Source organism: Salvelinus fontinalis, chromosome 7 (genome assembly GCF_029448725.1).
Source record: "Salvelinus fontinalis isolate EN_2023a chromosome 7, ASM2944872v1, whole genome shotgun sequence".
Lineage (NCBI taxonomy): Eukaryota > Metazoa > Chordata > Actinopteri > Salmoniformes > Salmonidae > Salvelinus > Salvelinus fontinalis.
Genome location: NC_074671.1, coordinates 10,411,028 through 10,555,206, shown reverse-complemented (window position 1 = coordinate 10,555,206; position 144,179 = coordinate 10,411,028).

The following is a 144,179-nucleotide window of genomic DNA, read 5'->3' as shown; positions in this document are numbered from 1 at the left end:
TTCTCAATTTGCCTACCTGGTTAAATAAAGGTTAAATAAAAAAAAAATAAAAAAAAAATCGTGTGATTTGACCAACTACAGTACATGTTACTTCACCGATTGTGTTTGACTTGGTGCTCTACAAACACTACACAGATCTACACGGATCCTTGACCAGCTAGTTACTGCATGGAACACTGACCAGCTAGTTAATGGATGGAACCCTGACCAGCTAGTTACTGGATGGAACCCTGACCAGCTAGTTACTGGATGGAACCCTGACCAGCTAGTTACTGGATAGAACCCTGACCAGCTAGTTACTGGATGGAACCCTGACCAGCTAGCTACTGGATGGAACTCTGACCAGCTAGTTACTGGATGGAACCCTGACCAGCTAGCTACTGGATGGAACCCTGACCAGCTAGTTACTGGATGGAACACTGACCAGCTAGTTACTGCATAGAACCCTGACCAGCTAGTTACTGGATGTAACCCTGACCAGCTAGTTACTGGATGGAACCCTGACCAGCTAGTTACTGCATAGAACCCTGACCAGCTAGTTACTGGATAGAACCCTGACCAGCTAGTTACTAGATAGAACCCTGACAAGCTAGTTACTGGATGGAACCCTGACCAGCTAGTTACTGGATGGAACCCTGACCAGCTAGTTACTGGATGGAACCCTGACCAGCTAGTTCCTGGATGGAACCCTGACCAGCTACTTACTGCATAGAACACTGACCAGCTAGTTACTGGATAGAACCCTGGCCAGCTAGTTACTGCATAGAACCCTGACCAGCTAGTTACTGGATGGAACCCTGACCAGCTAGCTACTGGATGGAACACTGACCAGCTAGCTACTGCCAGCTAGTTACTGGATGGAACCTTTACCAGCTAGCTACTGCCAGCTAGTTACTGGATGGAACCCTGACCAGCTAGCAACTGCCAGCTAGTTACTGGATGGAACCCTGACCAGCTAGTTACTGGATGGAACCCTGACCAGCTAGTTACTGGATGGAACCCTGACCAGCTAGTTACTGGATAGAACCCTGACCAGCTAGTTAAGAGATAGAACCCTGACCAGCTAGTTACTGGATAGAACCCTGACCAGCTGGTTACTGGATAGAACCCTGACCAGCTAGTTACTGGATGGAACCCTGACCAGCTAGTTACTGGATGGAACCCTAACCAGCTACTTACTGCATAGAACACTGACAAGCTAGTTACTAGACAGAACGCTGACCAGCTAGTTACTGGATGGAACCCTGACCAGATAGTTACTGGATAGAACCCTGGCCAGCTAGTTACTGCATAGAACCCTGACCAGCTAGTTACTGGATGGAACCCTGACCAGCTACTTACTGCATAGAACCCTGACCAGTTAGTTACTGCATAGAACCCTGACCAGCTAGTTACTGGATGGAACCCTGACCAGCTAGTTACTGGATGGAACACTGACCAGCTAGTTACTGCATAGAACCCTGACCAGCTAGTTACTGGATGGAACCCTGACCAGCTAGTTACTGCATAGAACCCTGACCAGCTAGTTACTGGATAGAACCCTGACCAGCTAGTTACTGGATGGAACCCTGACCAGCTAGTTACTGGATGGAACCCTGACCAGCTAGTTACTGGATGGAACCCTGACCAGCTAGCTACTGGATGGAACCCTGACCAGCTAGCTACTGCCAGCTAGTTACTGGATGGAACCCTGGCCAGCTAGTTACTGGATGGAACCCTGACCAGCTAGTTACTGGATGGAACCCTGACCAGCTAGTTACTGGATGGAACCCTGACCAGCTAGCTACTGCATAGAACCCTGACCAGCTAGCTACTGGATGGAACCCTGACCAGCTACTTACTGCATAGAACCCTGACCAGCTAGCAACTGCCAGCTAGTTAAGAGATAGAACCCTGACCAGCTAGTTACTGGATGGAACCCTGACCAGCTAGTTACTGGATGGAACCCTGACCAGCTAGTTACTGGATAGAACCCTGACCAGCTAGTTAAGAGATAGAACCCTGACCAGCTAGTTACTGGATAGAACCCTGACCAGCTGGTTACTGGATAGAACCCTGACCAGCTAGTTACTGGATGGAACCCTGACCAGCTAGTTACTGGATGGAACCCTGACCAGATAGTTACTGAATAGAACCCTGGCCAGCTAGTTACTGCATAGAACCCTGACCAGCTAGTTACTGGATGGAACCCTGACCAGCTACTTACTGCATAGAACCCTGACCAGTTAGTTACTGCATAGAACCCTGACCAGCTAGTTACTGGATGGAACCCTGACCAGCTAGTTACTGGATGGAACACTGACCAGCTAGTTACTGCATAGAACCCTGACCAGCTAGTTACTGGATGGAACCCTGACCAGCTATTTACTGCATAGAACCCTGACCAGCTAGTTACTGGATAGAACCCTGACCAGCTAGTTACTGGATGGAACCCTGACCAGCTAGTTACTGGATGGAACCCTGACCAGCTAGTTACTGGATGGAACCCTGATCAGCTAGCTACTGGATGGAACCCTGACCAGCTAGCTACTGCCAGCTAGTTACTGGATGGAACCCTGACCAGCTAGTTACTGGATGGAACCCTGACCAGCTAGTTACTGGATGGAACCCTGACCAGCTAGTTACTGGATGGAACCCTGACCAGCTAGCTACTGCATAGAACCCTGACCAGCTAGCTACTGGACGGAACCCTGACCAGCTACTTACTGCATAGAACCCTGACCAGCTAGCTACTGCCAGCTAGTTACTGGATGGAACCCTGACCAGCTGCTTCATTGCAGAATTTGTTAAATAAAGAAACCAATCCAATCTTTGGAGTGTGTCACATTTTTTTTACAGTATAATTGTTTCCTTGAAACGTTTGGAAAACCTCTGTTTTCATTTCCTGTTGAATGTCTGGCGTACAGTATTTACAGAGCTTGTCACAACAATTTCGTGATAACGCTAACGTAATGTTACCCTCTCACAGGCAATGTGTAAAACTCAATTATATTATCCTTGTATTAACACAGACACCAAAAACAAGCATAGTATTCACCACACAGACAAATGAATGCTTAAACTACTGCAACAACTCACTCACTCACACACACACACACACACACACACACACACACACACACACACACACACACACACACACACACACACACACACACACACACACACACACACACACACACACACACACACACACACACACACACACACACACACACACACACACACACACACACACACATGGTCTAACACTTTCTCTCTTTCTTTCCCTCCATCTCGCTCTCTCAACCTCTCTTTAACACAAGCAGTTCATGCAACACTTGTGCAAAACAAGCAACAGAATAAGGTTGAGGGTGCAGAGTGAGTGAGATACCAAACAACATAGCTCTCAATTACAGCTGAAGTGAAAAAATATCTCTCACTTTTTTTAAATACTATTTCACTTTGTTTCTCACTGCATTGCTGGGAAGGGACCGTAAGTAAACAATTCATTGTTAGCCTACACCTTTTGTTCACGAAGCGTGTCACAAATTAAATTAGATTTTAAACACACACACACACCCACCTCCACCACTTCCTCCTCCACTACCAACACCACCTCCACCACCACAACCTCCAAAACCACCATCTCCACTACCTCCTCCACTACCACCACCTCCACCACTTCCTCCTCCACTACCAACACCACCACCATCTCCACCACCACCACCTCCACCACATCCAACACTTCCTCCTCCACTACCTCCACCACTACCACCACCACAACCTCCACCACCACCATCTCCACTACCTCCTCCACTACCACCACCTCCACCACTTCCTCCTCCACTACCAACACCACCACCATCTCCACCACTTCCTCCTCCACCACCACCATTACCTCCTCCACCACCACCACCTCTACCTCCACCACTACCACCATCACAACCTCCACCACCACCATCTCCACAACCTCCACCACCACCACCATCTCCACTACCTCCTCCACTACCTCCCCCACTACCACCACCACTACCACCAACACCACCACCACCACCACCATCTCCACTACCTCCTCCACTACCACCACATCCACCACCTCCACCACTTCCTCCACCACTACCACCACCACAACATCCACCACCACCATCTCCACTACCTCCTCCACTAACACCACAACCTCCACCACCACCACTGCCACCACCACCTACTCCACCACTACCACCTCCACCACCACCTCCTCCACCACTTCCAGCACCTCCACCTCCATCACCTTCAACATCTCCACTACCTCCTCCTCCACCACCACCTTCCCCATCACCACCACCATCACCATCAGCATCTCCACCACCAGCACCACCACCACAACCACCATCACCACTACCACCCCCTCCGCCACCTCCTCCACCACTACCACCCCCTCCACCACCTCCTCCACCACTTCCACCACCACCACCTCCACCACCATCTCCACTACGTCCTCCTCCACCACCACCACAACAACCATCACCACCACCACCACCACCACAACTACTACCACCACCACCATCTCCACTACCTCCTCTTCCACCACCACCACCTCCACCACCACCTCCACTACCACCACCATCACCACCTCCACCACCACCATCACCACCACCACCTCCACCACCACAACCTCCTCCACCACTTCCACCACCACCACTACTACCACCACTACTACCACCACCTCCATCACCACCACCTCCACCACCACCATCTCCACCACCACCACCTCCACCACTATCACTTCCACCACCACCACCAATCACGGCCAGTTATGATACAGCCTGGAATCAAACCAGGGTCTGTAGTGACACCTCTACCACTGAGATGCAGTGCCTTTAGACCGCTGCACCACTCAGGAGTCCAAGAAAGATCATAGGTTCAAAATGACGCGGAGGGAGATGTCATATACTGCTCAACAAATGTGTAAGTTAATCAAAATAGTTCTAGCGAACTGTTCTAGCGAACTGTTCTAGCGAATGTTAGGTTTAACAACCCGTTACCAACTGAAAGCTTCACCGGCTGGCTAGCTATGCAGCTAGGTTAGGTAGTTGTTAACTAGTGTTAGCACAATTGCCAGCTAGCAATATTGTGTTAATGGTAGTTAGCATTGGCTCGCAAAACTACATCTAACTTCTAGACTAGAGTAACCAAACGTGACAAATAGTGGTCGGCCTACATATTGTTTTGCAGCGCTGTAGAATTGTATGGGTTTATTTTTTATTTAATTTTTTATTAACCTTTCTTTAACTAGGCAAGTCAGTTAAGAACAAATTCTTATTTAAAATGATGGCCTACACCGGCCAAACCCGGACGACGCTGGGGCAATTGTGCGTCGCCCTATGGGACTCCCAATCACGGCCGGTTGTGGTACAGCCTTGATTTAGCGCAGGCTAAACTCGACAGGCTAAACTTGGGTTTGAAATTTAAATGAGGCCTGAGAAAAAATGTCATTTTTTCAAACAAATTAAGTGATTTGAGAATACAACCTTTAGTGTCAATTAAGGTACTTTTAACCTATGAGAATTTGCTCCACAAGAGGCTACTGATAGGACGACTAATGGAATGGAATCAACTATATGGAAACCATAGAAACTATGTGTTTGATGTATCTGATACTATTCCACCAATTCCGCTCCAGCCATTACCACGAGCCCATCCTCCCCAATTAAGTTGCCACCAACCTCCCGTGGAACACACAGCCAGTGTCAAGGGAATATAATTTTTCCAAAAGGGGTCCCCTGCGTATTCTATTGTCAATTTGAGGTGATGCAGAAAATGTTTGGGGACATTTTGATCTCTTTGTTTTAGACATGTATCTATGTATGTCACAGTTGTGAGGTAAACAGACGTCAAACAGCTTTAATTAGCCTGGAATAGGTTGGCATGGTTATTATTCTATCCAGTATTAAATGGTAATTAATCAATTCTGCCCCACAGGGGAAAATATCAATGAATTCAATGATGTCACTGTTGTACTTTATTGTCTTGTATGCAGATTCAGTTTGTTATGCACTGAGTGTACAAAACATTAGGAACACCTGCTCTTTCCATGACATACTGACCAGGTGAATCCAGGTGAAAGCTATGATTCCTTATTGATTTAACTTATTAAATCCCCTTCAATCAGTGAAGATGAAGGTTAAAAAAAGATTATTAAGTCTTTAGACAATTGAGACATGGATTGTGTATGTGTGCCATTCAGAGGGTGAATGGGCAAGACAACATACTTGAGTTGATTTTAATGGGGTATGGTAGTAGGTACCAGGCACACCAGTTTCAGTGTGTCAAGAACTGCAACGCAGCATGGTTTTTCACATTCAATAGTGTCGTGACTTGACTTTAATATGAATCTGAAGACTGTTATTTATCTAATCAAAGAACTATGTTTAATTGTTACTAATTGTTATTAAATTAATCATGTAACTCATTACAATCTGGGGCACCATGAGAGCGGTTCTTTAAAGAGTTACCATCTCCTGAATTAAACTCTAAAAGGTGTTTACCTATCACATCTATAAACAGTCAACTTATTAATCATAACCTCTTGTCATATCACCATTCTGAACAGTCGTAACCTCATGCATCTGCAAAAATCTGAGCCTTACTTATGATTCAGTACTACACAAATTGGTTCAATGATTTATTTACTAGTTAATTAAATGGTAACACAGGATAAACATACACACTTAAATTCTTATGGCTGCAAGGGGCAGTATTGAGTAGCCTGATAAAATGTGTCCATTTCAAACGGGCTCGTACTCAATTCTTGCTCGTACAATATGCTAATCATTATTACTATTGGATAGAAAACAATCTCTAGTTTCTAAAACCGTTTGAATTATTTCTCTGGGTGAAACAGAACTCATTCTGCAGCACTTTTCCTGACCCGGAAGTTCAAAGTCTGAAATCGATGCTCTGTTCAACTTCATGCCTATACATGGGCAATGAACGTAAGAGTCTACGTACACTTCATACACCTTCCTCTGGGTGTCAAGAAGGCTGTGAGAGAAGAAACGAGGTGATTATCTCGATCTGGGATGGAATAAATCCTCTTGGAATGACGTGTACCCCATTTCCGGTACTCTGAAGAACGCAATTTGGACAGTGGGGTTGCCTTTTGTTTTGCTGACGTTATAGGCGACTATTATTTCCGGCTTTGATTTTATTTGATACATGTCACCATATCATCGTAAAGTATGTTTTTTCAATATAGTTTCATCAGATTATTGAAATTTTTTCGGGAGTTTTGCCGTGTTCCGTTCTCTTCCGTTTGTTTACATGGAGATATCCGTGCAACCCGGCTAGCGCGCTTGCTAAATGGAGAGAGAAAGTTGCCATTCTGAATCCAAACAACGACTCATCTGGACAAAGGACACCTTGTTCAATATTCTGATGAAAGATCAGCAAAAGTAAGACCCAATTTATGATGTTATTTCATATATCTGTCGTAGTCACCGGCGCCCAAGTGTTTCTGGCTATTGTGCTAAGCTAATATAATGCTACATTTTGTTTTCGCTGTAAAACACTTAATACATCGGAAATATTGTCTGGCATCACAAGATGCCTGTCTTTCATTTGCTGTACACTGTGTATTTTTCAGAAATGTTTTATGATGAGTAATTAGGTATTTGACGTTGGTGTCTGTAAATATTATGGCTGCTTTCGGTGCAATTTCTGAATGTAGCTGCAATGTAAACTATGATTTATACCTGAAATATGCACATTTTTCGAAAAAAAACATATGCTATACAATAAATATGTTATCAGACTGTCATCTGATGAGGTTGTTTCTTGGTTAGTGGCTATTTATATCTTTATTTGGCCGAATTTGTGATAGCTACTGATGGAGTCAAAAACTGATGGAGTAATAAAAGTGGAGTCTTTTGCTAACGTGGTTAGCTAATAGATTTACATATTTTGTCTTCCCTGTAAAACATTTTAAAAATCGGACATGTTGGCTGGATTCACGAGATGTGTACCTTTCATATGCTGTATTGGACTTGTTAATGTGTGAAAGTTAAATATAAAAAAAAAATATCTTTTGAATTTCGCGCCCTGCACTTGAAGTGGCTGTTGTCATAAATGTACCGACGTCGGGCTTGCACGCCAAACAGGTTAATACGTTAAAAACAGGTCCCTAGTGGACTGATAACAATATGAGAGAGAGAGGGACAGAGACACTTATTGGTACATTTAGAAACTACTCTCACTGACAGTAATCACATACTTTTCACAGGAAATGCCGTCGTCTTTGAGTGGGAAATCATTCATGTTTTTACGTGAAATGCCTGGGATCGCCGTGTATCTCTCTCGGAACCGGGCAGCCTTGGGAAAGGGGTTGGGCCTTTTTGCAGCACACTTGTAAGACTCTGTCCAAAAGATTTCCAACAAGTCTTCTACTGTTGTTCACCTCTGCAGTTGTCCGGTATCCGGTGACTTGTCATGTACAGTCGTGGCCAAAAGTTGAGAATGACACAAATATTAATTTCCACAAAGTTTGCTGCTTCAGTGTCTTTAGATATTTTTGTCAGATGTTACTATGGAATACTGAAGTATAATTACAAGCATTTCATAAGTGTGAAAGGCTTTTTTTGACAATTACATAAAATTGATGCAAAGAGTCAAAATTTGCAGTGTTGACCCTTCTTTTTCAAGACCTCTGCAATCCGCCCTGGCATGCTGTCAATTAACTTCTGGGCCACATCCTGACTGATGGCAGCCCATTCTTGCATAATCAATGCTTGGAGTTTGTCAGAAGTTGTAGGTTATTGTTTGTCCACCCGCCTCTTGAGGATTGACCACAAGTTCTCAATGGGATTAAGGTCTGGGGAGTTTCCTGGCCATGGACCCAAAATATCGATGTTTTGTTCCCCGAGCCACTTAGTTATCACTTTTGCCTTATGGCAAGGTGCTTCATCATCCTGGAAAAGGTATTGTTCGTCAACAAACTGTTCCTGGATGTTTGGGAGAAGTTGCTCTAGGGGGATGTGTTGGTACCATTCTTTATTCATGGCTGTGTTCTTAGGCATAATTGTAAGTGAGCCCACTCCCTTGGCTGAGAAGCAACCCCACACATGAATGGACTCAGGATGCTTTACTGTTGGCATGACACAGGACTGATGGTAGCGCTCACCTTGTCTTCTCCGCACAAGCTTTTTTCCGGATCGCCCAAACAATCGGAAAGGGCATTCATAAGAGAAAATGACTTTACCCCAGTCCTCAGCGGTCCAATCCCTGTACCTTTTGCAGAATATCAGTCTATCCCTGGTGTTTTACCTGGAGAGAAGTGGCTTCTTTGCTGCCCTTCTTGACACCAGGCCATCCTCCAAAAGTCTTCGCCTCACTGTGCGTGCAGATGCACTCACACCTGCCTGCTGCCATTCCTGAGCAAGCTCTGTTCTGGTGTTGCCCCAATCCCGCAGCTGAATCAACTTTAGGAGATGGTCCTGGCGCTTGCTGGACTTTCTTGGGCGCCCTGAAGCCTTCTTCACAACGATTGAACCGCTCTCCTTGAAGTTATTGATGATCCGATAAATGGTTGATTTAGGTGCAATCTTACTGGCAGCAATATCCTTGCCTGTGAAGCCCTTTTTGGACAAAGCAATGATGACGGCAAGTGTTTCCTTGCAAGTAACCATGATTGACGGAGGAAGAACAGTGATTCCAAGCACCACCCTACTTTTGAAGCTTCCAGTCTGTTATTCGAACTCAATCAGCATAACAGAGTAATCTCCAGCCTTGTCCACGTCAACCCTCACACCTGTGTTAACGAGAGAATCACTGACATGATGTCAGCTGGTCCTTTTGTGGCAGGGCTGAAATGCAGTGGAAATGTGTTTTGGGGATTCAGTTCATTTGCATGGCAAAGAGGGACTTTGCAATTAATTGCAATTCATCTGATCACTCTTCATAACATTCTGGAGTATATGCAAATTGCCATCATACCAACTGAGGCAGCAGACTTTGTGAAAATTAATATTTGTGTCATTCTCAAAACTTTTGGCCACAACTGTAGTCCTGAATAGAACTACAGAGTTTATTTTCCTTCCATTCGCTCCTGAAGATATTTCTTTGAAGATAGGCTAGCCAGTCGTGTCGATGGTTCCCAGTGGGGTGATGAGAGTAGCTTAATATGATGGTTTGAACAGAGTAGTATAATGGTCCCACTTAAATTCACTTTTGAAAATACTTTACAGCTAATCAGCCGTACTATTGATTGTCCGGGAGGTGAGTTTATTGTCTCTACCTCGTGTTGAGATTCAAGGTTCAGACCCCACTTTAAACGTGTAGCTGCAGCTTCAAGCTTTTCTGGTCTGGTATGTTAATTCTTAACCCATAATTTTATACAGTTTGTTTGAAAGGGGCGGTTCCGTCAGGCAACAACGTTCTCTGACCTCACTCAGAGGCGGTGGCTACTTACTTGTAAAACAATTATCTCTTCTAGTTTTCAAATCACATTCTTCCCTTTAATGCCCGAGCGCAGTTACACACTTTAATTAATTAAAAGAGGAGGAATTAAGAGAACACGGGGGGGGGGGGGGGAGAGAGAGTGGAGAGATGAGTGATTTTTCAGGATCCATGACATGAATGGAGAGGAGGCTGAATACTTAACAATACACATTCATAATTTTTCATATTACATGCACAACGCATAGGATGGAATCTTCGTCCATGTAGTCGTTATACTTTCCAAGTTACAGTATTTCCTTCATAACAGTTTAAATGACATCACAAAACAACAAACAAAGTGACATTAGTGTTCTATAGATCGCCTCTGACAATTCCCCCCGTTCTATGTTAGAAATATTGTTCAAGTAGTTGCTGTTGAATGTGTTAGAGTTTTAGTGGGAAAAAGACTCTTGAAACAAAGGACATTCCTTCCGCGGCTGAGACGGGGTCTGAGTGAAGAAATTCATTGCAGAACCTGACCTATTTGGATTCTTTTGGACAGTCATAACAACAGTTCCCCATGTGTGTCAAGAATGGTCCATCTCCCAAACGACATCCTGTCAAGTTTTAACAACCGTGGGAAGCATTGGAGTCAACATGGGCCAGGATTACTAATGTTTTGTACACTCAGTGTAGTTTCCATATTTTTGGAGAGTCAGAGGTTGTCCAATGTTACTAAAATTACAATAATGATCGTATCGCATCTGTCAATAGTATATCTTTTTTTACTATTACAGAATGTTCACTTTCTGACAAGTATTTTTAGCTATTGGAGAAGTAAAAAAATCTGTCCCATTTGTCCGAATCAGTCACACCTGCCTGGCTGGGTGTCCACTTGGCACTTCCTCCTCAATGGTGCCAGATGTCCAGATCTGGCACTGACGAGACTACGAGGTGTAAGGGTTTCGATATGCAGGTACATTCTGCATGTTTTCAAAGGTCTATACTACAGTACACAAAATAGTGGAAGGATTGTTTAATTCTGTAAGGTTGTCATATCAAGTTTTTTCATTTAGTCAGTTGACCATTACTAAAAATAAAGGATAATCATAGCGCATTGTTCAGAGGGTCACAGAATGTTTCAAACGCTGGCAGCATCAAGATTCAACACAGAGTGTGGGTTTTCTCCCTTCATAGGGCAAGCCAAAACTCACACCGACACACCTGAGATCCTGTACTGTTATTGTTGGCCACCCCTTAGTCAGTTAACTTTGGGGTGAACGGGTTCTACTGACCCAAGACCTCTTCCACACCGTACATACCACTGAGACGTCATCTATACTGTATAACCACTGAGACGTCATCTATACTGTATAACCACTGAGACGTCATGTATAACCACTGAGACGTCATCTATACTGTATAATCACTGAGACGTCATCTATACTGTATAACCACTGAGACGTCATCTATACTGTATAACCACTGAGACGTCATGTCTAATCACTGAGACGTCATCTATACTGTATACCCACTGACACGTCATGTATACTGTATAACCACTGAGACGTCATGTATAACCACTGAGACGTCATGTATAACCACTGAAACGTTATCTATACTGTATAACCACTGAGACGTCATCTATACTGTATAACCACTGAGACGTCATGTATAACCACTGAGACGTCATGTATAACCACTGAGACGTCATCTATACTGTATAACCACTGAGACGTCATGTATAACCACTGAGACGTCATGTATAACCACTGATACGTCATCTATACTGTATAACCACTGAGACGTCATCTATACTGTATAACCACTGAGACGTCATCTATACTGTATAACCACTGAGACGTCATCTATACTGTATAACCACTGAGACGTCATGTATACTGTATAACCACTGAGACGTCATCTATACTATATAACCACTGAGACGTCATGTATAATCACTGAGACGTCATCTATACTGTATAACCACTGAGATGTCATCTATACTGTATAACCACTGAGACGTCATGTATACTGTATAACCACTGAGACGTCATGTATACTGTATAACCACTGAGACGTCATCTATACTAAATAACCACTGAGACGTCATGTATAATCACTGAGACGTCATCTATACTGTAAAACCACTGAGACGTCATCTATACTGTATAACCACTGAGATGTCATCTATACTGTATAACCACTGAGACGTCATGTATAACCACTGAGACGTCATCTATACTGTATAACCACTGATACGTCATCTATACTGTATAACCACTGAGACGTCACCTATAACCACTGAGACGTCATGTATAACCACTGAGACGTCATGTATACTGTATAACCACTGAGACGTCATGTATACTGTATAACCACTGAGACGTCATGTATAACCACTGAGACGTCATGTATACTGTATAACCACTGAGACGTCACGTATACTGTATAACCACTGAGACGTCATCTATACTGTATAACCACTGAGACGTCATCTATACTGTATAACCACTGAGACGTCATGTATACTGTATAACCACTGAGACGTCATGTATAACCACTGAGACGTCATGTATACTGTATAACCACTGAGACGTCATGTATAACCACTGAGACGTCATGTATACTGTATAACCACTGAGACGTCATGTATACTGTATAACCACTGAGACGTCATGTATACTGTATAACCACTGAGACGTCATGTATACTCTATAACCACTGAGACGTCATGTATACTGTATAACCACTGAGACGTCATCTATACTGTATAACCACTGAGACGTCATCTATACTGTATAACCACTGAGACGTCATCTATACTGTATAACCACTGAAACGTCATCTATACTGTATAACCACTGAGACGTCATGTATAACCACTGAGACGTCATGTATAACCACTGAGACGTCATGTATACTGTATAACCACTGAGACGTCATGTATACTGTATAACCACTGAGACGTCATCTATACTGTATAACCACTGAGACGTCATCTATACTATATAACCACTGAGACGTCATCTATACTGTATAACCACTGAGACGTCATCTATACTGTATAACCACTGAGACGTCATCTATACTGTATAACCACTGAGACGTCATGTATAACCACTGAGACGTCATCTATACTGTATAACCACTGAGACGTCATCTATACTGTATAACCACTGAGACGTCATGTATAACCACTGAGACGTCATCTATACTGTATAACCACTGAGACGTCATGTATAACCACTGAGACGTCATCTATACTGTATAACCACTGAGACGTCATGCATAACCACTGAGATGTCATCTATACTGTATAACCACTGAGACGTCATCTATACTATATAACCACTGAGACGTCATGTATACTGTATAACCACTGAGACGTCATCTATACTATATAACCACTGAGACGTCATGTATACTGTATAACCACTGAGACGTCATCTATACTGTATAACCACTGAGACGTCATGTATAACCACTGAGACGTCATCTATACTGTATAACCACTGAGACGTCATGTATACTATATAACCACTGAGACGTCATCTATACTGTATAACCACTGAGACGTCATCTATACTGTATAACCACTGAGACGTCATCTATACTGTATAACCACTGAGACGTCATGTATACTGTATAACCACTGAGATGTCATCTATACTGTATAACCACTGAGACGTCATGTATACTGTATAACCACTGAGACGTCATGTATACTATATAACCACTGAGACGTCATCTATACTGTATAACCACTGAGACGTCATGTATAACCACTGAGACGTCATCTATACTGTATAACCACTGAGACGTCATCTATACTGTATAACCACTGAGACGTCATGTATAACTACTGAGACGTCATCTATACTGTATAACCACTGAGACGTCATGTATAACCACTGAGACGTCATCTATACTGTATAACCACTGAGACGTCATGTATACTGTATAACCACTGAGTCGTCATCTATACTGTATAACCACTGAGACGTCATCTATACTGTATAACCACTGAGATGTCATCTATACTGTATAACCACTGAGACGTCATCTATACTGTATAACCACTGAGACGTCATGTATAACTACTGAGACGTCATCTATACTGTATAACCACTGAGACGTCATGTATAACCACTGAGACGTCATCTATACTGTATAACCACTGAGACGTCATGTATACTGTATAACCACTGAGATGTCATCTATACTGTATAACCACTGAGACGTCATCTATACTGTATAACCACTGAGACGTCATCTATACTGTATAACCACTGAGACGTCATCTATACTATATAACCACTGAGACGTCATGTATAATCACTGAGACGTCATCTATACTGTATAACCACTGAGATGTCATGTATACTGTATAACCACTGAGATGTGATGAGCAGGACGTTCATGAAATTAAATTAAACAGAGAGAGAGAGAGAGAGAGAGAGAGGACGAGAGAGAGAGTTGGCAGCTTTTTTTCATTTGATCTGTAAACAATCATTTCTCTTGTCTCCATCTCCCCCGAAACTGTCCCAAAACAATATCCCACGCTTTCCTGCATTTCAGACAGCATGAAGCTCTGTGTTGGGACAGCTGAGTGTGTAGGCTCTATTGAAGCATTATCTTGGTCCCTGCTACATTCTCATCCGTCGTATAAGGATATTAGGTCATGTTGTTGGACTCATCCGGAGGTGCCAAGGAGCGCAGAGAAACAGATGGCGCTGAGAGACAGGATAAAACAGACACAGGTAATGAAAGAGAGAAAAAAAAACAGCCCAACAAAGGAGAGATAGATAAATGGCCGCATCCTCCTGGTGAGACCCAGTTCTTAGAACAGATCAGACTTCTCATCTCGCGTCCAGAGAACAGTTTCGTAATGCAACAGGGATGGCAACAAGCCGCCAAGTCCCAGAATTAGGCAAACCCTTTGTTTTGTTTTCAACATAATTGTCATGGAGTTTGAGACTTTGTTATAATGTTCAGTCAATGTGTCCAGTCTTGTCTGTACCTAAGCCAAACAACAGAACACACATAATAAACGGTCATATTACAATATAGTCATGAAATGCATTTTCAGTATCAACTATAAAGGTTTAGACACGTCTAAGTTGATTGTATAAAATAAAAACATGTGTATGAATCACCAAAAACATTTCTTAAATACATATACGGTAAAAATAGAGAATGTAAGCACTCTAACCAGTCCCAGGTCAGGTGTAGCACATCGGTCAACTCCACTAACCACTAATGGTTGTGTTTGCATTCAACACACAATACAAGGTCCCTGTCTAGCCCACGGGGGTTGTGTGTGTTGTTAAAGCCTACTGAGATCCACTAAGTTCTACTGAGATCCACTAAGGCCTACTGAGATGTACTAAGGCCTACTGAGATCCACTAAGGCCTACTGAGATGCACTAAGGCCTACTGAGATGTACTAAGGTCTACTGAGATCCACTAAGGCCTACTGAGATGCACTAAGGCCTACTGAGATCCACTAAGGCCTACTGAGATGCACTAAGGCCTACTGAGATCCACTAAGGCTTACTGAGATCCACTAAGGTCTACTGAGATCCACTAAGGCCTACTAAGATCCACTAAGATCTACTGAGGTCCACTAAGATCTACTAAGATCCACTAAGAACTACTAAGATCCACTAAGAACTACAAAGATCCACTAAGAACTACTAACATCCACTAAGATCTACTGAGGTCCACTAAGATCTACTGAGACATATCAGCGCTACTGCAGCCTCCACACATCTCATATGTGTCCCACACACAGAACTGTGTTGGCCTTGCAGTAACGCTAATTTCTATGTGAGTTATGAACTTGCTCTCAGCTTAATTGTAGCATCAGAGAAGTAGTGGGATATAGAAGAGTTAGGAGAGGAGGTGGAAAATAACAGACCAACTCAATAACAATGGTGATGTTTTAGAGATGTATTATACTCTTTTGTATTAATTGAATTCATGAATGTATATAAGTCACGCTCGCTATCCTCAAACTCCCTGTCATAAAACAACCAAGGTGCACACAAACACACACAGAAAAATAATAATTACCCACACATTAGGTGGGAAAAAAAGGCTGCCTAAGTATGATTCTCAATCAGAGACAACGATAGACAGCTGTCCCTGATTGAGAACCACACCCGTACCCCAAACCATACCCCAAAACATAGAAATACAGAAACCTAGAAAACCAAACCTAGAATGCCCACCCCACATCACACCCTGACCTAACCAAATAGAGAAATAAAACGGCTCTCTAAGGTCAGGGCGTGATAATATGTTTGTTTGTGTGTAGATGTATGGTGCATTTTCTTACTGAATGAATCCAATGTGATTTGATTATTGTGCTGTCCAAGGGGCAGTACAGTATGGTACAGCACAACCAGAAACAGTGAGAATCCCTGACGGACACATCTAACCACACACGTCAGTCATGACTTTACAGATGTTGCATCTTCATTTGATCAACCTATTGCAACAGGAAATGTAAAACTTGTAGTGAATTTGAATTTGAAAACACCTCTGAAGTTTCCCTTATGGAAAATGTCCATTAAATATAATGTACATAATAATTAACATGTCCTGTTGCTGCAGGCATATTTTCCTGCTGTAGCAAACTGGCTCAAATGAAGATCCTACAGTCAAAAGTTTGGACACGCTGTCACGTTCCTGACCTATTTATGTTAGTTGTTATGTGTGTTAGTTGGTCAGGACGTGAGGTTGGGTGGGCATTCTATGTTTTCTGTTTCTGTGTTGGTTTTGGGTTGCCTGGTATGGCTCTTAATTAGAGGCAGGTGTTTGGCGTTCCTCTAATTAAGAGTCATATTTAGGTAGGCGTTGTCACAGTGTTCGTGGTGGGTGAATGTCTTCCGTGTTTGTGTTATGTCTGCACCATACGGAACTGTATACGGTTTGTTTCGGTTTGTTTGTAGTCGTGTACCTGTTCGTGCGTTCTTCACGTTATATGTAAGTTCGTGTCCAGGTCTGTTTTCATCGTTTATTTGTTTTGTAGTTGATTCAAGTATAGTTCGTTTTCTGTCTACGTCGTGTTTGTTGTTTTGTCGTGTCTTAAATAAATCATGTCATCATACCTCGCTGCGCCTTGGTTCAATCCCTGCTCCTCTTCGGATGAAGAAGAGGAGGACAGCCGTTACAGAATCACCCACCATACCAGAGCCAAGCAGCGGAGTCAACGGAGAAAGGGACAGGCGAAGAAGGAGCAATGGACATGGGACGATGTTTTGGACGGAAAGGGTTGCTACACTTGGGAGGAGATCCTGGCTGGGAGGGATCGCCTCCCATGGGAACAGCTGGAGGCACTGAGGAGAGCAGAGGCTACCGGAGAGAGGAACCGGAGCTATGAGGGAACGCGTCTGGCACGGAAGCCCAAAAAGCCCGTAAGTAATTCCCAAAAATTTCTTGGGGGGGCTAAGAGGTAGTGGGCCAAGGGCAGGTAGGAGACCTGCGCCCACTTCCCAGGCTTACCGTGGAGAGCGGGAGTACGGGCAGGCGCCGTGTTACGCAGTAGAGCGCACGGTGTCTCCTGTACGAGTGCATAGCCCAGTGCGGGTTATTCCACCTCCCCGCACTGGTAGGGCTAGATTGAGTATTGAGCCAGGTGTCATGAGGCCGGCTCAACGCGTCTGGTCTCCAGTGCGTCTCCTCGGGCCGGCATACATGGCACCGGCCTTACGCATGGTTTCCCCGGTTCGCCTACATAGGCCGGTGCGGGTTATTCCACCTCCCCGCACTGGTCGGGCGACCGGGAGCATTCAACCAGGTAAGGTTGGGCGGGTTCAATGCTCAAGAGTGCCAGTACGCCTCCACGGTCCGGTATTTCCGGCACCACCTCCCCGCCCCAGCCTAGTACCTACAGTGTCTACACTACGCACTAGGCTACCAGTGTGTATCCTGAGCCCTGTTCCTCCTCCACGCACTCTCCCTGTAGTGCGTGTATCTAGCCCGGTGCCTCCAGTTCCGGCCCCACGCACTAAGCTACCAGTGCGTCTCCAGAGCCCTGTACAAACTGTATCTTCTCCCCCTACTAATCCTGATGTGCTTGTCCTCAGCCCGGCGTCACCAGTGCCGGTACCACGCATCGGTTATAGAGTGGGCTTTGAGAATACAGTGTGCCCTGTCCCTGCTCCCCGCACTAGTAGGAAGGTGCTTATCCTTAGCCCGGTGCCTCCAGTTCCGGCACCACGCACCAGGTCTACAGTGCACCGTATCCGGCCAGAGCCATCCGTCTCCCCAGCGCCATCTGAGCCATCCGTCTCCCCAGCGCCATCTGAGCCATCCGTCTCCCCAGCGCCATCTGAGCCATCCGTCTCCCCAGCGCCATCTGAGCCATCCGTCTCCCCAGCGCCGTCTGAGCCATCCGTCTGCCAGGAGCCTGCAAAGCCGCCCGTCTGCCATGAGCCTGCAAAGCCGCCCGTCTGCCATGAGCCTACAGAGCCATCCGCCAGACAGGAGCCGCTAGAGCCGTCAGCCAGACAGGAGCCGCTAGAGCCGTCAGCCAGACAGGATCTGCCAGAGCCGCCAACCAGACAGGATCTGCTAGAGCCGCCAACCAGACAGGATCTGCCAGAGCCGCCAACCAGACAGGATCTGCCAGAGCCGCCAACCAGACAGGATCTGCCAGAGCCGCCAGCGAGCCATGAGCAGCCAGAGCCGCCAGCGAGCCATGAGCAGCCAGAGCCGTCAGAGAGCCATGAGCAGCCAGAGCCGTCAGAGAGCCATGAGCAGCCAGAGCCGTCAGAGAGCCATGAGCAGCCAGAGCCGTCAGAGAGCCATGAGCAGCCAGAGCCGTCAGAGCGCCATGAGCGTCGAGAGCCGTCAGCCTGCCATGAGCGTCGAGAGCCGTCAGCCTGCCATGAGCGTCGAGAGCCGTCAGCCTGCCATGAGCGTCGAGAGCCGTCAGCCTGCCATGAGCGTCGAGAGCCGTCAGCCTGCCATGAGCGTCGAGAGCCGTCAGCCAGCCATGAGCGTCGAGAGCCGTCAGCCAGCCATGAGCGTCGAGAGCCGTCAGCCAGCCATGAGCGTCGAGATTCGTCAGTCAGCCATGAGCTGCCCTTCAGCCTGAAACGGCTAGATACCCAGAACTGCCCATCAGTCCAGAGCTGTCTCTCTGTCCGGAGCTGCCTTTCAGTCTGGAGTTGCCCCTCTATCCTGATCTCCCTCTCTATCTTGATCTACCTCTATATTCTTATCTATCCCTCTGTCTTGATTTATCTCTCTGTCCCGGTGCTGTCCTTATTAGTGAGGTTATTAAGAGGATTTTGTGGGGGTAAAAAGAGGGTGGACATTCTTAGAGGGAGGAAGCTAGGATGGATTATGGTGGGGTGGGGACCTCGCCCGGAGCCTGAGCCACCACCGTGGTTAGATGCCCACCCAGACCCTCCCCTAGACTTTGTGCTGGTGCGTCCGGAGTTCGCACCTTGTGGGGGGGGTAATGTCACGTTCCTGACCTATTTATGTTAGTTGTTATGTGTGTTAGTTGGTCAGGACGTGAGGTTGGGTGGGCATTCTATGTTTTCTGTTTCTGTGTTGGTTTTGGGTTGCCTGGTATGGCTCTTAATTAGAGGCAGGTGTTTGGCGTTCCTCTAATTAAGAGTCATATTTAGGTAGGCGTTGTCACAGTGTTCGTGGTGGGTGAATGTCTCCTGTGTCAGTATGTATGTTCGTGCCACACGGGACTCTAGCGTTTGTTTGTAGTCGTGTACCTGTTCGTGCGTTCTTCACGTTATATGTAAGTTCGTGTCCAGGTCTGTTTTCATCGTTTATTTGTTTTGTAGTTGATTCAAGTATAGTTCGTTTTCTGTCTACGTCGTGTTTGTTGTTTTGTCGTGTCTTAAATAAATCATGTCATCATACCTCGCTGCGCCTTGGTTCAATCCCTGCTCCTCTTCGGATGAAGAAGAGGAGGACAGCCGTTACACACGCCTACTCACTCAAGGGTTTTTCTTTATTTGACCATTTTCTACATTGTAGAATAATAGTGAAGACGTCAAAACTATGAAATAACACATATGGAATCATGATGGAACCAAAAAATTGTTACCAGATCAAAATCTATTTTACATTTGAGATTCTTCAAAGTATCCACTAAGTCCGATGTATTCACTATTATTCTACAATGTAGAAAATAGTAATAATAAAGAAAAATCCTTGAATGAGTAGGAGTGTCCAAACTTTTGACTGGTACTGTATGTAGCTAGATAAATTAATTACTATCACTGGTGTCCCTCTCAACCCATCGAATATTACCCACAAATCTTCCCCAGGTTGTTGTGCTATGGAAACATCTGTTGTTGTGTTGAATTCTCCCCTTTCTACCACATCACGTATCCCCTGCTCTACCCATGGGAGAATCGGGTAATGTTTAGCCGGGGGAGTTGGAGAGGAGGGAAGGGTGAGAAGGTAGGGGATATAGGGGGAGAGTAAAGAATGTAGGGATAAGAGGGGGGAAGGAGATGGGAGTTAGGAGGGAAGGGAAAGATGGGGTGAGATTAGGGGAAAAGGGGGAAGTAGGGGGAGAGTAGAGGAGGTATGAGAGATGGACAAGAGGGGGGAGGGGAGTTAGTAGGGAAGGGAGAGATGGTAGAGATGAGAAAGAAGGGTAAAGTAGGGGAGAGAAGGAAGTTAAGGACATAGAGGAGGGGAGAAACAGGAGATAGCATGATGTAGATGGAGAAGAGGTAGAGAGAGGTAGAGAGAGGTAGAGAGAGGTAGAGAGAGAGAGAGGTAGAGAGAGGTAGAGAGAGAGAGAGAGCAAGAAAGTGCAAGAGAGAGAGAGTGAGAGAAAGAGAGAGAGGTAGAGAGAAAAAGTGAGAGGTGGAGAGAGGTAGGTAGAGAGAGAAAGTGCGAGAGAGAGAGGTAGAGAGAGAAAAAAAGAGAGAAAGTGCGAGAGAGAGAAAGAAAGAGAGAGTGAGGTAGAGAGAGAGAAAGAGAGAGTGGTAGAGAGAGTGAGGTAGGTAGAGAGAGAGAGACTGAAAGTGTGAGAGAGAGAGTGAGAGAAAGAGAGAGTAGAGAGAGAGAGAGAGAGAGGTAGAGAGAGAGAGAGAGAGAGAGAGAGAGGTAGAGAGAGGTAGAGAGAGAGAGAGAGAGAGAGAGAGAAAGAGAGAGTGGTAGAGAGAGTGAGGTAGGTAGAGAGAGAGAGACTGAAAGTGTGAGAGAGAGAGTGAGAGAAAGAGAGAGAGTAGAGAGAGAGAGAGAGAGAGAGGTAGAGAGAGAGAGAGAGAGAGAGAGAGAGAGGTAGAGAGAGAGGCTCTGTGTGCTTTCTAGCAACTTAGCAGCATATTTATGATATTTAGGTATAAACAAATATGACCAGAGGCCAAAACAACACAGATTGAACAGTAAGCAGTGGGAAACTGAGCCATTTAGCCAATATGCTGACTTTATTACTTTGCACAGCTGACTATCGTTTCTCAACACAGAGCAAAACTAGTCCTCATTACAAGGCTATTAAACCCTCATCTTCCACAATCTGCAGGTACCCTCTGTCTGCTGATGTCAACATACATTGTAACATCCATGTCTCTGTTGCCCTCTCTATAATTTGGAATCTCTCTCTATCTCAATTCAATTTCAATTACAATTCAATTTTGGCATGGGAAACATGTTAACATTTCCAAAGCAAAACAATACAAATTAACAGTGCATTTACTCTCACAGAAGTTCCAAAATAATAAAGCCATTTCAAATATCATATTATGTCTATATACAGTAATGTAACGATGTGAAAATAGTTAAAGTACAAAAGGGAAAATATACATAATTAGGGGTTGTATTTACAATGGTGTTTGTTCTTCACTGGTTTCCAGGTCACAAATCTTGCTGCCGTCACAAATCTTGCTGTTGTCTCTCTATCTCTGTCTCTCTCCCTCTCATAATTTCATTAAATTTCAATTCCGTTCGAATAAATTTTTATTTGCATGGGAAGAGCAGACCAGATTCCACCTAATTTTGTCGGCAGTGTGCACATAACATTTCTTCTCTTGAGAGCCATGTCTGCCTATGGTGACCTTTCTCAATAGCAAGGCTATGCTCACTGAGTCTGTACATAGTCAGCTTTTCTTAATTTGGGGTCAGTCACAGTGGGCAGGTATTCTACCACTGTATAATCACTGAGTCTGTACCTAGTCAAAGATGTTCTTAATTTGGGGTCAGTCACAGTGGTCAGGTATTCTACCACTGTGTAATCTCTGTTAAGGGCAAGATAGTAGTCCAGATTGCTCTGTTGTTTGGTTGATTCTTTCCTGTGTGTCAAATAGTTATCTTTTAGTTTTCTCATCATTTGGTTGGATGTTGCTGTCCTGGGGCTCTGTGGGGTCTGTTTGCGTTTTGTGAACAGAGCCGCATAATCAACTCTCTCTCTCTCTCATTGGAGAATGAAGAGGGTCTCTTTCACTAATTTGCTCTGTCATCTCTGAAGAGTTTCCTATTGAAAGCCAGTCTATTGTCTCCTCCACGTCAGTCAATGTTCCTTCATTCACATCACATGTATTACCTTCACATTGATACACACAGGCATAATGGCACATCCTTCACAAAGTCCCTTAGCTTAGCCATGGATTAGACGTGAATGGTTTAATACTAAAAGCTATCTCCTCTGTGTATGTGAGGGGTATGATTTGCATTTTAAAGTGTTATCATTGTATCAAGGCCTTCTCTGTGTGTGTGTGTGTGTGTGTGTGTGTGTGTGTGTGTGTGTGTGTGTGTGTGTGTGTGTGTGTGTGTGTGTGTGTGTGTGTGTGTGTGTGTGTGTGTGTGTGTGTGCGCGTGTGTGTGTGTTTGATACCTATATAAACTCTAAAGTAGTGTAACGTGCCAGCATGTGCACAGTTAGATGTTCTGTACAGACACAAAACATCTAACTGTGCATGTGCTGTCATCTTCCATTACTTTAGAGTTTATAAGTATCTAACACATCCAAACATACACACACACACACACACACACACACACACACACACACACACACACACACACACACACACACACACACACACACACACACACACACACACACACACACACACACACACACACACACACACACACACACACACACACACACACACACACACACACACACACACACATCCAAACAATTTTCTCTCACTAAATAAGTAATTTTGGATTCAGGACTGTGGACATGTTTATTGCCATTGTCTGAGGAATATGAGAGCTGCAGTGTTTTCACTAGCATGGCCTGTGCACTCATCAATCACACAGCAGAGCCAGCCTTCTCTCTCTCTCTGTCTCTCTCTCTCAGCGCAGTCAAACACTAATTAAGTTACGGCTCTCAGAAACTACAAGTTTTGAAATGTGATAAAAGTAATGAGATTTCTCTGAGTCGGCATTACTTACAGAGGTGAATCGATGACTGTAATGACCTCTTCTTATTACACAAATGGACTTTCCTCCATTTGTCTTTCTGAAGGAGGTTTTGATAGTCTTCTTCCTGGGGGTGTTAATGACATGTGTACCATCTCCCCTTATCATGGATCTCTCTGTGTTCCTCTTCTTAGGAAGAAGGGGGAAATACAGGCTTAGGACTTTTGTAATGGTACTGTTTCCTGTTTCCTGTTTAACAAAATGTCAATCATAAATCTGCTCTACGATGGTTAACGGGATTTCGCATACAACCCATGATGATACCTTCCATGGTGGATGTTTGGATGTTTCAAGATGTACATCCAGGAGAGAAGGAACATTACGGTAGCCATCCAGGAGAGAAGTAACATTACGGTAGCAATCCAGGAGAGAAGTAACATTACGGTAGCCATCCAATAGAGAAGTAACATTACAGTAGCCATCCAATAGAGAAGTAACATTACAGTAACCATCCAATAGAGAAGTAACATTACAGTAGCCATCCAGGAGAGAAGTAACATTACAGTAGCCATCCAATAGAGAAGTAACATTAAGGTAAACATCCAAATAGAGAAGTAACATTGCAGTAACCATCCAATAGAGAAGTAACAATACAGTAACCATCCAAAAGAGAAGTAACATTACGGTAGCCATCCAATAGAGAAGTAACATTACAGTAGCCATCCAATAGAGAAATAACATTACAGTAGCCATCCAATAGAGAAGTAACATTACAGCAGCCATCCAATAGAGACTAAAACCTCATAACTGTTTGGGTCTCATTTATCGGTCTCTCCTTGCCACTAACAACCCATATGGAAAGGAAATTAGACTCACTTCACGGAGCGTTATGACATATAGAGGAGACAAGTGACCTCTCTTACCCCTAGCATTAGGTCATGTGACATGCTTCCGACAGCAGTGGTGTTAGCATTCCCCTGGAGATGTAATGTTGTTCCAGACATTTATCCTCATTACCATTTCAGTAACACCATTTTCTTTTTTTATGACATTCATCGTTTTATGTTCCTCAGTTACAAATATTAATTTTTATGTGGAGTTTTTGAGTTATAAACTATTTTTAACTACTGATATTGTTGTTCACATGTCAGGAAGACTTTGATATTGTTGTTCACATGTCATGAAGACTTTGTAGCTTGAGTGTTACACAGATGTCTGCTAAGTGGTTTCATTCCTTCAGCGCTTGCAGTCCCAGATAGACTCATCTTACATTAATGACATTATCTCTGTGTCTGATCATCGGTTTTATAAATAGACCAGACCTCTTAGCTAACCCTAATTATCTTACTGCCTGCTGTTTACACTAAACATGGCTCCCCGGGCAGTTGTTACACACACACACACACACACACACGACACACATGCGTTGATGTGTCATAACACACCTGCAACAAAATTCCTTTGCAGAAAAATGGACAGCTCCTGAAGTCCACCATTAAGAGGCACAGATTCAGGATGAGTTTAGTCTCCCTCCTGTTTAGTTGAAGAACACGCACCTGATTGTCTATCAGTGTCTATTGGCAACATCATCCTATACGTCTAATTGACATTACAGTATGTAGACGTAGCCATAGCAACCACAAACTAGCTACACAAACCATGACAGTGGCACTGAGTCTGACTTGACATGCAAACACACATACACAAATTAAAGGTATATAATGTGAGATTAGGAGAGTTGAGAAGACAAACCCAGGGAGAGTCATACCAAGACGACAGAGAGAGAGACAGAGAGAGACAGAGAGAGACAGAGAGAGACAGAGAGAGACAGAGAACGAGAGAGCGAGAGACAGACTTTGGCAACGTAAAAATACACTGAGAGCACAAAACATTAGTAACACATTTCTACTATTAGGAGTTTCCCCCCCTTTTGCCCTCAGAACAACCTCAATTCATAAGGGCATGGACTCTAGAAGGTGCCGGAAGCGTTCCAAAGGGATGCTGGCCCATGTTGACTCCAATGCTTCCAAAAGTTGTGTCAACTGGATGTCCTTTGGGTGTTGGATCATTCTTGACACACACGAGAAACTGTTGAGCGTGAAAAACCCAGCAGTGTTGCCGTTCTTGACACAAACCGGTGCACCTAGCAACTAATACCATACCCCTTTCAAAGACACTTAAATATTTTGTCTTGTCCATCATCCTCTGATTGACAAAAATACACAATCTGTATCACGCTTGTGTCAAGGCTTAAATACCTTCTTTAACATGTCCCCTCCCCTTCATCTACACTGATTGAAGTGGATTTAAAAGGGGACATCAGTAATCAGTAGTCATCTAGATTCACCTTGTCAGTCTATGTTATGGAAAAAGGTGTTCCTAATGTTTTGTACACTCAGTGTACCATGCCAATAAAGCCCCTTTTAAATGAATTGAGAGAGAAAGAGAGAGAGAGAGAGAGAGAGAGAGAGAGAGAGAGAGAGAGAGAGAGAGAGAGAGAGAGAGAGAGAGAGAGAGAGAGAGAGAGAGAGAGAGAGAGAGCGAGAGAGAGCGAGAGAGAGACAGAGAGAGCGAGAGAGAGAGTGAGAGAGTAAAAGAGAGAGAGGAGGACAGGGTTAGCAATAGTCCGGTACTTGGCTCCTCCTGGTATTAATAAGGCCAGTCTAGGATGAGTTGAGGGACACGGGAGACTCAGCATGTGCTCCATCCACTGATGGGCAAGTTCAAATTAAATTAATGGGTAAGGGAATAAACCAGAAATCAAATTACCAATCCAGCTTCAAAAACAAATTAGTCGGGTGCCAAAGTTGTAATTGATAGCAATGCAGGAGCGTGGTATTGGATCAGACAACAAGACCTCGCTACATGTTGTGACCGATATGTTCGCTTCTCTGTTGTTCTTGATTGAATATGAAAGACATTGTGTGTGACAGTGGGACCATCGGCGTGTCTGTGTTTACACGACCTGGTTAGGGATACGGGGGGGGGGGGGGTAGGGAAGTAGACTAAGTAAAAGGGGGAAGGGAAGTAGACTGAGTAAAAGGGGGAAGGGAAGTAGACTGAGTAAAAGGAAGAAGGGAAGTAGACTGAGTAAAAGGGGGAAGGGAAGTAGACTGAGTTAAAGGGGGAAGGGAAGTAGACTGAGTAAAAGGGGGAAGGGAAGTAGACTGAGTAAAAGGGGGAAGGGAAGTAGACTGAGTAAAAGGGGGAAGGGAAGTAGACTGAGTAAAAGGGGAAAAGGAAGTAGACTGAGTAAAAGGGGAAAGGGAAGTAGACTGAGTAAAAGGGGGAAGGGAAGTAGACTGAGTAAAAGGGGGAAGGGAAGTAGACTAAGTTAAAGGGGGTAGGGAAGTAGACTAAGTTAAAGGGGGAAGGGAAGTAGACTCAGTTATAGGGGGTAGGGAAGTAGATAAAGTAAAAGGGGGAAGGGAAGTAGACTAAGTTAAAGGGGGAAGGGAAGTAGACTGAGTAAAAGGGGGAAGGGAAGTAGACTGAGTAAAAGGGGGAAGGGAAGTAGACTAAGTTAAAGGGGGAAGGGAAGTAGACTAAGTTAAAGGGGGAAGGGAAGTAGACTGAGTAAAAGGGGGAAGGGAAGTAGACTAAGTTAAAGGGGGAAGGGAAGTAGACTAAGTTAAAGGGGGAAGGGAAGTAGACTGAGTAAAAGGGGGAAGGGAAGTAGACTGAGTAAAAGGGGGAAGGGAAGTAGACTAAGTTAAAGGGGGTAGGGAAGTAGACTAAGTTAAAGGGGGAATGGAAGTAGACTCAGTTATAGGGGGTAGGGAAGTAGATAAAGTAAAAGGGGGAAGGGAAGTAGACTAAGTTAAAGGGGGAAGGGAAGTAGACTGAGTAAAAGGGGGAAGGGAAGTAGACTGAGTAAAAGGGGGAAGGGAAGTAGACTAAGTTAAAGGGGGAAGGGAAGTAGACTAAGTTAAAGGGGGAAGGGAAGTAGACTGAGTAAAAGGGGGAAGGGAAGTAGACTAAGTTAAAGGGGGAAGGGAAGTAGACTAAGTTAAAGGGGGAAGGGAAGTAGACTGAGTAAAAGGGGGAAGGGAAGTAGACTAAGTTAAAGGGGGAAGGGAAGTAGACTAAGTAAAAGAGGGTAGGGAAGTAGACCAAGTAAAAGGGGGTAGGGAAGTAGACTGAGTAAAAGGGGGAAGGGAAGTAGACTAAGTTAAAGGGGGAAGGGAAGTAGACCGAGTAAAAGGTTTTTCCCAGGTGGAGGCCAAACAGAGAAGGACCTTCAGTTGATTCAGATTTTTCAGGGGGAGCAGCATCCTCAGAACCCTCAGAACCCTCAGCACCGTCAGAACCTTCAGCACCGTCAGAATCTTCAGCACCCTCAGCACCCTCAGCACCATCAGAACCTTCAGCACCATCAGAACCTTCAGCACCATCAGAACCTTCAGCACCATCAGAACCTTCAGCACCCTCAGCACCATCAGAACCTTCAGCACCGTCAGAATCTTCAGCACCCTCAGCACCCTCAGCACCATCAGAACCTTCAGCACCCTCAGCACCATCAGAACCTTCAGCACCATCAGAACCTTCAGCACCATCAGAACCTTCAGCACCATCAGAACCTTCAGCACCCTCAGCACCATCAGAACCTTCAGCACCATCAGAACCTTCAGCACCATCAGAACCTTCAGCACCCTCAGCACCATCAGAACCTTTAGCACCTTCAGCACCGTCAGAACCTTCAGCACCCTCAGCACCGTCAGAACCTTCAGCACCGTCAGAACCATCAGCACCCTCAGCACCCTCAGCACCCTCAGCACCCTCAGAACCCTCAGCACCATCAGAACCTTCAGCACCTTCAGCACCGTCAGAACTTTCAGCACCCTCAGAACCTTCAGCATCATCAGAACCTTAAGCATCATCAGCACCATCAGTACCTTCAGCACCTTCAGCACCATCAGAACCTTCAGCACCCTCAGCACCTTCAGCACCCTCAGCACCATCAGAACCTTCAGCACCGTCAGAACCCTCAGCACCCTCAGCACCTTCAGAACCTTCAGCATCCTCAGAACCTTCAGCATCATCAGAACCTTAAGCATCATCAGCACCATCAGTACCTTCAGCACCTTCAGCACCATCAGAACCTTCAGCACCCTCAGCACCATCAGAACCTTCAGCACCCTCAGAACCGTCAGCACCCTCAGCACCGTCAGAACCTTCAGCATCCTCAGAACCTTCAGCATCATCAGAACCTTCAGCACCCTCAGCACCCTCAGCACCATCGGAACCCTCAGAACCTTCAGCACCGTCAGAACCTTCAGCATCCTCAGAACCTTCAGCATCATCAGAACCTTCAGCACCCTCAGCACCCTCAGCACCATCGGAACCCTCAGAACCTTCAGCACCATCAGAACCTTCAGCACCCTCAGCACCATCAGAACCTTCAGCACCTTCAGCACCATCAGACCCTTCAGAATCTTCAACATCATCAGCACCATCAGAACCTTCAGCACCCTCAGGACCATCAGAACCTTCAGCACCATCAGCATCATCAGCACCCTCAGCACCATCAGAATCTTCAACATCATCAGCACCATCAGAACCTTCAGCACCCTCAGCACCGTCAGCATCGTCAGCACCGTCAGCATCGTCAGCACCGTCAGCACCTTCAGCACCTTCAGCATCATCAGCACCCTCAGCATCATCAGTATCTTCAACATCTTTAGCACCTTCAGCATCTTCAGCACCATCAGCACCCTCAGCAGCTTCAGCATCATCAGCATCTTCAGCACCATCAGCACCCTCAGCAGCTTCAGCATCATCAGCAGCATCAGCACCGTCAGCACCCCTACCTCCCGCGGCTATGTCTGTAGTAATCAATTTGTGTTGACAAATAGAGTTGTTGCTGCGGTAATCCAGTCTTGTAACTAATGTGCACTTTCAAAGGATATTTCTTCACAGAGACTCTTGGTCTTGGATTTTGATTTGTTTTAATTTCAGCCAAGGGAAAGGATTTAATATAAAAACATAATGATCAGCTAAAATCTTAGCGGAAATCAAACACTGCTGTGGATCAGCAAAATGCGTACCTCAAGGCACAGCGTTGTGTGTGTCTGTGTCTGTGTGTGTGTGTGTGTGTGTGTGTGTGTGTGTGTGTGTGTGTGTGTGTGTGTGTGTGTGTGTGTGTGTGTGTGTGTGTGTGTGTGTGTGTGTGTGTGTGTGTGTGTGTGTGTGTGTGTGTGTGTGTGTGTGTGTGTGTGTGTGTGTGTGTGTGTGTGTGTGTGTGTGTGTGTGTGTGTGTGTGTGTGTGTGTGTGTGTGTATGAGTATCTCAAGGCACATTAACTCTGCCTGAAGAAGAGATCATAGTTTTTTTTCATTAACCTGCAAACCTTCAAAACTTCTCCAACCCTCTCGCGTTGTCCTCAGTGAATATGTCACGGCTGTCATCGGAAGGAGGTAAGGACCAAAACGCAGTGTGGTAAGTGTTAAACTGAACACTACAAAGCAAAAACAACAAAATGACAACCGAAAACAGCTCCGTCAGGTGCAACACACACTAAACAGAAATTAATCACCCACAACACAAAAGTGGAACAACAGGCTACCTAAGTATGGCTCCCAATCAGAGACAACGATAGACATCTGCCTCTGATTGGGAACCACACCAGGCCAAAAATAGAAAACCAACAACATAGAAAAAAGAACATAGAAGGCCCACCCTAGTCACACCCTGGCCTAACCAAAATAGAGAATAAAAAACCTCTCTATAGCCAGGGCGTGACAGAATAACATAAATACAAATGTAGATCGTTTATAATAATGAAATTATTTTTTATTTTTTAAGTAGCAAGGGGAAACAATCCAAACCAAAAACATTGGAAAGATGGCAGTATTCGCGCAAAACTGAAAGTGCAAAACACCGCATTTAACCATGACAAGGTGGGAACATGAGTACAACAGTCCAGTTATGACCTCCGTAAGGGAATTAAACAGGCAAAACGTCAGTACAAAGTGGAGTCACAATTAAACGGCTCAGACATGAGACGTATGTGGCAGGGATTCCAGACAATCACGGAGTATAAAGGGAAAACCAGCCATATTGTGGACACCGACGTTTGCTACCGGACAAGCTAAACACCTTCTGTTCCCGCTTTGAGGATAACACAGTGCCGCCAAGACAGGCCGAACCCAAGGACTGTGCACTCTCGTTTTCCGTGGCCGACATGAGTAAGACATTTAAGCGTGAAACACCTCGAAAGGTTGCTGGCCCAGACAGCATCCCTAGCCTCTCAGAGTATGTACAGACCAGCTGGCTGGAGTGTTTACGGATGTATTCAATCTCTCACTATCTCTCACTCTGCTGTCCCCACTTGATTCAAGATGTCCACCATTGTTCCTGTACCCAAGATAGCGAAGGTAACTGAACTAAATGACTATCGCCACGTAGCACTCACTTCTGTCATCATGAAGTGCTTTAAGAGGCTAGTTTAAAAACTTCTTGTCAATAGGGGGGGGCGCTGTTTTCACTTTGGAAAAAAATCGTGCCCAATTTAAACGACCTCGTACTCTATTCTAGATCATACAATATGAATATTATTATTACTATTGGATAGAAAACACTCTCAAGTTTCTAAAACTGTTTGAATTATATCTGTGAGTAAAACAGAACTCATTTGGCAGCAAACTTCCAGACAGGAAGTGAAAATTCTGAAAATGGGGCTCTGTGTCAGGGCCTGCCTATTCAACTGGCTTATATTTATCGATCTGTATGCACTTCATACGCCTTCCACTAGATGTCAACAGGACGTGGAAGGTGGAATGGGGTGTCTAGCTTGATCTGAGGTCGAACAAGAGCTTTTGGAGTGGCAGGTCAGCCATTTTGTCAGTTTTCTAAGGCACGCGAACGACCTCGACATTGTCTTCTGATAAGCGATCGGTATACACGGCGAATATCTCCGGCTCTGATTTTATTTGATACATATTAGAAAAACATCATGAAGTAGTTTTTTTCTACCGAGTTTTATCAGTTTATTCAACGTTTATTGGGACTTTTGGAGTTTTCCGTTCTTTGCGTCAAGAGAGGATGGGAATGTTATCAACCTTGGCTAGCATTGTGACGCGAATTCGACAGAAGAAATGGACCTTCTAAAACCAAACAACGATTTATTCTGGACCAAGGACTCCTTGTACAACATTCTGATGGAAGCTCAACAAAAGTAAGAAAACATTTATGATGTTATTTCGTATTTCTGTGTAAAATGTTGAGTCCTATTCTCCGCCGTTTTGGTGAGCGCTGTCTCGCAATAACGCAAGCTGTATGTTATGGTAAAGTTATTTTTAAAAATCTAACACAGCGGTTGCATTAAGAACCAGTGTATCTTTCATTTGCCATACAACAAGTATTTTTATGTAAAGTTTATGATGAGTTCTTTGGTCAGATTAGGTGACTGTCCAAAATATCTCTGGAGATTCTGGTGAATCGATGCTACGTATTCACAATGTATAATCAGGATTTGTAGCTCTAAATATGCACATTTTCAAACAAAACATAATTGTATTGTATAACATGATGTTATAAGACTGTCATCTGATGAATCTGTTCAAGGTTAGTGATTAATTTTATATCTTTTGCTGGTTTTTGCGAAAGCTACCTTTTGCGGTGAATAAATGGGTTTGTGTGTTTGGCTATTGTGGTAAGCTAACATAATGCTATATTGTGTTTTCGCTGTAAAACACTTAAAAAATCGGAAATATTGGCTGAATTCACAAGATGTTTATCTTTCATTTGCTGTACAACATGTATTTTTCTTAAATGTTTTATGATGAGTATTTAGGTATTTCACGTTGCTCTCTGTAATTATTCTGGCTGCTTTGGTGATATTTTTGATGGTAGCTGCAATGTAAAACTGTGATTTATACCTCAAATATGCAAATTTTCGAACAAAACATAAACGTATTGTATAACATGTTATAAGACTGTCATCTGATGAAGTTGTTTCTTGGTTAGTGACTAATTATATCTCTATTTGGTCGTTTTTGTGATAGCTACCTATGCGGTAGAAATATGGTGAAAATATGCGGTTGAGTCTTTGGCTATTGTTGTTAGCTAATAGAAATAAATATTGTGTTTTCGCTGTAAAACATTTAAAAAATCGGAAATGATGGCTGGATTCACAAGATGTTTATCTTTAATTTGCTGTACAACATGTATTTTTCTTAAATGTTTTATGATGAGTATTTAGGTATTTCACGTTGCTCTCTGTAATTATTCTGGCTGCTTTGGTGATATTTTTGATGGTAGCTGCAATGTAAAACTGTGATTTATACCTCAAATATGCAAATTTTCGAACAAAACATAAACGTATTGTATAACATGTTATAAGACTGTCATCTGATGAAGTTGTTTCTTGGTTAGTGACTAATTATATCTCTATTTGGTCGTTTTTGTGATAGCTACCTATGCGGTAGAAATATGGTGAAAATATGCGGTTGAGTCTTTGGCTATTGTTGTTAGCTAATAGAAATACATATTGTGTTTTCGCTGTAAAACATTTAAAAAATCGGAAATGATGGCTGGATTCACAAGATGTTTATCTTTAATTTGCTGTATTGGACTTGTGATTTCATGAAAATTATATTATATGATATCCCTGTCCCGTTAGCCTAGGCTATGCTAGTCAGCTTTTTTGATGAGGATGCTCCCGGATCCGGGATGGGTATTAAGTAAAGGTTATATCAACTCCACCTTACCCAGCTCCCTATCTCCAATGCAATTCACAGACAGCCCCCAAGGATAGATCCAAGGATGATTCAATTGCCATTGCACTGCACACTTCCCTATCCCATCTGGACAAGAGGAATAACTATGTCAGAATGCTGTTCATTGACTCAACCTTCAAAACAATAGTACCCTCAAAAGCTCATTATTAAGATCAGGGCCCTGGGTCTGAACTCCGACCTGTGCAACTGGGTCCTGGACTTCCTGATGAGCCACCCCCAGGATGGTAAGGGCAGGCAACAACACATCTGCCAAAACACATCGAAATTGAGCTCAGGTGTATCCTGTTTCTTGAGATTCTTGAGATGTTTCTACAACTTGATTGGAGTCAACCTGTGGTATAGCTAAGTAGATGCTCTTCAACCAATCACTGCCCACACCCTCCCGCCCGTCCAGCATCACTACTCTGGACGGTTCTGACTTAGAATATGTGGACAACTACAAATACGTAGGTGTCTGGTTAGACTGTAAACTCTCCTTCCAGACTCGTATTAAGCATCTCAAATCCAAAATTAAATCTAGAATCGGCTTCTTATTTCGCAACAAAACCTCATTTACTCATGCCGCCAAACTTACCCTCGTAAAACTGACTATCCTACTGATCCTTGACTTTGGCGATGTCATTTACAAAATAGCCCCCAACACTCTACTCAGCAAACTGGATGTAGTCTATTACAGTGCCATCCATTTTATCACCAAAGCCCCATATACTACCCACCACTGCGACCTGTATGCTCTCGTTGGCTGGCCCTCACTACATATCCGTCGCAAAACCCACTGGTTCCGAGACAGGATTGGGTCGATTCACAGATCTGGTGAAGGGTACCAAAACATTTATGCAGCATTGAAGGTCCCAGAGAACACAGTGGCCTCTGTCATTCTTAAATGTAAGAAGTTTGGAACCACCAAGACTCTTCCTAGAGATGGCCGCCCGGCCAACTGAGCAATTGTGGGAGAAGGGCCTTGGTCAGGGAGGTGGCAAAGTACACGATGGTCACTCTGACAGAGCTCGAGAGTTCCTCTTTGGAGACAGGAGAACCTTCCAGAAGGACAACCATCTCTGCAGCACTCCACCAATCAGGCCTTTATGGTAGAGTAGCCAGATGGAAGCTACTCCTCAATAAAAGGCACATAACAGCCCACTTGGAGTTTGCAAAAACTCACCTAAAGGACTATCAGACCATGAGAAACAAGATTCTTTAGCCTGATGAAGCCAATATTAAACGATTTGGCCTGAATGCCAAGCATCACGTCTGGAGGAAACCTGGCACCATCCCTAAGGTGAAACATGGTGGTGTTTTTTTAGCTGCACAGACTGGGAGACAAGTCAGGATAGAGGGAATGATGAACACAGCAAAGTACAGGGAGATCCATGATGAAAACCTGCTCCAGAGCGCTCAGGACCTCAGACTGTGGCAAAGGTTCACCTTCTAATAGGACAATGATTCTAAGCACACAGCCAAGACAACACAGGAGTGGCTTCGGGCCAAGTCTCTGAATGTCCTTAAGTGGCCCAGCCAGAGGCAGAACTTGAACCCGATCGAACATCTCTGGAGAGACCTGAAAATAGCTGTGCAGCGACGCTCACCATCCAACCTGACAGAGCTTGAGAGGATCTGCAGAAAAGAATGGGAAAAACTCTTGTGCCCAGTTTGTAGCGTCATACCCAAGATTACCTTGTAATTGCTGGCAAGGGTGCTTCAACAAAGTACTGAGTAAATGGTCTGAATACTTTCTATTTATTTGTACATTTGCAAAAAGTTCTAAAAATCTGTTTTTGCTTTTGTAAGTATGGGGTATTGTCTGTAGATTGTTGAGGGTAAAAATGATGTATTCAATTTTAGAAGAAGGCTGTAACGTAACATGATGTGTAAAAAGTAATGTGGTCTACATGACTTTTACACGTCTACATGTGCTTTGTAAACTCCGGACTCCGACATTGTTCTTCCTCATTTTTCTATATTTATTAACCCTCCTGTTTCATGTTAATTAATGATATGTTCCTGATCCACAATGACCACCCCATTATAGCTGATTATAAATCCATAACAATACATATATTATACATAGTACTCCCTGACGAAGGCCATGCAGCCGAAACGAGTCGGTTTTTAAAAACTTTGTTTCTATTCAACATGCCATACTAATAAAGACATTTTAATTAATTATATGAAGAGTGCCTGGTTCCTCCTTTCTTTTTGATGACCAATCTACCCCGTTTACCAAAGAGCACCTTCTGTCTACCAAAATGTACTATTGTGTACCTTAGTAGCGCTTCCCTTCCTCCTCTTTCTACTACTACATATATTATCACCTAATGTTGTGTTAGATCTTTTTATCAACTTAAGTTTCTTTGAACATTACACGTTTTGAACTTCTATTTGCTATGTATGGCCTGTAGGCCTCATTGACCTGAGCTCATACAACACATTTTTTAGTAAAAAAAAAACATAATGTATGGATTATTTTGACTATAACAAATACTCAGATGAAACATATTGTGCTTTTTATCATAGACTGCTTCACTGTCAGTTTCCTGGCCTCTCTCCTCCTCAACAATATCATGATAAAATACAGTATATGATCAAAAGCCTCACATACAGTATAACATTTGATCATTGTGCTGCCACAGAACGAATTGTGTGCAAGGCCTTATATACCAGAGCTGCGAGAAAAGTTCTATATATTATTTAAACAATGTTGCGATTGTTTGTGAGAATACCAACAGGTGTGGTTCCCTTGGGGGAAAGATTATATTGGGGAAAGGTTCCCGTGGGGTTGAAATGGAATCGAAGAAGGGGAGTGAGGTTTGTGTGTGCGTGTGCGTGTGCGTGTGTATTCAAACACACATGCATGTGGGAGTCTGGGAGAGGAAGTGTGTCCATCTGATGAATGGGCACGTGCCTGAACTCAATTTTATACACAAATTGTTGTCTTACACATTAATTTCAAATGACCGGTCATTTTTGACCGGGAACACCACAGGTACACAAAGGTTAAATAAAACACCCAAAATGTAATGAAAATCAGCTAAATGTATTTATTGTGTTCAGATGCACTGTGTGAACAAAGTCATGGAACCTTATGACAATCAGATTAAATGAACTACAACTCGACCGGAACACAATTACTTCCATTATTTTACATTTAGATTTATGTGTATTGTTGTCCAATATTTAGATATCACTTCACTGTTGGAGATAAGAATACAAGAATTTCTGCTAAATGTGTGCATGCGACTAATAAAATGTGATTTTATTTTATTTATAACATAATAGTAAAATACTTAAAGTCCTGGGCCCAAATTCACAAAACTTAAGAAGCTTCTTAAGAAAAGAATTAGTTAATAAGATTGTTCTTCACCTCAATCCAGAAACGTTCTGATTCATTTTGTGAGTGAATTAAACATGTTCCATTGCTTTTATGAGATTTTTCTCAGAGATTTTTCTTTCTCCCTGAGTTTAGACAAGGGTTTAGCTATCTAGCAATTAATAACATTTCCAAGAGGAAATCCAATAACTTCATTACGTTTTTTGCTTAAGGGGAAACATAAGAAATAAAGTATGAACATTTCCAAGAACCATTTTGAGGAATAAGTCAGGAAAATACATACAGGAAAATATGTACAGGAAAATATGTACAGGAAAATATGGCAGTTATTAAAATATGGCAGTTAATAAGAAAGTTATTCTTAAAAACCTCTTTTTCAATTTTCACCTAAAATGACATACCCAAATCTAACTTCCTGTAACTCAGCCCTGAAGCAAGCATATTCTTTGTGCCATTTGAAAGGAAACACTTTGAAGTTAGTGGAAATATGAAAGGAATGTAGGAGAATTTAACACAATAGATCTGGTCAAATATAATACAAAGAAGAAACAAAAAGTTCTCTTATATTTTTTTATGTACCATCATCTTTGAAATTCAAGAGAAAGGCCATAATGTATTATTCCAGCCCAGCTGCAATTTTGATTTTGGCCACGAGATGGCATTAGTGCATGTGCAAAGTTTTAGACTGATCCAATGAACCATTGCATTTCTGTTAAAAAATATATGTATCAAGACTGCCCAAATGTGCCTAATTTGTTTATTAATAACATTTCATGTTTAAACTCTCCTGTGCACTCTCCTCAAACAGTAGCATGGTATTCTTCCACTATAATAGCTACTGTAAATTGGACAGTGCAGTTAGATTAACAAGAATTTAAGCTTTCTGCCAATGTCGAATATATCTACGATACTAATTTTCTTGTTACTTACAACCTCATGTTAGTCGCATTAGCCTATGTTTCCTCAACCGTCCCGTGGATGGGACACCAATCCCAAATAAGTTTTAAGGAGGTTTTGTTAATCCGGGCACTGGTAAAATTAATATCCATATAACTTCATATTATGTACTTTGAATAATTACATTGAGTAGATTAAAAAAAAGATGCTTAAACATGGTTCCATATATGGTCTCATCTGTTTGAATATACCAAAAAAGACCCACATTTTGAATGACTATCAATACATCATCATGCAAAACTAACCCGTCCTTAACGACAGACCTCTTACAAGAAGTCTCTCTGCCAGTAGTCTGACGTGGTTGAATGAAGTTGTTCATCTTTAGGTGTGTAATTTAACCCTGACATCTGGCTGTGTCAACGGTGGGCCTCTGACAGTGGGAGCACACTCAATGAGATGCCTCTGAGGCAGAAGACACCTACTACACACTGAAGAGGTGTGTGTATGTGTGTACTTGTCTAGGTGCACGCACACAAGTGTGTGTGTGCTTGTGAGTGTGCATGTGTATGTGTGCGCGTGTGCATTTGTGAGTGTCTCTGGGTGTGTATGAACACAGGGGCATCCTCTTTTGAAGTATGTTTACTGCAGTGGAGCATGCTGGGAACACTGGGCTGGCAATCTGTGACACCACTGACACCTGGCATGTAACACATGAACCAGAACTCCATCTTCAAGCCTCCCGCAGTGCTGCCCTTTCTAACCTTCACAGGGCCCTGGTTGATGATACTCTGCCCCCTTTGGCTTCTGACAGCTTTATATCTCTCCCTACTTTCAATCTGCTCTCTGTTGTCTCTGAGTTTGTCAACATATTGTTTCAGTGATGAGTGCTGCATCAGATGACGTGACCTCCACAATCACCCGACCTCAACACAATTGAGATGGTTTGTGATGAGCTGGACCGCAGAGTGAAGAAAAAACAGCCAACAAGTGCTCAGCATATGTGGGAACTCCTTCCAGACTGTTGGAAAAGCATTCCAGGTAAGGCTGGTTGAGAGAATGCCAAGAGTGTGCAAAGCTGTCATCAAGGCAAAGGGTGGCTCGTTTCAAGAATATCAAATATAAATATATTTTGATTTGTTTAACACTTTTTTGGTTACTACATGATTCCATGTGTTATTTTACAGTTTTGATGTCATCACTATTATTGTAAGAAATGTAAAAAATTAAGAAAAAAATTGGAATGAGTAGGTGTGTCGGAACTTTTGACTGGTAGTGTATGTTGTGACTTTTTTTGTCAAATACTAGTACAAGTATTTGACAGGAAATATTAAGAAAGTCTCGAGGTTCTGCTCTCCTGAGTTAGAATAACACATGATAAACTGTAGACAACACAAGAGTTTTCTCATCCATATTATAACGTAGCCGTCTATTTTTAACACCATAAACCGATGCTGGCACCAAGATCGCACTCAACGAGCTGTATAGGGCCATAAGAAGCAAAACAAAACATCCAAATCACCTTTTCTTAACACACAGACGCACACAAAGCTGTCCCTCGCCCTCCATTTGGGAAATCTGACCATGTCTCTATCCTCCTGATTCCTGCTTACAAGCAAAAACCTAACCATCAACCGATGGCATTGAGGAGTTCGCCAGAACAGTCATTGGCTTCATTAATAAGCACATCGACGATGTTGTGCCCACTGTGACCTTACATATACATCCCAACCAGAAGCCATGTATTTCAGGCCACATCCGCTTTCAATGAGCAGGTCACTAATCCGGACACGTATAAAAAATCCCGCTACGCCCTCCAGCAAACAGGCAATGTGTCAAAACAGGACCTAGACAGAATCCTACCGCGATTCCACCGAGTCTTTGCCCTTAGCGAGTATATGAAGAAACTTTGCCTTGACAGGAACCTCAGGCTGTAGTGACGCAGCAACACTGCGATGCCTTAGACCGCTGTGCCACTCAGGAGGCTAATCAACCATCGCTTTTAAAAAGATATGGGATTCACCCTAACCACTGGGGTTCCAGGATTATTTACAAAAATATCACAAACTATTTTAGAGACTGACGGACAGGGTCTGGTAGTGCTCCAGTACCAGCAACATCAAACTGTTTTAGAGACTGACAGACAGGGTCTGGTAGTGCTCCAGTCCCAGCAACATCAAACTGTTTTAGAGACTGACAGACAGGGTCTGGTAGTGCTCCAGTCCCAGCAACATCAAACTGTTTTAGAGACTGACAGACAGGGTCTGGTAGTGCTCCAGACCCAGCAACATCAAACTGTTTTAGAGACTGACAGACAGGGTCTGGTAGTGCTCCAGTCCCAGCAACATCAAACTGTTTTAGAGACTGACAGACAGGGTCTGGTAGTGCTCCAGTCCCAGCAACATCAAGCTGTTTTAGAGACTGACAGACAGGGTCTGGTAGTGCTCCAGTACCAGCAACATCAAACTGTTTTAGAGACTGACAGACAGGGTCTGGTAGTGCTCCAGTCCCAGCAACATCAAACTGTTTTAGAGACTGACGGACAGGGTCTGGTAGTGCTCCAGTCCCAACAACATCAAACTGTTTTAGAGACTGACAGACAGGGTCTGGTAGTGCTCCAGTCCCAGCAACATCAAACTGTTTTAGAGACTGACAGACAGGGTCTGATGGTGCTCCAGTCCCAGCAACATCAAACTGTTTTGGAGACCGACAGACAGGGTCTGGTAGTGCTCCAGTCCCAGCAACATCAAACTGTTTTAGAGACTGACAGACAGGGTCTGGTAGTGCTCCAGTACCAGCAACATCAAACTGTTTTAGAGACTGACAGACAGGGTCTGGTAGGGCTCCAGTCTCAGCAAAATCAAACTGTTTTAGAGACTGACAGACAGGGCCTGGTACTGATCCAGTCCCAGCAACATCAAACTGTTTTAGAGACTGACAGACAGGGTCTGGTAGTGCTCCAGTCCCAGCAACACCAAACTGTTTTAGAGACTGACGGACAGGGTCTGGTAGTGCTCCAGTCCCAGCAACACCAAACTGTTTTAGAGACTGACAGACAGGGTCTGGTAGTGCTCCAGTCCCAGCAACATCAAACTGTTTTAGAGACTGACAGACAGGCCTGGTAGTGCTCCAGTCCCGGCAACATCAAACTGTTTTAGAGACTGAGAGACAGGCCTGGTAGTGCTCCAGTCCCAGCAACATCAAACTGTTTTAGAGACTGACAGACAGGGGCAGGTAGTGCTCCAGTCCCAGCAACATCAAACTGTTTTAGAGACTGACAGACAGGGTCTGATAGTGCTCCAGTCCCAGCAACATCAAACTATTTTAGAGACTGACGGACAGGGTCTGGTAGTGCTCCAGTCCCAGCAACATCAAACTGTTTTAGAGACTGACAGACAGGGTCTGGTAGTGCTCCAGTCCCAACAACATCAAACTGTTTTAGAGACTGACAGACAGGGTCTGGTAGTGCTCCAGTCCCAGCAACATCAAACTGTTTTAGAGACTGACAGACAGGGTCTGGTAGTGCTCCAGTCCCAGCAACATCAAACTGTTTTAGAGACTGACAGACAGGGTCTGATGGTGCTCCAGTCCCAGCAACATCAAACTGTTTTAGAGACTGACAGACAGGGTCTGGTAGTGCTCCAGTCCCAGTAACATCAAACTGTTTTAGAGACTGACAGACAGGGTCTGGTAGTGCTCCAGTCCCAGCAACATCAAACTGTTTTAGAGACTGACAGACAGGGTCTGGTAGTGCTCCAGTCCCAGCAACATCAAACTGTTTTAGAGACTGACAGACAGGGTCTGGTAGTGCTCCAGTACCAGCAACATCAAACTGTTTTAGAGACTGACAGACAGGGTCTGGTAGTGCTCCAGTCCCAGCAACATCAAACTGTTTTAGAGACTGACAGACAGGGTCTGGTAGTGCTCCAGTCCCAGCAACATCAAACTGTTTTAGAGACTGACAGACAGGGTCTGATGGTGCTCCAGTCCCAACAACATCAAACTGTTTTAGAGACTGACAGACAGGGTCTGGTAGTGCTCCAGTCCCAGCAACATCAAACTGTTTTAGAGACTGACGGACAGGGTCTGGTAGTGCTCCAGTTGTCCTTGTCAGAATAAGCAACAGAGAACTTGGTAACCATATCAACTCCTGTAGAAATGGCAATATGGTTATTGTGAGTAACCTAATTTGTGTTCCTTTAACTCCCCCTTCTAGTGGGTTTATAGAAACTCTTATCTCCTACCAGACTGGAGACTGACAGAAAACATGGTCGTAACGTTGGTATTCCATTGGTTACCTTGAGGCAGATTCCCCAGGGGAAGAGCGGCCCACACATTGAATATGGCGCTTTTAAATGTTAAAGCAGTCAGTAAGTAAAGCCTTTCTCGTGAATGACCTCATTACTGAGTGCAAAGTTGATTGCCTGTTTCTCACTGAAACATGGCCGTCTTCAGACTGTAGTGCTGCTCTTATGGAAGCCTCCCCCCCAGACTACAGCTTTTTATACTCTATCAGAAAGGGGGAAAAGGGTGGTGGGACAGCCTCTATTTTTACTAATGCGATCAGCTGTAAGGACATTTCGTTTGGCGACTTTGAGTCTTTTGAGCATCATGCTGTACTGTTTAAATGTCAGCCACTAGTGCTGGCAATAACCCTGGATAGACCACCAAAGTACTGGCCCACTTTTTTTTCTGATTTATCTGAACTATTGTGTATAGGCCTTGAGAAATAAAATTGTTGTGTTAGGCGATTTTAATATTCATGTTGACAAAGACTGACTTCAAGGCCATTGAATTGATGAATATTTTGAGCTCTTTGGACTTTCTCCAACATGTTTTTGGGCCCACCCACGACCACGGCTATACTCTGGACCTGGTTATTACCAAGAGGCTTTATTGTCACGTTCCTGACCTATTTCTGTTAGTTTGTTATGTGTGTTAGTTGGTCAGGACATGAGGATGGGTGGGCATTCTATGTTTTCTGTTTCTGTGTTGGTTTTGGGTTGCCTGGTATGGCTCTTAATTAGAGGCAGGTGTTTGGCGTTCCTCTAATTAAGAGTCATATTTAGGTAGGCGTTGTCACAGTGTTCGTTGTGGGTGATTGTCTTCCGTGTCTGTACACCACGCGGGACTGTTTACGGTTTGTTCGGTTTGTGTAGCCTATGTTCCTATTCGTGCGTTTTTCTTGTTTAATGTAAGTACGTCGTCTAGGTCTGTCTACACCGTTTGTTGTTTTTTGTTAGTTTAATCAAGTTCGTGTTTCGTTAATAAAATATGTCTTTTCACTACGCTGCGCCTTGGTTCCCTCAATACTCCTCCTCTTCCGAAGATGAAGAGGAGGAGGACCGCCGTTACAGAATCACCCACCAAAAATCCAGAACCAAGCAGCGGAGTTTTGAGCAACGGGGAAGTATACAGGACTTGTGGAGTTGGGAGCAAATATTTAACGGAGAAGGACCATGGGCTAAAGTGAATCACCGTCCATGGGAACAGCTGGAGGCAGCTCGGAGAGTGGAGGAAAAGAGAGAGAGGAACCGGAGTTATGAGGGGACGCGTCTTGCACGGAAGCCAAAAAAGCCCGTGAGTAACACCCAAAAATTTCTTGGGGGGGGGGATAAGAGGTAGTGGGCCAAGGGCAGGTAGGAGACCTGCGCCCACTTCCCAGGCTTACCGTGGAGAGCGGGAGTACGGGCAGGCGCCGTGTTACGCAGTAGAGCGCACGGTGTCTCCTGTACGAGTGCATAGCCCAGTGCGGGTTATTCCACCTCCCCGCACTGGTAGGGCTAGATTGGGCATTGAGCCAGGTGTCATAAGGCCGGCTCAACGCGTCTGGTCTCCAGTGCGTCTCCTCGGGCCGGCATACATGGCACCTGCCTTATGCATGGTTTCCCCGGTTCGCCTACATAGCCCGGTGCGGGTTATTCCACCTCCCTGCACTGGTCGGGTGACCAGGAGCATTCAACCAGGTAAGGTTGGGCAGGCTCAATGCTCAAGAGAGCCAGTACGCCTGCAGGGTCCGGTATTTCCGGCGCTACCTCCCCGCCCTAGCCTAGTACCTACAGTGCCTACACTACGCACTAGGCTACCAGTGCGTTTCCAGAGCCCTGTTCCTTCTCCACGCACTCTCCCTGTAGTGCGTGTATCCAGTTCGGTGCCTCCAGTTCCGGCACCACGCACTAAGCCTCCTGTGCGTCTCCAGAGCCCTGTACACACTGTTTCTTCTCCCCCTACTAATCCTGATGTGCTTGCCCTCAGCCCGGTGTCACCAGTTCCGGTACCACGCACCAGGTATAGAGTGGGCTTTGAGAGTCCAGAGTCCAGTGTGTAAGACTCCAACCATCTGCCTCCTGTGTCTGCATCTGGGTCTCGTATTGTGTCATGATTTGATCACTAATAATCAGAAAAATTTGAGAGTGCTCTTCACGAACATTGATGACGTGACAAATCCTACCCCCGCAAACCTTTGAATGTTCCTCCGCATTTGAATGTGATGATTTTGCTGCATATTTCAGAGACACTCAGCCTAATGTTGGTTGTCAGTCAACTAAGATCTGATGAGAAGTTTGATATGTGCCCTATCCTACCACGCAAAGACATTATGGATTTATTTTCCTGTTTGATAGAGACATACACAGGAAAATGATATCACAACTTACGCCTTCTACCTCCCTTCTCGATCCTATCCCCACCCCCTTCTTCAGAATCGTTTTTAATTGCATATCTGAAGAAGTTCAAAATATTGTTAATCACTCCCTGTTCACAGGAACACTAAAAACTGCTATGGTGAAACCCCTTCTGAAGAAAAGTAATCTAGATTATTCAGCTCTTAGCAATGTTTAGCCAATCTCCAACCATCAATTCTTAAGCAAAATTCTGGAGAAATTGGTGTTCAAACGGCTAAATGATTTTTGAAGTGCCAACTCAATTTTTGAAAACTTCCAATGTAGTTTCCTTGCCTTACACAACACAAAGAGCCTTAGTTAAAGTCATACATGATCTTAGAGCCAACACAGATACCATACAGTTCTCTGTCCTTGTACTCTTAGCTTTAAGTGCTGCATTCGACACTGTTGTCCATGATGTTCTTCTGGACAGACTGGAGAGGTGGGTTGGCCTCTCTGGTGCAGTTCTAAATTGGTGTAGGGCCTATTTAGCCAGCCAAGAGTTTTTGTCACCCTTGGTGAAAATACGTATCACATGTGGCATTCCACAAGGTTTGATTTTTGGTTCAGTGCTGTTCAGATTATATATCTTAACCCTTGGCAGCGTTGTCAGAAAGCACAGCATTGATTTTAACTGCTACGCAGACGATATACGACTTTCTATTTCTGTGTCAAGAGAGGATTTTAGCTCCACGGATAAATTATTAGGCTGTATTAGTGATTTAAATACTTGGATGGCTCACAACTTTCTCCAGCTAAATCAAGACAAGACCGATGTACTTATTGTTGGAGCCAAAGCACAGAGAGAAATTTTTATTCATTTTAATTTACACCAGATATTTAAAAAAAACGAGCTATTTTATATTTTGAATAATATTTCGAATCACACATTAGGAATGTGACCAAAATAGTTTTCTACCACCCGAGGAACATTGCCAAGTTGCGGCTGTTTCTCTCTCAGGCTGATACAGAGAGACTCATCCATGCTTTTATTACAATCAGGCTTGACTACTGTAATGCTCTTCTGTCTGGTCTACCCAAGAAAGCCATTGGTCAACTGAAAAGCATACAGAATGCTGCAGCATGGGTACTGTCCAAGACCAGACGGAGAGCACATATTACACCAATTTTAAAGACTCTGCACTGACTGCCTGTGAGTTTTAGAATTAATTTTAAGATTCTTCTATTGGTTTTTAAATCAAACCACCATTTTTCAACCCCAATACATGTCAGACATACTTTTAAGTTATGTACCAAGTCGGTCCCTCAGGTCCTCTGGCACTGGCTTTTTAACTATCCCAAAGCCTAGGACCAAGAGGCATGGAGAGGCAGCCTTTAGGTATTATGTCCCCAGCCTCTGGAATAGCCTGCCAGAGAACCTGAGGGAAACTGTGGGCAAATAAAAGGGATCTTAATTAAAACACACCTTTTTAGCTTTACTTTTTCTTCGGGTGTTTTTTAGCGGTTCAGTTTGTCATTCTTTCATTTTTTAACTTATGTTTCCTGTGTAGTAAATATTTCATATTTTGCCTGTAAAGCACATTGCGTTGCATTCCATGTCTGAAATGTTCTGTATAAATAAAGCTTGATTTGATTTGAGTATACCAAACATTAGGAACACCTTTCTAATATTGAGTTGCACCCCCTCAATTTGTCGGGGCATGGACTCTACAAGGTGTCGAAAGCATTTGACAGGGATGCTGACCCATGCTGACTCCAGTGCTTCGTACAGTCGTGTCAATTTAGCTGGATGTACTTTGGGTGGTGGACCACTCTTGATACACACAGGAAACTATTGAGTGTGAAAAACCCAGCAGCTTTGCAGTTCTTGACACAAACCAACACACCTGGCACCTACAACCATACTTTGTTTAAAAGGCACTTACTTTTTTTTTGTCTTGCCCATTCACCCTTAGGAATGGCACACATACTGTACATACTTGTCTCAATTGTCTCAAGGCTTAAAAATCATTTTAGACAACACAAGGGTTAACCTGTCTCCAACCCTTAATTTACACTGATTGAAGGGGATTTAACAGGTGACATCAATAAGGGATCATAGCTTTCACCTGGATTCACCTGGTCAGTCTACCTCATGGAAAGAGCAGGTGTCATTAATGTTTGTATACTCAGTGTATTTCCATCTGAAAAAAAGAAACTGGAAATGATTGGAAATAGTACAAGGGAAGAAGATATTTTTTAATGATTTGAGAGGTTTGATCCACCTGTGGTTTGATCTTAAGGTTCCTGTCTCCTGATTATTTGTGTGTTCTTATAAAACCTTTATGATGACTGTCGGTTTTATATGGCTTTAATAAAAGAATAAGTAACCTCAAAGTCTCGCATTGCAGATAAAAGCCAGAGTCTGAAGTATAAGAGTCATATTTGATAGATGACTGCTTTTTACGCAGTGAGATATGAATATCTGGATGAACAATGTACTGTATAATCATACTTAGTTTTCTAACGTGGCTCTGATGTATATCTGTCTAAATGCATTTTGACATTTGCATAGTTACAAGAGTGGAATCTGACCAGCACAGGCCAGGTATGCAGCTTAGAGAGAGAAAGAGGAGTGATTTTCCAAGCCAACCCACGACAAGACATTAGGGACGTGATACAATTGTTTTCCCAAATCAAAATAAATCGGTCACCAGAGGTTCTCATATCATCAATTGTGTTGGAGTCAAAAGCCAGCTGTGCAATATTGACTGTATAATTCAATCTTATCTCCGCAGAGTCTATTTAAAAACAATATATTTGAAGAGATGAGGTACGTGGAGAGGAGTCATGCATCAAGTAATATGTCACCGACAGATTTGGCAGCTCTGCTTCTAGCTCCTGAGCAACTTTACAGTATTTTGTTTTTTTGTGTGTGTTATTTGTACATTATTAGCCTAGAATTTTTTTTGTGTTATTACATACAGCTGTAAATAACTTCTGGATATCAGAGTGTCGGTAACTTACCGGTGTTACGACCAGGAATACAACTTTCCCGAATTGGACCCTTTGTTCGTACCCCCCATGGCAATTCAGAGTGGACTTCTAGTCGGACTCAGGAGACGTGCACACTATTAACCGCTTCCAAGTATATTACTCGTTAATGTACAGAGTCTGGATAATAAAATAGACGAGCTCAGGACAAGGATCTCTTTCCAGACAGACATCAGGGATTGTAACATACTGTTTTCGTAAACATGGCTCTCTTGGGATATACTGCCGTTGTCCATACAGCCATCTTGTCACGCCCTGACCTTAGAGATCCTTTTTATGTCTCTATTTTGGTTGGTCAGGGCGTGAGTTGGGGTGGGCATTCTATGTTGTGTTCTATGTTGTCTAGTTCTATGTGTTTGGCCGGGTGTGGTTCTCAATCAGAGGCAGCTGTCTATCGTTGTCTCTGATTGAGAACCATACTTAGGTAGCCTTTTCCCACCTGTGTTGGTGGGTAGTTGTTTTCTGTTTTGTGTCTACAGCAGACAGGACTGTTTCGCTTTCGTTCACTCTCGTTGTTTTTTGTTGTTTCAGTGTTCAGTTCATTTATTATATTAAAATGAACACTTTCCACGCTGCGTTTTGGTCTCCTCCCTTAGACGAGCATTACACATCTGGGTTCTCAGTACATCGCGCAGACAGGAATTAGGAACTCTCCGGGAAGAAAAAAGACGGGGGTGTATGTTTCATGATCAACTACTCATGGTGTGATTGTGATAACATACTCAAGTCCTTTTGTTCACCCAACCTAGAATACCTGACAATCAAATGCCGACTGTATTACCTCCCATGAAAATAGTCACAGCCGTGTATATTCCCCCTCAAAGAACTACACTGGACTTTATGCAAACTGGAAACCACATATCCTGGACCACTGCTTTGGGCACCCGAGTGGCGCATCAGTCTAAGGCACTGTATCTCAGTGCTAGAGGCGTCACTACAGATCCTAGTTCGATTACAGACAGCATCACAACCATGCCATGATTGGGAGTCCCATAGGGCAGCACACAATTGGCCCAGTGTCGTTAGGGTTTGCGTGGGTTAGGCCAAATAAGAATGTGTTCTTAAAACCTCTTGAAGCTAGGGGGCAAATGTTTTGTCTAGTGATCGATAAACTCACACAAAAGCTTGGATTGCTTTCGCTGTAAAGCATATTTTCATAATTTGACATGGCAGGTGGATTAACAACAAGCTAAACTGGGCAGTGATTGGGGACACTGCCCTGTGTAGGGTGCTGTCTTTCGGACGGGACGTTAAACGGGTGTCCTGACTCTCTGAGGTCATTAAAGATCCCATGGCACTTATCGTAAGAGTAGGGGTGTTAACCCCGGTGTCCTGGCTAAATTCCCAATCTGGCCCTCAAACCATCATGGTCACCTAATAATCCCCAGTTTACAATTGGCTCATTCATCCCCCTCCTCTCCCCTGTAACTACTCCCCAGGTCGTTGCTGCAAATGAGAACGTGTTCTCAGTCAACTTACCTGGTAAAATAACGGTTAAAAAAAAAAAAAAACTGTTTTTCTATATTGCATTTGTGATTTCATGAATATAATTTTTTTTGCCATTCTTTTTAAATTTTGCACTCTGCAATTCAGCGATTGTTGATGAAAATGATCCCGCTAAAGGGATCCGTGCGTCAAGAAGATAACCTGTTTTGCGTGCAAGCCCGACGTCGGTACATTTATGACAACAGCCACTTCAAGTGCAGGGCGCGAAATTCAAAAGATATTTTTTTTAAATATTTAACTTTCACACATTAACAAGTCCAATACAGCATATGAAAGGTACACATCTCGTGAATCCAGCCAACATGTCCGATTTTTAAAATGTTCTACAGGGAAGACAAAATATGTAAATCTATTAGCTAACCACGTTAGCAAAAGACTCCACTTTTATTACTCCATCAGTTTTTGACTCCATCAGTAGCTATCACAAATTCGGCCAAATAAAGAAATAAATAGCCACTAACCAAGAAACAACCTCATCAGATGACAGTCTGATAACATATTTATTGTATAGCATATGTTTTTTTTCGAAAAATGTGCATATTTCAGGTATAAATCATAGTTTACATTGCAGCTACATTCAGAAATTGCACCGAAAGCAGCCATAATATTTACAGACACCAACGTCAAATACCTAATTACTCATCATAAAACATTTCTGAAAAATACATAGTGTACAGCAAATGAAAGACAGGCATCTTGTGATGCCAGACAATATTTTCGATTTATTAAGTGTTTTACAGCGAAAACAAAATGTTGCGTTATATTAGCTTAGCACAATAGCCAGAAACACTTGGGCGCCGGCGACTACGACAGATATATGAAATAACATCATAAATTGGTTCTTACTTTTGCTGATCTTTCATCAGAATGTTGAAAAAGGTGTCCTTTGTCCAGATGAGTCGTTGTATGGATTCAGAATGGCAACTTTCTCTCTCCATTTAGCAAGCGCGCTAGCCGGGTTGCACGGATCTCTCCATGTAAACAAACGGAAGAGAACGGAACACTGCAAAACTCCAGAAAAAATGTCAATAATCTGATGAAACTATATTGAAAAAACATACTTTACGATGATATGGTGACATGTATCAAATAAAATCAAAGCCGGAGATTGTAGTCGCCTATAACGGAAGCTAAACAAAAGGCAATCACATTGTCCAGCTCGCGCTATTCAGAGTACCGAAAATGGTGGACACGAGACTCCAAGATGTTTTCCAACTAAGATCGAGATAATCACCTCATTTCTCCTCTCACAGCCTCTTGACAACCAGAGGAAGGTGTATGACGTGTATGTATACTAACAGGTCTTGTGCCCATTTATAGGCATGATGAAGAACAGAGCATCGATTTCAGACGTTCCACTTCCTGGTCAGGAAAAGTGCTGCAGAATGAGTTCTGTTTCACTCAGAGAAATAATTCAAACGGTTTTAGAAACTAGAGAGTGTTTTCTATCCAATAGTAATAATAATATGCATATTGTACGAGCAAGAATTGAGTACGAGGCCGTTTGAAATGGACACATTTTATCAGGCTACTCAATACTGCCCCTTGCAGCAATAAGAAGTTAACTGACTAAAAATTAATGCGTCAAATTTGAGGAAAACACTATTGAAGTTCTACTAACACATTGACGGTAGTACATTGGACCACTGCAACTCAACTTTTTGAAATGTCTACAAGGCCCTGCACACCCTCCCTTTGGCAAATCTGATAATGACAAAATGTTGCTCCTCCCATCCTATAGGCAGAAACTCAAACAGGAAGTACCCGTGCTAAGGTCTATTCAATGCAGGTCTGACCAATCCATGCTTCAAGATTGTTTTGATCACGTGGACTGGTATAATTTCTGGGTAGCCTCTGAGAATAACATTGACGAAAACACGAATATGGTTAATGAGTTCATCAGGAAGTGTATAGGAGATGTTGTACCCACTGTGACAATTAACACCTACCTAAACCAGAAGCCGTGGAAAGATGGCAGAATTCGCATACAACTGAAAGTGCGAACCACCGCATTTAACCTTTACAAGGTAACTGCGAATATGGCTGAATACAAACAGTGTAATTATTCCCTCCGTAAGGCAATCAAACAGGCAAATCATCAGTAAAAAGACAAGTTGAGTCGCAATTCAACGGCTCAGACACGAGACGGATGTGGCAGGGTTGACAGCAATAACAGACTACAAAGGGAAAACCAGCCACGTCGCGAACATCGACGTCTTGCTTCCGGGCAAGTTAACTTCTTTATGATAGGGGGTAGCATTTTCACTTTTGGATGAATTGCGTGCCCATAGTGAACTGCCTCCTACTCAGTCCCAGATGCTAATATATGCATAGTATTATTACTATTGGATATAAAACACTCTGAAGTTTCTAAAACTGTTTGAATGCTGTCTGTGAGTATAACAGAACTCATATGGCAGGCAAAAACCTGAGAAAAAATCCAAACGGGAAGTGAGAATTCTGAGACTGGTCAATGTTCAACTCAACGCCTATTCAATTCCCTGTAAGATATGGATCTGTTTGCACTTCATATGCCTTTCACTAGATGTCAACAGTCTGTAGAACGTGGAATGAAGCCTCTAGTGTTATGTGGGGCCGGATGGGAGGTGTTTCAGTCATTGGTCTGGCAGAATGCCAGTTCCTGGTCAAGCGCGTTCCAAACAATATTGTCTTGCTTTCCATAACTTCTAGAGACACAAAGGAATTCTCCGGTTGGAACGTTATTGGATAGTTATGATAACAACATCCTGAAGATTGATTCTCTACTTTGACCAGTTTATTCAACCTGTTATATAACTTTTTGAAGTTTTTGTCCGAGTTCGCCTGCATCTGCGCGAGCGTTTGGACATGTGCACTAAACATGCTAGCAAAAGTAGCTACTTAGACATAAGTAATGGACATTATCGAACAAAACAACAATTTATTGTGGAACTAGGATTCCTGGGAGTCTATTCTGATGAAGATGATCAAAGGTAAGGGAATATTTATGATGTAATTTCGTATTTCTGTTGACTCCAACATGGCGGAGAAATATTGTTATTTTTGAGCGCCGTCTCAGATTATTGCATGGTGTGCTTTTTACGTAAAGTTTTTTTGAAATCTGACACAGCGGTTGCATTAACTTCTTGCAACTATAGGGGGTGCTGTTTCAAATTAGCATAATTGTCTCTACAGATTAATAACTTATGGCTGCAGGGGGCGTATTGAAAAACTGGAAAATATGTGCACATTTTCAAACGGCCTCTTAATAAATTTTTGCTTTTACAATATGCATATATTTACTACTATTGGATAGAAAACAGTCTCTAGTTTCTAAAAACGTTTGAATTATTTCTCTAAGTGGAACAGAACTATTTTTACAGCCCATTTCCTATCCGGAATTGAGATTTCCAAATGCGAGGTCTCCCTTCAAGAGCTTGTCTATAAAAGGTCATGTCACTTAGGACTGTAGAAACACGTCATACGCCTTCATCTGGGTGTAAAGCAGTTGAATATCTCTTCCAGGGGCTGAACACAACATCTTGGAGTGAGACCTGCGCACTTAAAAAAAAATTCTGGTCACGAAGTAGAAAATGGACTCGGCTAATGGAAAACGCTCGTTAAAGGTGAATATGAGCTCTGGCTAAGATATTATTTGATACATGTCACAAAATCATCCTAAAGTATTTTTTTTCAATATAGTTTAATTATATTATTGAAATTTATTCTGGACTTTAGACATGATGTGACGCAAGAATTGTTTGAAGAAAGAGAGATTAGCGCCGCACGGCCAGTGTGCTTGCTAATACAAGAGGGAAATAGTTCGTTCTGGAACCCAAACAAAGACTGTACTGGACAACGGACCCCTTTACAACATTCTGATGGAATATCAACAAAGATAAGGACCCAACTTGGGATGCTTTTTCATATATCTGTCGAACTGTGCTATGCTAGCGTTTGACTAGAATCAATGCTGCCGTGTGCTAGCTAATGTAGTAAGCTAATATAACGATATATTGTGTTTTCGCTGTAAAACACTTAAAAAATCGGAAATATTGGCTCTATTCACACGATCTTTCATTAGCTATCCACCATATATTTTTCTGAAATGTTTTATGAGGTGTAATTAGTAGTTGACGTTGGTGTCTGTATTTTCTCTGGCTACTCCCGTGCGATTTCAGACTGTAGCTATGATGGGAGCAGTAATGTAAAACTGATTTATAGCTAAAATATACACATTTTTTGAACAAAACATAGATTTATTGTGTAACATGTTATAGGACTGTCATCTGAGGTAGTTTTTTCTAGGTTGTTTAGGTTGGTTCTAGGTTAGTTAGGTTGGCTTGTGCATGCTACTTGAATCCTACTTGTGCTGCCCCCCACTTGTCTGTCCTCTTTTTTATTTGGTGGTGAGCTAACATAAATATATGTGGTGTTTTCTCTGTAAAACATTTAAAAAATCGGACATGTTGGCTGGATTGACAAGATGTTTATCTTTCAAATGCTGTATTGGACTTGTTAATGTGTGAAAGTTAAATATTTAAAAAAAATAGATTTTCAATTTCGCGCCCTGCACCTGAGCTGGATGTTGTCATAAGTGTACCGGTGAAGGGCTTGCAGCCCAAACAGGTTAAACTGCCTAGTACTCAATTCTTGCTCGTACAATATGCATATTATTGTTATTATTGGATAGAAAACACTCTCTAGTTTCTATAGCCGTTTGAATTATGTCTGTGAGTGAAACAGAACTCATTCTACAGCACTTTTCCTCCCAGTGTGTGAGATTTAGACATCTTGGCCTCTGGTTCCAGATCAGTTTTAAAAGTCTCTGTTAATCCTATGAGATACAAAGACTGCCCACGCCTTCCTCTAGATGTCAGTAAGTGGTGACAATTTGAATGGAGTCGATTGCGCAATCATTGGCTCTATAAACGACAAAATACCGGAAGTAGCCTTCCTTTGGACACTGCGCTCAACGCAAGAAGGATATCTGACTGGCCTTTTTCCAAGCATTGGTTTAGCCAGTAATATAGCGTCGGTCATCTTTTTACTTGTTATAGGTGTTAGAAACATCATAATGTAGTTAATTTAAACCGTTTTATAGCAATTTATATCCGTTTAGTGCGATTTTGAGGCATTGCTTTGTAATAGACTTTGAAGCTCCGGGCACGTTTCGGGGTCCCGGTCGTACGTTAGTGGGCATTTCGACGGACAAGTGGACATCTTTCGACCAAAAGAAGATTAGACCCAAGAAAGGATTCATTGTCCAAGATTCTGATGGGAGAACATCTCATAGTAAGAACAATTTATGATGATAAATCGTGTTTCTGTCGATAAATGTTAAACGTTTATGCCGCCATCTTGTTTGCTATAGCTTCACTTGGCGCAACCTGTATTGAAAAGTAAGGATAATTTAAAAAATGTAATTCCGCGATTGTATTAAGAATTAAATTGTCTATCAATCGCTGTCCACCCTGTATTTTTTAGTCAAGTTTATGAGTATTTATGTATAAGACTAGATCACTGTCTAATATGGTGCAGGACATTTTCTGACCAGCTGAGCTACTTTTGTCATTGTCTAACCATGATTTTGGTGGCTAAATATGCAAATTTTCGAACAAACTGTATATGTATGTTGTAATATGATGTTACAGGCGTGTCATGTGAAGAATTCTGAGAAGGTTAGTGAAAAAATGTATATATTTTGGCGATGATAACGATATCACTCTCTTTGGCTAGAATCAATGCTCTGGTAATGTTTGCACATGTGGTATGCTAATATAACGATTTATTGTGTTTTCGCTGTAAGACACTTAGAAAATCTGAAATATTGTCTGTATTCACAGGATCTGTGTCTTTCGATTAGTGTATGCTGTGTATTTTTACGAAATGTTTGATGATTAGTAATTAGGTAATACACGTTGCTCTATATATTTATTCTAGTCTAGTTGTGACGGTGGGTGCAATTGTAAACTATGATTTCTACCTGAAATATGCACATTTTTCTAACACAACCTGTCCTATACCATAAATATGTTATCAGACTGTCATCTGATGAGGTTTTTTCTTGGTTAGTGGCTATCAATATCTTAGTTTAGCCGAATTGGTGATAGCTACTGGTGTTGAGAGAAAATGGTGGACAAAGAAAAATGGTGATTTTTGCTAACGTGTTTAGCTAATAGATTTACATATTGTGTCTTCCCTGTAAAACATTTTAAAAATCTGAAATGGTGGCTTTATTCACAGGATCTGTATCTTTCATTAGGTGTCTTGGACTTGTGATTTAATGATATTTAGATGCTACTATTTACTATTTAATTGTGACGCTATGCTAGCGATGCTAATCAGTGTGGGGGGGGGGGTGCTCCCGGACCCGGGGTAGAGGCTCGTGAAAGGTTAAGAACAAGTGTATCTTTAATTATATGTAAAACATGTATCTTTCATCAAAGTTTATGATAAGTATTTCTGTTATTTGACGTGGCCCTCTGCAATTTCTCCAGATATTTTTGAGGCATTTCTGAACATGGCGCCAATGTAAACCGAGATTTGTGGATATAAATATGCACATTATCGAACAAAACATACATGTATTGTGTAACATGATGTCCTATGAGTGTCATCTGATGAAGATCATCAAAGGTTAGTGATTCATTTTATCTCTTTCTGCTTTTTGTGATTACTATCTTTTGCTGGGAAAATGGCTGTGTTTTTCTGTGGCTATGTACTGAGCTAACATAATCGTTTGGTGTGCTTTCGCCTTAAATCCTTTTTGAAATCAGACATGTTGGCTGGATTCACAACATGTGTAGCTTTAATTTGGTGTCTTTCATGTGTGATTTCATGAAAGATTGATTTTTATAGTAAAATATTTGAATTTGGCGACAACATTTTTTCTGGCTTTTGGCCAAGTGGGACGCTATCGTCCCACATATCCCAGAGAAGTTAAACACCTTCTTTGCCCATTTTGAGGATAACACAGTGCCACCGATGTGACCCACTACCAAGGACTGTGGGCTCTCCTTCTCCGTGGTCGATGTGAGTAAGTTTAAGCGTGTTAACCCTCGCAAGCTTGCCGGCCCAGACAGCATCCCTAGCCGCGTCCTAAGACCATGCGCTGATATTCAATCTCTCCCTATCCCAGTCTGCTGCCCCCACTTGCTTCAAGATGTCCACCATTGTTCCTGTACCCAAGAAAGCAAAAGTAACTGAACTAAATGACTATCGCCCCATAGCACTCACTTCTGTCATCATGAATTGCTTTGATAGGCTAGTGAAAGATCATATCACCTCTACCTTATCTGACAGCCTAGACCCGTATCAATTTGCTTAACACCCCAATAGACCAACAGACGATGCAATCGCCATTGCACTGCACACTGCCCTATACCATCTCAACAAGAGTAATACCTATGTAAGAATGCTGTTCATTGACTATAGCTCAGCCTTCAACACCATAGTACCCTCCAAGCTCATCATTGAGCTCAGGGCCCTGGGTTTCAACCCCGCCCTGTGCAACTGGGTCATGGACTTCCTGACGGGCCGCACCCAGGTGGTGGAGGTAGGAAACAACACCTCCACTTCGCTGATCCTCAACACAGTGTCCCCACAAGGGCGAGTGCTCAGCCCCCTCCTCTACTCTCTTTTCACTCATGCCTGTGTGGCCACTTACACCTCCAACACAATCATCAAGTTTGTAGACAACACAACAGTAGTAGGCCTGATTATCAACAATGACAAGACCCTGGGAGAGCGTCACCAGAAAAATAACCTCTCACCCAACGTCAACAAAACAAAGAAGATGATTGTGGAATTCAGGAAACAGCAGAGAGAGCACGCCCCATCCACATCGACGGGACCACAGTGGAAAAGGTGGAATGCTTCAAGTTCCTCGGCGTATACATCATTGTCGATCTGAAATGGTCCACCCACACAGACAGTGTGGTAAAGCAGGTGCAACAGCACATCTTCAACTTCAGGAGGCTGTAGAAATTTGTCTTGGCCCCTTACCTAAAACCCTCACAAACTTTTACAGATGCACAATTGAGAGCATCCTGTTGGGCTGTATCACTGTCTGGTACGGCAACTGCACCGCCTGCAACTGGTTTTCCAGAGGGTAATGTGATCTGCCCAACACATCACCGGGGGACAAACTACCTGCCCTCCAGGACACCTACAGCATCCGATGTCACATAATGGCCAAAACATCATCAAGGACATCCTCAGAGGCTGCTGCCTGATATACAGTGGGGAGAACAAGTATTTGAAACACTGCCGATTTTTCAGGTTTTCCAACTTACAAACCATGTAGAGGTCTGTAATTTTTATCATAGGTACACTTCAACTGTGAGAGACGGAATCTAAAATAAAAATCCAGAAAATCACATTGTATGATTTTTAAGTAATTAATTTGCATTTTATTGCATTTTATTGTATGTGACCAATACATTTGATTTGATCAAAGCCCCCAAACATCCCTTTTCTTTGCCCGTAACACTGGATTTTATGAACTGGGTGAATTTGTGGGACCAACTTTAAACATTTTATTTATTTCGAAAAAGATAATGCCACAAAAGTATTCAGTTTTCGAGGCTTGAATGATGTTTCTCCTCAAAACATAACATATTAAAGACTGATGTGTGTATGCCATTTTAACCGATGAGAAATGCTGTTTTGTTTAACTATTATTTTATAATATAGCTGCAAGCAGCCAGGCCAGGGTTTAAGCTATGTTCCCCACCGTGCCACCATCAGAAGAGAGAAGACAAATTGCCCTTAGGATGAGCTCCTTCTGAACTCCTTACCATGCTTGCCAAATATCACATATCAAAATCAAACAATTCATGCAATATTCTTCATAAGAATTTGGACCCTTTTTTATGATTTTGTCTACTTAAAACTTCTCACGAGTCCCCATCCCGGATCCGGGAGCGCCCTCATCAGTAAAAAAGCTGACTAGCATAGCCTAGCATAGCGCCACAAGTAAATACTAGCATCTAAATATCATGAAATCACAAGTCCAAGACACCAGATGAAAGATACACATCTTGTGAATCCAGCCATCATTTCCGATTTTTCAAATGTTTTACAGCGAAAACACAATATAGCATTATATTAGCTTACTACAATAGCCTACCACACAACCGCATTCATTCAACGCAACGTTAGCGATAGCGAATAAACCAGCAAAAGATATATATTTTTTCACTAACCTTCACAATCTTCATCAGATGACAGTCCTATAACATCATATTACACAATACATATATGGTTTGTTCGAAAATGTGAATATTTAGCGGCACAAATCGTGGTTTTACAATGTGAATACGTAGTCAAAATGCAGAAATATTGTCCGGAGAAATCTTGGAGGGGCACCTAATCTAATCAAATAACTAATCATAAATTTTACTAAAAAATACATGTTGGACAGCAAATGAAAGATACACTAGTTCTTAATGCAACTGTGTTAGATTTTTAAAAATAACTTTAGTACGACATACAGCTTACGTTATAGCGAGACAGCGCCCAAAATCAGGGCGGAAAATACGTCTAAACATTTACGACAGAAATACGAAATAACATCATAAATGGTTCCTACTATTTGATGAGCTTCCATCAGAATCTTGTACAAGGTGTTCTTTGTCCAGAATAATCGTTGTTCGGTTGTAGAATGTCCTCTTCCTCTGTCGAATTAGCAACCAAAGCTAGCCATGTGGTGCAGGGGTGTCCAACTCACCATAACGCAAAACAAAGAAAATGCCGAAAATCGCAATAAACTGATATAAACTGATATAACTCGGTTTAAAATAACTACTTCAAGATGTTTTTAACACATATATCAAATAAAATTAGAGCCGGATATATCTAACGTCTTTAAAGAAAGCTTTTCAGAACGCAATCCAGAGGTCCTTCTTGCGCCATGCTGAACAATGAAAAGACTGGCCACGTCATTCCAAGAGGTCTTATTCGGCCTCAGATAAAGCTATACACCCCATTCCACCTATCACTGCCTATTGACATCTAGTGGAAGGCGTATGCAGTGCATGTAGACCCATAGATTTCATGCAAATTAATAGGATGGCCCTGGAACAGAGCCCCCGATTTCAGATTTTTCAGTTCCTGACAGGAAGTTGCAAAATGAGTTCTGTTTTACTCACAGATATAATTAAAACGGTTTTAGAAACTAGAGAGTGTTTTCTATCCAATAGTAATAATAATATGCATATTGTACGAGCAAGAATTGAGTACGAGGCAGTTTAATTTGGGAACGATTTTTTACAAAGTGAAAACAGCGCCCCCATATTGACAAAAGGTTAAAACGTCTTCTGCAGAACCGTTGGACCGATCAGCACAAAATTTGATATACTGTAAATACTGTCAATGGAGTCTTTCCCAAGACTCTAGCTCAGACAACATGGCTGCTATAAGCCAATGAGCTCGCATTCATGTTTTTTACATTAATGTCCAACAGCGCCACCATGCGATCAAACAGAACCATACTCTACATGTCAGCTACACTCACATCCCTGTGCATGTTTTAATGCCACGATATGGTCAAGTTGAATACATTTGCATTTGTTAAGTCTTGACGGTGTTTGGAACATGTCTATTACATCTGATTTATATGCATTTTTGTGCCAGACCACGCCCAAGTAAATGTTTATTGGTCAGTGGTGGCCATGTTGTTTGAGATCCTGGAATGGAAAAAATTGTGTTAAGAGACCTTGGTCCCATAGAGCCAAATATCAAGCATTGTGCATAAAGGTCATTCGGTCAGCCAGAGAAGTTGCGTTTAAAGTGTTTTTCACAACATTTAAAATAACAGAAAATCCATCATGGCAGAGCTTATTGGTCCTTAGGCAAATGTGTTAATTGTGAGGAGAGGAACATATATACCACATTTCATGACTCTTGGTCACACAGGGTGACGGGCGTGAGCTTTCATATCACTTGTTATAGCCTCACCATGTGGCCATTTGGCAATGCATTGCATGAGAGTGTGTGGCAAATGGATCTTCAGTATCATGCAATGTTGCATTCTCCTAGGCCATATTATCTCACAGGAATTTTTCACCAAATTGGCAGAAGAAGTAAAAAATGAACACCAAGAAAACAAAAGGGTTTCTCACAGTTTTGCTGCTTAAAGGCCTAATAATGTCTGTTGGATATTTATTTTTTTATTTTTTTATTTCACCTTTATTTAACCAGGTAGGCTAGTTGAGAACAAGTTCTCATTTGCAACTGCGACCTGGCCAAGATAAAGCATAGCAGTGTGAACAGACAACAACACAGAGTTACACATGGAGTAAACAATAAACAAGTCAATAACATGGTAGAAAAAAAGAGAATCTATATACAATGTGTGCAAAAGGCATGAGGTAGGCAATAAATCGAATAATTACAATTTAGCAGATTAACACTGGAGTGATAAATCATCAGATGATCATGTGCAAGAAGAGATACTGGTGTGCAAAAGAGCAGAAAAGTAAATAAATAAAAGCAGTATGGGGGTGAGGTAGGTAAATTGGGTGGGTAGTTTACAGATGGACTATGTACAGCTGCAGCGATCGGTTAGCTGCTCGGATAGCAGATTTTTAAAGTTGTTGAGGGAGATAAAAGTCTCCAACTTCAGAGATTTTTGCAATTCGTTCCAGTCGCAGGCAGCAGAGAACTGGAAGGAAAGGCGTCCAAATTAGGTTTTGGCTTTAGGGATGATCAGTGAGATACACCTGCTGGAGCGCGTGCTACGGGTGGGTGTAGCCATCGTGACCAGTGAACTGAGATAAGGCGGCACTTTACCTAGCATAGCCTTGTAGATGACCTGGAGCCAGTGGGTCTGACGACGAACATGTAGCGAGGGCCAGCCGACTAGGGCATACAGGTCGCAGTGGTGGGTCGTATAAGGTGCTTTAGTAACAAAACGGATGGCACTGTGATAAACTGCATCCAGTTTGCTGAGTAGAGTAATGGAAGCTATTTTGTAGATGACATCGCCGAAGTCGAGGATCGGTAGGATAGTCAGTTTTACTAGGGTAAGTTTGGCAGCGTGAGTGAAGGAGGCTTTGTTGCGGAATAGAAAGCCGACTCTAGATTTGATTTTGGATTGGAGATGTTTGATATGAGTCTGGAAGGAGAGTTTGCAGTCTAGCCAGACACCTAGGTACTTATAGATGTCCACATATTCTAGGTCGGAACCGTCCAGGGTGGTGATGCTAGTCGGGCGTGCGGGTGCAGGCAGCGAACGGTTGAAAAGCATGCATTTGGTTTTACTAGCGTTTAAGAGCAGTTGGAGGCCACGGAAAGAGTGTTGTATGGCATTGAAGCTCGTTTGGAGGTTAGATAGCACAGTGTCCAAGGAAGGGCCGGAAGTATACAGAATGGTGTCGTCTGCGTAGAGGTGGATCAGGGAATCGCCCGCAGCAAGAGCAACATCATTGATGTATACAGAGAAAAGAGTCGGCCCGAGAATTGAACCCTGTGGTACCCCCATAGAGACTGCCAGAGGACCGGACAACATGCCCTCCGATTTGACACACTGAACTCTGTCTGCAAAGTAGTTGGTGAACCAGGCAAGGCAGTCATTAGAAAAACCGAGGCTATTGAGTCTGCCGATAAGAATATGGTGATTGACAGAGTCGAAAGCTTTGGCCAGGTCGATGAAGACGGCTGCACAGTAATGTCTTTTATCGATGGCGGTTATGATATCGTTTAGTACCTTGAGCGTGGCTGAGGTGCACCCGTGACCGGCTCTGAAACCGGATTGCACAGCGGAGAAGGTACGGTGGGATTCGAGATGGTCAGTGATCTGTTTGTTGACTTGGCTTTCGAAGACCTTAGATAGGCAGGGCAGGATGGATATAGGTCTGTAACAGTTTGGGTCCAGGGTGTCTCCCCCTTTGAAGAGGGGGATGACCGCGGCAGCTTTCCAATCCTTGGGGATCTCAGATGATACGAAGGAGAGGTTGAACAGGCTGGTAATTGGGGGTGCAACAATGGCAGCGGACAGTTTCAGAAACAGGGGGTCCAGATTGTCAAGCCCAGCTGATTTGTATGGGTCCAGGTCTTCCGGCTCTTTCAGAACATCTGCTATCTGGATATGGGTAAAGGAGAAGCTGGGGAGGCTTGGGCGAGTAGCAGCGGGGCTGTTGGCCAAGGTTGGAGTCGCCAGGAGGAAGGCATGGCCAGCCATTGAGAAATGTTTGTTGAAGTTTTCGATTATCACGGACTTATCAGTGGTGACCGTGTTACCTAGCCTCAGTGCAGTGGGCAGCTGGGAGGAGGTGCTCTTGTTTTCCATGGACTTTACAGTATCCTAGAACTTTTTGGAGTTAGAGCTACAGGATGCAAATTTCTGCTTGAAAAACCTGGCCTTTGCTTTCCTGACTGACTGCGTGTATTGGTTCCTGACTTCCCTGAACAGTTGCATATCGCGGGGGCTCTTCGATGCTATTGCAGTTTTTGTGCTGGTCGAGGGCAGTCACGTCTGGAGTGAACCAAGGGCTATATCTGTTCTTGGTTCTGCATTTTTTGAACGGAGCATGCTTGTCTAATATAGTGAGGAAGTAACTTTTAAAGAATGACCAGGTATCCTCAACTGACGGGATGAGGTCAATATCCTTCCAGGGTACCCGGGCCAGGTCGATTAGAAAGGCCTGCTCGCAGAAGTGTTTTAGGGAGCGTTTGACAGTGATGAGGGGTGGTCGTTTGACCGCGGACCCGTGGCGGATACAGGCAATGAGGCAGTGATTGCTGAGATCTTGATTGAAGACAGCAGAGGTGTATTTGGAGGGCAAGTTGGTCAGGATAATGTCTATTAGGGTGCCCATGTTTACGGATTTAGGGTTGTACCTTGTGGGTTCCTTGATGATTTGTGTGAGATTGAGGGCATCAAGCTTAGATTGTAGGACTGCCGGGGTGTTAAGCATATCCCAGTTTAGGTCACCTAACAGAACAAACTCTGAAGCTAGATGGGAGCGATCAATTCCCAGATGGTGTCCAGGGCACAGCTGGGAGCTGAGGGGGGTCGGTAGCAGGCGGCAACAGTGAGAGACTTATTTCTGGAGAGATACATTTTTAAAATTAGAAGTTCGAACTGTTTGGGCATAGACCTGGAAAGTATGACAGAACTTTGCAGGCTATCTCTGCAGTAGATTGCAACTCCTCCCCCTTTGGCAGTTCTATCTTGACGGAAAGTGTTATAGTTGGGTATGGAAATCTCAGAATTTTTGGTGGCCTTCCTTGCCCAGGATTCGGACACGGCAAGGACATCAGGGTTGGCAGAGTGTGCTAAAGCGGTGAGTAAGGCAAACTTAGGGAGGAGGCTTCTGATGTTGACATGCATGAGGCCAAGGCTTTTTCGACCACAGAAGTCAACAAATGAGGGTGACTGGGGACATGCAGGGCCTGGGTTTACCTCCAAATCACCCGAGGAACAGAGGAGTAGTAGGATGAGGGTGCGGCTAAAGGCTATCAAAACTGGTCGCCTAGAGCGTTGGGGACAAGGAATTGGGGACAAAGGAGCAGATTTATGGGCGTGGTAGAATAGATTCTGGGCATAATGTGCAGACCGGGGTATGGTGGGGCACGGGTACAGCGGAGGCAAGCCCAGGCACTGGGTGATGATAAGAGAGGTTGTATCTCTGGACATGCTGGTCTCAATGGGTGAGGTCACCGCATGTGTGGGGGGTGGGACAAAGGAGGTATCAGAGGTATGGAGAGTGGAATTACGGGGTCCATTGCAAACCAAAACAATGATAACTAGCCTGAACAACAGTATGCAAGGCATATTGATATTTGAGAGAGACATACAATAAGGCATAAAGTGATTGCAGGTCTTGATTGGGAGAGCTAGCTAAAACAACAGGTGAGATAACAGCAGCTAGTCAGCTAACAAAGCAACAGCAGGTAAAAATGGCGACGACTAGGCAGAGAGGGTCGGACCAACTACACACAGATCCTGAGTCAAAGCACAGAGCCGACAGATAAAACACAAATAAACAGAATGGAGCACCGTGAACCAATGGACAGTCAAGCAGGCATCAGCCACGTAGCCAAGTGATCACAGTGTCCAGGGGGCAGCCGTAGATGGAGCAGGGAGGCCTCCACCAAGCTAGCACGCGGCGTCCAAAGTTAGTAGCCCGGGGGGTGGTCTGCTCAGACGGAGGGGGTCCGCTCAGACGGAGGCCGGCCAAGGGCACAGCGGATGGGGCACTCGTCTGCAGACCAGACGTGGTCGTGTCGACAGAGAATCCAAGCCGGATGGCGATGGCGAAAGAGAGGTTGTGAACTGCAGAACTGTGCTTGCTAACTGGTGCTAGCTTCGTGGCAGTGGCGCTAGCTGCGCTAGCTGCAAGCCAGCCGCGAGGATCAGAAGTAGCGGCTCAGGGACCACGGCAGGAATCCGGCGCTGTTGCTGAGAGACAGTCCAATGCTGGTAAACTGGTGAGTAACATCCAGGCCAACAACAGGGCTGGTGTCCGTGCAGAAGGCAAAAGCTGCTAGCAGCGGCAAAAAAATGGCTAAATTAGCTTGTAGCTGATTAGCTGGTTAGCTACTGGGGGTTCTTGAAAGCGTTCCAAAGCCAAAAAACAATAGCGATTCCGTATCACATTGGGCGAGGTAGGCTACCGGAAGGCACAATCGAATCAAAAATCGGAAAAGAGACAGAAAAAAAATGTTAAAATATATACAAGAAATACGAAAAAACACAAACGTACACGAGAGGACCAAAGAAACACGTCTACACTGCAACGCCATCTTGGAATGTAAGAAGATCTTGGGTATGAAGAAGATCACTCTGCATTTTGGGAAAAACATAAAACTTTAGTTTCGACAGAAGTTTTTCCTTATAAGTTTGTGCTTTGCAAACCTGACGGGTAATAACCATGGACTTTTTGAAATTCTTATCCTAATCACTATTCTTTCCCCAAATGCATCTTGTCCACTTTGTTCAACTGAATCTCATCCAGAGTGTAGCAATGCCTTCACTTGAAACAATAGCAATAACTTTTCTCAATAATTTTATCTCTGCTGCATTTCATTGTGAGAAAGCATGGGTATACACGGTGACACCCCATCTATTTGTGCCAGTGAAAAGCAGCCAACAGTAATTTCAAAAGAATCAATCACCAAATCACAGAACTTAGGGTTCCATGCTGTACTCCTTCTAGCCTATTTTGATAACCTGTCATTACTTTCTTCTGAAATCAAGGCACACCGGGCTGGACACTCTCATAGTCCGAAGGGAATAAATCAAACGTACTTGTCACATTATGAAGCAATACATCAGTCTCAGTACTCAATCTTCCCGACAGGAAACAAGTGATTATTCACGTAAGTGCCTCCTATAACAGGAAGTATGTGTCAGGTAATTGTGGAAAGTTTCAGTTCTCATACGAGACCATATCCTTCATTGTTAACAAGAGTAGTGTGAGTTGAGATTAGGCTACCTAGCAAGTGCCGGAACGTAACTTGAGATACACACTCAAAAGTTGGAATGCAAACTGATGAACGGTACTGTACTGTAGAGTTGGTACTGTGGGAAATTCTACTCCCGTAAGTTGGCATACTGTCTTCAGTACAACTGGTATGTTGACATAACACCTATCACAACATGCCATGGTAGCTTCTGACAACCAGGAAGTAGAACTAACACATTCTATCTCTATAAATTGAATAATAGGATTATTTTTATGATAAAATAATTAGCAACATGAAGTCTTGCTAAGAATACACTGACGTGTGAACAACGGAGTTCTCCATTGTGTTTTTTTTTCAGAACTTGGGTGTCTTTTAGTTTGTCCCAAATCTTGAAGTGGTCCAGTGGGTCCAGTGCTATCATACTCAAAGACACGTTTAGAAACAGACTAGTTAAGAATGGATAATCCATTTAAAAAGGGCAAAAAAGTTGACAGCTATTTTCTGAACTCAACATGAACCCCCTATCCATTATTTAGAATGAAATGGTCAATATACACTCACCGGACAGTTTATTAGGTACACCCATCTAGTGCCGGGTTGGACCCCCCGTTGCCTCCAGAACAGCCTGAATTCTTTGGGTCATTCTACAAGATTTGCAAAAGAACACAGACACTGGACAGAGATATGGCTTTTTCTTTGCAACTCTGCCTTGATGGCCAGCATCCCGGGGTCGACTCTTCACTGTTGACGTTGAGACTGGTGTTTTGCGGGTAGTATTTAATGAAGCTGCCAGTTGAGAACTTGTGAGGCGTCTGTTTCTCAAACTAGACACTCAAATGTACTTGTCCTCTTGTTCAGTAGTGCACCGGGGCCCCCCACTCCTCTTTCTATTCTGGTTAGAGCTAGTTTGCGCCGTTCTGTGAAGGGAGTAGTACACAGCGTTGTACGAGATCTTCAGTTTCTTCTCAACTAGTCTAAAGAAGGCCAGTTTTATTGCTGGATAACAGTTTTCAGCTGTGCTAACATGATTGCAAAATGGGGTTTCTAATGATCAATTAGCCTTTCAAAATTATAAACTTGGATTAGCTAACAGAATGTGTCATTGGAACACAGGATTGATGGTTGCTGATAATGGGCCTCTGTAACGCCGATGTATATATTCTATAAAAAATCTGCAATTTCCAGCTACAATAGTCATTTACAACATTAACAATGTCGACACTGTATTTCTGATCAATTTGCTGTTATTTTAATGGACAAAAAAATGAGGTTTTCTTTCAAAAACAAGGACAATTCTAAGTGCCCCAAACTTTTGAACAGTAGTGTATATACTACCGTTAGTATATACTACCGATGCAACCGGTCAGCACCTTAGGAGTAAATGGCTGTTGACTTTTCATAGCCGAGCATTCAGAGGTCAAGACAGCGTGTGTGTGTGTGTGTGTGTGTGTGTGTGTGTGTGTGTGTGTGTGTGTGTGTGTGTGTGTGTGTGAGAGAGAGTGGTAACGTGTGGAATATATTAATACGAATGTCAGTTTAATACGCAGTGCAGATCACCTCCTATTACCCTTCTCAGAGTTTTAATAATTGTGTGTTTTCAATTATTTGTTGCATTTAAAGCATATAAAGCACATAAAGAAAATAAAAGAAATAGGATTTGAAACAATCTATTCAGATAAATCAATGTTATTTTTAAATTCACTGAATCTCCGTTTAGGTATTGGTTAGACTACAATTAGGATGTGGAAATGTTAGGATTATTTTGCTCTTAGTAGCCTACTCCTGACCGGTCACGTTGTACAATGTCATTTTTCCTAACGGAAACACTGAGGGTTTAGTTTTTAGTTTTTCTTAGAATAGAAAGACAATCATATGATCAAATTAATTAAGCTACATTTCTTAAAATCAATCCCATACACTATGTTCTTACAATAAAGGTTTTAAATTCTCTAGTACAGTTAATATTACAAAAAAATGCCCTCTGGTGGTCAAACTAGCACAAACTAGCATTAATGGCAACAAGGGCTGACACTTAAATAATGTGCCATATATTTCTGCAGCCGTCCTCAAGGTGTGCTGCAATATGATGCATAGTTTACAGGAATAACCACTGTACATGATTTAGGGGACACAGTGAACAGTTGGGAGTTGGGGCCAATATAATCATGTTTTTTTCACCCTTGGTGTAGAACAAACTTAAAATGTATTTGTTGATGGTTCCTATTACTGGATGCCAAGGTCATATTTGTCTATATTCTGTTCCAATTAAAGGCTTGTTCAGATTCACTTAGATTCCCTTAATTTTTCTTATGGCTAGCTCATAACATTTGCTCACAGGCCAGGTAAGCGACTTCTCTGCGTGCTCAATCTAAATTAAAAAAATCTACATTAGCAAAATGGGTAAACAATTCACACAGTGAAATAATGAATGTGCCTGAATTAGCGGGAGACAGAAAGCTCATTCTGGAGAGAGACTCTGCATCTCCGCCCCACACCCTTTCCCTTCTTCTTGTCTCTACATTTTAAATTAGGGATGTCATTAATGAAAATACTAAGCTGTAGTGTTAACAAACCCACTATTGAAGATACATCTGAATATGTATGTAAAATGTTAACGTCCGCTGCCAGACAGGTCAAAATTAATTTTGCTGGATATTTTGGGTCAGATCTAGTCCACCTCGGATCCAAATCGAATCAGGTATTGGTTTTGAGAAGAAAAAAATGACTAAGTCCTGTTGGTTTTGGATGGGAATTTCACGGATCTAATTTGGTTCGGTTCTCAATTTCGGGATCCGAGAAGAACTCTATTTGGGAGCAATTGAGATAAATTGTCTAGATATAGTAAAATATAGTCTGTGTATAATGAGATGAAGTGAGATTTGAAATCTCACTTCCGTAGAAGTGAAGGAAATCCGTAAATTTGAAGGAAATTGCTTTATTTCCTTTGATTGACTAATTGCCTGGGCCAGGGGTTCCATAGAAATAGCAAAGGAGAAATTGATTCACCTTGTCTGCTGCTTTTAGTGATTCTGAATGGAGCAGAGCAGACATTACCTGTTTCAACTTTGGCTGAAGGAATAGCATATAGTATTTCAATCATATTAATGAAATTGGAGCCAATTCCCATATGTTCCGAGACAGACCAGAGATACGACCATTCTTTTCTATCAAAATATTTTTCTGAATCGAGAGATAATACAGCCCAAGGAACTGTTGTTTCTGATGAAGCATGTAAGATATGTAATAGTTAACAGTGTTTATCCCCCCCTCCTTCAATTGAAGTCTCTTGTTTATCCTCCCCACACTACATTATGTGAATAGAACTCACTCTGGGAGAAGAACGAGAACAGATAACTGCTGTATTATGAAATGTAATCTCGTCTAGACACGCAGTGTATTCCCCCGGTAGACCAGAGGTGCTTTGTCTTTCAGGGGGTGTTTAGACACTATGACATGGTAATGTGTGCAGCCAGAGCACAACTTTTCATTAAATCCCAGCCCCTCTGTGCTTCTCTGGTGCTCGGCGCTCGCATCATCACCGCGAGACTGTACACAGCCTGATCTCTGGGATAATTTGTTGGGTTCCCTCCAGGGGACTATTGATCCCGTTGTGATGAAAGAGAGTAACAACAGTAGTCTAATTACAGGTTTAAGACCCAGGTATAGCCAGATGATTTGATTTTTATCGGTGTCAAGTATGTTATTAGCTATTTGCCATCTATCAGCAGTCATTTCGACAGACACAGAAGATGTTCAGTGACAGACAGAATTTTAAAAATAAAATTTTTTGGAAGAACAATTATTATTTGTTAAACATAATCTCTTTCTCTGAGCAATTGTGTTAGTATAATATAATTTCCCCAATTTTTTTCCGGACAATATGGCTCAGTAATTGAAATATATAATTTATACAGTCTTTATCAAGGGTGCCAATAATTTTGCAGCTGACTGTTTAATAGATATTTGCATCAATCCCATATAGAACTCCATATGTAAACAGCAACAGTTAAGACCAATTAATAAAGACATTTATTATTTGTACATGGATCATGTAGTTAATAATGTAATGGTTAATGTGTTATTCATACAGAGGTTTAATGAGTGGTTATTGATCATGTAGTAATTTAATGTGTTGTTACTGATCGTGTACTAGATTCAATGTGTGGTTGTTGTTCATGTAGTAGGGTTACTGTTCCTAGGCCGTCATTGTAAATACGAATGTGTCCTTAATAACTGACTTGCCTAGTTAAATAAAGGTAAAATAAAATAAAAAATAAAAATAATGTGTTGTTATTAATCATGTGGTAGGTTAATGTGTTATTGATCATATAGTGGGTTAATGTGTTATTGATCATATAGTGGGTTAATGTGTTATTGATCATGTCGTAGTTGTATGTGTTATTGATCCTGTACTAATTGTATGTGCTATTGATCATGTACTAGAGGTATGTGTTATTGATCATGTACTAGAGGTATGTGTTATTGATCATGTACTAGAGGTATGTGTTATTGATCATGTACTAGAGGTATGTGTTATTGATCATGTACTAGAGGTATGTGTTATTGATCATGTACTAGTTGTATGTGTTATTGATCATGTACTAATTGTATGTGCTATTGATCATGTACTAGAGGTATGTGTTGTTATTGATCATGTAGTAGTTTAACATGTTGTTATTGATCATGTGGTAGTTTAATGTGTTGTTATTGATAATGTGGTAGGTTAATGTGTTATTGATCATGTAGTGGTTTAATGTGTTATTGATCATGTAGTAGTTTAATGTGTTATTGATCATGTAGTGGTTTAATGTGTTATTGATCATGTTGTAGTTTAATGTGTTATTGATCATGTTGTAGTTTAATGTGTTGGTATTAATCATATAGTGGTTTAATGTGTTATTGATCATGTAGTGGTTTAATGTGTTATTGATCATGTAGTAGTTTAATGTGTTGTTATTGATCATGTAGTAGTTTAATGTGTTGTTATTGATCATGTAGTGGTTTAATGTGTTATTGATAATGTAGTGGTTTAATGTGTTATTGATCATGTAGTGGTTTAATGTGTTATTGATCATGTAGTGGTTTAATGTGTTATTGATCATGTAGTAGTTTAATGTGTTGTTATTGATCATGTAGTGGTTTAATGTGTTATTGATCATGTAGTGGTTTAATGTTATTGATCATGTAGTAGTTTAATGTGTTGTTATTGATCATGTAGTGGTTTAATGTGTTATTGATCATGTTGTAGTTTAATGTGTTATTGATCATGTAGTAGTTTAATGTGTTATTGATCATGTATGTTAATGAGTTCACACAGAGAATGGCAACATATCTGCCATGCTGATCCTCAACACAGGGGCCACACAGGGGTGCGTGCTCAGTGCCCTTCTCTACTCCCTGTTCCTCCATGACAGCATGGCTAAGCACGACTCCAAGACCTGATCACCGACAATGATTAGACAGCCTATAGGGAGGAGGTCAGAGACCTGGCTGTGTGGTGCCAGGATAACAACCTCTCCCTCAACATGATCAAGACAAAGGAGATGACTGTGGACTACATAAAAAGGAGAACCAAGCACTCCCCCATTCTCATCGATGGAGCTTTAATGGAGCAGGTTGAGAGTTTCTTTGTGTCCACATCACCAACCAACTAACATGGTCCAAGCACAGCAAGACAGTTGTGAAGAGGGCACGACAGAACCTATTCCCCCTCAGGAGACTGAAAAAATTTGTCATGAGTCCTCAGATCCTTTAAAAGATCTACATCTGCACCATCGAGAGCATCCTGACTGGTTGCATCACCGCCTGTGATGGCAACTGCTTGGCTCCGACCGCAAGGCACTACAGAGGGTAGTGCGTACGGCCTAGTACATCACTGGGGCCAATCTTCCTGCCATCCATGACTTCTAAACGGTGTCACAGGAAGGCCCAAAAAATTGCCAAAGACTCCACCCACCGTAGTCATAGACGGTTCTCTCTGCTACCACACGGCAAGTGATACCAGAGTTCCAAGTCTAGGTCCAAAAGGCTTCTTAACAGCTTCTATCCCCAAGCCATAAGAATATTGAAGAGCTAATCAATTGGCTACCCATACTTTTTGCATTGTCCCCACCCCACCCACCATTTTTACGCTGCTGCTACTCTCTGTTTATTATAATGCATAGTCACTTTACCTCTACCTACATGTACATATTACCTCAATTACCTCAACTAACAGGTGACCGTGCACATTGACTCTGTACCGGTTCCCTCTCTATATAGCATAGCTACTGTTCTTTTATTGTCGCTCATTAATTTGTTAAAAACATTTAGTTATTTTTAAAATCTTTATTTGTATTTTTATTAATGTATTATTTTAATATTTTTTACTTTAATTTATTTCAGTAAATACGTTCTTAACACTTTTTTTTCTTAAATCTGCATTGGTAGTTAAGGGCTTGTAAATTAAGCATTTGACAAATAATATTTGATTTGATTTGATGAGTTCACACAGAGGATGGCTCTCACAGTCTGGTCCAGCCCCTGGCAAGTTTTTCTGAGAGAGAGAGAGGTTTCCACAAGAAAAGGGCAGGAACAAACACCATTGTAAATATAACCCATAATTATGTTTATTTACTTTCTCCTTTGTACTTGAACTATTTGCACATCGTTACAACACCGTATATAGACATAAAATGACATTTGAAATATCTTTATTCTTTTGGAACTTCTGTGAATGTAATGTTTACTGTAAATGTATATTTTTTATTTCACTTTTGTTTATGATCTACTTCACTTGCTTTGGCAATGTTAACATATGTTTCCCATACCAATAAAGCCCTTGAATTGAGAGACAGACAGAGAGAGAGATACACCTAAACTCAACAAAAAAAGAAACATCCTCTCACTGTCAACTGCGTTATTTTCAGAAAACTTAACATGTGTAAATGTTTGTATGAACATAACACGATTCAACAACTGAGACATAAACTGAACAAGTTCCACAGACATGTGGCTAACAGACATTTAATAATGTGTCCCTAAACAAAGTGGTGGTCAAAATCAAAAGTAACAGTCAGTATCTGGTGTGGCCACCAGCTGCATTAAGTACTGCAGTGCATCTCCTCCTCATGGACTGCACCAGATTTGCCAGTTCTTGCTATAAGATGTTACTCCACTCTTCCACCAAGGCACCTGCAAATTCCAGGACATTTCTGGGGGGAATGGCCCTAGCCCTCACCCTCCGATCCAACAGGTCCCAGATGTGCTCGATGGGATTGAAATACGGGCTCTTCGCTGGCCATAGCAGAACATTGGCATTCCTGTCTTGCAGGAAATCCCTCACAGAACGAGCAGTATGGCTGGTGGCATTGTCATGCTTGAGGGTCATGTGTGGATGAGCCTGCAGGAAGGGTACCACATGAGGGAGGAGGATGTCTTCCCTGTAAAGCACAGTGTTGAGATTGCCTGCAATGACAAGAAGCTCAGTCCGATGATGCTGTGACACACCACCCCAGACCATGACAGAAGGCATCTTTCTTTTGGTGTTTTTCAGAGTCAGTAGAAAGGCCTCTTTAGCAACCTAAGTTTTCATAACTGTGACCTTAATTGCCTACCATCTGTAAGCTTATAGTGTCTTAATGACCGTTCCACAGGTGCATGTTCATTAATTGTTTATCCTCTCTTGGGTAGGGGGCAGTATTTTTATGTCCGGATGAAAAGCGTGCCCAAAGTAAACTGCCTGTTACTCAGGCCCAGAAGCTAGGATATGCATATAACAAACCATCCCCCAAATAAAGATATCAGCCTACCCCTATTTTCAATGGCTATCACTTTTATTGTAAGGCCAAGTCCTCCCAGATTGCAGTTCCTAGGGCTTCCACTAGATGTCAACAGTCTTTAGAAAGAGTTTCAGGCTGCTTTTTGGAAAAATGAGCCAGAAATTGTAGTTTCCTAGTTGGCTCCCATTTTGGCTGTTGTGTTTCCAAGCGCGTGGAAGAGAGCGCGTTGTTTGGTATTTTTCTCCGGTAAAGACAATAACGATTCTCCGTCTTAAATTTGATAGTTTATTTACGTATTAGGGTACTTAAGGTTTGATTTGTATGCATTTTGATGGAGGGAAACTGGGTGGATTATTGACTGAAGCGCGCCAGCTAAACTGAGTTTTTATGGATATAAAGAAGGACATTATCAAACAAAAGGACCATTTGTGATGTAAGTTGGACCTTTTGGAGTGCCAACAAAAGTAGATCATCAAAGTTAAGGCATTTTTTATATCGCTATTTCTGACTTTCTGTCGCACCTACCTGGTTGAAATGTGTTTTTCATGTGTTTGTATGCGGCGAGCTGTCCTCAGATAATCGCATACTTTGCTTTTTGAAATCTCGTGATTTCACTCGTGATTTTATGAAAGTTAGATATTTATAATACTGTAGTTTGAATTTCGCGCTCTGCAATTTCATCGGATGTTGGCCAGGTGGGACGCTACCATCCCACCTGCCCATAAGAAGTTATGGTTAATTGAACAAGCATGGGAAACACTTTTTAAACACTTTTTAATGAAGATCTTTGAAGTTAATTGGATTTTTATGAATTATTTTTGAAAGACAGGGTCCTGAAAAAGGGACTTCTCTTTTTTTGTTGAATTTAAATCTGGTAGATACCTATTATTTCCTCTGGTAATCCTCCTGAGACAGGTGACAGACACACTTGACATGAAATGACTGCAGTACAATATGTTTGTATTGTGTCTGTGTGTGTATGCATGCCAGTGCGTGTGGTTGCAAGCTTGTGCTTTGTGTGTGTCACATATTGACTCACACCACCAGCGTGGTTTATTTCTGCAGGATTTTCATCAGAAGAGCTTGGTGAAGGGATTCCACAGTGTAATGACACATGCACTGGGGGAAAACACTAACTAGCTACCAAAACACCATGTCTCTATGGTGATGGCTATGCTGGACTGCCAACAGGAGTCTCACAGACATATATCCTGTAGCAGCTTGTGGCCTAACAGGAAGCTGCCTAATTCGCAGGCTGATGCAAACATCTACGGTGGTGGCGAAATAATGGGCTTCCATTCGCACCACATTGCGAAGCTGAAATTAGTATTCTAGGACAAAAATGTTAAACATGTTTTCTCCAAAAAGCATTCTGAGAGATGAGCGAGTCGGGCTGGGTGGGCTTAGTGCAAGTGATATTAGTAAACATTGGCATGAATTCTTAACAGGGAAACATTACACATGGTATTGAATAGTACATAAGTAGTACTCTTGACTATGAGGTCATAGGTTATATATGAAGTTATAACGTTGTGGACGTCATATTACCAATCATGCATTTCTGAGCAATGAGTGATTTATTCTGATAAACAGACCTAAACAGGGAACTCAATCATTTTGTCAGGTTGAAATATAAAGTGTAAAATGTATGGGATTACATATAATTGTAAGTAGATTGAAATGAAAAAAACTAATGGAACACTGGAAAAAGGTGAATTAGCAAGGGAGTTATAGTGGATAAAGGTGACTATAAAGGGAGTTATAGTGGATAAAGGTGACTATAAAGGGAGTTAAAGGGGATAAAGGTGACTATAAAATGAGTTAAAGTGGATAAAGGTGACTATAAAGGGAGTTATAGTGGATAAAGGTGACTATAAAGGGAGTTAAAGGGGATAAAGGTGACTATAAAATGAGTTAAAGTGGATAAAGGTGACTATAAAGGGAGTTATAGTGGATAAAGGTGACTATAAAGGGAGTTAAAGGGGATAAAGGTGACTATAAAATGAGTTAAAGTGGATAAAGGTGACTATAAAGGGAGTTATAGTGGATAAAGGTGACTATAAAGGGAGTTATAGTGGATAAAGGTGACTATAAAGGGAGTTATAGTGGATAAAGGTGACTATAAAGGGAGTTATAGTGGATAAAGATGACTATAAAGGGAGTTATAGTGGATAAAGATGACTATAAAGGGAGTTAAAGTGGATAAAGGTGACTATAAAAGGTGTCATAGTGGATAAAGGTGTCTATAAAGGGAGTTATAGTGGATAAAGGTGACTATAAAAGGAGTTATAGTGGATAAAGGTGACATTTAAAGGGAGTTCAAGTGGATAACGATGAAATATAAACTGAGGTAAGTGCATGGAGGTGAAATATAATGATGTACTGGGCTGGTCGGAGGCCGAGCAGGCACCATACCAGGCGGTGATGCTCTTGCTGTAGAACCTTTTGAGGATCTGAGGACCCATGCCAAAGCTTTTCATTTCTTCTGAGGGGGAATAGGTTTTGTAAGATAGGTAGGTTTTATAAGATATAGGTTTTATAAGATATTACACTTTTTAATGTCCTGTTGGTGGGATATGCGTGCAATTAGCTCGTCCAATTTCTTTTCCAGCAGTTGTGCATTGACCAGTAGTACGGATAGCAAGGACAGATTATCCACTCATCAGCTGATCATCACAAGGCACCCTGATCTCTTTCTGCGATAACTTTTCCTGCGAATGACGGGGATGAGAGCCTGTCCCGGTGTCTGGAGTAAATACCTCTCGTCCGACTCATTCGCAGGAGAGTTAGTGGATAAAGGTGAAATATAGAGAGTTAGTAGATAAAGGTGAAATATACAGGGAGTTAAAGTGGATAAAGGTGAAATATACAGGGAGTTATAGTGGATAAAGGTTAAATATACAGGGAGTTATAGTGGATAAAGGTTAAATATACAGGGTGTTATAGTGGATAAAGGTTAAATATACAGGGAGTTATAGTGGATAAAGGTTAAATATAAAGGGAGGTAAAGTGAATAATGGTGAAATGGGAATTAGTGGATAAAGGTGAAATATTATGGGATTGAAATTGGATGAAGATTATATATAAAGGGAGTTATAGTGGATTAAGGTGACTATAAAGGGAGTTAATGTGGATAATGGTAAATTATAGACAGAGTTAAAGTGGATAAAGGTGAAATATAGAGAGTTAGTGGATAAAGGTGAAATTTAAAGGGAGCTATAGTGGATAAAGGTGAATTATAGAGGGATTTAAAGTGGATTAAGGTGAAATATAAAGTGAGATATAGAGGATAAAGGTGAAATAAGAGAGTTAGTGGATAAAGGTGAAATTTAAAGTGAGTTATATAGGATAAAGGTGAAATATTAGAGAGTTAGTGGATAAAGGTGAAATTTAAAGGGAGTTGAAGTAATACCAAGACACTGTGGGCCTATTGACTATTTTCTTTCTTTTTTTCTTTTACATCAAAGCACTTTGACTACCCTTCTCTCTCTCTCCCTCTCTCTCTCTCTCTCTCTCTCTCTCTCTCTCTCTCTCTCTCTCTCTCTATTGGTATTCATGGTGGGTTTGATGAACTGGAGAGAGGAACACCAGGCAAAACTACTCTCATACATCCCTATTAAAATGCAGACAAAGTGCAGGCCATAAAAAGTTCCCCAATCACATCTAATACATTACGCACAAGTGAAAATACTCACAAATAGCCCTTTTAATATCACTTTATTGCCACCAGAGTATATGTGATATGAAATGTACAGATAAATATTTAAATCGTGCTCTTTGCCATTTGCAAGGACCTGCGAGTCGGTTTCTAACTAGGGGCACAAAGAGATAATGGCAGTCGACAGGTCAGGATTTTATGTTGTGTAACTAAATTCAAAAAGAGGACATTCAGAGCTCAGCGGCCAATTTGCTTCCCATTTACTAATCAATGTGTTCCTTTTCACTCAGAAATAGCTCCCCCCGCTATTGATTCAAGCATGATTAAAAATGTATTGATTAATTCTGGTGCCAGGGGAACAGATGTTGTTGGGTTTTTTACCTCGGAGCATTAGCTGCAATAAAAGTATATTGCTCAAAAGCCAGCCAGGATTCTCTGAGGGCCAAAGGTCCAGTTCATAAAGGAAGAGCAAAGGAAAATAAGCAATTTACCTCTGAAAAAACTCGCCTTCACAACTAAATCTCTCATGGCACCAGGCAGGGAAAATGACCACATGAGCCTTTATTTGAAGATTTATACGCTGGTGTCAGAAAGTCAATGTTGTAGTGTGTGTGTTCGGATGTCACAATATTAAAGACATCATTTAACCATAAAATTTCAAAGAACAAGCATTATTTTCTTACGTCAAAATTGGTCAGAGGACTTGCCTCAATTCAAAATGATTGGGAAAGATTGGTGTCATTATTCCTGACCAAATATGCAGCAATTAGGCTGGTCAGAGAAAATGTGATGGCAGAGTTCATGCTAGTTAAGGTGTTGCCTGTATGTTTTCTGCATGGGGTCACATGGGTGTGTGTGTGTGTGTGTTTTGCAGAGGGCAGAGGTTGTATGAGAGGTGTCACAGGAATGCAGCACACAGACACACACATACATACAGTACACACACACACACACACACACACACAGACACACACATACATACAGTACACACACACACACACACACACACACACACACACACACACACACACACACACACACACACACACACACACATAAATACACACATTACATAAATAAATACACACACACACACACACACACACACACACATACTGTACATACACACATACCGTTGCAGTCAGAAGTTTACATACACTTAGGTTGGAGTAATTAAAACTTGTTTTTCAACCACTCGTTTTTCAACCACTTGGACATCTACTTTGTGCATGACACAAGTCATTTTTCAACCTCTCCCTGACCGACTCTGTAATACCTACATGTTTCAAACACACCACCATAGTCCCTGTGCCCAAGGAAGCGAAGGTAACCTGCCTAAATGATTACCGCCTCGTGGCACTCACGTCAGTAGCATTGAAGTGCTTTGAAAGGCTGGTCATGGCTCATATCAACAACATCCTCCCAGACACCCTAGACCCACTCCAATTCACACACCGCCCCAACAGTTCCACAGATGACTCAATCTCAATCGCACTCCACACTGCTCTTTCCCACCTGTACAAAAGGAACATCTATGTGAGAATGCTGTTGTGGGGGTGCTTTGCTGCAGGAGGGCCTGGTGCACTTCACAAAATAGATGGCTTCATGAGGAAGGAAAATTATGTGGATATATTGAAGCAACAACTCAAGACATCAGTCAGGAATTTAAAGCTTGGTCGCAAATGGGTCTTCCAAATGGACAATGACCCCAAGCATACTTCTAAAGTTGTGGCAAAATGGCTTAAGGACAACAAAGCCAAGGTATTGGAGTGGCCATCACAAAGCCCTTACCTCAATCCCATAGAAAATTTGTGGGCAGAACTGAAAAAGCGTGTATGAGCAGGGAGGCCTACAAAGCTGACTAAGTTACACCAGCTCTGTCAGGAGGAATGGGCCAAAATTCACCCAATTTATTGAGGGAAGATTGTGGAAGGCTACCCGAAACATTTGACCCAAGTTAAACAATTTAAAGGCAATGCTACCAAATACTAATTGAGTGTTTGTAAACTTCTGACCCAGTGGGAATGTGATAAAATAAATGAAAGCTGAAATAAATAATTCTCTATAATTTTATTCTGACGTTTCACATTCTTAAAATAAAGTGGTGTTCTTAACTGACCTAATACAGGGAATATTTACTAGGATTAAAAATCAGGAGTTTTGAAAAACTGAGTTTAAATGTATTTGGCTAAGGTGTATGTAAACTTCCAACTTCAACTGTACATGCATACATATATACATGCAGTACATAAATACATGCAGTATATATACACACAGACATACATATACTAGCGTTCAAAAGTTTGGGGTCACTTTGAAATGTCCTTGTTTTTGAAAGATAATCACATTTTTGGTCCATTAAAATATCATCAAATTGATCAGAAATACATTGTCGGAAATGTTAATGTTGTAAATCACTATTGTAGCTGGAAACGGCTGATTTTTGATGGAATATCTACATAGGCTTACAGAGGTCCATTATCAGCAACCATCACTCCTGTGTTCCAATGGCACGTTGTGTTAGCTAATCCAAGTTTATCATTTTAAAAGGCTAATTGATCATTAGAAAACCCTTTTGCAATTATGTTAGCACAGCTGAAAACTGTTGTCCTGATTCTAGAAGCAATACAACTGGCCTTTTTTGACTAGTTGAGTTTTTGGAGCATTAGCATTTGTGGGTTCAAATACAGGCTCAAACTGGCAAGAAACAAATAACTTTCTTCTGAAACTCGTCGGTCTATTCTTGTTCTGAGACATGAAGGCTATTCCATGCGAGACATTGCCAAGAAACTGAAGATCTCGTACAACGCTGTGTACTACTCCCTTCACTCAAACTGTCTCTATCCAGAATAGAAAGAGGAGTGGGAGGTCCCAGTGTACAACTGAGCAAGAGGACAAGTACTTTAGAGTGTCTAGTTTGAGATACAGACGCCTCACAAGTCCTCAACTGGCAGCTACATTAAAAAGTACCCACAAAACACCCAGTCTCAACGTCAACAGTGATGAGGTGACTCCGGGATGCTGGCCTTCTAGGCAGAGTTCCTCTGTCCAGTGTCTGTGTTCTTTTGCCCATCTTCATCTTTTCTTTTTATTTGCCAGTCTAAGATATTGCTTTTTCTTTGCAACTCTGCCTAGAAGGCCAGCATCCCGGACACATCTCGTCACTGTTGACGTTGAGACTGTTGTTCTGCTGGTACTATTTAATGAAGCTTGTACGAGATCTTCAGACCAATGAGTGTGTTTTCCTGTGGGTCCTACTTCTTGTTTCACGTCCATCACATCCATAACACTAAAGATAACAATTACATCATTAATACTAGATTATTTGATTGGAAAAAAAACAATGGCAATGCTAACTATTCTCTCTTGGAATTTGAAAGGCCTAAACGGTCCTATCAAACATAGCAGCTGTCTTGATCTCCCAGCAAGAAACCATATTGATATAGCAATGCTCCAAGAAACACACCTGCTCCAAAAGGACGCACATAGAGCAGAAAACTATTTATACAAACGGGCTGCTTTTTCATCAGCGCCAAACACAACTAAAGGTGTTCATCATAATGATACATAATAAACCCTAATTCACCATCTTGGGTAAAGGCAAAGACCAAGAAGTCAGAATAATATTCTTAAATTTGTCCATTAAGGAAAGAAAATTGCATTTATTTTTTTGATTATCTGAACAGCATATTGTTAGAATTAACTGAATTACATCTGGTTATTGGGACAGACATTAATGCCATTTTGGGCATGCAGGACGAATCTAATAAAACAAATTACAATCCACATGCAACTAAGCTCCAGCATATGCTTTCTGATTACAACCTCATTGATGCCTGGCAATTACATAATCCTTGAGCAAAAGAGTACACTTTCACCTCAAACAGGCATAAATCATTCTCACAAATAGATTTCATACTATTATCTCAACCTCTATTTTATTTCATTAAAAAAACAACATATCAGCTTGTCTGACCACCATGCTTTACTACTGCCAACTTCAAATGTCAGAATCTCCTAAAAGAGACACAAGATGGAGGTTCAACACTTCATTACTACAGAATCCTACATTCTGAGATCAATTTGAAATTGAACTAAATTCATTTATAATGATTAATAAAAATTCAGTCGATGACCCCCGGATACTATGGGATGCCCCCAAAGGTTATGTTAGAAAGAATAGAACTGAAACACGGGAAGTACTATCAGAACCCAACTTAATCAGCCACATATTTTCCTGCTTCTATAAAGAACTGTACACCTCTGATTATAAATCCACACCAAGCCAAGTCCTTTCTAAGATAATTAGGAACTCTTCTTCTATCCACTTCGCTGGAAGCCCAAATCTCTCTCAATGAACTCAAAAGGGCATTGGATAACATGAATAAATGTAAATCATCTGGATGGGATGGTATTCCTCCTTAGGTTTATTTAACATTTTGGAATCAATTAGGTCCACTATTACTTGAAATGATTTACGCAGCCGTTCACAAATGTTCATTTGGGAGAGATGTGAATACAGCTCAAATTGAACTTTTATATAACTTCTTATGGCTGGGGGCAGTATTGAGTAGCTTGGATGAATAAGGTGCCCAGAGTAAACTGCCTGCTACTCAGTCCCAGAAGCTAAGATATGCATATTATTAGAATAGAAAACACTCTGAAGTTTCTAAAACTGTTTGAATGATGTCTGTGAGTATAAAAGAAATCATATGGCAGGCAAAAACCTGAGAAAAAATCCAACCAGGAAGTGGGAAATCTGAGGTTTGTAGGTTTGCCTATCCAATATACAGTGTCTATGGGGTCATATTGCACTTCCTACGGCTTCCACTAGATGTCAACAGTCTTTAGAACCTTGTTTGATGCTTCTACTGTGAAGGATGAGGGAATGAGAGCTGATTGAGTCATGGGTCTGGCAGAGTGCCAAGGGCTCACTCAGGCGCGCCTCCGTGAGAGTTAGTTGCGTTCCATCGTATTTCTACAGACAAAGGAATTCTCCGGTTGAAACATTATTGAATATTTATGTTAAAAACATCCTAAAGATTGATTCTATACATCGTTTGACATGTTTCTACGAACTGTAACGGAACTGTTTGACTTTTCGTCTGGCCAGCACGTCATGAATTTGGAATTTGGATCTAAACGTGCGAACAAAAAGGAGGTATTTGGACATAAATTATGGACGTTATCGAACAAAACAAACATTTCTTGTGGAACTGGGATTCCTGGGAGTGCATTCCGATGAAGATCATCAAAGGTAAGTGAATATTTATAAAACTATTTCTGACTTCTGTTGACTCCACAACATGGCCGATATCTGTATGGCTTGTTTGGGCTCTGAGCACTGTACTCAGATTATAGCATGGTGTGCTTTTTCCGTAAAGTTTTTTAAAAATCTGACACAGCAGAGAAGGAGAAGTTTAACGTATTTGGGCTCCAGGGGCAGTATTGAGTAGCTGGTGGTGCCCATTTCAAACGGCCTCGTACTCAATTCTTGCTCGTACAATATGCATATTATTATTACTATTGGATAGAAAACACTATCTAGTTTCTAAAACCGTTTGAATTATATCTCTGAGTGAAACAGAACTCATTCTGCAGCACATTTCCTGACCAGGAAGTGGAAAGTCTGAAGTCGATGCTCTGTTCTTCTTCTTGCCTATAAATGGGCACGAGACCTATTAGTATACATGTACGTCATACACCTCCCCCTGGGTGTCAAGAGGCTGTGAAAGAAGAAATGAGGTGATTATCTTGGTCTGAGATGGAACACATCATCTTGGAATGACGTGTCCCCCATTTTCGGTACTCTGAAGAGCGCGAGCTGGACAGTGGGATTGCCTTTTGTTTAGCTGCCGTTATAGGCGACTACAATCTCCGGCATTGATTTTATTTGATACATGTCACCATATCATCGTAAAGTATGTTTTTTCAATATAGTTTCATCAGATTATTGAATTTTTTTCGGAAGTTTTGCCGTGTTCCGTTCTCTTCCGTTTGTTGACATGGAGAGCTTTGTGCCACTAGGCTAGCGCGCTTGCTAAATGAAGAGGGAAAGTTGCCGTTCTAAATCCAAACAACGACTGTTCTGGACAAAGGACACCTTGTCCAACATTCTGATGGAAGATCAGCGAAAGTAAGAAATTTTTTTGATGCTATTTCATATATCTGTCGTAGTCGTCGGCGCCCAAGTGTTTCTGGCTATTGTGCTAAGCTAATATAAAGCTACATTTTTTTTCCGCTGTAAAACACTTAATAAATCGGAAATATTAGCTGGAATCACAAGATGCCTGTCTTTCATTTGCTGTACACTATGTATTTTTCCTTTTAATCAAAAATAAACAAGAACAAAACCAGAGAACCTCTGGAAAATCCAACAAGAGAAATATATGTTCACAACAAGGCTGGGGCTGGGTGCTAACATACAAACACTGAGCAAAGAACTGAGGAACACACAGGGTACAGAGTACCTAACCCGGATCCGGGAGCACCCCCCACACCCCCCACACTGATTAGCATCGCTAGCATAGCGTCACAATTAAATAGTAGCATCTAAATATCATTAAATCACAAGTCCAAGACACCCAATGAAAGACACAGATCTTGTGAATAAAACCACCATTTCAGATTTTTTAAATGTTTTACAGGGAAGACACAATATGTAAATCTATTAGCTAAACACGTTAGCAAAATGACACCATTTTCTTACTCCAACAGTTTCTTACTCCATCAGGTGCTATCACCAATTCGGCTAAACTAAGATATTGATAGCCACTAACCAACAAAAAAATTCTTAAGATGACAGTCTGATAACATATTTATGGTATAGCATAGTTTTTTTTTTTTAAATGTGCATTTTTCAGGTATAAATCACAGTTCTACATTGCAGCTGCAATCTGATATAGTGCTGATGCAGCTAGAACAATTACAGAGACCAACGTTATATAACTAATTACTTGTCTTAAAACATTTCAGAAAAAATACACAGCGTACAGACATTGAAAGCCCAACATCTGGTGAATCCAAACAATATTTCAGATTTTTTAAATGTTTTATAGCGAAAACAAAATGTATCGCTAATTAGCATAACCAGGCCAGCCAGAACCGGCTGGACGCGCCCGACCAGTTCACATGCACGACAGATATATGAAATAACATCGTAAATTGGGTCTTACTATTGCTGGTCTTTCATCAGAATGTTGATCAAGGTGTCCTTAGTCCTGATGAGTCGTTCAATCCATTCACAATGGCAACCTCCCCTCTTCATTTAGCCTGGTACTGGTCGACTGGCACGGTCAATTCCCAAAGTTAAAAAACTCAAAGAACGGAACACGGCAAAACTCCCGAAAAAAATTCTAATAATCTGATTAAACTATATTGAAAAAACATACATTACGGTGATATGGTCACATGTAGCAAACAAACTTCGACACGGAGATAGTTTTCATCCGTAACGTCAGCATAACAAAAGACAATGCCACCTCTGAAAACGCGCATCTCAGAAACCGGAAGTTGTCGGTCACGCTAAAGAAATAAGTCTTATTTCACGTCAGTACAAGATAAACAAAAAATTTCTCCTCTGACGTCTTCCAAACACCCATAGGAAGAAGTAGGAAGTGTCATTCGGGTCATAGGTGGCGTGACCATATATAGGCAGAGCTTTGAAGCGAGCATACACATCTTGCAATCTTTTTCAGGCTCAGGGAAAGTGCTGTGAAATGACCTGTGTTTGACTCAGAGACTCAATTGGAACGGTTTTAGAAACCATAGCTTGTTTTCTATCCAATGCTATATGGTTATATGCATATAGTAACAGCAATAATTGAATAAGAGGCAGTTTAGTCTGTAGAGGCAATTATGCTAATGCGAAATAGCACCCCCTGTATTCTCAAGAAGTTAAATACTAACAAGGAAACGACACACAGGTGCAAACAATAATTAGAGCAAGCAAAAAACAAAAGGTTCAAAAAAGGTGCAATGGTGACCAAAACCTGAACAATCCTGGCCAAATCCTGACAACTTAGTTGTAGAAGTAGAACAGAGCCTCGATTTCAGACTTTCCACTTCCTGGTCAGGAGGTTTGTGCCAAATGAGTTCTGTTTGACTCACAGATATAATTTAAACGGTTTTAGAAACTAGAGAGTGTTTTCTATCCAAAAGTAATAAAAATATGCATATTGTACGAGCAAGAATTGAGTACGAGGCCGTTTGAAATGGGCACCTTTTATCTGGCTACTCAATACTGCCCCTGCAGCCCAAACAGGTTAACTTCTTCTGGCTGCAAGCCTGAAGCCGGGCACAATATGACAACAGCCACTTCAAGTGCAGGGCGCGAAATTCGAAATATATTTTTTTGAAATATTTAACTTTCACACATTAACAAGTCCAAAACAGCATTTGAAAGATAAACATCTTGTGAATCCAGCCAACATGTCCGATTTTTAAAATGTATTACAGCGAAAACACCACGTATATTTATGTTAGCTCACCACCAAATACAAACAAGGACAGACATTTTTCACAGCACAGGTAGCATGCACAAAACCAACCTAACTAACCAAGAACCAACCAAACTAACCAAGAAACAACTTCATCAGATGACAGTCTTATAACATGAAATTCAATAAATCTATGTTTTGTTCGAAAAATGTGCATATTTGAGCTATAAATCAGTTTTACATTGCAGCTACCATCACAGCTACCGTCAGAAATGGCACCGAAGCAGCCAGAGTAATTACAGACACCAACGTCAAATACCTAAATACTCATCATAAAACATTTCTGAAAAATACATGGTGTACAGCAAATGAAAGACAGGCATCTTGTGATTCCAGCCAATATTTCCGATTTCTTAATCAGAAACAACAGATCCTTGGCCTGTATTATCTCTGTATTATCTCTTGATGCAGATAAAGGTTTTGATAGACTAGAATGGTCATAACTCTGGTTTGTTTTGGAACATATGGGAATTGCCTCTAATTTCATTAATATAATTAAAATACTATATGCTATTCCCTCAGCCATAGTTACAACAGGCAATATCTGCTCTGCTCCGTTCAGAATCACTAGAAGTAGCAGACAAGGTGAATCATTTTCACCTTTTTATTATAGATGGAACATCTGGCCCAGGCAATTTGTCAATTGAAGGAAATAACACCAATTTCACTAAAAATATACTGATCACGTCATCTCATTATACCCAGACAATATTTAACTATATGTAGACCATGTATCTCAATTGCTCATTAACACACTGAAGATCATAGATAAAATCACCATAAAATCATCATTCCAATTATGGAATGTATCTAACCAAATCAGCTCTACTGCATCTGAATGCCCCAATGTAGGACTCAATCTCTACTTATGGAATCACAATCGTTTCCCATTTTACAGTGGCTTGCGAAAGGAATCATCCCCCCTTGGCATTTTTCCTATTTTGTTGCCTTACACCCTGGAATTAAAACAGATTTTTTGGGGATTTGTATCATTTGATTTACACAACACTTTGAAGATGCAAAATCTTTTTTATTGTGAAACAAACAAGAAATATGTCACGCTCGTCGAAAGGAATGGACCAAGGTGCAGCGTGTTAGGCGTACATTTTCCTTTATTAAATGAACACTGAACAAAAACAACAAAATACCAAACGAAACGTGAAGCTAAATAATAGTGCTGACATGCAACTATCCATAGACAAGATCCCACAAAGCACAAAGGGGAAATGGCTGCCTAAATATGATCCCCAATCAGAGTCAACGATAAACAGCTGCCTCTGATTGGGAATCATAACAGGCCAACATGGAAAAACAAACCCCTAGATGACCCACCCTAGTCACAGGGGGTGACAAATTAAGACAAAAAAACAGAAAACTTGAGCGTGCATAACTATTTACCCCCCCAAAGTCAATACTTTGTAGAGACACCTTTTGCAGCAATTACAGCTGCAAGTCTCTTGGGGTATGTCTCTATCAGCTTGGCACATCTAGCCACTGAGAATTTTGCCCATTCTTCAAGGCAAAACTGCTCCAGCTCGTTCGAGTTGGAAGGGTTCCACTGGTGTGCAGCAATCTTTATTAAGTCATACCACAGATTCTCAATTGGATTGAGGTCTGGGTTTTGACTAGGCCATTCCAAGATATTTACATGTTTCCCCTTAAACCACTCAAGTGTTTCTTTAGCAGTATGCTTAGGGTCATTGTCCTGCTGGAAGGTGAACCTCCGTCCCAGTCTCAAATCTCTGGAAGAACCTCCGTCCCAGTCCCTGCTGATGAAAAATATCTCCACAGCATGATGCTGCCACCACCATGCTTCACTGTGGTGTTCTCGGGGTGATGGGAGGTTTTGGGTTTGCGCCAGACATACCGTTTTCCTTGATGGCCAAAAATCTCAATTTCAGTCTCATCTGACCAGAGTACCTCCTTCCAAATGTTTGGGGTGTCTCCCACATGCCTTTGGCTTATTTTTTTCTTTAAGCAATGGCTTTTTTTCTGGCCATTCTTCCTCTTCCATAAAACCCAGCTCTGTGGAGTGTATGGCTTATGTGTCCTATGGACACATACTCCAATCTCCGCTGTGGAGCTTTGCAGCTCCTTCAGGGTTATCTTTGGTCTCTTTGTTGCCTCTGTGATTAATGCCCTCCTTGCCTGGTCTGTGAGTTTTAGTGGGCGGCCCTCTCTTGGCAGGTTTGATGTGGTGCTATATTCTTTCCATTTTTTAATAATGGATTTAATGGTGCTCGGTTGGATGTTCAAAGTTTCTGATATTTTTTTATAACCCATCCCTGATATGTACTTCTCCACAACTTTGTCCCTGACCTGTTTGTAGAGTTCCTTTGTCTTCGTGGTGCCGCTTGCTTGGTGGTGCCTCTTGCTTAGTGGTGTTGCAGACTCTGGGGCCTTTCAGAACAGGTGTATATATACTGAGATCATTTGACAGAACACGTGACACTTAGATTGCACACAGGTGGACTTTATTTAACTTCTGAAGGTAATTGGTTGCACCAGATCTTATTTAGGGGTTTCATAGCAAAGGGGGTGAATACATAAGCACGCACCATCTTTCCATTTTTTATTTTTTTGAATTTTTTGAAAAGTAATTTTTTTCATTTCACTTCACCTATTTGGACTATTTTGTGTATGTCCATTACATGAAATCCAAATTAAAATGCATTTCAATTACAGGTTGTAATGCAACAAAATACGAAAAACGCCAAAGGGGATGAATACTTTTGCAAGGCACTGTAAATATTTGGGAGTAGATATATTGCCTAGTTTAGATAAAACCATTACCTGAACCTTTAACAGAATGCTTAAATCAATTCAATCTGATCTGAGTAGATGGAATAATATCCACGTTTCTTTAACCGGTAGAATATCTTTCCATCCTAAATTTGTTTGGACATGAGTCTTCTGCCTACAGGCTGAGGACAGAGAGAAAATATGGCGTCTCCTATCGCCCTGGAAGAGGTAGTGTTCACTAATATATCCATTCAACAATGTAAACTGCGTTTTGATCCTATTATTGCTCACACAATTTATATTTTGTGATTTAAAAAACCCCCAATATAACTGGGAATCAAAATGAAATGCCCATGCTCCAATTTTCAGAACAATGCCTTGTGATCTGGAGGATGGCCTTTTGCATCCCCCCAATGATCCAAATGTGGAATACGCACTATTGCAGTTATCATAGATAGTAATGGTATGAGAACATTCCAAGATTTGAAAGATATGCACACATTCCCAGGCAACCCCTTTTGTCTTCATTTGCTATGCTGAGTTGGCAGGTACGTGTTGGGTAGCATGTTTTCCAGGTGGGGAGGGGGGATTGGTCTGGGTTATTTTTTTCATTTATTTGATTGTTTTTGTGCCTGTAACCCACCTCTGAAAAAAATTTACAATAAAAAAATTACAGCAAAGGAGGGAGAAGGGGAAATATGGATTGTGTGTGTGTGTATTTGCGTGCCTGCATGTGTGTCTGTGCCTGCATGTGTGTGTGTGCGTGCATGCATAGCTTTTTTATATATACTGTATGTCGGTGTGTGGGGACACTTTAAGAGCATTGAGAGTTATGTGCCCACCAGCCCAGTGCAGTAGCCTGACACAGAGTGCCGCTACGATGACTGGTAACATTTCTACTGACACATATTTATATAGGGCTTCTCATGGCCCAGGGACTCAGATACCATACTGGAACCTGGTCCAGTTAGAGGTTGGAAGCGTGGAAGGTATGGTGAATGAGGGATTCAGAGAGACAAAGACAAACTCATCCACAGGAGCTGTCATCGCCCCAAAGTGATGGGCATCCTTCACAACCCTCATCTCTTTTCTTTATCACAGGTCAATGTGATGGCTTTGAAATGAAACTGGAGCAAATGGAGAAACTGAAGCAACTGGAGCAAATGGAGCAACTGGAGAAAATTGAGCAACTCGAGCAACTGTAAAAACATTAGCAACTAGTTCAACTGTAGCAACTGTAGAAACTTTAGTAACTAGTTCAACTGTAGCAACTGGAGCAACTGGAGAAACTAGTTAAACTGTAGCAACTGTAGAAACTTTAGTAACTAGTTCAACTGTAGCAACTGTAGAAACTTTAGCAACTAGTTCAACTGTAGCAACTGTAGAAACTTTAGTAACTAGTTCAACTGTAGCAACTGTAGAAACTTTAGTAACTAGTTCAACTGTAGCAACTGTAGAAACTTTAGCAACTAGTTCAACTGGAGCAACTGTAGAAACTTTAGTAACTAGTTCAACTGGAGAAACTGTAGAAACTTTAATAACTAGTTCAACTGGAGCAACTGTCGAAACTTTAGCAACTAGTTCAACTGTAGAAACTTTAGTAACTAGTTCAACTGTAGCAACTGTAGAAACTTTAGTAACTAGTTCAAGTGGAGCAACTGGAGCAACTGGAGAAATTGTAGCAACTGGAGAAACTGGATTAACCTCTACTGCCTCAGAAACCCGGATCCGGGAGCACCCCCCACCCCCCACACACTGTTTAGCATAGCTAGCATAGCTTCACAAGTAGATAGTAGCATCTAAATATCATTAAATCACAAGTCCAAGACACCAGATGAAAGATACAGATCTTGTGAATAAAGCCACCATTTCAGATTTTTAAAATGTTTTACAGGGAAGACACAATATGTAAAGATGTAAATCTATTAGCTAAAAACACATTAGCATAATCCACCATCTTTTATTTGTCCACCAACACCAGTAGCTATCACCAATTCGGCTAAACTAAGATATTTATAGCCCCTAACCAAGAAAAAAACTCATCAGATGACAGTCTGATAACATATTTATGGTATGGGATAGGTTTTGTTAGAAAAATGTGCATATTTCAGGTAGCTGACATAGTTTACAATTGCACCCACCGTCACAAATGGACTAGAATAATTACAATGAGCAACGTGTTTACCTAACTACTAATCATCAAACATTTCGTAAAAATACACAGCATACACTAATCGAAAGACACAGATCCTGTGAATACAGACAATATTTCAGATTTTCTAAGTGTCTTACAGCGAAAACACAATAAATCGTTATATTAGCATAGCACATAGCACATAGCAGCCCAGCATTGATTCTAGCCAAAGTGAGCGATAAAAGTCAACATCGCCAAAATATATTAATTTTTTCACTAACCTTCTCAGAATTCTTCCGATGACACTCCTGTAACATCATTTTACAATATACATATACAGTTTGTTCGAAAAGGTGCATATTTAGCCATACAAAACCGTGGTTACACAATAAAAATACTAGGAAATCAAGCCTCAATATGTCTGACGTCATCTATCAGAGTGATCTAGTTTATTCGAAAGCTAATCATATACTTGACTAAAAAATACAGGGTTTACAGGAATCGAAAGACAAATTAGTTCTTAATGCAACCGCTGATTTACATTTTTAAAATTATCCTTACTTTTCAATACAGGGTTCGCCAAGTGAAGCTATACCAAACAAAATGGCGAAATATGCGTTTAAAATATTTCGACAGAAACACGATTTATCATATTAAATATTGCTTACTTTGAGCTGTTCTTCCATCAGATTCTTGGGCAATGTATCCTTTCTATGTTATAAACGTCTTTTGGTCGATAGATGTCCTCTGTCCTTCGAAATGTCCACCACCAACGACCGACACCCCAAAACGTGTCCAAAGTTTCAGAGTGCACAACAAATAAATTCCTCAAAATCGCACTAAACGGATATAAATTGCTATAAAACGGTTCAAATTAACTACATTATGATGTTTTTAACACCTATAACGAGTAAAAACATGACCGGAGAAATATTGCTGGTTAAAAAACGATTTGGAACGAGGCAGGTCCGATGTCCTTCACGCTTCAGGCGCACGACGAGAAAGGGCGGTCTCTATACATTTTGGTCTTTTATAATGGCTGTGAATGTCCCATCGATTCCATTGAAAACGTGATGACGTACAGACACCCAGAGGAAGACGTAGGCAGTGTCGGTTTCTTCATAGCATTCACTGTCGCCTTAAAAACAGACCCCAGATCAGAGGTAAAAATTTCTGAAATCTGAACCCTGTCATGAAAAGTGCTGTAGAAATTGTTCTGTACCACTCAGAGACAAAATTCCAACTTCTATAGAAACTAGAAGGTGTTTTCTATCCAATAATAACAATAATATGCATATTGTACGATCAAGAATTTAGCACGAGGCAGTTTAATTTGGAGACACAAATATGCTAATGCGGAACAGCACCCCCTATAGTTCCAAGAAGTTAAACGTACATGTTATGATGCATGAATTGATGTACATGACAACGTGTTACCTAAACTTATCCAATGTTGTTATGGAGTTTCTTGGACATATACAGTGTATTCGGAAAGCATTCAGACCTCTTGACTTTTTCCACATTTTGTTATGTTACATCCTTATTCTAAAATGGATAAAATTGTTTATTGTTCTCATCAATCTACACACAATACCCCATAATGACAAAGTGAAAACAGGTTTGCAGATTTTTGGGGAAATGTATAAAAAATGTAAAACTGGAATACCTTCTTTACAGGTAATTCAGACTCTTTGCTATGAGAGTCATTTAAGTCATTTACATTTAAGTCATTTAGCAGACGCTCTTATCCAGAGCGACTTACAAATTGGTGCATTCACCTTATATCCAGTGGAACAGCCACTTTACAATAGTGCATCTAAATCTTTTAAGGGGGGGGGGGGTTAGAAGGATTACTTTATCCTATCCTAGGTATTCCTGAGTCATGTTGTGTATTGATATTCTAGTTTGTCCCTTTAGGGCACCTGTAGTACACCCTGCTAACATACATTGGAATGCTTGAAATGTTTTGTCCTGTGAAACGCATTAAACAATGCCCACATTAGTTTCTAATCCTGTCTCATGTCCTGTCGCTATATTAGTTGTATAAGTAATACAGTGTACTATACAACAAAACTGGCGATGAGGAAGAAACGTTCTTATGTTTCTGTTCATTATTTTTGGTAAAAGTCTGAGTTTAATTAGCGTAGCACCCCTTATTATCGGCATATTCAACAGCGTTGAAGTGTGATCAAGCCATCAATGTTTTGTAATTAATGGTGTAAAAATGTTAGCTAACGGGTTAGCAATTAGCATGTTTGACATTTCAGTGGAAATACTACTACTATCAGCTTTTTGATAAGCGGTTAGGCAAAGCAATATGTCCTGTATTATCGACATACGGTCCCCAGTTATTGGCCACCTTACTATTTTGTTCAATTACAAGATATATCTGTTTAATTTTGTTCAAAAAAGGACACCAATCTTGTATCCAAAGTGTTTACTAGATAGTTCACTAGTTGGCTACCCTTCCAGTAAAAAAAAAAGACTTTCCTGTCAACTTTTCATTGCGTAGCCCGGGCGCCCTCCTGCAGACTCTTAAAAAAGTTTTTTCACCAAAATCTTCTTCGTTGTAACCAAATAATGTCTCATTATTTATCTTAACCTGTTGAGGCTGGGGGCGCTGTTGTCACTATTTATGCTAATCGTGTAATTTTTGAAACGGCTTCCCACAAAATTCTTGATCGTACAATATGCATATTATTATTATTATTGGATAGAAAACAGTCTATAGTTTCTATAGGAGTTGAAATTTTGTCTCTAAGTGGAACAAAACCCATTCTACAGCAATTTCCCTGACATGGAGTCAGATTTCAGAAATGTTGGCCCCTGATCTGGAGTCAGTTAAAAGGCCACAGTTATTGCTATGAGTATACGGACACTGCTTACGTCTTCCCCTGGATGCCTTTACGTGATGACGATTTGAATGGGGTCGATTGCGCATTCACAGGCACTACAAATTAAAAAACCCTGTAGCTAGGAACTCTTTTCTTGCTGCGTCATGCGCCTGGAGGACATCGACCCGCACTTGTTCCAAGCATTAGTGGAGGGAGTAATATTACTCTGGTCATGTTTCTACTCGTTATAGGAGTTAAAAACATCATAAGGTAGTTAATTTAAAGCGTTTTATAGCAATTTATATCCGTTTAGTGCGATTTTGGGACATTTATTTCTGAAACGCTGTGAATTGCTGGGCACGCTTCCAGTTCATCCCGAACGCAGTTGGCATTTCCACATGGCAAGAGGACAGCTTTCCACCAAAAGACGATTAGACCCAAGAAAGGATCCTTTGCCCAAGATACTGATGGAAGAACAGCTCAAAGTAGGACATTTTTATTATGATAAATCATGTTTCTGTCGAAAAATGTTAGTGGCTTAGGACGCCATGTTTTTTGACGTAGCTTCGCTTGGCGCAAACTGTATTGAAAAGTAAGGATAATTTAAAAAATGTAATTCCGCGATTGTATTAAGAATGAAATTGTCTATCAATTCCTGTCCACCCTATATTTTTTAGTCACGTTTATGAGTATTTATGTATAAGAGTAGATCACTGTCTAATTTCACATTGTCTAACCATGATTTTGGTGGCTAAATATGCACATTTTCGATCAAACTCTATATGGATTGTGTAATATGATGTTACAGGAGTGTCATCTGAAGAATTCTGAGAAGGTTAGTGAAAAAATTAATATATTTTGGCGATGTTGACGTTATCGCTCACTTTGGCTAGAATCAATGCTGGGCTGCTATGTGCTATGTGCTATGCTAATATAACGATTTATTGTGTTTTCGCTGTAAGACACTTAGAAAATCTGAAATATTGTCTGTATTCACAGGATCTGTGTCTTTCGATTAGTGTATGCTGTGTATTTTTACGAAATGTTTGATGATTAGTAAGTAGGTAAACACGTTGCTCTATGTAGTTATTCTAGTCCATTTGTGACGGTGGGTGCAATTGTAACCTATGCCATCTACCTGAAATATGCAAATTTTTCTAACAAAACCTATCCCATACCATAAATATGTTATCAGACTGTCATCTGATGAGTTTTTTTCTTGGTTAGGGGCTATAAATATCTTAGTTTAGCCGAATTGGTGATAGCTACTGGTGTTGGTGGACAAATAAAAGATGGTGGATTATGCTAATGTGTTTTTAGGTAATAGATTTACATCTTTACATATTGTGTCTTCCCTGTAAAACATTTTAAAAATCGGACATGTTGGCTGGATTCACAAGATCTGTGTCTTTCATTAGCTGTATTGGACTTTAATGTGTGAAAGTTAAATATTTAAAAAAAATATTTTTTTTGAATTTCGCGGCTCTGCCTTTTCAGTGGGGGTGGGGGGGGAGTGCCGCTAGCGGCACCCTCAGCCTAGACAGGTTAAAGATTCATCTTTTTTTTTAGAAAGTAGACAACAGTTTAATACTAACATAAATGAGTATGAATAATTAGGTAAACCGTTGGATATTAAATTTTGTGTTAACTGTCGCGCAGTCGAAATGTACAATACACTGCACAGCTTGTCCCACAAAATTTGTATATATTACTTTTTTGAAAACTCTCAAAATCTAACTTAACTTACATAAACTGCAATGAAAATCGATGTTCAGCTAGCTAGAAGGCTGTCTTTGTTTGCAAAACATACCGTTATTTTCCAGGCCATTTAAATGTTGAGCTCGTAGTGTTTTAATCCTCCAACCGCTAGAGAATGTCTGAAGTTAGGGGAAAATTTGGTTGTTTTTTTCTCTGTAGAAAGACGCTAAGAAAACGTGGAGCTAGCCAGGTGAGTGATCCTAGCTAGCTTCTGATGTCACTGTAATGAGAGCCTTGAGGGATAGGAAGAGTTTTGCTGAGTGAAATAAGAAAACAAAGGGCTGGGAGAAATGGACAGTCTGAAAAGTGTGAGAAATAAAAATAAAAATAATAAACCAAACATTTCTTCACTGGTTGGAAATATAAGAACATTTGTTGAATCTGGAGCAATGGAGTTCTTACACAGAACGTTTGGAGTACTTTGCGTTGGGAAATAGAAGTAAAGCAGAAGTAGCTGTGCCAACACTTTTGACTATTACGGGACGAAAAACATTCAATCTAATTTATTGTCTTTTAGCCCTTTTTCTCCCCAAGTTTCGTGGTATCGAATTGTTAGTTACAGTCTTGACTCATCGCTGCAACTCCCGTACGGACTCTGGAAAGGCGAAGGTCGAAAGCCGTGCGTCCCCCGAAACCCAACCCAACCGCACTGCTTCTTGACTCAATGCCCACTTAACCCGGAAGCAAACCGCATCAATGTGTCAGAGGAAAAAACGTACACCTCGCGACCATGTGCCCAGCCCACCAAAGGAGTGTGTGATGGGACAAGGACATCCCAAACCCTTCCCTAACCCAGATGATGATGGGCCAATTGTGCACCGCCGCATCAGTTTCCCAGTCGCGGACGGCTGCGACAGAGCCTGGACTCAAACCCGAATCTCTAGTGGCACAGCTAACACTGCAATGCATTGCCTTAGACCACTGCGCCACTCAGGAGGCCTTGAGATTCAGGTTTCATAAGAGAAATCACGAGGAGGGGGAGTCAATCTCACAGTTTCTGGCTATATTGAAACAGTTATCTGAAAACTTTGAATTTGGGTGATCACTGAGTGACACTGTACGTGATAGTTAGTGTGTGGCAACGAGGCAGTTCAGAAACGCCTTTAGACTGACAGTAACTTAACATTGCAGAGAGCAAAACAAATTAGTACGTGAATGGAAATGGCAAATAAAGACGCACAGCAGCGAAGTTCATCGACCCAAGTGCATAAGGTGTCTATGGATTTAAAAAACAAAACAGTAGGTGGCTATCGCTGTGGGATAAACCAGGTCACCAAGCAGAGTAGTATTGGTGCAAAGACTTAGCCTGCAGAAGTTGTGGGGAAAAAAGGCCACGTTGAACGTGCTTGGTGTAAAAACAGACAGACACAAACACAAGTACTGAACAAAGGAAAAGCGATTTCAGGTAGTACAAATAAAAAGTGCATAAATTGGAGCGTACAGAGGATGGACAAAGTGATACCCTGTCTGAAGGGGAAGAATCTTTGCATGTCATGTCCATTTCAGACAATGGATACGGATACTGGGTGACACCGCTACTGGATGGAAACGCAGTACGCATGCAAGTGGACACTGGAGCAGCCATATCTTTGCTGTCTGAGGCTGTATACAAGGAGAAACTACATCACCTCACACTACAGCCCACAAAGAAAACACCGGTGAGACTGTTCCAGGGAGATGAAGTGTGACTGTTACAGTGGAGCTCAACAAACAGAAGGTAAAGCTACCACTCTACATCGTGAAAAGCAACCATCCAGCTTTGCTAGGACACACATGGTTGGAAAATATCAAACTAAACTGGCAGGAAATTCACATGGTTCCAAAAGAGGACACAACTGATATTGAGGAAACACTCAGATGTGTTCAATGGAGAACTTGGCAGTATAAAGGACATGACAGTTAAACTGACTGTAAAATCAGAAAGCAAGCCAAAATGCTTCAAAGCTAGACCTGTCCCATATGCCATAAAACCAAAAGTTGAAACTGAGCTAAACAGAATAGTTGAGTGTGGAGTATTGGATCCAGTGAACGTTAGTGAATGGTCTACTCCTGTCATTCCAGACATAAAAAAAGATGGATCCTCAGACTGTGGTGATTTCAAAGTCACCAATAACCCTGTCTTGACTGCTGAAAAATATCCACTATCCCTCATTTATGACCTCTTTTCTTGTTTAACTGGAGGACAGAAATTCAGTAAGATAGACTTATGTCAGGCCTATCTACAGATGTATATGGACCAAGAGTCACACTAACTATTGACCATAGTGACTCACAAAGGACTGTACAGGTACCAGAGGCTTCCTTCTGGAATCAACTCAGCTCTGGTCTGGTTTGAGAGAACTATGGACCAGATACAGAGTGGGCTCACTGGGGTCGAACGTTACCTCGATGATTTACTCATCACCGTCAAAGACGAGCAGGAACACCTGAGAAATCTGGACACTACACTGCAGAGACTAGAGGAGTACAGTCTGAGGGTCTGGAAGAACAAATACGAGTTTTCACGACCTTCTGTTGAGTACCTGGGCCACGTCACCGACATTCCAGGGCTCCACAAGGCGCCATCAAAGGTGAAGGCCGTCGTCGAAGCTCCATCCAAACGGAACGTAAGTCAGCTGCAATCATTCTTAGGACTGCTGACGTACTACACAAAGTTTTTGCCGAACCTAGTTAAATGCCACTGCATTAACTATGGAACAAAACCAAACAGTGGAAGTAGACAGACAGATGTGAGGAGGCCTTCAAGAAATTGAAAACAGCCTTAGGTCAGTCAGAGGCCTTCATTCACTTCAACCCTAACTTGCCATTACAGTTGGCATGCTATGATTCACCTTACGACGTTGGTGCTGTTGTCTCACACATCATGCCATCACGGAAAGAAAAGCCAATTTATTTCGCATCACAGACCTTAACTATGCACAGTTAGAGTGTGAAGCACTCGCCATTATGTTCGGAGTTAAGACATGTCATCAGTTTCTGTTTGGCCGACGAATCACACTGCTGACGGACTATAGTCCCCTCACCTCCTTCCTTGGTCCCCACACCGGCATTCCATCACTCGCAGCCAGTCGCGTGCAGCGATGGGAATGACTTATCTGCTCACCTGTACCATATCAAGTAGGTCTGAGCAGCACCGCAATGCAGACGGCCTCTCAAGGCTTCCCTTACCTGTCGCACACACTGAGCACTCCCAGGCTGAAATCTTCAACTTCAAGGAAGTGAGGAACGCCCCAGTTACATTGGTCCAAGTGAAAAGGTTCTGAGGTCGTGGACATTGTCACTCGTGGGAAAAGAGGAGAGCTCTCTGACAGCCTTATCTGGTGAGGAGGAACGAGCTCACAGTTGAGTCTGGATGCTTGCTATGGGGCTTTCGAGTCATCATACCGCTGCCACTGAGAAGGCATGTGCTTGAAGATATCTATTCAGGGCACTGTGGTATGGTGTGAATTAAGAAAATTGTACACCGCTGCTTTTGTTGGACAGGTTTGGACACAGCTATTGAATACAAGGCCAAGTCATGTTATGCATGTCAACAGATGAGAAAATGCCTCAGCTAGTGCCACTACACCCATGGGAATTCTCAGAGGAGCCTTGGCAGTGAGTCCACATAAACATTGCAGGCCCACTGGAGGATCGTATCTTCTCAGTCATAGTTGACGCACAAAGCAAATGGCCTGAGGTCACAGTGATGAAGAGCACCTCAGTGGAGAGAACCATCAAAGAGCTACGGTCAATCTTCAGTCGCTTCGGATTGCCAACACAACTTGTTAGCGAAAATGGCCCCCAACTGATATCTGAAGAGTTCCGAGCATTCATGAAGCAAATGGAATTCAGCACATAGTCAGCGTCGTATCACCCTGCAACAAACGGCCTCACTGAAAGATTTGTCCAGACGACGGAGGAAGCTTTAAAATCGTCACAAGGGAACGGGTCCCTTAACTTCTTGCGAATATAGGGGGTGCTGTTTCGCATTAGCATAATTTGCTCTACAGATTAAACTGCCTAGTACTCAATTCTTGCTCGTACAATATGCATATTATTATTATTATTGGATAGAAAACACTCTCTAGTTTCTATAGCCGTTTGAATTATGTCTCTGAGTGGAACAGAACTCCTTCTACAGCACTTTTCATGACAGGGAGTCAGATTTCAGACATCTTGGCCCCTGATCCCAGGTCGGTTTAAAGGTCCGTGTAAATGCTATGGAGAAACAGACACTTCTTACGTCTTCCCCTGGATGTCAGTACGTGATGACGCTTTGAATGGAGTCGATTGCGCAATCAGTGCCTCTATAAATCACCAAATACCGGAAGTAACTTCCTTTGGCTGCCTGCGCCTGACGCACGAAGGATGTCGGACTCGCCTCCTTCCAACCTGTTGTTTAGCCAGTAATATTTCTCCGGTCATGTTTTTACTCGTTATAGGTGTTAAAAACATCATAAGGTAGTTAATTCAAACCGTTTTATAGCAATTTATATCCGTTTAGTGCGATTTTGAGGCATTTCTTTCTGAGACACTTTGAACCGCTGGGCACGTATCCAGTTCATGCCGAACGTTAGTGGGCATTTCCACATGGCAAGAGGACAGCTTTCGACCAAAAGACGATTAGACCCAAGAAAGGATTCATTGCCCAAGATTCTGATGGAAGAACAGCTCAAAGTAAGAACAATTTATTATAATAAATCGTGTTTCTGTCGAAAAATGTGAAACGCTTATGCCGCCATTTTGTTAGGTGTAGCTTCGCTTGGCGCAACCTGTATTGAAAAGTAAGGATAATTTAAAAAATGTAATTCAGCGATTGTATTAAGAATTAAATTGTCTATCAATCGCTGTCCACCCTGTATTTTTTAATCAAGTTTATGAGTATTTATGTATAAGACTAGATCACTGTCTAATATGGCGCACAACATTTTCTGACCAGCTGGGCAACTTTTGTCATTGTCTAACCATGATTTTGGTGGCTAAATATGCACATTTTCGAACAAACTCTATATGTATGTTGTAATATGATGTTAGAGGAGTGTCATCTGAAGAATTCTGAGAAGGTTAGTGAAAAAATTAATACATTTTGGCGATGATTACGTTATCACTCTCTTTGGCTAGAATCAATGCTCTGGTAACGTTTGCACATGTGGTATGCTAATATAACGATTTATTGTGTTTTCGCTGTAAGACACTTAGAAAATCTGAAATGTTGTCTGAATTCACAAGATCTGTGTCTTTCCATTGCTGTGAGCTGTGTATTTTTAAGAAATGTTTTATGATTAGTAATTAGGTAATACACGTTGCTCTGTATTTTTTCTAGTCGAGTTGTGATGGTGGGTGCAATTGTAAACTATGATTTATACCTGAAATATGCACATTTTTCTAACAAAACCTATCCTATACCATAAATATGTTATCAGACTGTCATCTGATGAGGTTTTTTCTTGGTTAGTGGCTATCAATATCTTTATTTGGCCGAATTGGTGATAGCTACTGGTGGAGAGAGAAAATGGTGGACAAAGAAAAATGGTGTCTTTTGCTAACGTGGTTAGCTAATAGATTTACAAATTTTGTCTTCCCTGTAAAACATTTTAAAAATCGGAAATGGTGGCTTTATTCACAAGATCTGTATCTTTCATTAGGTGTCTTGGACTTGTGATTTAATGATATTTATATGCTACTATTTAATTGTGACGCTATGCTAGCGATGCTACTCAGTGTGGGGTGGGGGGGGGGGGGGGGGTGCTCCCGGACCCGGGGTAGAGACCCGTGAAAGATAAAGTAGGCACCTAAATACCTTCCTGTTGACCTACAGAAACAGCCCCCATGCTACATCCAAAGTGGCATCCGCATCAGCCATGATGAAAAGACAGTTTCGCACGCGACTCAACCTCCTGAGACCTCCAAAGACTAAACAGGTCATACAGACACAACAGAGATCACAGGTGGAGAGATGAAGCAAAGCAAAAGACAGAAGCTGGAGAGACAGTTCTTGCTCGGAACCACTGTAAAGGTCCAAAGTGGAGTCAAGGGTTTCCGAATGCACAGTACCGGTATCAGTAAGGCATAAAGTTCTACAGAGAATCTTAAAACTAAAAACATTTGTCATAAGAAACTAGCTCCCTGGTATACAGAAAATACCCGAGCTCTGAAGCAAGCTTCCAGAAATTTGGAATGGAAATGGCACCACACCAAACTGGAAGTCTTCCGACTAGCTTGGAATGACAGTACCGTGCAGTATCGAAGAGCCCTCACTGCTGCTCGATCATCCTATTTTTCCAACTTAATTGAGGAAAATAAGAACAATCCAAAATGTATTTTGATACCGTCACAAAGCTAACTAAAAAGCTCATTCCCCAAGTGAGGATGGCTTTCACTTCAGCAGTAATACATTCATGAACTTCTTTGAGGAAAAGATCATGATCATTAGAAAGCAAATTACGGACTCCTCTTTAAACCTGCGTATTCCTCCAAAGCTCAGCTGTCCTGAGTCTGCACAACTCTGCCAGGACCTAGGATCAAGAGAGAGACACTTAAGTGTTTTAGTACTATATCTCTTGACACAATGATGAAAATAATCATGGCCTCTAAACCTTCAATCTGCATACTGGACCCTATCCCAACTAAACTATTGAAAGAGCTGCTTCCTGTGCTCGGCCCTCCTATGTTGAACATAATAAACGGCTCTCTATCCACCGGATGTGTACCAAACTCACTAAAAGTGGCAGTAATAAAGCCTATCTTGAAAAAGCCAAACCTTGACCCAGAAAATATAAAAAACTATCGGCCTATATTGAATCTTCCATTCCTCTCAAAAATGTTCACTGCCTTCCTGAAACAATGTATACGAAATGCTTCCGTCTGGTTTTAGACCCCATCATAGCATTGAGACTGCACTTGTGAAGGGGGTAAATTACCTTTTAACTTCTTGCCACTAGGGGGTGCCATTTCGACATAGCACAAATGTGTACCCAATTTAAACGGCCTCATACTCAATTCTTGCTCGTACAATATGCATATTATTCTTACTATTGGATAGAAAACACTCTCTAGTTTCTAAAACTGTTGGAATTATGTCTGTGGGTGAAACAGAACTCTCTCTGCAGCGAAATCCATGACAGGAACTGCAAAGGTCTGAAAACTAGGCTCTGCTCTCGGATCAGTTTAAAGCTCTGTATGGGTCGACATGAACTGCACCCGCCTTCCCCTGGATGTCAGTAACCAATGAGAAGTGGAATGGACTTTCTGCGTAGTTCCCAGAGTTTATAAAAGGCCAAGGAGCGAGAGGACCTATCTTTTCAACGCTCGCCATTACGCAAAGCAAGACCTCAGGATGGCATTTTGGAACGCTCAGTTATTGACCTTAGATATATCCGTCTGTAATTTAATTCGTTATAGGTGTTAGAAACATCATAACGAAGTTATTTTAAACCGAGTTATATCAGTTTATGCGAGTATGTTGCTATTTTCGGAATTTCCTTAGTATTGAGTATAAAGTTTTGGGCATGCTGTTTGTTATAGCTACTTGTTAGCCGCTACTTCCGAATTTGAACACGACGTTTTACAACCAAGCAACAATTATTTTGGACAAAGGACCACTTCGCCAAGATTCTGATGGAAGCTCGTCCAAAAGTAAGAGCTATTTATGATGTTATTCCGTATTTATGTGGAAAAATGTAAACGTATTTGTCCGCCATTATTGCGGCACTAGTCTTGCTGTAACGCACACTGTATGTCTAGTAACGTTAATTTTAAAAATCTAACTCAGCGGTTGCATTAATAACTAATGCATCTTTCATTTGATGTCCAACCTGTATTTTTTAGTCAAGTTTACGATTATTTATTGATTAGACTAGGTGCCTTTCCAAGATGGCGCGGGCCAGAATGCATGCCCTGTTGCCACTGATCACATTGTATAACCACGGTTTGTGCTGCTAAATATGCACATTTTCGAACAAAACCTATATGGATTGTGTAATATGATGTTACAGGACTGTCATCTGAAGAATTCTGAGAAGGTTAGTGAAAAAATTAATAGCGTTTGGTGGTTTATAACGTTATTGCTATTTTTGCCTTGAATCAATGCTGCTGTGTGACTGACTATTGTAGTAAGCTAAGATAACGCTATATTGTGTTTTCACTGTAAAACACTTAGAAAATCTGACATATTAGCTATATTCACAAGATCTGTGTCTTTCATCTGCTGTACGCTGTGTATTTTTAAGAAATGTTTTATGATGAGTAATTAGCTAATACACGATGGTCTCTGTAGTTATTCTAGTCATTTTAGTGACAGTTGTGATGGGGGCTGCAATTGTAAACTGATTTATACCTGAAATATGCAAATTTTTCTAACAAAACCTATGCTATACAATAAATATGTTATCAGACTGTCATCTGATGAGGTTGTTTCTTGGTTAGTGGCTATTTATATCTTTATTTGGTCGAATTTGTGATAGCTACTGATGCAGTAAGAAAATGGTGGAGTATGAGAGTGGTGTCTTTTGCTAACGTGGTTAGCTAATAGATTTACATATTGTGTCTTCCCTGTGAAACATTTTAAAATCAGAGATGATGGCTTGAATCACAAGATGTGTATCTTTGATTTGGTGTCTTGGACTTGTGATTTCATGAACATTTTATTTTATGATATCCCTGTAACTTTAGGCTAGGCTATGCTAGTCAGCTTTTGTGATGGGGGTGCTCCCGGATCCGGGTTTGTGAGGCGTTAGAGGTTAATGGCATCAGACCGAGGCTCTGCATCTGTCCTCGTGCTACTAGACCTTAGTGCTGCCTTTGATACCATCGGTCACCACATTCTTTTGGAGAGATTGGAAACCCAAATTGGTCTACACGGACAAGTTCTGGCCTGGTTTAATCAAATGTAAATTTCCGTGTCCCTCAAGGTTCCATTTTGGGACCACTATTGTTTTCACTATATATTTTACCTCTTGGGGATGTCATTGGAAAACAAAATGTAAACTTTCACTGCTATGCGGATGACACACAGCTGTACATTTCAATGAAACATGGTGAAACCCCAAAATTGCCCTCGCTAGAAGCCTGTGTTTCAAACATAAGGAAGTGGATGGCTGCAAACTTTCTACTTTTAAACTCGGATTAAACAGAGATGCTTGTTCTAGGTCCCAAGAAACAAAGAGATCTTCTGTTGAATCTGACAATTAATCTTGATGGTTGTAAAGTCATCTCAAATAAAACTGTGAAGGACCTCGGCGTTACTCTGGACCCTGATCTCTCTTTTGACGAACATATCTACGTAACATTGCAAAAATCAGAAACTTTCTGTCCAAAAATGATGCAGAAAAATGTATCCATGCTTTTGTTACTTCTAGGTTAGACTACTGCAATGCTCTACTTTCTGGCTACCTGGATAAAGCACTAAATAAACTTCAGTGTGCTAAATACGGCTGCTAGAATCCTGACTAGAACCAAAAAATGTGATCATATTACTCCAGTGCTAGCCTCCCTACACTGGCTTCCTGTTAAGGCAAGGGCTGATTTCAAGGTTTTACTGCTAACCTACAAAGCATTACATGGGCTTGCTCCTACCTATCTTTCCGATTTGGTCCTGCCATACATACCTACACGTACGCTACGGTCACAAGACGCAGGCCTCCTAATTGTCCCTAGAAATTCTAAGCAAACAGCTGGAGGCAGGGCTTTCTCCTATAAAGCTCCATTTTTATGGAATGGTCTGCCTACCCATGTGAGAGACGCAGACTCGGTCTCAACCTTTAGGGTCAGTTTGTTATATCTGGAGTACTTCTCCTGTCTTATCCGGTGTCCTGTGTGAATTTAAGTATGTTCTCTCTAATTCTCTCTTTCTCTCTTTCTTTCTCTCTCTCTGAGGACCTGAGCCCTAGGACCATGCCTCAGGACTACCTGGCATGATGACTCCTTGCTGTCCCCAGTCCACCTGGCCGTGCTGCTGCTCCAGTTTCAACTGTTCTGCCTGCGGCTATGCAACCCTGACCTGTTCACCGGACGTGCTACCTGTCCCAGACCTGCTGTTTTCAACTCTCTAGATACCGCAGGAGCGGTAGAGATACTCGTAATGATCGGCTATGAAAAGCCAACTGACATTTACTCCTGAGGTGCTGACTTGCTGCACCCTCGACAACTACTGTGATTATTATTATTTGACCATGCTGGTCATTTATGAACATTTGAACATCTTGGCCATGTTCTGTTCTAATCTCCACCCGGCACAGCCAGAAGAGGACTGGCCACCCCTCATAGCCTGGTTCCTCTCTAGGTTTCTTCCTAGGTTCTGGCCTTTCTAGGGAGTTTTTCCTAGCCACCGTGCTTCTACATCTGCATTGCTTGCTGTTTGGGGTTTTAGGCTGAGTTTCTGTACAGCACTTTGAGATATCAGCTGATGTAAGAAGGGCTATATAAATACATTTGATTTGATTTGATTTGCTAACCAGGCCTAGTTTCTTGTCTCTGAAGATGCAGGCTGGTGTTGTTGGAGCCTGGGCCTGGACTCAGGAACATGAGGGTAGCTGACACTCTGCAGAAAGTGAGACAAGCTGCGATGCCCGGCTGCCTGGGCCATGTCTCCTGATAGCTGCTAGACATGGAGAGGAGGGATGTGTGGGGGTGGAGGGGGTGTGTGGGGGTGGAGGTGTGTGTGTCTGTGTGTGTGTGCATGTGTATGTGCGTGCTAGGTGCGTACATGTGAGAGATACAAAGAGAGAGAGAGTGAGAATTTTCAAATGCACCTCATTCTCAGTGTTTGGGGCAGGGAAATCCCTCATCTTGTAGCTGGTCTAAGGTCTGCTGCCGTTGGTGACAGCTGACAATCCCACAGAGAACTGTAGAATATCACTTGCAATAGTAGGTGAGGGAGGGAGAGGTGTGATAGGTGAGGGAGGGAGAACTGTGATAGGTGAGGGAGAAAGAACTGTGATAGGTGAGGGAGGGAGAACTGTGATAGGTGAGGGAGGGAGAACTGTGATAGGTGAGGGAGAGAGAGCTGTGATAGGTGAGGGAGGGAGAGCTGTGATAGGTGAGGGAGGGAGAGCTGTGATAGGTGAGGGAGGGAGAGGAGCTGGATGACTGTAGTAAACTACCAAGGCAACGTTGCTTTTTTTAGGATTCAGGATATGGATTTTCCCATTAATACGTGCACACAGTCAATTAACCACTGTGGTAATCGTACAAACTGGCAATCTGGTACTTCATTAATGTGTGTGTGTGTGGGGGCGCGTGTTTGCGAGCCTGCAAGTGTGTGTGTGTGTGTTGGTGCAAAGTTGACCTGACTACCAACTCATTCTATTTGTCCCCCTGGTAATCTGGTAATCCCTGGTAATCTGGTAATCCTACGAGTGTGTTTCAATCCAACAAATCTTGACTAGCAACCCAGAGTTATGTGGAATCAGCAGGTGTCATTCTAAAAACAATTAACAAAAGGACCAGTGGCTCTTACCTAACCAAACCCCATGCCTGCAAAAACACACATGAAGTAATTGACCAGACTACTGCACAACTGTCCCTCTTTGCCATGCAGTACACTGAAATATACATGGTGATTGAGCGGCTGTCGAGAGCATTTCCCTTGCATTATGCCTGAGAAATGTAATTTGTATGATTTCGTGGAGGAGAAAGAAATCAATGTGCTTTAGTTGGCAAGGTCTGATAATGTATTCTCAAGGTTTGGGAAGAGAGTTGAGCTAATGAGAGACAAATGTAAATGAAAGTGTTGCCTCGACCAAACCTTCCCTTTTGTGGACATAATCAAACTCACAGGGTCAATAGTTGTGTTGGGGGTAAAAATGGATTCTCAACTTAATTCACCTCACTGCTACATTGTTAATGTTGAGTGTTAAATTAACAAGAGTGTACCCCCGCACATTGACTTGGTACCGGTACCCCCTGTATATAGCTCTGTTATGTTATGTAATTTCCTTGTTTTACGTTATGATAACACATTTTTACTTTACTTTATTTAGTAAATATTTTCTTAACTCTATTTCTTCATCTGTATTGTTGGTTAAGGGCTTGTTAGTAAGAACTTCACATTAAGGTCTGCTGTATTCAGCGCATGTGACAAATTACATTTGATTTGATTTGATGTGACACATACATTTGATTTGACAATGCATTTGAAAGAATTCTGCACAAGTTTACTTTAAAACAAAATAAATTAACAACTACTGATGTTTCTGAAAAAAGTAAATAAACTATCGTCTTGATTCTGGATGTTTGATGTCAAGGGCACCACCCACGTTTCATATGAGCTGTCAACAGAATCTTCTTCCTGATTTCGCTTTATCAACTTAGCGTGGCTTGTTGCAGATTCTTTTTTTCTGAAATGGTTTCAGTTTGTGATGTTTCGATGACTTTTCCAGATAAATGTATTTTCCGTTAACAACACAGCATATACAATTATGGCCAACTTTAAATCATTATGTATGGTAATAACGGGAGGTGATGCAAGCATGGTACAACCTCGGGTGCAGATACATGTGCTTCCAGGGAAGGAGTTGATGTAACTATTTTGAGCAGTATGGCCCCGGTATTTCCCTTGAATGCATTTTTATAGTTGGAATAGAAATACATACTGCATCTCTCACTGCATCTCTCACTGTATCTCTCACTGCATCTCTCACTGCATCTCTCACTGTATCTCTCACGGCATCTCTCACTATATCTCTCACGGCATCTCTCACTGTATCTCTCACTGCATCTCTCACTGTATCTCTCACGGCATCTCTCACTGTATCTCTCACTGCATCTCTCACTGTATATCTCACTGCATCTCTCACTGTATCTCTCACAGAATCTCTCACGGCATCTCTCACTGTATCTCTCACTGCATCTCTCACTGTATATCTCACTGCATCTCTCACTGAATCTCTCACAGCATCTCTCACTGTATCTCTCACTGCATCTCTCACTGTATCTCTCACTGCATCTCTCACTGAATCTCTCACGGCATCTCTCACTGAATCTCTCACGGCATCTCTCACGGCATCTCTCACTGCATCTCTCACTGAATCTCTCACTGCATCTCTCACTGAATCTCTCACTGCATCTCTCACTGAATCTCTCACGGCATCTCTCACAGAATCTCTCACGGCATCTCTCACTGCATCTCTCACTGCATCTCTCACTGCATCTCTCACTGTATCTCTCACTGTATCTCTCACTGTATCTCTCACTGCATATCTCACTGCATCTCTCACTGCATCTCTCACTGCATCTCTCACTGCATCTCTCACTGCATCTCTCACTGCGTCTCTCACTGCGTCTCTCACTGTATATCTCACTGTATCTCTCACTGCATCTCTCACTGCATCTCTCACTGCATCTCTCACTGCATCTCTCACTGTATTTCACACTGCATCCCTCACTGTATTTCACACACAGCCCAGAGATTGGATACTAGTTCTGATTGACTAGGGTCCCTATATCTATTGATTTCCAGAAATGTTCTACCCAGATTTGATTGGATTTCTGCTCACGGAGTGGCTAGAGTCAATCCACAGTTTCGACAACCTGTTTGTGCTGTTAACAACTGCCTCAAGCCACAAGCTTCCATCCTCCAGAGACTGACCAGAGACGGACAGCATTACTTCTTGTTAATGTAACACATATGAAGCCGTGTGAGGAGATGGAAAATACTCTCATCAGAGACTATGTAGCTTAATGGGGTTGAGTAGATTTGTTAGTGTGTGTGTGTGTGTGTGTATGTGTGTGTGTGTGTGTGTGTGTGTGTGTGTGTGTGTGTGTGTGTGTGTGTGTGTGTGTGTGTGTGTGTGTGTGTGTGTGTGTGTGTGTGTGTGTGTGTGTGTGTGTGTGCGTGCACGTGTGTGCGCGTGTGTGCATTTGAAAGAGAGTCTGTATTCACGTGTGGATGTCTGTTTGGGAGGTCATCCAGGCAGATGAGCTAATGTTTGGATGGAAGCATGAGGAGAACGTCTAGGTGAAGGGTGAATTTCTATTGTTGCTTTGGTCCATTAATTTTGTTATTTGAAACAGAACAGGGCCATTAATTGGGTCATTCCATGGTACTCCTGAAATGATGGAAGGAACTTAGGACATTTTGACTCACCCTCAAGTGTCTTGTGATTAGTTTAAGACCCCCATGCATCTGTCCAAGGTCTCCCTATGCAGGAATATAGAGACCATTGCTAACCAACGTTAATCCTCTGTCTATATTAAATCCATTAGATCATTAATAGATATGTGTGTATTCTGTCCTGAAACATGTTTTCATGTTCATGGAATGTGTGTTACACTTTATTGTTTATGAATGTATTGTCATGAAAAACTAGTTGCACAAGGCCTTGTGTGTGTTTGTGAGAAACGGCGAACCCTTGATGTTCCACACAACTACTCGGGCAACACTGAGAGCAAAGAGAGAGAGAGAGAGGGAGAGCTGTTGCTTTGGGCCTCAGAAATGACCTAGATACCAAAGTATGAATTTAATTTACCTCAAATATCATATCACAACATCCAAGTGTACCTCACTACAGCAGTCTTACATATACATATGGAAACCAAACTCTTAGAGAAAAGGGTTCAAAAGGATTATTTGGCTGTCGCCATAAGAAAACCCTTTTTTGTGCCATGTAGAAACCGTTTTGTTCCAGGTAGAACCCTTTTTGTTCCATGTAGAACCCTTTTTGTTCCATGTAGAACCCTCTGTGGAAAGAGTTCTACATGGAACCCAAAGGGTTCTATCTGGAACCAAAAGGGTTCTACCTGGAACTAAAAGGGTTCTACCTAGAACCTAAAAGGGTTCTTCAAAAGGCTCTCATATAGGAACAGCCGAAGAACCCCTTTCAGCTCTAGATAGCATCGTTTTTCTATTTGTGCATGAAACTGGAACACGTACTGTCAGTGCACAAAAACACCCTACAGGTAGCTTATATAATTTACACACAAACAGGTGCATACACACACACACACTATCGGTTCTATATTCTGGGTACGAATCCTCAGCTATCCGAGAATAAGTGATGTTTGTTATTCTGCTCTAAGACTGAACATTTCCCTCTATGTCATGCTGAGGTTACAGGAGTTAACCACAGCCAATGGGAGTATTGATTATCAAAAAGGCAGTTTGGCTGGGGTCTTAACTCTAAAGTGGCTGATCAGAATTCTACAGGCAGGAGAGGGAGAAGGGGAGAGCGTGGTGGAGATGAAAAGAAAGAAACAATCGGAGGGATATAGAGAGGGAAAGATGGAGAAAATAAATACAGAAACAGAGAGAATAATGAAGAGAGATAAATGGAGAGATAGAAAGAGAGAGAGAGAGAGAGAGAGAGAGGGTAAAATATGAAGAGAGAGGCAGAGAGAGAGATAGATAGAGAGAGAGTTTAAAATATGAAGAGAGAGGCAGAGAGAGAGAGAGAGAGAGAGAGAGAGAGAGAGAGAGATGGTAAAATATGAAGAGAGAGGCAGAGAGAGAGATAGATAGAGAGAGATGGTAAAAGATAAAGAGAGAGGGAGAGATAGGCAGAGAGAGAGAAAGAAAGAGAGAGAGGGTAAAATATGAAGAGAGAGGCAGAGAGAGAGCTAGATAGAGAGAGAGAGGGTAAAATATAAAGAGAGAGGGAGAGATAGGCAGAGAGAGAGAAAGAAAGAGAGAGAGGGTAAAATATGAAGAGAGAGGCAGAGAGAGAGATAGATAGATAGATAGATAGATAGATAGATAGAGAGAGAGAGTGGGTTAAAGATGTAGAGAGAGAGAGAGAGATAGATGGAGAGGGTAAAATATTAATTCTTAGGGCTAGGCCCCTTTTTTCTCAATTTCCGCCTGAATGACGTGCACAAAGTAAACTGCCAGTAGCTCAGGCCCTGAAGCCAGGATATGCATATAATTGGTATCATTGGAAAGAAAACACTTTGAAGTTTGTAGAACATTTTAAATAATATAGGAGAATATAACACAATAGATATGGTAGGAGAAAACCCAAAGAAAAATCTACCTGAATTTTTTTTTTTGAGAGACCATCTTAGAAATACAAGAGAAAGGTCATATTGTAAATTGCAATTATATGGCTTCCACAGTGAGAGGGTAAAAGATAAAGAGAGAGGCAAACAGTGAGGCAGGCAGAGAGATAGAAAGAGAGAGAGAAAGAGAGAGAAAGAGCTAAATCACTTCAGATAAATTCTGAGAGAGAGAGAGAAAGAGAGTGTAAAAGATGAAGAGAGAGGCAAAGATAGAAAGAACGAGAGAAGGGGTAAAAGATGAAGAGAGAGGCAGAGAGAAAGAAAGAGAGAGAGAAAGAGAGAGAGAAAGACATTCAGATATATTCTGAGAGCCAAAGAGAGGGTAAAAGATGAAGGGAGGCAGAGAGAGAGATAGTGAGTGTGTGAGAGAGAGAGAGAGCGAGAGAGAGAGAGAGAGAGAGAGGGAGAAAGAGAGAGAGAAATTCAGATAAATTCTGAGAGAGATAGAGAAAGAGAGTGTAAAAGATGGTGAGAGGCAGAGAGAGAAAGAGAGAAGGGGGGTAAAAGATGAAGGGAGAGGCAGAGAGAGCGAGAGAGAGCGAGAGAGAGCGAGAGAGAGAGAGAGAGAGAGAGAGAGAGAGAGAGAGAGAGAGAGAGAGAGAGAGAGAGAGAGAGAGAGAGAGAGAGAGAGAGAGAGAGAGAGAGAGAGAGAGAGAAAGACATTCAGATCAATTCTGAGAGAGATAGAGAAAGAAAGTGTAAAAGATGAAGAGAGAGGCAGAGAGAGAGAGAGAGAGAGAGAGAGAGAGAGAGAGAGGCAGTGATTTGGTACAATACAAGAGCTACGAGACAGGAATCTCTGTTCATCAATAAGAGCTGCTCTCTGATAAAAAGGCAGCCGTGCCTGGCACTTCGCTCTGCCTAAGTGGATGGAGTCCCATTGAGCTCTCAATGCTTAAAGTCTTCCCTCTCTTCCTCCTTCTATAAGCACTGGCTAGAAGATTGTGGCCCGCTTCCACAAAGAGATATGGAACTAGGTCAGTGATCACATTTAAACTACTGGCCAAGTTCTCTCTAGGTTACTACATAGCGTTGTTTCTGGGTTACTTTAGCACTCAACCAAAAACTGAATCGTTTTATTAAACGTTCTCACAGATTTTCACCAAGTCTCCCTATACAGTAGTCTCTGTACAAAACCCACAAGTAATATTCTCTAAGATTCAATACTATGCTCTACGAGTCATTACTATGCTCTATGAGTCATTACTATGCTCTATGTCATTAAATGTCTCTATGAGTCATTACTATGCTCTATGAGTCATTACTATTCTCTATGAGTAGTTAAAAGTCTCTTTGAGGCATTACGATTCTCTATGAGTCATTACTACTCTCTATGAGCCATTACTATTCTCTATGATGCATTACTATTCTCTAAAAAGTTGTTACTATTCTCTATGAGTCATTGTGATCCTCTTGTGAGGCATTACTATTGTCTATGAGTAATTACTATTCTCTAAGAGTCATTACTATTCAATATGAGTCATTACCATTCTCTGTGAGTCATTACTATTCTCTGAGTCATTAATATTTTCTACGAGTCATTACTATTCTCTCAGAGTCATTACTATTATCTCGGAGTCATTACTATTATCTCGGAGTCATTACTATTCTCTCGGAGTAATTAATATATATATATATATATATTTTTTTTACACCTTTATTTAACCAGGTAGGCTAGTTGAGAACAAGTTCTCATTTGCAACTGCGACCTGGCCAAGATAAAGCATAGCAGTGTGAACAGACAACAACACAGAGTTACACATGGAGTAAACAATAAACAAGTCAATAACATGGTAGAAAAAAGAGAATCTATATACAATGTGTGCAAACGGCATGAGGAGGTTGGCAATAAATCAAATAATTACAATTTAGCAGATTAACACTGGAGTGATAAATCATCAGATGATCATGTGCAAGTAGAGATACTGGTGTGCAAAAGAGCAGAAAAGTAAATAAATAAAAGCAGTATGGGGGGTGAGGTGGGTAAATTGGGTGGGCTATATACCGATTGACTATGTACAGCTGCAGCGATCGGTTAGCTGCTCGGATAGCAGATGTTTAAAGTTGTTAAGGGAGATAAAAGTCTCCAACTTCAGAGATTTTTGCAATTCGTTCCAGTAGCAGGCAGCAGAGAACTGGAAGGAAAGGCGTCCAAATGAGGTTTTGGCTTTAGGGATGATCAGTGAGATACACCTGCTGGAGCGCGTGCTACGGGTGGGTGTAGCCATCGTGACCAGTGAACTGAGACAAGGCGGCACTTTACCTAGCATAGCCTTGTAGATGACCTGGAGCCAGTGGGTCTGACGACGAACATGTAGCGAGGGCCAGCCGACTAGGGCATACAGGTCGCAGTGGTGGGTCGTATAAGGTGCTTTAGTAACAAAACGGATGGCACTGTGATAAACTGCATCCAGTTTGCTGAGTAGAGTATTGGAAGCTATTTTGTAGATGACATCGCCGAAGTCGAAGATCGGTAGGATAGTCAGTTTTACTAGGGTAAGTTTGGCGGCGTGAGTGAAGGAGGCTTTGTTGCGAAATAGAAAGCCGACTCTAGATTTGATTTTGGATTGGAGATGTTTGATATGAGTCTGGAAGGAGAGTTTGCAGTCTAGCCAGACACCTAGGTACTTATAGATGTCCACATATTCTAGGTCGGAACCGTCCAGGGTGGTGATGCTAGTCGGGCGTGCGGGTGCAGGCAGCGAACGGTTGAAAAGCGTGCATTTGGTTTTACTAGCGTTTAAGAGCAGTTGGAGGCCACGGCAGGAGTGTTCTATGGCATTGAAGGCTATCTAAACTTGTTTGGAGGTTAGATAGCACAGTGTCCAAGGAAGGGACAGAAGTATACAGAATGGTGTCGTCTGCGTAGAGGTGGATCAGGGAATCGCCCGCAGCAAGAGCAACATCATTGATATATACAGAGAAAAGAGTCGGCCAGAGAATTGAACCCTGTGGTACCCCCATAGAGACTGCCAGAGGACCGGACAACATGCCCTCCGATTTGACACACTGAACTCTGTCTGCAAAGTAGTTGCTGAACCAGGCAAGGCAGTCATTAGAAAAACCGAGGCTGTTGGCCAAGGTTGGAGTCGCCAGGAGGAAGGCATGGCCAGCCATTGAGAAATGCTTTTTGAAGTTTTCGATTATCACGGATTTATCGGTGGTGATCGTGTTACCTAGCCTCAGTGCAGTGGACAGCTGGGAGGAGGTGCTCTTGTTCACCATGGACTTTGCAGTATCCCAGAACTTTTTGGAGTTAGATCTACAGGATGCAAATTTCTGCTTGAAAAAGCTGGCCTTTGCTTTCCTGACTGACTGCGTGTATTGGTTCCTGACTTCCCTGAACAGTTGCATATCGCGGGGGCTCTTCGATGCTACTGCAGTTCGCCACAGGATGTTTTTGTGCTGGTCGAGGGCAGTCAGGTCTGGAGTGAACCAATGGCTATATCTGTTCTTAGTTCTGCATTTTTTGAATGGAGCATGCTTGTCTAATATGGTGAGGAAGTAACTTTTAAAGAATGACCAGGCATCCTCAACTGACGGGATGAGGTCAATATCCTTCCAGGGTACCCGGGCCAGGTCGATTAGAAAGGCCTGCTCGCAGAAGTGTTTTAGGGAGCGTTTGACAGTGATGAGGGGTGGTCGTTTGACCGCGGACCCGTGGCGGATACAGGCAATGAGGCAGTGATCGCTGAGATCTTGATTGAAGACAGCAGAGGTGTATTTGGAGGGCAAGTTGGTCAGGATAATGTCTATTAGGGTGCCCATGTTTACGGATTTAGGGTTGTACCTGGTGGGTTCCTTGATGATTTGTGTGAGATTGAGGGAATCAAGCTTAGATTGTAGGACTGCCGGGGTGTTAAGCCTATCCCAGTTTAGGTCACCTAACAGAACAAACTCTGAAGCTAGATGGGAAGGGATCAATTCACAGATGGTATCCAGAGCACAGCTGGGAGCTGAGGGGGGTCGGTAGCAGGCGGCAACAGTGAGAGACTTATTTCTGGAGAGATACATTTCTAAAATTAGAAGTTCGAACTGTTTGGGCATAGACCTGGAAAGTATAACTGAACTTTGCAGGCTATCTCTGCAGTAGATTGCAACTCCTCCCCCTTTGGCAGTTCTATCTTGACAGAAAGTGTTATAGTTGGTTATGGAAATCTCAGAATTTTTGGTGGCCTTCCTAAGCCAGGATGCAGACACGGCAAGGACATCAGGGTTGGCAGAGTGTGCTAAAGCGGTGAGTAAGACAAACTTAGGGAGGAGGCTTCTGATGTTGACATGCATGAGGCCAAGGCTTTTTCGATCACAGAAGTCAACAAATGAGGGTGCCTGGGGACGTGCAGGGCCTGGGTTTACCTCCACATCACCCGAGGAACAGAGGAGTAGTAGGATGAGGGTGCGGCTAAAGGCTATCAAAACTGGTCGCCTAGAGCGTTGGGGACAAGGAATTAAAGGAGCAGATTTATGGGCGTGGTAGAATAGATTCTGGGCATAATGTGCAGACAGGGGTATGGTGGGGCATGGGTACAGCGGAGGCAAGCCCAGGCACTGGGTGATGATAAGAGAGTTTGTATCTCTGGACATGCTGGTCTCAATGGGTGAGGTCACCGCATGTGTGGGAGGTGGGACAAAGGAGGTATCAGAGGTACGGAGAGTGGAACTACGGGGTCCATTGCAAACCAAAACAATGATAACTAGCCTGAACAACAGTATACAAGGCATATTGATATTTGAGAGAGACATACAGTAAGGCATAAAGTGATTGCAGGTCTTGATTGGGAGAGCTAGCTAAAACAACAGGTGAGATAACAGCAGCTAGTCAGCTAACACAGCAACAGCAGGTAAAAATGGTCGACGACTAGGCAGAGAGGGTCGGATTAACTACACACAGATCCTGAGTTAAAACACAGAGCCGACAGATAAAACACAAATAAACAGAATGGAGTACCGTGAATTAATGGACAGTCCGGCAGGCATCAGCTATTTAGCCAAGTGATCATAGTGTCCAGGGGCAGCCGTAGATGGAGCAGGGAAGCCACCACTAAGCTAGCACGCGGCGTTTAAAGTTAGTAGCCTGGGGGGTGGTCTGCTCAGACGGAGGGGGTCTGCTCAGACGGAGGCCGGTTGAGGGCACAGCGGATGGGGTATTCGTCTGCAGACCAGACGTGGTCGTGTCGACAGAGAATCCAAGCCGGATGGCGATGGCGAAAGAGAGGTTGTGATTGTAGAATTGTGTTTGCTAACTGGTGCTAGCTTCGTGGCAGTGGCGCTAGCTAAATTGGTGAGTAATATCCAGGCTAATAACAGGGCTGGTGTCTGTGCAGAAGGTAAAAGCTGCTAGCAGCGGCTAAAAACGGCTAAATTAGCTTGTAGCTGATTAGCTGGTTAGCTACTGGGGGTTCTTGAATGTGTTCCAAAGTTAAAAAATAATAGCGATTCCGTATCACATTGGGTGAGGTAGGTTACCGGAAGGTATAATCGAATTAAAAATCGAAAAGAGATAGAATTTTTTTTTAAAAGAGAGGACTAAACAAACACGTCTATACTGCTACGCCATCTTGTATATTTGTATTATCTATGAGTCATTAATATTCTCTATGAGCATTACTGGTATCTATGAGTTGTTAATAGTCTATTTGAGGCATTACTATTCTCTATGAGTCATGAGTCTATTCTGAGTCTATTCTCTATGAGTCATTACTATTATCTATGCGTCATTACTATTCTCTCAGAGTCATTACTAATCTCTATGAGTCATTACTAATCTCTATGAGTCATTACTATTTTCTCTAAGTCACCACTATTCTCTCTGAGACATTGCTATTCTTTAGGAGTCATTATTATTCCCTATGAGTCATTATGATTCTATATAGGTCATTACTATTCTCTCTGAGTCATTATGATTCTCTAAGTCATTACTATTCTCTATGAGTAATTACGATTCTCTGAGTCATTACTGCGTTCTATGAGTCGTTATGATTCTCTATGATGCATTACTATTCTCTCTGAGTCATTACTATTCTCTCTGAGTCATTACAATTCTCTGTGTCATTACTATTCTCTATGAGTGGGTACTATTCTCTCTGAGTAATTACGATTCTCTCTGAGTCATTACTATGTTCTATGAGTCGCTATGATTCTCTATGATGCATTACAATTCATTCTGAGTCATTTTGATTCTCATGGAGGCATTACTATTATCTATGAGTCACTACTAATCTCTAAGATTCATTACTATTATCTATGAGTCATTACTATGCTCTATGAGTCTTTAATAGTTTCTTTGAGGCATTACTATTTTCTATGATGCATTACTATTCTCTATGAGTCATTACAATTCTCTAAGAGTCATTAATATTATCTATGAGTCATTGTCATTCTCTTTAAGTCATTATGATTCTATATAAGTTATTACTATTCTTTCTGAGTCATTATGATTCTCTATGAGTCTTTTATATTCTCTATGAGTGGTTACTATTCACTCTGAGTCATTATGATTCTCTCTGAGTCATTACTATTCTCTCTGAGTCATTAATATTCTCTCTGAGTCATTGCAATTCTCTATGAGACATTACAATTCTCTCTGAATGATTACTATTCTCTCTGAGTCAATACGATTCTCTATGAGTCATTACTATTCTCTCTGAGTCAATGCGATTCTCTACGAGTCATTACTATTCTCTCTGAGACATTACTAATCTATGTGAGTCATTACTATTCTCTCTGAGACATTACTATTGTCTATGAGTCATTACTATTCTCTCTGAGTCATTATTAAATACATACTCCATAAGCCACAACTCCATGCAGCGATACATACATACTTTACATAAATACATCTATAAATACATACATATACAGTTTACATTATTATAATTAGGTACCACAGCTATCATATCATTAAAAAAATCCCAGAGCAGCTCTTCATCAATAAATATAACATTTTGTTGCCATCCATCTTTTGGGTTCTCCAGGCATCACTTTGTGCGTTTCAGTTTGCATCGCAGCACCCCAATTTTTATGTTGTGCTACACAACCCCCTCGTTATGTTTTCTCGACAACAGATGTTCTAAATACATTGAGCAAACCCAGCAGCCGAGACATTGAGCATACACACACACACACACGCACGCACGCACGCACGCACGCACGCACTCACACACACACACACACACATACACACACACACACACACACACACACACACACACACACACACACACACACACACACACACACACACACACACACACACAATACACACAATACATACAATACACACGGGCACAACCTGCGTTCCTCTCCGCTCTCCGAGCATCCAGCCCCCAACACGGATCTGTATGTCAACAGTAAGAAGGCGGCGGAGAGAGACTGGGGAATTACAAACCAGCAGACCAGGAACTGTGGGGATTTCACGCAAGCTTACATTTAAGCACGCTGTTTTGGGTCTTTATTGTTCCTCTGAGACCAACCGTTAAGTGATGACGGTCACTTGGGATCAGTGCCGGCAACCACAGACCCGCCATGCGTACCGGAGTGAGGAGAGACCAGAGTCTGCAATCTGCCTAGGAGACGGGAACGGATGCCACTGTAGGGACTGATCTAGGATCAGTTGAGCTCACCAATATGTAATAAATAAAATAACCAATATGTAAAGAAAAAAGAAAAAAGAAAAAAATATTTTTTTAAATTCAATATGAATGGCTCTGAATTGTTATGTACATAGGACCTTACTTTTGTGATGTTACTTTCGTCTTGAAATGGTAGAATGAACGAGGTTGTATGCAAGTCACACACACACACACACACACACACACAAACAGACATATACAAATATTGGACATTTGATCATGACATGGCTATGTCTTTGACCTTACACATTGTTTTTTCTGATGTTTCATGGTGACTTTATCCCAGGGTTCAAGGTATCCTGAGCATGTACGCTTCACAACGCTCCCACTGAAGCAAGAGTAAACTACACAGCAGGAATCATAACAGAATTGTCTCAAACGTGTAAGGGCCCAGTCAGTCACAAGGCAAATATGAGATAGATATGATACAAGCAGGTTGAAAAGGAATCCCTATGGGGGAACACCGGTAGCCAGCAACCACCATCATCCACTCAAGTCTAACAAACTGAACACTACCCTGCATTTCCTGCTTTGCGTTCCAGAATGATTGTAGAGGCAGTGGTGTGATCTATCCAACCTGGTCTTAACCTCAGGGTCCGATCAACACCTGCCTTCTTTGTTGTTTTAACCCTTAGCTGTTTGGAGGAAAACGGCCCCTCCTCTGAACCAGATGGTTCCTGTTGCATGCTGGGAACAGCGAGGCGGTGTTGCGGTGTTATGGGTCCCACCTGTGGTTTTCATTATAACGTAAGACGGGGGGACGCAGTAAAGCGTGACGCAGAGGAGAGCAGTCGTGACCAGCACTGTTATACACCATCTAGGAGGGTGGGAGGGCAATAAGAGCTCAAACTTTTACCAATTTGACTTCATATTCTGATGTTTATCTAAGTTTTTCCAAAAGTCAAATTTCAAAATTGCTCCAAACGTCAAATCTCATTAAGGTAAATGTTAAGGTTTTGGATAGGGTTAAAACATTACGTTTAGGCATTCATTCCGACTGATTAAGTGAAGGGTTTAGGTTTGGGAGAAGATAACAAACAAACACTAAAACAAGTGTCTGCCACTGGGTGTGAACACGCGGCCATCAGGTCCGGAGTCATTGGATTACGCCCGTCTGCAAAACACCAGAAAAATCTAACCTTCACTGTGGCCCCATTGGCATTTTCCAACATCCTCATGACATGGACAGACATCAACATTTGAAGTCAATCTTGAGCAATCTGGCTGGGGAGGGAGGATTTAGAAGGGGAGGGAGGGAGTGGGAGGGAGGGAAGCGTATGTTTATAGATTGAAGGGGGAATGCTATGGCTGATGATTGATACTCCCTCTCTCTCTCTCTCTCTCTCTCTCTCTCTCTCTCTCTCTCTCTCTCTCTCTCTCTCTCTCTCTCTCTGTCTCTCTCTCTCTGTCTCTCTCTCTCTGTCTCTCTCTCTCTGTCTCTCTCTCTCTCTCTCTCTCTCTCTCTCTCTCTCTCTCTCTCTCTCTCTCTCTCTCTCTCTCTCTCTCTCTCTGTAATCTGTCTGACTCCCCCCTTCTCTCTACGGGTGGTGTTTTCATTTAATAGAGTTGTGCTGAGATGTACTTTACACAATTACATGCATGTATCTCTCCCGTCTTATTTTCATATCTCCCCATGATCCCTTATTATGTCCATCCTCCCCACCATGTCCTGAGATGATCTCAATTCTACACCTACATCCTGTATCCTCCTCCTCCTCTCTTCTTCTTCTCTCACTGCTGTGTCTCTGCATGACTTTCCAGCTTGTCTGCCTGGATGACCTCCTATCAGACTAAACTCACTCTCACCGACTGCGACCTCCCCGGCCACTCCCCATGACACACACTCACAAACAAACACTCACACACACACACACACACAAGCACACACACAGAGACTCAATCGCACAAACGCACGAACAAACACACACACACACACATCCTACACACACACTCACAAACAAACTCTCACACACACAGATGCACGCACACACACACAAGATCAGTTGAGCTCACCAATATGTAACTTTAAACAGAGGTGTACCAAAGTAAAGCTGACTTTAAATCAGTGTCCAAGGCCAGTCTACTCTGGGTCTAAGGACAGTTTAAAATTGTTTTAAGGTGGAGCGTCGTGGGAGGCTAGTTAAATAAAAGTTAAATAAAAAATAAAAAAATACTTTTTCATTTCAATATGAATGGCTCAGAATTTTTCTGTGTAGGGGACGTTACTTTTGTGATTTTACTTTTGTCTTGAAATGGTAGAATGAACGAGGTTGTATGCAAGTCACACACACACACACACACACACACACACACACACACACACACACACACACACACACACACACACACACACACACACACACACACACACACACACACACACACACACACACACACACACACACACACACACACACACACACACACACACACACACACACAAACAGACATATACAAATATTGGACATTTGATCATGACATGGCTATGTCTTTGACCTTACACAGTGTTTTTTCTGATGTTTCATGGTGACTTTATCCCAGGGTTCAAGGTATCCTGAGCATGTACGCTTCACAACGCTCCCACTGAAGCAAGAGTAAACTACACAGCAAGAATCATAACAGAATTGTCTCAAACATGTAAGGGCCCAGTCAGTCACAAGGCAAATATGAGATAGATATGATACAAGCAGATTGAAAAGGAATCCCTATGGGGGAACACCGGTAGCCAGCAACCCCCATCAGACACTCAAGTCTAACAAACTGAACACTACCCTGCATTTCCTGCTTTGCGTTCCAGAATGATTGTAGAGGCAGTGGTGTGATCTATCCAACCTGGTCTTAACCTCAGGGTCCGATCAACACCTTCCTTCTTTGTTGTTTTAACCCTTAGCTGTTTGGAGGGAAAACGGCCCCTCCTCTGAACCAGATGGTCCCGTTGCATGCTGGGAACAGCGAGGCGGTGTTGCAGTGTTATGGGTCCCACCTGTGGTTTTCATTATAACGTAAGACGGGGGGACGCAGTAAAGCGTGACGCATAGGAGAGCAGTCGTGACCAGCACTGTTATACACCATCTAGGAGGGTGGGGGTTCAATAAGAGCTCAAACTTTTACCAATTTGACTTCATATTCTGATGTTTATCTACGTTTTTCCAAACGTCAAGTTTCGAAATTGCTCCAAACGTCAAATCTCATTAAGGTAAATGTTAAGGTTTTGGATAGGGTTAAAACATTACGTTTAGGCATTCATTCCGACTGATTAAGTGAAGGGTTAAGGTTTGGGATAAGGTAAACAAACAAACACTAAAACAAGTGTCTGCCACTGGGTTTGAACACGCGGCCATCAGGTCCGGAGTCATTGGATTACGCCCGTCTGCAAAACACCAGAAAAATCTAACCTTCACTGTGGCCCCATTGGCATTTTCCAACATCCTCATGACATGGACAGACATCAACATTTGAAGTCAATCTTGAGCAATCTGGCTGGGGAGGGAGGATTTAGAAGGGGAGGGAGGGAGTGGGAGGGAGGGAAGCGTATGTTTATAGATTGAAGGGGGAATGCTATGGCTGATGATTGGTACGCTCTCTCTCTCTCTCTCTCTCTCTCTCTCTCTCTCTCTCTCTCTCTCTCTCTCTCTCTCTCTCTCTCTCTCTCTCTCTCTCTCTTTGTCTCTCTGTCTCTGTCTCTCTCTCTCTCTCTCTCTCTCTCTCTCTCTCTCTCTCTCTCTCTCTCTCTCTCTCTCTCTCTCTCTCTCTCTCTCTCTCTCTCACTCTCTCTCTCTGTAATCTGTCTGCCTCCCCCCTTCTCTCTACGGGTGGTGTTTTCATTTAATAGAGTTGTGCTGAGATGTACTTTACACAATTACATGCATGTATCTCTCCCGTCTTATTTTCATATCTCCCCATGATCCCTTATTATGTCCATCCTCCCCACCATGTCCTGAGATGATCTCAATTCTACACCTACATCCTGTATCCTCCTCCTCTCTTCTTCTTCTCTCACTGCTGTGTCTCTGCATGACTTTCCAGCTTGTCTGCCTGGATGACCTCCTATCAGATTAAACTCACTCTCACCGACTGCGACCTCCCCGGCCACTCCCCATGACACACACCCTCACAAACAAACTCTCTCACACACAAACGTGCATGCACACACACACACACACACACACACACACACACATCCTAAACACACACTCACGTCTCCAAACCCCAACCCCCACTAAGTCCTCACTAGCCCCCCTGTGAAGCTAGCACACCCTGTCTCCAACAGGCCCACATGTGAGTCTCGTTAAGGCTCACTGTATTATCTAGGATGAGGGATCCCCATGTTGTAGCTAATTTAGTTAGCTTTAAAGTTACTGGCAGGAACAATGCCTTAAGTTTGCCATTCCAGGGACCTAATAGTTGTAACGCCAAACTATGGAGTAACCCATATCTTGTATCTCATGTCTCATGTTTAGTTATTTATTTAAAAAAAAAACAATTGGGGGGGTAGATCCGCTTTCATATTGCAGATAGATTGTGGCTTCTATCAACGCAATTGTCTGCATCATTTCCAATCCCACATATATTTTGTTTGTAAATATATATGTGTGGTGTGGTAACAGGACAACAACCTCTCCCTCAACATGATCAAGACAAAGGAGATGATTGTGGACTACAGGAAAAGGAGGACTGAGCACGCCACCGATCTCATTGACAGAGCTGTAATAAAGCAGGTTGAAAACTTCAAGTTCCTTGGTGTCCACATCAGCAATAAACTAACAAGGTCCAAGCACCCCAAGACAGTCGTGAGGAGGACATGACAAAACCTATTCCCCCTGTAGGAGACTGAAAAGATTTGGCAGCGGTCCTCAGATCCTCTACAGGTTCTACAGTTGTACCATCGTGAGCATCCTGACAGGTTGCATCACTACCTGGTATGGCAACTGCTCGCCCTCCGACTGCAAGGCACTACAGAGGGTAATGCGTACGGCCCAGTACATCACTGGGGCCAAGCTTCCTGCCATCCATGAACTCTATACCAGGCGGTGTCAGAGGAAGGACCAAAAATGTGTCAAAGACTCCAGCCACCGTAGTCATAGACTGTTCTCTCTGTTACCGCACGACAAGCAGTACCGGAGCGCCAAGTCTAGGTCCAGGAGGCTTCAAAACAGCTTCTACCCCCAATGCAAAAGACTGCTGAATAATTAATGGGTGGCAGACGTGTTATTGCCTACTCTTACCACCTGGGGGCAGCCCGTCAGGAAGTCCAGGATCCAGTTGCAGAGGGCAGTGTTTAGTCCCAGAATCCTTAGCTTAGTGATGAGCTTCGATGGCACTATGGTGTTGAACGCTGAGCTGTAGTCAATGAAAGCATTCTCACATAGGTGTTCCTTTTGTCCAGGTGGGAAAGGGCAGTGTGGAGTGCAATAGAGATTGCATCATCTGTGGATCTGTTGGTGCGGCATGCAAATTGGAGTGGGTCTAGTGTTTCTCTGATAATTGTGTTGATGTGAACCATGACCAGCCTTTCAAAGCATTTCATGGCTACAGACATGAGTGCTACGGGTCGGTAGTCATTTAGGCAGGTTACCTTAGTGTTCTTGGGCACAGGGACAATGGTGGTCTGTTTGAAACATGTAGGTATTACAGACTCAAACAGGGTTGAAAATGTCAGTGACGACACTTGCCAGTTCGTCAGCGTATGCTTGGAGTACACGTCCTGTTAATTCGTCTTCTGATGGAAATATGGTCAAACTGATTGAAGTTTCCCTGCATTAAAGTCCCCGGTCCACTAGTAGCGCAGCCTCTGGATGTGCGTTTTCCTGTTTGCTTATGGCGGTATGCAGCTAATTGAGTGTGGTTTTAGTGCCAGCATCGGTCTGTGGTGGTATGTAGACAGCTACGTAAAATACAGATGAAAACTCTCTAGGTAGATAATGTGGTCTACAGCTTACCATGAGATACTCTACCTCAGGCGAGCAAAACCTCGAGACTTCCTTAGATATCGTGCACCAGCTGATGTTTACATATATGGATAGGCCCCCGCCCCGTGTCTTACCAGATGTTGCTGTTCTGTCCTGCCGATAGAGTGTATAACCCACCAGCTGTATGTTCCTGATGTCGTTGTTCAGCCACGACTCGGTGAAACATAAGATATTACAGTTTTTAATGTTCCGTTGGTAGGATATACATGCTTTCAGTTCGTCCCATTTATTTTCCAGCGATTGAACGTTAGCTATCAGAACAGATGGCAGATGGCAAGGGCAGGATGAAAGGCAAAGGCAAATTATCCACTCGTCATCTGATCCTCACAAGGCAACCTGATCTTTTTCCGCGAAATCTCAGTTTGTGTTTGTAGACGATGGAAAGCTTCGCGCCACTTGGCCAGTGTGCTTGCTAATTCAAGAGGGAAAAACTATGTTCTAAATCCAAACAACGACTGTTCTGGACAAAGGACCCCTTGTACAACATTCTGATGGAAGATCACCAAAAGTAGGACCCATTTTGTGATGCTATTTCATATATCTGTCTAACTGTGTACTAGTAGTTTTGCGGCCAGGTTTTGGCCACTCTCTCGCTATAACATAAGCCTTATGTCGTAATGAAGATATTTTTAGAATTCTAACACTGCGATTGCATTAAGAACTAGTGTATCTATCATTTCCTATACAACATGTATTTTTTTGTAATGTTTATGAATAGCTATTTGGTCAGAATAGGTGAGAGTCTAATAGAAATATCCGCACATTCTGGGAAAAATAAGCTACGTTAGCATAATGGATAACCACTGATTTCAGCTCTAAATATGCACATTTTCGAACAAAACATAAGTGTATGTATAACCTGATGTTATAGGACTGTCATCTAAGGAAGATTTATGAACGTTAGTGAAAATTAATATCTTTTGCTGGTTTATTCGCTAATGCTAACGTGCCTATTGCTATCGCTAACGTGCCTTGATGAATGAATGCGGTTGTGTGGTAGGCTATTGTAGTAAGCTAATATAATGCTATATTGTGTTTTCGCTGTAAAACACTTAAAAAATCTGAAATATTGGCTGGATTCACAAGATGCTTGTCTTTCATTTGCTGTACACGATGCATTTTTCAGAAATGTTTTATGATGAGTATTTAGGTATTCCACGTTGGTCTCTATAATTACTCTGGCTGCTTCGGTGCTATTTTTGACGGTAGCTGTGATGGTAGCTGCAATGTAAAACTGATTTATACCTCAAATATGCACATTTTTCGAACAAAACATAGATTTATTGTATAACATGTTATAAGACTGTCATCTGATGAAGTTGTTTCTTGGTTAGTTTGGTTGGTTCTTGGTTAGTTAGGTTGGCTTTCTGCATGCTACCTGTGCTGTGAAAAATGTCTGTCCTTCTTTGTATTTGGTGGTGAGCTAACATAAATATACGTGCTGTTTTCGCTGCGAAACATTTAAAAAATCGGACATGTTGGCTGGATTCACAAGATGTGTACCTTTCATTTGCTGTATTGGACTTGTTAATGTGTGAAAGTTAAATATTTCAAAAAAATATATTTTGAATTTCGCGCTCTGCCTTTTCAGTGGAATGTGGGAGGAGTTCCGCTGGCGGAACGCTGGAGCGGTAAAGGTTAAGAGCCGATACGAACGGCAGTCATCTTCTCCGGCACCAATTATCCATTCAATCCATTCACCTTCTCTGCCTCTCACAAAGACACAGCGGTAGGAATCGAACATCTCAAATTTGGACTCATCAGACCAAAGGACAGATTTCCACCGGTCTAATGTCCATTGCTCGTGTTTATTGGCCCGAGCAAGTCTCTTCTTCTTATTGGTGTCCTTTAGTCATGGTATCTGTGCTGATTTACATAGTCTCCTATGAGAGGTTGATGTTGAGATGTGTCTGTTACTTGAACTCTGTGAACCATTTATTTGGGCTACAATTTCTGAGGCTGGTAACGCTAACGAACATATCCTCTGTAGCAGAGGTAACTCTGGGTCTTCCTTTCCATTCTGAGACTGGTTACTCTAACGAACATATCCTCTGTAGCAGAGGTAACTCTGGGTCTACCATTCCTGTGGCGGTCCTGATGAGAGCCAGTTTCATCATATCCTCTGTAGCAGAGGTAACTCTGGGTCTTCCTTTCCTGTGGCGGTCCTGATGAGAGCCAGTTTCATCATATCCTCTATAGCAGCGGTAACTCTGGGTCTTCCTTTCCTGTGGCGGTCCTGATGAGAGCCAGTTTCATCATATCCTCTGTAGCAGAGGTAACTCTGGGTCTTCCTTTCCTGTGGCGGTCCTGATGAGAGCCAGTTTCATCATATCCTCTGTAGCAGAGGTAACTCTGGGTCTTCCTTTTCTGTGGCGGTCCTGATGAGAGCCAGTTTCATCATATCCTCTGTAGCAGCGGTAACTCTGGGTCTTCCTTTGCTGTGGCGGTACTGATGAGAGCCAGTGTTATCACAGCGCCTAAGGGTTTTTGCGAATGGACTTGAAGAAACTTTCAAAGTTCTTGAAATGTTCTGTATTGACTGACCTTCATGTCTTAAAGTAATAATAGACTGTTGTTTCTCTTTGCTTATTTGAGCTGTTCTTACCATAATATGGACTTGGTATTTTACCAAATAGGGCAATTTCTGTATACCACCCTGTCATGACGTGGCCCTTTCTGGGTGTAGATCGTGGCTTCCCCTTCTCTCACTCTCTCCTACATCCAGGTTCTGTTATCTCAGGTCGTAAATTCCTGGCGGAGACTCTCTCCCCCTGGCCATGCAGAAAGAGAGACCACGGAGTGAACAAAGGATTTCTAAATCTCCAAAATGGGAAAATTAAGCTATATGTCCACTTGTGAGAATGTGGGAAGGGTCCGTGGACAGTTAAGGGACAGTTATGTTGAGTGTGTTTCATTTGGTGACATCACAAAGGACAGGAAACACACATAACTATATCTCTGAATGTGTACATTTCTCAATGATGGTGTTTGCATCTAATTCCTGTATAAAATGAATGACAAAAGATTAAACTATTTGTGAAATGATGTAATATGATGCTAACATGATATGGTGTCATGGAACAGCGTTTGCCTATTGTCATGAATAAAATCCCCTCCTGAGGAAATCCTCTTCACATTGAGCAAACCCACAGCGTGAGCTGTGATTGCGAAGAGTTTAGACCACGCATACCTCGGTGTAAGCTTAGGTGGTACAGGTTTGAGTACCAAAACTAGAAAACTATAACACATGGAGCATTGGCTACACGGCTGGAAATGGTTAAACTCTGAGACTATCAATCTCTGCAGAATAAGAGCAGATCTTAGATACTCATTACTAGCCTGCAGCTAGAAATTACATAAACCTGGGATGCGAATACCGACAACCCCCGAAACATCTATTCTATGAAAACATTTCTTAATGGTATTCAGAAGTATCCATTCTAACCACAAAATACTTTGATCTTCAGGGAAACAGAAAGAGAGAGAGACTCGGATGAACTCTCCAGCAGACGAACTGGATTCCAACAGAGAAGACTACAATGACACATGGGCTTAAATACATATTGATTGCAATTATTCCCGAATGAGTGAGCATTCATGTGCAAAAGATTAGCATTTCAATTAATATAACTTTCAACTGCGTGTAGTGATCTCTTTTGTCTTTCCCACTCCTTTCTCAGTCCACATCGACTTCCTTTTGTTCACCAAGCCGTCATATCGATTTAGCCCACTAGGGGATCTTTCCTATCATTGTTAGTAACCAATATCTACTGTTTGTTTGTTTATGCATCTCTGTGATTATTTAGTTAGTTAGTAAATGATTAAAGCCAATTGGTGTATGGATGATAAATAGTTTAAGGTTCGTGCAGATACTCAACAATTTACTACGTTTGGAATGAGACTGACGTGAGGTAAAGAATAATTAATTAATAGAAGATTAATTGATAGGATATTAAAATATCTGAAAAGTTATATTCGGAAAATTTGTTATCTGAAGATTTTCTGTGGTGCCCCGACTTCCTAGTTAATTAAATGTACATGATTAGTTTAATCACAAAATAATAATTACAGAGAATTGTTTTGATAAAATAACAGTATTCACTTTTAATGATGCCAAAGACACAACAATCTCTTTCTTGTCACAACACAACTGATTTGCTCAAACGCATTAAGAAGGAATGAAATTCCACAAATTTAGTCACACCTGTTAATTGAAATGCATTCCAGGTGTCTACCTCATGAAGTTGGTTGAGTGAATGCCAAGAGTGTGTAAAACTGTCAGTTAAAGGGTGGCAACTTTGAAGAATCTGAAATATAATATATATTTGTTTAACACTTTTTTGGTTACTACATCATTCCATATGTGTAATTTAATAGTTTTGATGTCTTCACTATTATGCTACAATGTTGAAAATATAAAAAATAAATATATACCTTAGAATGAGTAGGTGTGTCCAAACTTTTGACTGGTACTGTATACATAAAATATATATATTTTTTACAAATATTTTTTTCATTATTATTTTCCCCTAACCTTACCATCCCTCCCCTAACTGGAGTACACTAATGGATGACAACACTTAGGCTTCTACTTCCAGCTTATACATACTCTATACATGTTACAGACACCGTATATTTCACAATCATTTTCATTTGATTGTTTTTAGTCCCATCATTCAGCTCTTATTAAGACCTTCAGAACGTGTGTTATTTCTCTGGAATGTATTCAGGAATCCGAGAGCTGATCTTCTTTTTGTTCTGCCCTCTCTCCAAGTGTGTGTTTCATGCCAGTATGTGTGTGTATGTGTGTGTGTGTGTGTGTGTGTGTGTGTGTGTGTGTGTGTGTATGTGTATGTGTGTGTATGTGTGTGTGTATGTGTGTGTGTGTGTGTGTGTGTGTGTGTGTGTGTGTGTGTGTGTGTGTGTGTGTGTGTGTGTGTGTGTGTGTGTGTGTGTGTGTGTGTGTGTATGTGTGTGTGTATGTGTGTGTGTGTGTATGTATGTGTGTGTGTGTGTGTGTGTGTGTGTGTGTGTGTGTGCGTGTGTGTGTGTGTGCGTGTGTGTGTGTGTGTGTGTGTGTATGTGTGTGTGTGTGTGTGTATGTATGTGTGTGTGTGTGTGTGTGTGTGTGTGTGTGTGTGTGTGTGTGTGTGTGTATGTGTGTGTGTGTGTGTGTGTGTGTATGTGTGTGTGTGTGTGTGTGTGTGTGTGTGTATGTGTGTGTGTGTGTGTGTGTGTGTGTGTGTGTGTGTGTGTGTGTGTGTGTGTTCGTGTGTGTGTGTGTGTGTGTGTGTGTGCGTGTGTGTGCGTGTGTTTGTGTGTGTGTGTGTATGTGTGTGTGTGTGTGTGTATGTGTGTGTGTATGTGTGTGTATGTGTGTGTGTGTGTGTATGTGTGTGTGTGTGTGTGTGTGTGTGTGTGTTCGTGTGTGTGTGTGTGTGTGTGTGTGTGCGTGTGTGTGCGTGTGTTTGTGTGTGTGTGTGTATGTGTGTGTGTGTGTGTGTGTGTGTGTGTGTGTGTGTGTGTGTGTGTGTGTGTGTGTGTGTGTGTGTGTGTGTGTGTGTGTGTGTGTGTGTGTGTGTGTGTGTGTGTGTGTGTGTATGTGAGCGTGTGTGTCTGATCTGTAGGATGCCTGTAGGCTGGTCCCAGGAGTGAAGCTGAGCGCTCATCCAACACAAACAGGGTCACGGAACAACGCCTCAGTCAGTTGTGTGGAGTTTACTGACGATATTCTGTGTTTCTTGAATCAGATCATAACAGTTATAAGTCATAAGATCATTAGTCGATCAGAGCGACACCAATAATGTTTCCCTTATCTCCTAGATGTCAGTATTGATCAGGTTATTATGTTTACCCATGATCTCACCTGCTTCATTGACCCATTCTAAGAAAGAGTTTTATCTCATGTCAGAAGTCTACTTTCATTCATAACAAACACATACTGTACCTGTAGGGTTCATTGTGTTAATCACAAAACAGGTCTGATAAAGGGAATGACTGGCAGGATGAAAATGCAGGTTCTGGTTTCAGGGAGACAAGCAGAGGACACAACGGCTGCTGTCACACATACTGATGTCAGACCTCCTCCCCTCCTTATTAAGGTAAATGCACTAACTGTAAGTCGCTCTGGACAAGAGTGTCTGCTAACACAGTGTTTTACCGAACAGTGTTGCTTCATGATCATAAGGCTTGAGCACTGAAAAACATGCTGTACACAGACCAAAGAATAAGTTAATAATTAATAAATAATACTGTCTTTTTCAAACCATTTAACTGAATGTAGATTTGAGTGTGGCTTGTTGTGACCAACTTAAAGAAATGTACTATATACTGTAGTTCTAACATCATTTCTAACAACGCAGGGTTTCTCCTGAATAGTAAACAGGCTTAGGCGGTGGGCATGTCAGGGGGCGTGGCAATGGGCGGTTGTCTGAGCGGCTGACATCGGGGCGATAAAATTGTAGGCCCTCATCTTGGCAGCGGAGAGAACATTTTGCAGTTTTACAGTTAATTTTCTGCAATTCTAGACATGTTGCCATGGCTAATGCTGTGTTCTTATAACATTAGAACTACATCAATGGGGGCCTGATTGTCTAGCTTTTATTTTGGTGATTTTAAGTTCTCAAAGATTATAGGCTATATATTAAAAAAAATATAGGTCCATTATATTTTCTACACACTTTCTATTTGGTTAAGTCTTTTAAGTTTACACTGAAAGCATTTTCCCATCCCATTTTTTGAGGGTGAAAATTAAAATAATAAAACATAATTTTTTGCACAACAATAAGTGTCATCCCACGACCCACCTGGACCCACCTGGACCCACCTGGACTCTTGCCGAAACCCACAAGTGGGTCCCGAACCACAGTTTGGGAACCACTGCGCTAAATTATCTAACATCCAAATGTAAAATGAAACTCCTGGCCCTGGGGACGATGAAAACCCTGTCAAAATGCAACAACTTTATACTTGTTCATATTAATTATATTTAGGTCTAGACTAACAAGGGTTTCCTCTACCCAGACACAAGATAACAACTGATAGACAGTAGAACTCACAGGGCTGAGCTAGTTCATTGCATGTTTGCATTATTCAGGCCTATGCAACTGCAGGCCTAATAAACATTTCACTCAGTCTAACAATTCACTCAGTCTGTGTTATCACTATTGTGTTGATTGATTCATTCCAGTTAATTATTTTGAATTCAAAATGTATAGGCAGCCTAGCCAGACTAATGTTGAAAATAAACAACATTTGATCACATAAACATTTTCTCCTGACAAACAAATGGACTATAAATACATAACGTTACCAATTCGTTTACCCTGACCAAATGGACAGTGCACATAGGCTGTACGTATCTGCTCTTATTAGTAGCCTACAGTTGATCAGCCTGAAAAAGTGTCTAGTTTTCAGATCTCTAATGTCTAGATGTAACCTAGGCTGCTGCTGCATTTATGGCATGAGTTGTAGCTTGTGTCTATCAGGAGTGATTGTGTCATCATCTTTGTTAAATAAATACAGGAGAAAAGTGGAAAGTCTACTTGAACGGACCGAAACAAATTGCGTTCCGTCAACTTCTCTTTTTAATCTCACACTCAATGGATGATGCGATGGAAGCGATCCAGTCATTCTGAATTGATTTCGACGTCCCATAGAAGACTGTAGAAACATCCATATGCTCAGCAAGTTAATAAGCATCGTAATGTGCGATTACCTCCGCAAGCTCCTCGTAGTTGCCCTTGCTAGCTGAACTTTCCCTCTCGTCATGCCCCTAAGTTAAAGCCAACTCTTGCCGATAAGCTGCTCGTGACCTTGTTTCTTCTCACCTTCTCGTTGTGTTGTGCGGTTTGAATACGCAAACGTTTGTCCATTACATGATCGATGAGGCTTTTTCCAAGGTGCTTGAATGTGATGCGGGCAATGAAAGGGGTTCTTCAACAAAACATCCACTACATTGTTGTTAGAATTAGCTAGCCGTTCTGGAGAAGAAAACTGCACTCTGGTAGCTAGCTAACGTTAGCACTTGCTACTAAAGTTAGCAAGGCAGATTTAAATAAATTGTACTAACTCCTCACAAAAATAAAGTTCTAAAACCAAGAAAACAATATATATCTTTCTCCTGTAGGTTGAAGATCCTAAAAATGCTCAACTATCACTCTTCCACTCAATCTCTATCTAATATGTCACCATCTCACCAAGCATCTCAATACAGAACACCCCATAATGCTCTGTGGCACAACCCCAATACAACACACTGGGTTCATTCTCTGCTCCTAATCCTATGATTGGATGGACAACATGTCAGTTCATTTTGCAAAAGTTTTGATTGGTTGGAGGATGTCCTCCGGAAGTGGTCATAATTACCTTGTAGGTCTATGGAAGGGGGTGAGGCCTACAAGCCTCCTAGGTTTTTGTATTGAAGTCATTGTAGTCAGAGGAGGAAGGGGGAATAGCTATCCTCCAGCTACACCATGATGGTATCCTAGAGTGTGTTGTTGAGGCTACAGTAGACCTTCATTGCAAAATAGTGTTTTAATCAGGTATTTTAATATATTTAGTATAGATTTTTCAAAAAAGGCTAACTTTTTTAATGTCTCATTATTTTTTATTTTTCTGTGTAGGATGGTCCTCCCCTTCCTCCTCTGAGGAGCCCTCCACTGACACAGACACACAAACACAAACACAAACACAAACACACACACACACACACACAAATACACACAACACACACAGTGCACCTGGAATCTGACTGTGTCTTTGATGGGCCGGGCTGACATACACACTCACTGTGCACAAGGAGACTTACTGTGTAGGCTTACTGTACACAAACTGATTGACACACAAACACACACACAGACACACACACACAAATACACACGACCCACACAGTGCAGCTGGAATCTGACTGTGTCTTTGATGGGCCGGGCTGACATACACACTCACTGTGCACAAGGAGTCTTACTGTGTAGGCTTACTGTAAACAAACTGATTGACACACACACACACACACACACACACACACACACACACACACACACACACACACACACACACACACACAAACACACACACAAACACACACACACACACACAAACACACACACAAACATAGCATCACACTGTACATGTACACATCATTTCCAGGCTTCTCATGTTAAAACGATCAGCCCTAATGAGGGTGGTGTAAAGTATCCCATACAGACCAACATTAACTGCGAAGACGGCAGACTTTTCATTTTAGAGTAAATAAGCAGAGCAGCACTGAGAGCTTTCATCATATCACCCAGGCTCTGCTCTGTTCATCATATCACCCAGGCTCTGCTCTGTTCATCATGTCACCCAGGCTCTGCTCTGTTCATCATATCACCCAGGCTCTGCTCTGTTCATCATATCGCCCAGGCTCTGCTCTGTTCATCATGTCATCCAGACTCTGCTCTGTTCATCATGTCACCCAGGCTCTGCTCTGTTCATCATATCACCCAGGCTCTGCTCTGTTCATCATGTCACCCAGGCTCTGCTCTGTTCATCAATCAATCAAGTTTATTTTATATAGCCCTTCGTACATCAGCTAATATCTCGAAGTGCTGTACAGAAACCCAGCCTGAAATCCAAACAGCTAGTAATGCAGGTGTAGAATGGTAGAAGCACGGTGGCTAGGAAAAACTCCCTAGAAAGGCCAAAACCTAGGAAGAAACCTAGAGAGGAACCAGGCTATGAGGGGTGGCCAGTCCTCTTCTGGCTGTGCCGGGTGGAGATTATAACAGAACTATGCCAAGATGTTCAAAAATGTTCATAAGTGACAAGCATGGTCAAATAATAATCATGAATAATTTTCTGTTGGCTTTTCATAGCCGATCATTAAGAGTTGAAAAACAGCAGGTCTGGGACAGGTAGGGGTTCCGTAACTGCAGGCAGAACAGTTGAGACTGGAATAGCAGCAAGGCCAGGTGGACTGGGGACAGCAAGGAGTCATCATGCCCGGTAGTCCTGACGTATGGTCCTAGGGCTCCGGTTCTCAGAGAGAGAGAAAGAAAGAGAGAACGAGAGAATTAGAGAGAGCATACTTAAATTCACACAGGACACTGGATAAGACAGGAGAAGTACTCCAGGTATAACCAACTGACCCTAGCCCCCCGACACAAACTACTGCAGCATAAATACTGGAGGCTGAGACAGGAGCGGTCAGGAGACACTGTGGCCCCATCCGAAGATACCCCCGGACAGGGCCAAATAGGAAGGATATAACCCCACCCGCTTTGCCAAAGCACAACCCCCGCACCACAAGAGGGATATCTTCAACCACCAACCAACAATCCTGAGACAAGGCCGAGTATAGCCAACAAAGATCTCCACCACAGCACAAACCAAGGGGGGGGCGCCAACCCAGACAGGAAGATCACGTCAGTAACTCAACCCACTCAAGTGACGCACCCCTCCTAGGGACGGCATGAAAGAGCACCAGTAAGCCAGTGACTCAGCCCCTGTAATAGGGTTAGAGGCAGAGAATCCCAGTGGAGAGAGGGGAACCGGCCAGGCAGAGACAGCAAGGGCGGTTCGTTGCTCCAGAGCCTTTCCGTTCACCTTCACACTCCTAGGCCAGACTACACTCAATCATATGACCTACTGAAGAGATACGTCTTCAGTAAAGAATTAAAGGTTGAGACCGAGTCTGCGTCTCTCACATGGGTAGGCAGACTGTTCCATAAAAATGGAGATCTATAGGAGAAAGCCCTGCCTCCCGCTGTTTGCTTAGAAATTCTAGGGACAATTAGGAGGCCGGCGTCTTGTGACCGTAGCGTACGTATTGGTATGTACGGCAGGACCAACTCGGAAAGATAGGTAGGAGCAAGCCCATGTAACGCTTTATAGGTTAACAGTAAAACCTTGAAATCAGCCCTTGCCTTAACAGGAAGCCAGTGTAGGGAAGCCCATATCACCCAGGCTCTGCTCTGTTCATCATGTCACCCAGGCTCTGCTCTGTTCATCATATCACCCAGGCTCTGCTCTGTTCATCATGTCACCCAGGCTCTGCTCTGTTCATCATATCACCCAGGCTCTACTCTGCTCTCATCTGCTCATCCTGTCTCACATTACCACTCAACAAATTAGACCTTAAGGACTAGCCCCATCTTCTCTCTCATGTCCCATTTAATAGTGACAAATGAGCCCTCAAAGAAAGTACAACGTATACGTGTTTCTGTTTTTCACAGCAAAACAACATTCGAATTCACTAGTCTTGCCTACTCATCAAAACTGAAGAGTGGGTTTTCTGTCAGGCATTAAAAAGACATTACAGAGAAGGCAGTTCCTGTGCTTGTGATCTAAGAGAGAAAGAAAAATACTCTTATCCTTCTCTCCCCCATCTATTTCATTCATCTTTACCTCTTCTTGACCCCTAATAGCAGTTGGTTCTGAGTTGTCTAACTTTCTCTCTCACACACACACACACACACACACACACACACACACACACACACACACACACACACACACACACACACACACACACACACACACACACACACACACCCACCCTTTTCCCCTGTCAGGGATGTCAGCGCAATGTTGTGGTCCAGGAGGCTGTTGATGCAGCCAACACTAGGCGGGCTATATTTAAGATGGCCACCCGTCCGCCACCGTCACTACGCTAATGTCTGTAGCTTAGTAATTGAAGCGTGGATGATAATAAAAGGTTAAAAGAGAGGACCTGTCGTGGCTTACAGCTCTATGTGTCAGGCCAGGGCACTAATTTGCTGTCACCCTTCATATACCGAGTGATGTATTATTTTTGTTTTTATTATTCTCTATTTTTAGGGGGGGGGGGTCATTATAATAGAGGTGATGTCTCCCTTTGTTCATGAAGTTGAGAAAATTATTATATATATTTTTTTTTATTATGCTTAGAGGGGGAGAGTAGATGGGATATTCATGTATTTGGTCTGGCTGGTGGTCATGCAGCCATAAACTCAGGCAAGCAGACAGGCTGGCAGGGGAATTTGGCTGAGGAAGGCAATAAGCTTTGCAGGAGGGAGGGAACAAGGGGAGTCTCAGGGCCGACGCAGGGGGGTGAAGGCCAGGTCCAGAGAAGAAGAATTGACAGGAGAGTGGTGCCAAATTGGAGATATTGTTCTCTCCATCTCTCCCTCTCTCTCTCTCTCCCTCACTCACTCACTCACTCACTCACCCTCTATCCCTTCCTCTCTCCATTTCTCCCCTCACTCGATCTCTCTCCTTCTGCTTTTCTGGGGTGTTTACTGACATATTCTACCTCTCCCTATCCCAGTATGCTGCCCCCACTTGCTTCAAAAAGTCCACCACTGTTCCTGTACCCAAGGAAGCTAAGAAAACTGAACTAAAGGACTATTGCCCCATAGCACTCGCCTCTGTCATCATGAAGTGTTTTGAGAGGCTAGTCAAGGACCATATCACCTCTACCTTACCCCAAACCGCGTATCCACTACAATTTGCACACAGCCCCAACAATTCCAAGGACACATGTTGTTACATTATTCTAAAATATCTAAAATAAATAAAAATCCCCATGAATTTACACACAATACACATTCGATGACAAAGTGAAAACATGTTTTTAGAAATTTATAAAATACAAAAAACAGAAATATCTTTTTTACATAAGTATTCAGACCCTTTGCTATGCTATTGAGATCAGGTGCATTCTATTTCCATTGATCATCCTTGAGATGTTTCTACAACTTGATTGGAGTCCACCTGTGGTAAATTCAATTGATTGGACATGTTTTGGAAAGACACACACCTGTTTATATAAGGTCCCACAGCTAACAATGCATGTCAGAGCTAAAACCAAGCCATGAGGTTGAAGGAATTGTCTGTAGAGCTCCGAGACAGGATTATGTTGAGGCATAGATCTGGGGAAGTGTACCAAAAAAATGCATGAAGCATTATTGTTCCCCAAGAACACTGTGGCCTCCATCATTCTTAAATGGAAGAAGTTTGGAACCACCATGACTCTGGCCTCCCGGCCAAACTGAGCAATTGGGGGAGAACGGACTAGGTTAGGAAGGTGACCAAGAACCCGATGGTCACTCTGACATAGCTCCAAAGAACTTTTGTGGAGATGGGAGAACCTTTCAGAAGGACAACCATCTCTGCAGCACTCCACCAATCAGGCCTTTATGGTAGAGTGGCCAGACGGAAGCCACTCCTCAGTAGAGTGGCATGTGAAGTATTCACCCACTTGGCATTTTTTCTATTTTGTTGCCTTACAACCTGGAATGAAATATATTTTTTGGGGGGGTTGTATCATTTGATTTAATAAACAACTTGCCTAACACTTTGAAGATGCAAAATATTTTTTGGTATGAAACAAACAAGAAATAAGACAAAAAAACTGAAAACTTGAACGTGCATAACTATTCACCGCCCCAATGTCAATATTTTGTAGAGACACCTTTTGCAGCAATGTCACGACTTCTGCCGAAGTCGATGCCTCTCCTTGTTCGGGTGGTGCTCGGCGATCGACGTCACCGGTCTTCTAGCCATCATTGATCTATGTTTCATTTTCCATTGGTTTTGTCTGGTCTTCTTACACACCTGGTTCCAATCCCATTCATTTATTGTTGTGTATTTAACCCTCTGTTTTCCATCATGTCCTTGTCAGAGATTGTTTAATGTTATGTTGATGTTTTATGGATTGGTGTGCGACGGGTTCTTATACCCACATTTATTTTATTATGGACTTTGGTTTTGGAGTTTGTTTTAATTTATTAAAATACTCCATTTATACCAAGTTTAATTCTCCTGCGCTTGACTTCCCTGCCGCCTACATACACGACGTGACAAGCAATTACAGTTGCAAGTCTCTTGGGGTATGTCTCTATATGCTTGGCACATCTAGCAACTGGGATTTTTGCCCATTCTTCAAGGCTAAACTGCCTCAGCTCCTTCAACTTGGATGGGTTCCGCTGGTGTACAGCAATCTTTAAGTCATACCACATTTTCTCAATTGGATTGAGGTCTGGGTTTTGACTAGGCCATTCCAAGACATTTAAATGTTTCCCCTTAAACCAATTAAATGTTGCTTTAGCTGTATGCTTAGGGTCATTGTCCTGCTGGAAGGTGAACCTCCATCCCAGTCTCAAATCTCTGGAACACTGAAACAGGTTTGCCTCAAGAATTTCCCTGTATTTGGCGCCATCATTCACTCCTTCAATCCTGACCAGTTTCTCAGTCCCCGCCGATGAAAAACATCTCAACACCATGCTTCACTGTGGGGATGGTGTTCTCGGGGTGATGAGAGGTGCTGGGTTTGAGCCAGACATAGCATTGTCCTTGATGTCCAAAAAGCTACATTTTAGTCTCATCTGACCAGAGTACCTTCTTCCAAATGTTTTTTTCTTTAAGCAATGGCTTTTTTCTGGCCACTCTTCCATAAATCCCATCTCCGTGGAGTGTACAACTTAAAGTGGTTCTATGGACAGATACTCCAATCTCTGCTGTGGAGCTTTGCAGCTCCTTCAGGGTTATCTTTGGTCTCTTTGTTGCCTGACTCTGTACCAGCACCCCCTGTATATAGCCTCGCTACTGTTATTTTATTGTGATATTGTGTGTTGATTGATGAGGGGGGAAAAAACGATTTCATTAATTTTAGAATAAAGCTGTAACGTAACAAAATGTGGAAAAAATCAAGGGGTCTGAATACTTTCCGAATGCACTGTTTATACTGCAGGCAACAACACCTCCACCAAGCTGATCCTCAACACGTGCACCCAACAGGGTTTGTGCTCAGCCCCCTCCTGTACTCCCATGACTGCGTGGCTATGCACGATTCCAACTCAATCATCAAGTTTTCTGTTGAGACAACAGTGGTAAGCCTGATTACCAACAACAACCTGACACCCTCCGGGGAAGAGGTGAGAGATCTGGGAGAGTGGTGCCAGGAAAATAATCTTTCCCTCAATGTTAAAAAAAAACAAGGAGCTGATGATGGACTACAGGAGACAAAAGAGGGAGCATGCCCACATCCACATTGACGGGCCTGTAGTGGTTAGGGTCAGAAATGTCAAGTTCCTTGGCGTGCACATCACTGAGGGCCTGAAATGGTCCCACCACACCGACACCGTGGTGAAGACGGCACAAAAGCCAGTTCTTAATTTGAGCCTCTCCGTTTTTTTTACTTTTTCGTTCCGGAACCTATTTGGCTGGATCCGGTACCTCTAGTGGTATGAAAAAGAAGTGTCACGTTTTGCAATGTAGACATTATAATAAACGCAATCAAAGTTCATTTGAGTTCCCTCTCGTTAATCATGACGTCATTGATCTTCAACTTGGACATTTGGAGCTCAGAGTTCCTCACCTGGAATTCCAAGTTGGATGACCGTTCAACGTTTTTTTTTTGGAAGTCGGAGCTTGTTTTCTCCCGACTCCAGTGCGTTCAGGACAACTGGGAAATAGGAAGTCAGAGATTTCCCAGTTGTTTTGAACGTGGCATTAAAACAAATCATGCCAAAGTCTCCAGTCATGTAAAATAATGTAGAATAGCATGATATGCATTGATAAAAGGCCCAACATTTCCTAGACCCTAGGCCACAAAAAGTTTGTTCTATGTGTGCAACTTCTGTAGGTGCCTCTACTCTACTGCTCGATGCCACTAATGTGATGATATGCATGCAATGCTTTATTATAAGGGTGATTTCTTTCTCATGCTTTCCGGTACCTCAGAGTTCCTCATGTTACCCCCCCTCTCGCGTTCGCTTTTTGTTCCGGCACCTCCCAATTTACAAATTAAGCACTGGCAACAGCTCCTCAACAACCTCAGGTGGCAGAATAAATTCAGCACGGCCCCTAGGACCCTCACAAACTTATACAAATGCACCATTGAGAGCATTCTGTCAGGCTGCATCACTGCCTGGTGTGGCATCTGCACCATCCTCAACCGCATGGCTCTCAAGAGCGTGGTGCTATTAGTCCAAAATAACACCGGGGTCATGCTGCCTGCCCTCCAGGACATTTACAGCCCTCTGGGCTCTATTTTAACAAACCTAACGCAATGGTAAATCTAAGTGCAGGCAGTAGCCCCTCCCTGGCCAATCAGTATTTGCTCCATGGAGAAATATGTGGTTGCTTCAAGTTGGGAATTTACGGGTCTTTTAGGTATTGTATTGGAATCATCTGAAATTACAATGTTCATCCATTATAGTTTGTTAAATGGCTTACAGAAACGAAATTGCAAAATGTAGACCTATCTTTTCTAAATACATTAACATGAACCAATTCTTAGTCTAGATTGTTTTTTATTTTTTTATTTTTTTATTTCACCTTTATTTAACCAGGTAGGCTAGTTGAGAACAAGTTCTCATTTGCAACTGTGACCTGGCCAAGATAAAGCATAGCAGTGTGAACAGACAACAACACAGAGTTACACATGGAGTAAACAATAAACAAGTCAATAACATGGTAGAAAAAAGAGAATCTATATACAATGTGTGCAAAAGGCATGAGGTAGGCAATAAATCGAATAATTACAATTTAGCAGATTAACACTGGAGTGATAAATCATCAGATGATCATGTGCAAGAAGAGATACTGGTGTGCAAAAGAGCAGAAAAGTAAATAAATAAAAGCAGTATGGGGGTGAGGTAGGTAAATTGGGTGGGTAGTTTACAGATGGACTATGTACAGCTGCAGCGATCGGTTAGCTGCTCGGATAGCAGATTTTTAAAGTTGTTGAGGGAGATAAAAGTCTCCAACTTCAGAGATTTTTGCAATTCGTTCCAGTCGCAGGCAGCAGAGAACTGGAAGGAAAGGCGTCCAAATGAGGTTTTGGCTTTAGGGATGATAAGTGAGATACACCTGCTGGAGTGCGTGCTACGGGTGGGTGTAGCCATCGTGACCAGTGAACTGAGATAAGGCGGCACTTTACCTAGCATAGCCTTGTAGATTTTAAATTTTAAATAATTGCATGGCTTCAATAGCATTCACACTGCTATAGGGGCCAGGCCTACTATATCTGCATCAATCCTTCAATAGCATTCACACTGCTATAGGGGCTAGGCCTACTATATCTGCATTATGGCTTCAATAGCATTCACACTGCTATAGGGGCTAGGCCTACTATATCTGCATCAATCCTTCAATAGCATTCACACTGCTATAGGGGCTAGGCCTACTATATCTGCATCATGGCTTCAATAGCATTCACACTGCTTTAGGGACTAGGCCTACTATATCTGCATCATGGCTTCAATAGCATTCACACTGCTATAGGGGCTAGGCCTACTATATCTGCATTATGGCTTCAATAGCATTCACACTGCTATAGGGACTAGGCCTACTATATCTGCATCATGGCTTCAATAGCATTCACACTGCTATAGGGGCTCCTACTGTAACTGCATCATGGCTGATCATCATGGCTGATCACATGCAAAACATTGTCAATAAGCAAAATTCAATTAATTATTGATAAGGCCTAAAATGAAAACAAATAATTTGAATAAAATTGTAAACAAAACAACAACTTGTTTTCAATAGGCGATGTCACACTTACAGGCACCGTAACTTCTCCCCGTGGGCATATAATATTATATTAAAACAATGAAGTTTATGGAGAGTTCAACACACATCCAAACTTTTCACAATAGCTGGACAAAGATCCAAAATAAATAGAGAGGGAGAATGCCCGCTCACTGTTACACCGCTCCCAAATAGGCCTATGTTTAATGAACATAATGGCAACCATCTAACAGATCAGATCTCATGCACACATGTCCAGAAGTTCCACTGCTAGAACACCATGGACCGTGTCACCAGAAAACCAGAAAGGTGAATAATTCTAATGAGTTTAGTTGAAATACAATGTTATGAAAAACAAGCGATATATATGATTTTTTTTCTGACAACAACAACAGATACATGTAAAATTGAAAAATATCATAACAATGCCATGGTGAAAAAGATAGGTATTGCTGTTGAACCAGCCTTTATAGCAGACCTACGGAAGGGTTTGTCCTAAACGGAACCTAATCTTTTATATAACTAGGCAAGTCAGTAAAGAACTATTTCTTATTTACTAATTATATCACCAGACCATCAGATTGTTGAACAGCTTCTATTACCAGGTCATTAGCCTATTGAACAGCTTCTATCACCATCAGACTGTTGAACATCTTCTATCACCATCAGACTGTTGAACAGCTTCTATTACCATCAGACTGTTGAACAGCTCTATCACCATCAGACTGTTGAACAGCTTCTATCACCATCAGACTGTTGAACAGCTTCTATCACCATCAGACTGTTGAACAGCTTCTATTACCATCAGACTGTTGAACAGCTCTATCACCATCAGACTGTTGAACAGCTTCTATCACCATCAGACTGTTGAACAGCTTCTATTACCATCAGACTGTTAAACAGCTTCTATTACCAGACCATCAGACTGTTAAACAGCTTCTATTACCAGACCATCAGACTGTTGAACAGCTTCTATTACCATCAGACTGTTGAACATCTTCTATTACCATCAGACTGTTAAACAGCTTCTATTACCATCAGACTGTTGAACAGCTTCTATTACCATCAGACTGTTGAACAGCTTCTATTGCTGCTATTCCAGTTTCAGCTGTTCTGCCTGCGGTTATGGAACCGCCACCTGTCCCAGATCTGTTGTTTTTCAACTCTTAATGATCAGCTATGAAAAGCCAACTGAAAATTATTCATGATTATTATTTGACCATGCTTGTCACTTATGAACATTTTTGAACATCTTGGCATAGTTCTGTTATAATCTTCACCCGGCACAGCCAGAAGAGGACTGGCCACCCCTCATAGCCTGGTTCCTCTCTAGGTTTCTTCCTAGGTTTTGGCCTTTCTAGGGAGTTTTTCCTAGCCACCGTGCTTCTACACCTGCATTCTAGCTGTTTGGGGTTTTAGGCTGGGTTTCTGTACAGCACTTCGAGATATTATCTGATGTACGAAGGGCTATATAAAATAAAATTGATTGATTGAAATTGATATTACCATCAGACTGTTAAACAGCTTCTATTACCATCAGACTGTTGAACATCTTCTATTACCATCAGACTGTTGAACAGCTTCTATCACCATCAGACTGTTGAATAGCTTCTATTACCATCAGACTGTTAAACAGCTTCTATTACCATCAGACTGTTGAACAGCTTCTATCACCATCAGACTGTTGAACAGCTTCTATTACCATCAGACTGTTGAACATCTTCTATCACCATCAGACTGTTGAACAGCTTCTATTACCATCAGACTGTTGAACAGCTTCTATTACCATCAGACTGTTGAATAGCTTCTATTACCAGACCATCAGACTGTTGAACAGCTTCTATCACCATCAGACTGTTGAACAGCTTCTATCACCATCAGACTGTTGAACAGCTTCTATTACCAGACCATCAGACTGTTGAACAGCTTCTATCACCATCAGACTGTTGAACAGCTTCTATTACCAGACCATCAGACTGTTGAACAGCTTCTATTACCAGACCATCAGACTGTTGAACAGCTTCTATCACCATCAGACTGTTGAACAGCTTCTATCACCATCAGACTGTTAAACAGCTTCTATTACCATCAGACTGTTGAACAGCTTCTATCACCATCAGACTGTTGAACAGCTTCTATTACCATCAGACTGTTGAACAGCTTCTATTACCATCAGACTGTTGAACAGCTTCTATTACCATCAGACTGTTGAACAGCTTCTATTACCATCAGACTGTTGAACAGCTTCTATCACCATCAGACTGTTGAACAGCTTCTATTACCATCAGACTGTTGAACAGCTTCTATCACCATCAGACTGTTAAACAGCTTCTATTACCGTCAGACTGTTGAACAGCTTCTATCACCAGACCATCAGACTGTTGAACAGCTTCTATCACCAGACCATCAGACTGTTGAACAGCTTCTATCACCAGACCATCAGAC